This window comes from Pipistrellus kuhlii, unplaced genomic scaffold, assembly GCF_014108245.1.
Source record: "Pipistrellus kuhlii isolate mPipKuh1 unplaced genomic scaffold, mPipKuh1.p scaffold_m20_p_1, whole genome shotgun sequence".
Lineage (NCBI taxonomy): Eukaryota > Metazoa > Chordata > Mammalia > Chiroptera > Vespertilionidae > Pipistrellus > Pipistrellus kuhlii.
This window is the reverse complement of record NW_023425404.1, coordinates 39,607,650-39,751,828: the sequence shown is the minus strand read 5'-3', so window position 1 is coordinate 39,751,828 and position 144,179 is coordinate 39,607,650. Positions and strand designations below refer to the sequence as shown.

The window sequence follows — 144,179 nt, the reverse complement described above, 5'->3', positions numbered from 1 at the left end:
CATAGTAGTAGAAATACTAGCCATAGTGATCAAACACGAAGAAATAAAAGGCATCCAAATTGGAAAAGAGGTAAAACTGTCCTTATTCGCAGATGACATACATAGAAAACCCTAAAGAGCTATCAAAAAACTACTAGACCTAATAAATGAATTTGGCAATGTAGCAGGATATAAAATTAAGTCCTAGAAATCTATGGCCTTTTTATACACCAATAATGAACTCACAGAAAGAGAACTGAAAAAAAAAAACAAACTCATTTGCCATTGACCAAAAGAATTAAGATACCTAGGAATAAACTTAACTAAGGACGTAAAAGACCTGTACTTGGAAAACTACAGGACATTGAAAAAAGAGATAGAGGAAGACATAAACAAATGGAAGAACATACCATTTTCATGGATTGGTAGAATCAACATCATTAAAATGTCCATGTTACCTAAAGCAATTTATAGATTCAATGCAATCCCTATTAAAATACCAATGGCATATTTCAAAGATCTAAAACAAACTCTCTAAATATTTACCTGGAATTAAAAAAAGACCCTGAATAGCCAGAGCTATCCTAAGAAAGAAGAGCTTAGTTGGAGGGATCACAATACCAGACATCAAGCTATATTAACAAGCCACAGTTCTCAAAATGCCTGCGACTGGCACAAGAATAGACAAATAGACCAATGGAACAGAATAGAGAACCCAGAAATTTACCCAAGCCAGTATACTCAATTAATATTTGACAAAGGAGACAAGAGCATACAATGGAGTCAAAACATTCTCTTTAATAAGTGGTGCTAGGAAATGTGGTCAGATACATGCAAAAAAAATGAAACTAGATCACAAACTTACACCATACACAAAAACAAACTCAAAATGGCTAAAGGACTTGAATGTAAGACAGGAAACCATAAAAATCCTACAAGACTCCATAGGCAGCAAAATTGCAGACATATGTCATAGCAATATCTTTACAGACACAGATCTTAACACAAGAGAGGCTAATAAACAAATGGGATTACATAAAATAAAATAAAAAATAAAATAAAAAGGTTCTCCACAGCAAAAGAAACCATCAACAAAACTATAAGAAAGCCCACTGCATGGGAGAACATATTTGCCAATGATATTTCTGATAAGGGTTTAATCTCCAAAATTTACAGAGAGCTCATACAACTTAACAAAAGGAAGATAAATGATTCAATCAAAAAATGGGCAAAGGATCTAGATACGCTTTGAAAGAAGACATACAGAAGGCCCCAAGACATATGAAAACATGCTCAAAGTCACTAATCATCTGAGAGATATAAATCAAAACAACAGTGAGATACCATCTCACACTTGTCAGAATGGCTATTATAAACAAATCAACAAACAACAAGTACTGATGAGGATGCTGAGAAAAAGGAATCCTCATGTATTGCTGGTGGGAATGCAGACTGGTGCAAACACTGTGGAAGACAGTATGGAATTTCCTCAAAAAAATTGAGAATGGAACTCCCATTTGACCCAGTAATCCCACTTATAGGAATATATCCCAAGAAACCAGAAGCACCAATCAGAAAAGATATATGCACCCTTATGTTCATAGCAGCACAATTCACCTTAGTTAAGATTTGGAAACAGCCTAAGTGCCCATTAGCAGATGAATGGATTAAAAAAACTGTGGTACATCTACACAATGGAATACTATGTCTCCATAATAAAGAATAAAATTTTACCATTTGCAACAATATGGATGGAACTGGAGAGCATTATGCTAAGCAAAATAAGCCAGCCAGAGAAAGATAAATATCATATGACCTCACTCATATGTGGGATATAATGATCAATATAATTTGATAAACAAGAATAGATCCAGAGACAAATGCTAGGGGTTGGGGTGGGGGGTTAGAGAGCAACCAAAGGATTTGTATGCATGCATATTAGCATAACCAATGGACACAGACACTGGGGTGTTGGGGGCTTGCCCGGGGTGGGAATGACTGGGGCTGGGAGTATCAATTGGGGAAAAAGTAAACATATGTAAAACTGTAGACAATAATAAATAAATAAAATAAGCAGTGCCTTCCACATAAAGTTGTTGGGAGGATTAAATTAATTAATATGGATGAAGACCTTAGATCAGTGCCTAGTACAAAATAAATTATTTATTTCATGGATGAGGAAGCTGAGGAACAGGTCTTGTACTGGTGGCTTGACCAAGGCCTCGTCCAACCATCTTCCCAACCCAGATTGCTTTTTCTGATAGAGGCACTGACAAAGATTCTCTGCTTAATCAAACTTTAGACTCCTGAACCTTCTCCTACTCCATCTGTGCACTTCCTCATAAAATCCAGTTTTAGCAAGAACCCTGCTAAGTCAGTTTAACCAGAAACCCTGACCTTCAACCTGATAGGGTTAATCATATTCCACATCAACTAGGTGATGTCTGATCCTGGCAGTCTTCAGCATGAATTAATCCTGTTTGTTAGGGCTAGTCAAATCGCCCCATACCCATGATATTTCCTCCCAACAACAGCAGGATACACATTTTTCAAGTGCACATGGAGCATTTACAAATATAGACCATATTCTGCATCATTAAACAAGTTTCAATAAGTTTAAAGGATTAAAATCATACATAGTTTATTTTCTGACTACAATAAAATTAATAGCAAATAGGTACCTACAAAATCCCCAAATATTTGGAAACTAAATAACACATTTGTGAATAATCCATGGGGCTGTAGAACAAATTTATGCCAACACATTTGACAGCTTTAATGAAATGGACAAATTCCTTGAAGAACACAACCTGAAAATCCCTATCTGTATGTTAAAGAAACAGAACCTAGAGTTATAAACTTTTCCACCACGGAAACGAACAAACATCTCAGGGCCCAGATAGATTTACCACTGAATTTTACTAAACATTTAAGGAAGAAGTAACACAAATCCTATATACATTTTTCACGAAAACTGAAGAGGGGGAAACGTTTTCTGATTCAATCCATGAGACCAGCATTGCTCTCATATGAACACTAGGAAAAGCCATCACAAAATTACAGATCAATAGGTAATATCTTCTTAATAGTCAAAGACTGATGCTTTCCCCATAAGATTAAGAACAAGGTATATCTATATATATCTTCTTCCAACATTCCTATTCAAATGGTACTGGAGGTACAATAAGGCAAGTAAATAAACAAAAGGCATCCAGATGGGAAACTGTCTTTATATTAAGAGTCAGGAGAGCTAATAAGTGAGTTTATAATAGCAACATTCAGAGAGGTTAGGTTGACGGAGATCCACAATTAGTGAGTGGTGGCACTGGGATTGGAATCTAGTTCTATCTGACAGAAGGTGCCCTGTTTGTGTTCTTAGTAGTCATGGCAGAAACTGGCATTCACATATGATGGTTAAGGAGGTTGTGCGTGTTCCACACAGTCCCTCCTCAAAGCAGTGGAGCCTCTTTCAGCATGGGTTCCTGAGTGACTATGTGAAATGTGAACTTTTGCATGTTAAGCCACAGATTATAGCATAATGTACCCTCTCCTAATGTATATACCACTATTCTGCACTCTCTAGTGCAGTAGTTCTCAACCTTTCTAATGCCGTGACCATTTAATACAGTTCCTCAGGTTGTGGTGACCCCCTCAACCATAAAATTATTTCCGTTTCTACTTCATAACTATAATTTTGCTACTGTTATGAATCGTAATGTAACTATCTGTTTTCTGATGGTCTTAGGCGACCTTGCTAGCGGTTCTCAACCTGTAGGTTGCAACTGTGGACCACTGCGGCAGAGCCTAAGACCATCGGAAAACACAGATAGTTACATTATGATTCATAACAGTAGCAAAATTACAGTTCTGAAGTAACAACGAAAATAATTTTATGGTTGGAGGAACTGTATTAAAGGGTCGTGGCATTAGAAAGGTTGAGAACCACTGCTCTAGCGTCTTCCTTTTGCAAAGCCTGAGGGTCTGTGTAACAGCTTTAGGTTACAGCGGAAGGGAGAAAATTCTTGAGGGCCTCGCACTCCAGTCTTAGAAATATAGACACCACTGAGTAGGTGACTGGGACTTCCACACAGTATGACAACATCCTGGATTCAGTCTTTTAAAACCATGTACCATAAAGGCAATCAGTGGCCCAGTTGTTGACTGTGTCTTGACCCCTATGGCTCTGCCTAGGAGCCATTTTCCTTGGTATTAAAAAGCTCAGTGTCTCACTAGCAACCTCTCCAAAGGCTCAGCGCCCTGGGCACCAAGAACATCCAGAGGCTTCCTGTTTGGGCTTAGTGCCCTGGCGGGCTCCTGCGCTGGCGGGCAATGTTTTCCTGTGCAGGTTGCAATGTTCTGTGGAAAATGAGAAGCAGAAATTGTTGTGATAAGCCCGGAGCTCGGGGGCCTCTGAGGAGCAGCCCTGGTGAGCTGGGTCACCTCATTTCATGAGGGCTGGCCCTGGGGGAGGCTCCATGGGCTTAATTAAAGCCAGCAGGAGCCTGTTTGAAGCAAGAGGAGCAAAAGAGTGGGGCAGCAAAGATCATACTAAGCCACACCCAGCTCTCCCCGCTAGAAACCAAACTGGGGAGTCCCACAGGCTGGAGCCCAGTCAAAACGAATGCACGAGATGAGTGAGGGGCAGCACAAGGGAGTGGTGTGGGCACCCAGGAGGGGCGGTGGGGAGGCAGGTGGGAAAGCAAGATGGGTGACCCCGGTAGGGGGAGAGGCTACAGGGAGGGGGGAGGTCACAGCTCTACTTGTGCAGACTGTGTCCCAAGGCAACCTGTTGTGATTACCACGATAACCAGCTGCAGTGTGGAGTTGGGGGGCACAGGGATCCCAAACAAAAGTGCTCGCCACAGATCCAGGGAGACATTTTAAGACATTTTAAAAATCATACCTCTTTTTTCAAGGCTGGCTCTTAATGCCACAGCCCGGAGCAAGCCTCTTTCTCCTGCATGGTGTGTGGGCAGCAGGGGCTCCGGCTTCTATCCCTGACCATAGCTGCCCCAGGCCCCATCTGCAGACAGGGCTGGTGCGATGCCGGTCCCACGCAATACTTCGACTGGAGAGCATGGACTTGTTCCTTCCATACCCATGAACTTCAGGATTGCTTTTGTGAGAACTTGACTTCTGAACCAGCAGAAATGCTAAAGGGGTTAAATGAACGTGACCTCCTACAATCTCAGAACAATTTAGAGTTTGCAAAGCCCTTACACGTATCTTGTCTCATTTTCCCCATGACTAACTATGAGGCCATTTGAGCAGGAATTCTCATCTCCATGTCACAGATGAGGGAATAGAGGCCCAAGAGAAATTAAAAGGCTCGGGAGCCTTCCCTACTGCTTCCCCTGGGAAAGTCTGGGGTTTTTGTTGTGTGTTTGTGTGTTTTCTGTCACACTGAGATATAGTAAAAAAAAAAAAAAAAAAAAAAAAAAAAAAAAAAAAAAAAAAAAAAAATCTCTTGTTTAAAAAGAATTATTTAAAATAGCTGCTAAAAAATTGGAAGATCAATATTCTGTTTTGTTTTGTTTTGTTTTTTATTGGGAAACAGAGGCCCAAAGAGAGGAAATGATTTTCCCAATTCATCCTGAATAAAGGGCCACTGTGGGACCAGAGCCATTTTTTTTCTGCTTCCAGGCCAGTTCTTCTATTTATTTGTTTATTTTAATTTTTTTTATAGCAAAGGTGGAAATTTATTAAAGAACTAGAGGCCTGATGCACAAAATTTGAGCAAGGAGTTCGGCCCTCACAGCCCTGGCTTCGTCCACAAGGTCGTCCAGATAGTTGTCCTGCTGTTCAGTCTAATTAGCATATTAACTCTATTCTATAGGACAAGTACAGAATCCCATGTGGGGAGGGGGGAAGAGTCCCACAGAACGAACTCTTATGTGGAGAGGGGGAAAGAGTCCCGGTTCTCCTTTTTACCCACAATATGGTGCTGGGCCTTTCCTTTCTCCCAAGTCCAGGCTTCAGCTGGAATCTTAGAATTAAGGGCAGGAGGGAGCCTCAGTCCACATTTGACCAAGGCCAAGGCCAGGCAGGAGTGACTCTTCCCACATGGCACAGTAAGTTAGAGGCAGAAACAGGATAAACCCTGGGTCTCTAGGGCAGCCTTCTTCCACTTCACTGTGAGTCTGTCTCTTCCCCTGCCTCTTGAATTGACCTCCCCAAGCTGCCTCCTCCCAGGGTTGGCCCTGAGAAATTCCTGACTCTTTCCTCACTGACATTAGATCACCTCCCTGCTGGGCCTGAAACAGGCCCGCCCCTCAGAACCAGGTGAGCCCTCTTTCCAACCCACTGGACCCTTAGTAGCAGGGTCTGTCCTCTCCACCTTGCCTTCCCCCAAACACTCCATGCAAGGCAACATATTTAAGACTATCTGTGCCCAAGAGAAAAAGGGTCTAATCTAATATAAAGTAGAAAGTGGAGAAGAAAGAGGGAGGTGTCCTTCCCCCAGTTCCCTAATCCTGGAAAACTTTTCATGACTTGTGGGAGCCCGTTTCATGTCCTGCATGGTTCAGATTTCCTGTTCAGAGTTCGGGTCCCAGAGATGGCTGCACTCAAAATGAAGAGATACATGAAAAGAATTAATTTGGGAAATGGGGGACCGGGCGGGCATCCACCTCTAGAGGGAGGACTACTCCTGCTCTGGCTTTGGTATCTCTTTTATTAAGGTTATTAGATACATGCATATCCTTTAGGCAGGAAATTTTAATAATAGACAATCAGCAAGAATTTACATATGTTTAACAGGTGGAGGTTGCTTTAACTACCAATGTCTCAACTAAACAAATAGTGATTAGCTCCAACCATTCAGAGCAATTAAGGTTGACCAGCCTTCCTGATTCCCTTTTCACATTTCTCTATTAGTGACAATGGTCGATGTCCAGCAATGACTTCTCTGATAGTCTTTAAGGTCCTTGATCACAGTGCTGGCACAGGTCCTGGGAACAAGCTCCATGAGGGACTTCCAGCTGAGCCACCAAGGGAGGGTCCTGTGGGCCTGTGCTCTCCTCCTGCCTTAGGCATGCCTGACTTTCAATTCCAACCGACCTGGGTGGCTCCTTCAGCTTCATGCTCCCAATACATACACAGCACCTGGAACAGTGCTTTTCACATGGCAGTTATTTGCTTATTTTTTATTATGTTATTCTATTTTGTTACATTATCATAATATTTATTAATATATTTTTATTATTTATATGAATGTGTAATGTTATGTATGATGAATATAGTATACTTATTGACACATTATTATAGTTATCATATTAAATTATAAAATTTTATCTCATACACTAGAGGCCCGGTGCACAAAATTCGGCTCAGCCTGCACCCTCTCCAATCTGGGATCCCTTGGGGAATGTCATCCCTCTCACAATTCAGGACTGCTGGCTCCCAAACCCTCACCTGCCTACCAGCTTGATCACCCCCTAAACACTCCCCTGCCAGCCTGATCGATGCCTAACTGCTCCCCTGCTGGCCCAATTGCCTCCAACTGCCCTCCCCTGCTGGCCTGATTGCCTGTAACTGCCCTCCCAAATGGCCCTGCCTTACTAGCTTGATCTCACCCCCAACTGCCCTCCCCTGGTGGCCTGATCTCTCTCCCATCTGCTCTTCCTGCTGGCCTGATCACCCCTAACCTCCTCTGCCTGCCTAATCACCTACAACTGCCCTCTCCTGCCAGCCTGATTTCACCCCAAATTGCCCTCCCCTGCTGGCCTGATTGCCCTTAATGGCTTCTGCCTCGGCCCTCACCACCATGGCTTTTTTCTGGAAAAAAAGTCGAATGAGCAGAAGATGGCCAATCAACCTAGTCTAACTAGCATATTATTTTATTAGTATAGATAGATTATATATGATAGGATTGCTTCAATTGGTGGGGAGGGGGATGCCTTTTTCATCAGGAGATGCTCTTGCAGACAAAAATGCATAATCCCTATATCTGGACTGAGAGCCAGCCACATGCACTATACTGCCAAACTGGTCATTAAAAACTGAACTGCTTTCTTAAACCTTACACCAAACAGCTGTTGCCCTTAAAACTCCTCTTCAGCCCCCACCTTATGTTCTGCCTTTGCAGTTCACCCAGATTAAGTTCTGATTGGTTCCTATGCCAATCAGAGTCAAAAGCTCTGCCTCCTAAGCACCCATTGGCTCCTCACAGTTCACCCAGATTTGTTTCTGATTGGCTGGTTTCTATGCCAGTCTGCATCTTCAGGCCTATCAGCAGTCCCAGCAGAGGCTCAAGAAAAAGAAAGGCACAGCTGCTGTCCAGGTCCCAAGAGAAAGAGAGAGGCAAGGGCTGATTAACAGCTGCCACAGGGGCTATGAATCAGACCCTGCTTCTTTCTCCTAGCCTCTCTTCGGGTCTGATTTGCAGCCCCCCTTGACAGTCATTGCTGTTCACAGTGCCGCAGCAGCCAGAAGTCAGTGCTGGTCACCATGGCAACCCAGCACTGACTTCCTGACAGTCAAGCCTTTGGTTGTTTTTACATAGTAGGATACTATACTATATAATAGGGGTGTCGAACTCAATCAGAGAAGGGGCCAAAATCTAAAATCCAGCCTAAATCACGGGCCGAATGGTTTACTGAACAGTCTAAACTGTCATTGTGATGGAAACGCAGCGGAGTGCAGTGATGACAGCGCTGTGGGGGCCACATTGCAAGGCCTGGCAGGACGGATTTGGCCCGCGGGCCTTGTGTTTGACACATGTGCTATATAACATGAAATGTTATTGTAATGAATATTATGGACTAATTAATAATTAATGCATGCTTGTATATTTGTGTAGGACTAAATCTTAAGGGAGACAGAGCAGGATTCTGGACAATATATTTCATTATCAGAAGAATGAAAACTCGCCCTAGCTGGTTTGGCTCAATGAGTAGAATGTCAGTCTGAGGACTGAAGGGTCCTGAGTTCGATTCTGGTCAAAGGCACATACTAGGTTTTGTGCTCAATCCCCAAAAAGGGGATTCCCTCTCATCATTGATGTTTCTATCTCCCTCTCCTCTCCTTTCCTCTCTGAAATAAATACAAATATATTTTTTAAAAAATAATGAAAACAATCCCAGATGTATCTCCTCAAAATGCTTTTCTTGTGAGTTTCTAGTATCTTTAAAGACTCCCTAGAACCCTGGTTCTCATTAGTTTTCCTCTCCTGAGCTGATTTTCTATGACTGAAATGTCCTAGCATCACTGACGCTCCTAACACTCTGTGAAATTACTTAATGGTACCAACAGGATGCGGTGTCCTGGCCAAACCAAATAGATGCCTGGTCTGCTGGTCGGGGCTGGCTGGAAACATGCACTCTACGAGTTCTGCAAGAGTTCTAGACGTGGGAAATGCCCACGAGCATTGGAGGGCCGGAGAATGGTCCGTCCTGTATTTTGCCACTCCTGTCTCCACCTTCATGAGCCTCAGTTGATTCACCTGCAACAAGGTTGAGGGAGGGAGCTGGGATAATTATGCCTCACGGCGGGGCTGTGAGAAACAATTAGAGAAATATTGCGAAGAGTTTGAATGAACAAATTCATCTGAAAAACCATTTGACTGGGTCTCTGGGGAACCACAAACAAACTTTTACAAGTTCACAGTTACTTAGCTCAGATCAGGTGATGATATTTTATTTCAGGAAAAAGAAAACACCATGTGCTAGCAGCCTTGCTCATGCTTGGGCCTCCGGGAGGAGGGAGGTGAGGGCTGCCTGGTCCAGCCCCGGGCCTGGGAGGAGCGTCACCCTTTCCGGTCATTCACTGGCAGCGTCTGTACCAACACCCTGGGTCCTGCCATCTCCTGCCCAGATGTTTGACTTTTCCGGACATCCCCTTCCATGGCATGCTTTTAGTTTTATGTCTTCTTCTTGGGCTTTCATTTTCTCTGCTTTTGTCTCCTTTTAGAAAACTAACAGATGGAAATGCCCCATAAAGGCTCAATATTGAGCTTTGACATGTGGTGGGAGCTGGTCAAAGCCTGTCTTCTTTATCTCCCCATTTTCTGGACTATTCTTCAGGAATAAGAAGGTCATATGTCATATTTTATGAATATATTCTTTTCTTTCCCCTTTTTCCTCTCTCCTCTCTCTCTCCCTCTCTCTTCCTCTCTCTCCCTCTCTATTTCCCTCTCTCATTCCTTCTCTCTTTCTTTGTAACACGTTCCAAGGTTCTTAGCTCTGAGGATACGGGAGTTACATGTAATTTGTGTGTAGCTTTATGCCACTTCACTGGTGATGCTTTACCTCAAAGGTCCCACTGACTTCTCCGCTCTAGGCCCAAAAGGCATACCTTTATGCCTTTGGAAGCCAAAGCAGCCTTCTGGGACTCAGCTCCCACCTGGAGTAACTGCAGCTGTGAGGGTCTTTCTGGGGATGTGGAGATGAGCAATCCACTCTCATCAGCCTCTCCGCCTTCAAGGTCACGGGGAAATGAACTGAGGGCAGGAGACTCAAGGCTGGGCTGGTTATGCCGTTACTGCTGTATTATTTGGGCTCATCATGTAACTTCTCTGGGTCTCAGTGTATTCACAAATAAACAGGAGAAACTTGGACTAAATCACTGGATTTCAAAACTGTTACTTCTTTTTGCAGCAGTGAAATCCTTTTCTCAAAACCTTGCACAGGACCCCAGCTAAAAGTGAAGGCAACAGATCGAAGTGAAGCTGGTTGAAGGTTGGGGAGAGGGCCCAGGGTGGGGCCCAGTGGAGGAGATGTGCTCCCTGGTTCCTTCCAGGGCCGGGACCCTGTGCCATAGCTCCTGACTCCAGCTGAGGATGCAAGAGAGGAGTCAGAAACCGTTGTCCCAGCACCCCTGCCTTTCTCCCATATCTCACCATACCTGGCTGCAAATAGGATCCGTTGGTTGTGGCAGGACATTGTGGAAAAACTGCCAGCCCACCCCGCTCCACAGCCCGCCATTGCCTTCTTCCCCAGCCTCCCAGTTTTCTGAGGCCGGGGCAGATGTGTAGGCTGACCTGAGACCTGGGAGAAGGCCGGGGGGGGGGGGGGGGTGGGGGCGGCCTGGTGACCTCACAGGGAAGGAGATCAAAGGAGGCTGAGCTCATCTGACCCAAGCCGCAGAGTCAGGGCCAGGACAGCTGTGCGAACAGAGGGGGGCACCGAGCACTCCTCAGGGAAGAAGGAGGCTCCTGAGCCTTCCCCGGCTTCCAGGTGCTACCTGCTTTCCCTCCCAGTCGTGGTTTTTTTTTTGTTGTTTGTTTGTTTGTTTGTTTTTTGGTTTTTTTTTTTTTTTTTTGGTTTTTTTTTGTGGAGGACAGTTAGAGAGGGAGAGGGCCAGTACAATTCCTGGCTGTTTTGTTTCTTTTGACTAATTCCTCATCCTGTACTTCTCTCCCACCTCCTCAGACTTTATAGGAATTTTCAGTTACTCAACACACCCTCTTTCCTGTCAGATCATATTTCATCCCTCACATTCCACCGGGGGCCTAGGTTAGCAGAGCCCAGCTGCCCCGGTTAACCTAGGTGAGATATTAAACCCCACCCGCCCCAGGAGTCACCCATCATCCTCCCCAAGCCACGAGCTCTCTCCCTGGTGAAACGGAGGTGATAACAGTTCTCATGGTATTTTCAATTAAAAATTCCTGAAATGTTTCCAACCTCAGCCAGCCAGAAAGGAGGGTGATGGAGAACAAATGGTGACAAGGAGAGAAAGAGAGAGAGAGAGAAGAAGAGAGAGGGAGGAGGAGGCGGGGGGGGGGGGGGGGGGGGGAGGGGGGGGGGGGGCAAATCTGTGAGGGGCCAGAAGTTAGTAAGGGAGTGAGGGAGAACCAAAACCCTAAAACCAACCTACGGTGAGAAAGAGGAGCGATGGAGAAAAGGCCCGGATGAGGCTGCTCCCGTTGGACACGGGAGGCCTAGGAAGGAGAGAAAGCAGAACCTGCATGTGGAAAAACTGAAACAGCCCAAAGACAAAGTGCTCTGGCTCCGAGTCAAGCCAGCGTAACGAAGGTAGCTGGCACTTACTTGGCATTCTTTCGCCAAGTTGTATGCACTGTCCTTCATTGCTCTTCCTTTATTTTTCTTTATCATTTTCCTTGTTACACTAACCAAAAATGTACCTGAGGCCACAGGGAAGGGAGCCACAGAGATCTAAACATCTAAGGAAGGAGGGCGCATGTATCCCTAGGTCCTGTTGGCTTTCCAGCGGCTCCAGATGACTAAGCCCCACCCTGACCTCCAAGGCAGGCATTTGGCAAGTTCGTTTTGTTGAAACCGAGGTGGTCGCCCATCCTGTTGGGGAGGGAGGCGCACAGACAAAGATAAATAGGAGGGAGATGAGGAAGGGCCAGTTATGTAACATTCCCAAACACACCACTTCAGAGTCGTCTGGAGGAGGAAATGAGAACCAGTCCTTTCAAAAGCAAAAGAGTAAAAACTCAAAACCTCCCAGGCACACACAGAGCCGTGCAGAGGAGAGAGTCCTGGATCAACAGGAACCGTGGCCACCAGGGGCTGCTTGTGGGATTCTCTTGAGGAAGAAGCTGCACAGTGGATTCCCCCAGAGAGAGTGGGGATCCTCCTCCAGTGTCCCCCAGCCCGGGCAGTGACGCCACCCATCACCTAGTCTGTGGCAGTCAGAAACCCGGTGTAGGTTACCTGGCCTTCCTCACCTGCACTGCTCTTCATCGTGACGTGGCTGGAAACCACTTCCTCCCTCTATCTCCTCTGTAATCACCTGGCTCAGACCCCACCTCTCTCATCTGTGGCATGATACCTGGTGTTCCCCCCACACCTCCCTACCACCGCATCATCTCTTGCTCCTTCTAATCCCCGACCACCTGTAGCCAGGGTAATCTACACATGCAACTCTCAAGGCATTTCACTGCTGAGAACTTTCTTCTCATTGATGTCAAGTTCAAAAGATGGACCACGGGCTGTCACATCTGCCGGGATGGGTCCCTGAGCCTCTCGTGCCCACCCTGCGGCTCTCCTATCCTACACCGCATGGAGCACATGGCCTTCTTTCAGGTCTGTGAACACACAGAATTCCTTTCTTGTTGGCATCTTACCCTGTACACCAGGGTCTCTCCTCTCCCTGGCACCTGCTGAGGGGAGGGAAACCTCAAAGGGAAGGGCTATATAGTCTCCTGGCTTCCAGGGTCCTCTGCTGGCCTGTAGTCTCTACCGCCCCAGGAATTGCAGGATGTGCACAGGTGGCCTCATCAGGCAAGCAGGGGGTCTTGGAAACACCCGACAACTCTCACACCTCCTTACAACTATCACCACCATGTCTGCTCCCACTGACAGACCACATGCCAACTCCAAATTAGCCACACGTACCTATTTGCCTAAAGGATTTTTTTAAAATATATTTTATTGATTTTTCACAGAGAGAGAGAGAGAGCTAGAAACATCGATGAGAGAGAGACATCAACCAGCTGCCTCCTGCACACCCCCCACCAGGGATGTGCCCGCAACCAATGTACATGCCCTTGACCAGAATCGAACCTGGGACCTTTCGGTCCGCAGGCCGACGCTCTATCCACTGAGCCAAACCAGTTTTGGCTGCCTAAAGGTTTAAGAGAACTTCCCCAAACTGAACTAACTGGGAGAAATGGGAGTTCTGACTAACCAGGTTCATTGGCTCCTTGGGCTGAAATGAGGGTCGGGGTAGAAAGCTTCCCATGGCTCTCTGAACAGATGGTGCCCTACTCTTCCACACACACTGCCTCCCTGAGCATCTTGGACCCACTTTGGGCTCCTCTTTGAACACTCCACACACAGGCTGTTATAGACTGAATGTTTGTGTCCACTCATTGCCCCAAATTCATATGTGGAAACCCTACTCCTCAGTGTAATGGTATTCGGAGGTACTGAAGTTTAAAGGGGTCCCATGATGGGATTAGTGCCCCCTACAAGAAAAGGAAAGACACCAGAGCTTCTTCTCCACACTCACCAAGGAAAGACCACGTGAGGACATGGTGAGAAGGTGACTATCTGTAACCCAGAAGAGGGCTCTAATAGACACTGAATCTGCCTGCACCTTGATCTTGGACTCCAGCCTCCAGGACTGGAAGAAATTCATGTCTGTTGTTTAAGCCACTCTGTCTGTAGTATTTCCTATAGCAGCCCAAGCTAAGACTAACGCCCAGTCGCCATTCCTCAGGACACCCACACCCTCAACGGGAAACCGGGGTCTTACTTCTGCCCAGGATGCCACTGGCTCAGATATTGGCAGATGTGAATGGGGCAAGCCTCTGCCCAGCTTGTCCCTGCTCAGAGGGCAGTGGGAAGGTCTGCCTTGAAGGCAGAATGACCGTGATCGCCTCATCTGCCCTTGGTTTTTTATCTGGGGGATGCCTGTCACTGGATTCTTGCTGAATCACCTAGGAGCATTCATCACTGTACAAATTAGCTTTTTTCCCCCTTAAGGTGCCATAGTCTAATCTATGGAAAAGAAAAAATAATAATTTTTTCTCTCTCTGCGATTTGATCTTGTGAAATAACTCTGACCTTTTTATGTTCCATGTAAATTTGCCTCCTTACTGAACTATGTCCATTGCAAAGAGCTCCTGGCCTCTACCCCCAACCCGGCATTAACTGAGACTGCTTTTCTGCCCCATCCAGGATGGAGGGCACTATCTCCTCTGATGCCCCCAGTTCTTCCTGAAAAGTGAAGGAGTTCCTCTTCACACTGGAATGTTCCTTCCTCCCCAGTCCCTTCATCTAACTGGCTTCTGTTTGCCTTTCACTTTTCAACTCAAACTTTCTCAGTAAGTTTATTCATTCATTCATTTGTTCATTTATTCATTCTACACATATTGTGTACATGCCCTGGGCGAGATGTTGAAGATACAATATAATGATGAGCCAAAACAAACATATCCCTAATGGAGCCTACAGTCTATGGGAGCATACAATCAAGTGCCATATTTTTCCATGGATAAGATGCTATTTTATTCTAAAATCGTTAGACTAAAATTTGAGGGGTGTCTTTTATACCGGATTCAGCCGAGGAGGGAGCCAGGTCGGTGCTTAGCTGCCCATACCTTGTCAAACAGGCTTCCTCCAAACATAAGCCTTATTGTTACTGACATTAGCTGATGCCATAATTGGAGGTGGAGGTGGAGAGTGCACAGATGCAACAGGGACCAGAGTGTTCTGAGCCCATAAAGATGTCAAAAAATAAAAAGATAAATACGAGTAAGTGATTGTTTAACTCTGCAAAATTCAAACTGAATGTAATCAGCTATGCAAAAGAGCATGGTAGAGCTGCAGAGAGACAATTTGGACCCCCCTCCCCAACTCAGTGTATGATCAGACAGTGGAGAAAACAGGAGGAACAACTCCTTAAGATGCCAAAAAAGAAGAAGGCCTTAAGAGGAAAACCAGCAAAGTGTTTAAAATATTGATTTGGGGTTGGAAAAATAGGGGGTGTTTCATACATGGGGGTGTCTTATACATGGAAAAACATGGTATGTAAAAGTAAGAGTGTCACTGTGATAGAATGCAGTGTTGGGGGAATTGCATGTACTCAGGGAGGCTGGGAAAAGCTGTTTAGGCAATGAGAGAAACATATGAGCATTCCAAGCAGAGTAACAACCTGTGGGAAGGTTGCTCATCAGGAGAGAGCAAAGCACCTATTAGGGCCTGAAAGAAGGCTGAGGTGGCTGGCCAGAGAGTGAGGGCTGTTGCACTGACTCGGGGAGAGAGTGAGGGGCAGAATATCCAGGACACTGTGGGATACTCTCTGGAGTTTGCCTGGATACTGAAAGCAAAGAGACAATAATGTTAATTGTGGGATGGGAAATGGGAGTGTTGAAGGGTAGAGGAGAAGAGGTGGGGTGAGGCACAATGTGTGGCATAATCAGGTGTTCCTTTCAGATCACCGTGGCTGTATGGTGCAGCATGGACTGCAGGGCTTCTGTGAGTAGTTGGTGGACCTGGCCAGGATACTACTATGGTGCAGACAAGAGACAATGGTTCGAGTGGAGACAATGGAAATGAAGACGGAGAGAGGTACAAAATTCTAGAAGTCACATAGGAACAAAACCAAGAGAATTTGGTAAGGAATTAGTAATAGCAAAATAAGGGGGAGAGGGGTAGATAAGGAATTAGTAATAACAAAACCAGCAGGATTTGGTAATAGAAACTGAAAGGGATTAAGGATGACTCCTGGGTTATTGCCTCCACACTGGGGAGTTGGGGGTGGGAGTGCTGTTCCTTGAGATGGGTAGGGCTAAAATAGGCCCTGGTTTAGGTTCTACCCAACACTCAGCATCATTGTAATTCATCATTATTTGGGTGATTATGTGTTTATTGTATGAATTTCCTGGAAAATTATTAGCTCCATGAGGGTGGAACTTGAATTGGTCTTATTCACCCGGAAATCCTTGAGGCCTGACTTGTTGGCATTCAGCAAATGTTTGCTGAATAAATTAGTGACCATCTGCCTCTTTCGGTCTGCCCCTGGGAAATCACCACATGAAACATTCACCATTTCTGTAGTCTCCATGCATCCCAAACAGAATTTGTTACTAACTTCATATGTTGGAGTTGAAAAGCACTGGGCTTGGAGTCAAAAGATCTGGGTTGAAGTCCCACTAGTTATGTGCTGTGCTAGCAAAAGGTCTATAGACGAGTCAGAAATAATCAGAAATACTTTCCCTCTCGGGTAGAGCAACCTGGAAGGCAAGCCAGTCAGAATACAAACTCAGCAAATGAGATTGTCATTCTGAAGGTGTTAGCTTTACCATGCTCTGTAATAGCTCATTTTATTTTATTTTATTTTTATTTATTTCTTTTTTATTTGTTAATGGTGGAAATCTAGATGAACCTCAGAGAGGAACAGAGGTCTCCAGCATTGGGGCTGCCCTAAAAGGAACTTTTCTAGGAGTCATTTCTCTAAGGGACATTTACCTCCATCATTCTTTCCTTGGGAAGAAGTCATATATAGAGGGTAGGGGGTGAACACTGAGTCATATGGGGAGCACTGACTCAGCCTCGGGAGTTCTGGTTCCAGACCCAACCTGCTGTCTTGAGACTATAGATAAGCAAAAACCCCCACCCCAGCCAGGGCTGAGTGTCTGTATGTAGAAAATGAAGGCCTTTACTATCTTATTGCCTATCAGTAGGGTAGAACTGGCTATCGGGGATGTTGTTGCAGAAGAGGTGATAGCTTACAAGGCAAGGAGGGTCAGAGATGGTGGAATGAGATTGTTGACTTAAAACACTAGGAGGCACAAGTTCAAATCTCCAGCTGCCTGAGTAACTTCTATCTGTTCATCAATGAGGCACTCCCTGAACCCCAACCTAAAGTAAGCCCCTCACTATTTCCTATCATAGTACCTTTTTAGGAAAAAAAACCATAAAAATTACACAATTTTAAATTAAATATGTATGTGATTATATTTCAAATTCATCTCTGCCACTGCACTAAGTTCCATTAAAATCCCCTTCTGTATGAACAAAATTTAACACAGTTACTGTCAGGCATAGATTAAATAGAGAACTATTGAACAAATGAATGAATGAAGATAGATGGATGGGCGAGACTGTGAGTGGGTGAGTATAGAAAACACAGTTCTCAAGCTGCAATATTCCCTATTGTGCTGGGACTTCTGCCATCTGGTTTTTGATGTGTTCATTCCCCCTCCCCAACCCTACCAGAGCCCAAACCATTTCCCCTGTCCCCAGGAGAAAGACCCAGATCTCCTCAGCTTGCTTGCTGGACCTGGCACTGCGACTCATTTTCCTTATTATATGGCTGCTGTCCTGACAGTCGTTGCTTTATGATTAAAAGGGTTATAAATTAGCTCAATCCTAAAGATTACTTCAGGGGACCAACTGCCAACCAATTTCTGTTAAGACTTCTAAAGTGACTGTGGTTCTGACAACAACAGCAGTTCCACTATTTTGTTCCTATTTGTCAGGCCAGCACTATCATAGCAGAGGTGTTTTCTTACCTCCCTTTCCCAGGTGAGGGCCCAGAAGGGGATTTGCCCACAGTGAAGCAAATAGCAATGGGCCAAGCTGACTTGGGATTTAGGCAGGCAGAGTACAGAAACTGTGCCCATAAACATTACGATAGATTTCCTCGTGTTCTAAAAGTGTGTTCTGTTGGTTGAGTTCAGCTCCAGCTGTGAGATTTCTATTCTAGGGTTCATATTGGGTCTCCAAGTAATGCCCAATTGCAAAGTGGGCGGGTGTGCAGAGGCCGCTGTGTCCCGGGGAGAGGAAATATTTTGATTTTTGGAGTGTCAATGGTGCATACAAGTTCTGCAGATGGTCCTCCAGGGGCTGCAGGCTATGATTTCTGGAAAAACTCGAGTGTCTGCTCTGGAATCAAATGGCCCAGGAGAGGAGCAGGTGCCCAGTCCCTGACTGCCCACAGCATCAGCGACTCCCATGCCTTGGTTTTCCTGATATCGTAGAAGGCCTGATGCCAAAAGTCTGCCACAGCAGAGGTCAACTTTCTCATTGCATTTATTTCTATTTTAAACAACAAGGATTTATAAAGTCAAATTAGGGATTAAGTCCCAAAGTGTGCCAAACAGCAGACTGCAGCACATGGAGGCTCAATGAGAATTTCATAAAGTACCATCTTACAGTAACAACGACAACAAAACTAGTGCTTTTAACCCTTTTTGAAATAGCTTGGATGAAAATCAACTCTTCACCAAGCCTGGAACCAATATGCTGTTGTTTCTTCTGTTTGTATCAATTTTAACAGCTGTTGCTTTGCTAGGATTAATTTGTCTCCGAGGGGTTTCAACACTATCCTCCCTGGTGTATTTTCAGAGCCCATAATGTCATGTAATCGGGACCATGTTATTTTTGTCTGAATCTCTGGGAGTAATGTAAGAGGAAAAAGGAAACTAGCTAACTCCCAACCATTTGACCAAAGGTTAAATTAGTCTTGGCCTTTCCCCAGCTGGACAGAATGCTGCTCAAACATTTATTCCACCCAGCAGAATGGAAGTCCTCTTCCTCTTTTCTTGAATTGTTGGCCTTAAGATATCCTTCCCCCTCATGTCCCCAAGTAATATGTCAATATTTTTGTCCCTTTCCCCTCAGCCCCCATCTTCACCATGTTCATTATGGATCATTAGCACTGAGGCAAAATGTGTAGAAAAGTCATAAGAGGTGGAAATAGATGCTGACATGGGAACTTGTAACATATTTTTCTTGAGAAAGACTTCCAATCGCGAAGTAACTACAAGAACACAGTGCTCGGCCCCTTTGCCTTGTCATCAGTGTGGATGCCCAGTGTCACCAAGATCTCAAGAACACCCCAATGGCTCTGGTTGCAGCTTCTTCTTGGCCAGCCAAAACCCTCTCCCGAGCCCAGTAGCTGGTCCTCTTGTAATACACAGACATGTTGACTTTCACACCATCAACTTGTCACTTCCTGCAAGTACAGGAAGCTCTCTTGGGGGCTATGCGTGAGTCATAAAAACTCAACATCTCTCCATCAACACTATCAGTTTTGTATTTGAAGGAACTTCGGGACATGAGTTGTGCCTGTTAAATGATATACCAAGCCCAGTGAAGTATTTATGTTTCCTTTTGGCATTTTTCTTCCATTAGCAGCAGAAATTTGTCCAGTGGCAAATGACAGCCTTCTTTCTGAGAAGCAGTGGGGACACTGGTAGAGGAGAACGAGCTAGGACTTTGGAGCTAGAAGAGCTGTGAAAGCAACAGTGAACACTTACTGAGACTTCGCCAGGTCCTCGCCTGCATTATTTCCTTTAGCCTGTGCAACGATTCCAGGAGGCAGGTACTTTTCTTGTTCCCATTTTCAAAGACGGAGATTGACACTTGGAGGCAGGAGGTGGGAGGCCATTCTGGGATTGTTGGGATCAACTTCTCCAGCCCATTTCTTCTTCCCTGAAATGGGAGCAATAACACCTATCCTTTCTACAGACAAGGGAGGTTATAAGACTTGAATGAGACACCGAGGTGGGGGGGGGGGAAATGGCACAGCAAAGCAATATTCCATGTTCTTGTTGTTATTTTTGTGGCTGAGCCATAATGAGCACTAGGGATCCACTGCCTCACCAGCTTGTTTGTGGCCTGAGTCTTGCAATTGGTAGGACAGTGTGTGGTGATAGATGCCCATATGGATGGTGGTATTTCCAATCTTGTTGGATGAAGAATAACAAGAAGTAAGAGCAAGAGTATAGGAAAGGGATCTAAAAAAGCAAGAGCAACCTATCTATCTATCTCAAGGAGAGAGGGATAAAACAAGATGTTGCAGTATCAGCCCTCAGGTCAGTCGTTTTCCCTCTCAGAGCCCAGCCTGAAGTCCCTGTGGGCATCTATATCCAAGCAAATTCTGTCAAGTGCACCCTTCAAAGAGCTCTCCCATTTCACTTCTCTCCTTTCTCTCTGTCATAGTTGTAGTTCAGGTACCCATCACCACTCACTTGGACTTTGTCAAAGCTTTCTACCTGATCCCATGCCTCCAGATCCATTCCCTTCCTCCATCCTGCATGAGAAACCTTACCTTCAAAGACTACTCCATCCCTTGAAGGATAACATCTGAATTTGAGCATCATTTACCACTCTTTACTACCCCAACCCTACTAACACCTACAGCCTCAGGTGAACCACATCTTACAGCCTAGTATTCCACCCACACAATCACTGGCCATGACTCACACTTGACTTTTCCTCTTTCAACCTCTGTGCTTTTAATGCTTTGGAAGCAGGGAAGTTGTCCTTCCCATTTTTACCTCTGAATCCTGCAAAGTCCAGCTCATGGATTGTCCATTATTTTTTATTGATTTATTTTAGAGAGAGATAAAAGGAGACAGAGAGAGAAACATCAATTGCCTGACTCCTGCACACCCTCTATTAGGGATTGAGCCCAAAACCAGAACATATACCCTGCCCGGGAATTGAACCAGCAACCTTCCAGTACATGAGATGATGCTCAACAAACTGAGCCACACTGGCCAGGGCTCTTTCTGTCTATTTTTTTAAATTACCCAATAGGATTGCAATTACTTAATTCCTGTCAGTCTTTCTCGGGGTTTCTAAGCAGTGGGAACTGCGTTAGCGTCTATAAATCCCCCAGCCTTGGAGTCTGGTGTACAGAAGGCTCTTGACAGAGGCTGTGTGCAAGGATGAATGAACTTCTAAGCTTGGATTGGACTTGAATACAGATGGCTCTTCCTTTTTTCCCTGCTCAGTTCACTGACTGTGTTTTCCTAAAAATGTTCATGAGCTTTTCAATGACTCTAGAGATTGTGCTCATGCCCATGAGGTGGAAATGAATGGTATCTAAAATATCTTAAAGCAAGCAAGAAAAAAAAAAAAACTCTTTTTTTTTTTTAAGTTAAAGTTTTCATCTAACAAAGCATTTTACTGGAGCATCTTGGGAAGGACATTGGTTTCATGCAAGGTTTGCACAAGAACTCTACCAGCAAATTAATCCAGGGAAATGGATCCTCACACCTCCTTTACTTTTCTGGTCTCATTGGTTTAACGAAAAAAGTTGGAATGGTGTTGACAACACCGTGTTATCCAAAGGAGCAAGATTGGGATCTATTCTTTCCTCAAAAAGAAACAATACAAGCTCTGCAAGCAGAGGCATGTTTCCTTTTTTTCTTTTCTTTCTTTTTTTTTTTTTTTTTTTTTTTTTCATGAAAACCTATTGCAGTTCAGTGGGTTAACCACAGCTATTCTGGAAATACTTTGTATTAGATGTGCAGCCCTAAGCCAAAATGTCACAGACATTTTAATTGTCCTAGTTGACTAATACTCATTGATATATGTACATACATGCATATTCTGTTTTGAATTTGCCCCATCAACCAGCATACATAATAACCTCAAAGTAGAAACAGATTTAACTTTTAATTTTTACTAGTCTGATTACAAATGGGAATTAAATCGTGTGGTTAAAAGCAACAGCAACCACTTCAGCCAAGTTACAATGAATAACTTCCACAGAAAGTCTCTCGTTAGGAACATATCTTGGGCTCAGCCAGAGTTCTAGATGAAACCAATTACTTTCTGGGAAGTTACTGTACTGAGAATGGTAATCTGACTCTGTGGTTCTCAAACCTGAACTTAAGGATTAGTGTCGGGCAGGTGGCATAGGGATCTCAAAAAGAGAATTTCAAAAGTGCTCTTCTCAGGCCTCCTCCAGGTACATACTGACTTGGTGTGTCTGGGGCAGGGGGCCTGGAAGACTGTATTCTGACAAAGCCAACTAATTTTGATGCAAAGATGGGTTTGGGGTCCACCCCCACCCCACCCCTCACCTTGCACAGGTGTAATTTTGGGTAGTATCTCTGTAATTCTTTTAAGTGGAAGAAGCTCTGGGCAGGGACCAAAAATGCATGTGACAATGCCTGCCTGCTGGTGTTCTGTGACAAGAGCCACACATTAAATAAAAAATGTGTTTGCCACTCAGAGAGCAAGAGTGCGGTGTTCATGGGCAGTCAACAGCCTCTTCATATGTAAGTGATTTGTCACAGATTACTTGGAGTTATTCTATTGTGCAAGAGCAGTGGAATGGCCTAAGTAAAACCAGTCCTTGGCAGTCTCTGCTCTCACGAACCCTGAGGTTTTTCTCAGATCAGGGTGGGAAGGACTGAGGCTTTCAAGCTAGACCCTCCTTTTCATCTGGCACAGATCTGGCCCCAGCCTCTAAATGCAAGGGCCTTTTCCACGAGGTCAGCAGAAACCAGATACCTCCGCCTGCTTGCTAAGCTATAGATCAGAGGCCTGACGGATGGATAAACTCGCTGGGGAAGCTCCTCGAGAGTGAATGGGGGTGCAATTACCTTAGAACTCCCAGTGATGGCCGGGCCCCTTTTATTTTGAAAGCTGGCTCAGGCAGAAACCTAGCAAGTTATTGGGAGATGGCTCTTGTCCAAGGCAGCAGGTGACCACTGGACATCAAGTTGTTTCCTTTAATATAAATCATTATTCATCTTAGGCTTCCTTCTTTGCCATCAGATATGTGTCATAGATTTCTAAGAACATTTTAAGCATTTAAATTTTGTCCACAGAAGTAGTGGAGAAAAGTGGTTTTATAAAACCCATTCTCACTGAATGTCCTATTCCCATCTAGACAAAGAATGTAATTTGAGTTTGGAAAAAATAGCTAAGTCCTTATCTTCATTTTTCTTTTAGTTATAAGTTGAAATCAATAGCTAGAGATGTGTATTTCTCTCTCTCTCTCTCTCTCTCTCTCTCTCTCTCTCTCTCTCTCTCTCTCTCTCTCTCTCTCTCTCTCTCTCTCTCTTTTGTTCCTTGATTTCTTGTTATGAATTTCTCCAAAAGAAAAACAATCAACTGTGTAACAGCAGACAAAACTGCTGCTATTGAAAAGTGGAATATTAAGTGGCATGAATCCAAGCATTCAGGAGATAACTTCATAACTTCACCAAATATTCAGTGTTCCACTCTTAGCCCAGATATTTGCTGTATCTGGAATTGCATGGAGATGAATACTGGAATTGTTGCTTCTTCCAGGTGAAATGAGCCTTAGCCAGTCCTGTGTGTAAAGATCAGTCAGGCACCAATATGCAGAAGGTCTGGGCCCTGTAACATGCCACGGAGATGGCAGTGGCTGGGCTGGCTCTGCAAACTGGTTGTGATGACACACCCACCTTTTCCAGTGTGAATGGACAACCCTGAAATGAGGGATCTGCGACCAGAGGAAAGAACTCTGCCTTTTACATGTGTTTCCTTAATCCTCACAATTAGCTCTGCCATTGCGTATTCCTGTTTTCAGGGTCTTCTGTTTCTCCAAAACTCAGTAACTTCAAAAGTAGCCATTTCCCTGCCCCATGTTCAAGGCCAGCACATGCTCCATCTTTCTCTTGGGAAAATTGTCAAGGAGAGCAAATTGTTAACTTGTCTATCAGATCAGACCAGATCCTTCTGCAGCAGAGAGCAGCTCATGGTCTATTGCTTCTCTCTGAGGAGATCCCATTGGCTCCCACACAATGAAGCCATAGCAATGTTGTCAATGTCTTCCTCAGTTCTTTCTCCTTCCTCCCTGCTCCTTCCTTTCTTTGATCTTCCTCCCTCCCTCCCTTCCTTTTCTTTTTTTTTTTTAATATATTTTATTGATTTTTACAGAGAGGAAGGGAAAGGGAGAGGGAGTTAGAAACATAGATGAGAGAGAAACATTGATCAGCTGCCTCCTGCACACCTCCTACTGGGGGTGGGCCTGCAACCGGAATCAAACCTAGGGCCTTTCAGTCCGCAAGTCAATGCTCTATCCACTGAGCCAAACCAGTTAGGGCCCTTCCTTTCTTGCTTCCTTCCTTCTCTTTCCCTCTTACTTTCTTATAATTTACTCCCATCTCACATATCTGAAGTCTAAGGTCTATTGAATGAGCCCCATATCACACATTAGTAGCTGGAGGCTTCCTTCACAATCCCCTTCATTCACCTCATCATGGCTACATTGCAGTGGAGTCTATCACCAAAGGACACCTTGCCACCCAGGTTTCCTTTCTGGGGATGTTGCAGTTCTTGCTGCTAATTTGGTAAGGGTTCTGCTGATGGTGTAGATCCTCCTCCCTCAAGGAATTGAGATTCCTTCAGTGACTACACAAGCCCAGTTTTTCCTCAAGGTCATCGGTACTGTATTCTTTCTTTTTCTTACTTAGCAATTTACCTGTGAAGGCTGCTCTGAGAGTAGACATTACCCTGGTACTAGGGTTCAAGTCATGACAACAATATGTGGGTTTCCTCTCAGCCCCAAAGAGAATTCATTTCATGAACAAGCTTTTAAATATTAATTTTTGCACTCACTGGCTAGTATCATAAATTTATCCATTTCTGATCATGAATTTTTGGAGGGCATACAAAGAAACATTCCTTGACATCCACTGGCCTCATCAATAAGGAGCTCTGAAGTTGGGGGAGAGATGCTGAAAGCAAATCCTGTGTACCCGTGAGTGCACTCGGCCATTGATACAGACCCACAGGTGCTGCAAAGGGAAGACATGCCAGGAACAGTCTCCCGGCTGCATCTGAGAAATGGTAGGTCCACACCAGAATAACAATGCTCAGATGCTCTCGTGAGAATTCAGTCACCAAGGTCCTCCAGAGGCACTGGGAGCCTGGAGGCTGGCTGGGCTGAGGTGCTCACACTCCATCCATCACCTTCAAAGCAGCATCCTGGGCAGGAGCTCTTCCAGGGGGGCTCCACTGGGCAAAAGGGTGTTCCATTTGCATTTCTTTGTTGTGCTGTTTGCATTTTGCACTTTACCACCTGTCCACCCAAAGGTAGAAGTTCATTAAAATATCCTCCTGTGCAGGCCTTCCCAGGAGATAGAGTTTTCCTTTTCCCACAGGACAGCTATCCCAGGCCTAAGCCTTGCCTCACGGTAGCTCAGGCAGCCCATTTTCTTCAAGACAAAGGAACTTTCCACTCCGAAGCTTCTCCTTTGTTGAATCTCTCTGGCCTTAGTTTCCTTATCTGAAGGATAATGTTGGGCTAAATGTGGACCTTCCTAACTCCAACATGGGATGATTTTTGCTGACCCATTGTAGGAAAGAGAGTAATGATAGTAAAAGCTTCCTTGCTGATCATTCCATATGCCAGGCACTAAGTATTCACATGTACTGGCTGTCTGTCTTCAACTCAACTGCCCTTGACAAGTACTCTAGTATGTTTATATCAGGGATGAAGAAACTGAGACAAGAGTGGTTAGAGGACTCAGTTAAGCTCACACAGAGTAAAAAGTAGAGCCTGGGTATCCACCCAGGCAGTCTGGGTTCAGAGCTAGAAATTTCAACCACACCCTATATTGAGATAAATTATTACATATATGTTACATGTTTATTTACCTAACTTCACCATGTGACATATGAACACATTCTTCTAAAAATTGAAACATCCATTGTGAGTCTGTACTGCTGTGATTACTATTTAAAGAGAGGACATTTTCATATGCTAACTAAATTTGTCTATGTTCATTCCTCTGTGAATTACTTATTCATATTGTTTGTCCAGTGCTCTATTGGCTTGTAATTTTCTTATTGATTTCTAGGAGCTTTTTATATATTCTGGATACCGATCACTTATTTGTTACATTCATGGCAAATATTTTCTCCTAATCTGTTGGGTGCATGCTTTTAAAAAAATCTCACTTATTGAATGCTATTGCCTTGACATGCATTAGCAATAATCCTTGTAGCAAAACTATGTGATACTCTCTTCTTCAGCTTTATAGCAGAGCAACATGTGATACAAAGGGTAAGCATCTTGCTCCACGTCACACACAAATGGCAGAGCCGGGAAAGAAGGCTGTCTGTCTGCTTCAGATCCAGTCTTACTACCACTCTTAACTCCGCCCAGTCTCACAGTCCCACTTGGCAAAATGCAAGGACTATTTTTTTAAACATCAGGTCATTCTTATCATAGACAATGACTATAAACTCTTTAATTCAGCTAGTAAGCTTTCCTGCTTCTATTCATGTCATTTGGTGTGATCATGTGCAAGAAGACCCAGGAAGTAAAAATCTAATCACTAGCCCCTTGAAAGCAGGAACCAAGTTCTGTTCACAGTGCTACCCCAGAGCCTGCGGGAAGTGCTGGGAATTGACAAAGTGGAAGGTGCTGTATCCAGCAGGCAGAGTTCTCCTGGCCTGGTGTTGCCACTGTGGGAGGATTTGTGCTCTCCACTATCCATGGGGATGTCTATCCACTCATACATCCGCCCTGGATGCTGTGCTGAGAGCTGTGTGAGTACCGTGTTTCCCCGAAAATAAGACATCCTCCAAAAATAAGACCTACTTACAGGTTTCCTTCTGAGTGAAATATAAGACATCCCCCGAAAATAAGGCCCCCTAGGCTAAACATGAGAGATTTGGTGCACTGATTCTGAAAGAAATGGAGTCACAAGAAATTCACCAGGAAATTCAGGAATTGGATTGTTATGATGATGTTCCAGAAGATGATGACATGATTGTCATTGAATAAATGAGTAAATTCTTGATACTGTAGGATTCACAGTTTGTCTGGTTTGTGTTGACAACCACCGTACTACCGTACCGTATACAGGTAATAAATTTCCTTTATTTTCATTTAACAATAAATGTGTACCGTATTCTTCTTCATGGAAAAATAAGACATCCCCTGAAAGTAAGACCTAGCGCATCTTTGGGAGCAAAAATTAATAGAAGACACTGTCTTATTTTTGGGGAAACAGGGTAGAGGCTGTCCCATAGCAGATTCCTTCTTCCTGACAATTCACAGCTCCTCCTGGATCCCAGCAGAGCATGGCCGTCCGCCTCTTTGCAAGGTTTGTTTAGCATTTCAGAGGAAGCAGGGTAGCCGGTTCTATTAGCTGCCCTTGCTTCCAGGTCGCCATCCTCTCCCTTCCTGCCAGCTCTTCACTGCTTTGTTACACACACTCAGGATCTACCCCTGGTTAATGGACAGATATTTTCCCCTTGAGGTTGATTCCAGGTACTTTGGGTTTTCTTTTGTTGCTTCTATCTGTACTTTTTTCTTCTAGAAGCTACTGTCTGGAGGGAGTCAGTATGGTGTTAAGAAAAATTCTGGTCTTTGCCAAAACCAGTTTGGCTCAGTGGTAGAGTGTCGGTCTGCGGACTGAAAGGTTCCGGGTTTGATTCCGGTCAAAGGCATGTACCTTGGTTGTGGGCACATCCCCGGTAAGGGGTGTGCAAGAGGCAGCTGGTTGATGTTTCTCTCTCATCGATGTTTCTAGCTCTATCTCTCTCCCTTCCTCTGTGTAAAAAGTCAATAAAATATATTAAAAAGAAAAAAGAAAAATTCTGGACTTTGGACATGACTCTGAATCTTCCAGCTCTGTGCCCCAGGCAAGTAAAAATGCTAATAGGCAATATGCTATATAGCAAATCATAATTCTCTCAGTCTCTGATCCTTGCCCTATATCTGCCCTTCTAAAATCCTTTTTGGAAGAAGGGAAGATATTTAAAAAACTCAAATGACACCTTGCCTATAAAATTTCCCCCAGACTAGCCCCAGACCCTGTTCCCGTCAAAATTGATCCCTTCCTTCCTCTGCCTTCCCATTGTAGTTTTTCTTCTTCTAAGTACATTACTTGCAATATTACAGTGACTTATTTATCTCCCTCCTACCACATTAAAGGTAAGCTCCAGAGGACCGACATGTCTCACCCACTAGGTATTCTGAGCACCTGTGCCAACACTGAGTGTGGGGTGATTAACCCACTGAAAGTATGAAGAGGAGTGGGCCCGGCTCCAGGAAGAGGGAGTCAGTACCAGAGAGCAGAGAGAGGGAATGATATCAAATGGGTTAGCTGGGGTTGGAGGAAGAGATGAGTGGAAAGGGGAGAGTGATAATGGAGATGTGTGTCGGGCAGAGGTTGGGGGTTGGGGTTCCATCACCTGGATGGAGGCTCCACCCCAAAGGCTGGAAGAAGATTGGACTTCAGTTCTGCACTACCACTTCCGATGCCTCTCAAATCTCAGTGCCATCACGCCATGGGCTCCTGCTGCCTCCCGCTGAGGGAGTGCTGAGGTTGAGAGGAACGATGGAATGTGAAGACACTGTGTGAATGAGGCAGCAGCATGTGGAGGGGAGCTGGCCCCCAGCGCCTATAGTCGGCACACAGCAGGGACCATGACAAACCAGGTGCCTGGACTGCTAGTCAAGGGCCCTCCCGCCACAGGGGGCCGCCCCATGGGAGCTCAATGGGGAGGAACGTGGATTTTTCAGCAACGCAAAGGAATACTTCCTAAGATCACACACAAAGCCCAGAATCATGGCCAGCTCCGAGGCCAGCCAATTGGATGTGAGAAACAGGAAACAACCAAGCGATGAAGTAAACTGATCCAAGTGTTGAAAAGATAATTTGTCCAAAACCAGCCCCGTGGTGACGCTTCACTGTTATTTATTAGCTAAGGGCAGGGGTATGTGGATCGACCATTACAGGACGATCTTTAAGGCCATTACTGCCTCAAGTATCAGAACGAAGGCTCTTGACTCTCTCAAATTTCCAGCTCCTTTTTTGGGAAGGTTTTGTTCCCTATGGAGACTTTAGGAAGCAGGCCCTGTGTTTAAATGTTTGATGCCACATAGGCCAGAAAGAGGAGGGGAAGATGCAACACCCATGGTGAAGTTCACACCTTCCCAAGGGGCAGGAGGGCATTTTTTATTTTGCCTGGGGGGGTTCCCACAGTCGTTCATCCAGCGATCCTGACATCCCCTCTCTGAGTGCAGGACCCCTTCCCAACACAGAGTCGTACCAAGGGGAGAAGTCAGCTGTGCCCTTGAGAGGGGAGGGGAGAGGCTCTAGGGCTGGACACACCACAGCCCTCTAGTCCCAGAGAGCAAGTGCCTTCAGTGAGACAGTGACAACAGCAAACACCGGCTGAGACCTGGGCACACTAGGCAGAGAGCTGAGGACACTGTGTACCAGAGCTGCTGCTCAAACACTCTGCCCCTAAACCTCCATCCCCTCACCTGCAGGAGGAGACTCTCACTCCCGAATACCATCTTGCGAGGTTACTGCACTACAACCACAGGGCCACATGCTGACGATGTCGATGGCCTCTTGGATACCTAGAAACTACTATCGGGTCTGCTTCTGGCAAGAGGGCTGGGGAATGCGACAAAGCATGGGAGGTATCTTCCAATATCTACATACTCTCTCGTTGGCTTTTGAGTTTTGAACCTACTGCATGCAATTAACTAGCCAAAAATAACTACAATAATTCACATTTAAAGTAAGAGGGACCCACAAACAGTTTCCCAGTCCAGTTGAATCAAAATACCCAGACAGGAAGTGAGGCAGTGTTTTAACCAATTCTCTAACGTGACTCTGGTGCCTGGTTCAAGGACCCCTGCCTGCGCTTGAGGGCGACACTTCCCTCCCCACAAAGGACCCGTGTTTTATAGATAAGAAAACTGACCTCTTAGGGGGCCAAGACACACCCTCATGTAGGAACAGGACAGCTGGTAGAATCTTCGTTTCCAGTGCCCAGAACTCCAAGCCATGGAGACCCTCCTCCTCTTCCCACTGGGGCTCCCAGAATCCTCCCCTCTCAGCACCACAAGAAAGGCTCTCCTTGTTCCAGGTCCCTTGCTTTCTGCTCGCTAACCTGGAAACCTGGGTGACGATGTTGTTTAGTGGGTACTAATGGGCTCCTTGGCTCCGTTAAAAGACAGGCACTGCTTGAACCCTTCTGGAAACACTGGCAATTCATGGCTGTGTTTTGCACCTGGTAAGTTCACATGTGGAATTCACTACAACAATTTCCCCAGAATGCTAGCTGCCCCAGGAGGCAGAGGACAAAGAGCTCTGCATGCAGTCCCCGGCCCTGGGCTGAAATGTTTACCTTGTGGAAGTCATTTCTCTTTTTGCCTCGTTTCCTACATCTGTAAGATAAGGACACTCGACACAATAATCTTAAAGGAACCATTTAACTTTTAAAATCTATTCCATAACCCCTGTCTGAATCTTTCCTTTCTGTTTAAATATGTTTCCAATGACAGGCCCTGGCCAATTCAATAGTCCTTTTGGAAAAGAGTTCCCAGCGATGCGGGTAATTTTGAGCTCGGAGCCCCAGCAACATGGTTGTAGCCATTTCAGGATCAGGCAGGCAGTCCAGGGAGCCACTTCGTGCAAACATCAGTCTTGATCACAAGAAAGAAGGAGAGCTTGGTATTCACTACAAGACACTGAAGCCAAAAGAGAGTTAAAGATGGAAGTGAGCTGTGAGAACTGAAGAAGGCGCGGCCTAAGAAACGTGTGTGTGTGTGTGTGTGTGTGTGTGTGTGCAGACACGCCTGCTCCTGCCGCAGGTGAGTGTGCCTGAGAAAGGGGCGGTCCAGAGGAGATGCCCTATTTTTTAAAAAAATATATTTTATTGATTTTTTTTACAGAGAGGAAGAGAGAGAGATAGAGAGCCAGAAATGTCGATGAGAGAGAAACATCGACCAGCTGCCCACAACCAATGTACATGCCCTTGACCGGAATCGAACCTGGGACCTTTCAGTCCGCTGGCTGACGCTCCACCACTGAGCCAAACTGGTTTCGGCAAGATGCCCTATTTTTCATTCCCTGACAGGACCCCTGAACCAGCTGAAAGCCTTAACCCAAGGCTTTCCTCCCACTAAAAGGCAAGTCAGTGCTCCCAAGGAATCTTTTTATGAACAACTGATTTTTATTATTATTATTAATTATTATTGATATTATTATTGTGATAAAATATATATAACATATAGTGTGCCATTTTCACCGTTTTTAAGCGACAGGTTTTGTGGCATTGAGTGCATTCCTTATTGTGCAACCCTCACCACCACTGTCCCCATAACTTCTTATCTTTCCAACTAAAGCTCCCTCGTTCCCCTCTCCCCACCCTTGGCCACCACCATCCTACTTCCTGTCTATATGGATTTGACTGTTATGAGCATCATGGGTAAGTGAATGGAGCAATGTATTCCTGTCATGTCTGGCTTATTTCACTCAACATAATAGCATTACAGGTTCAACCATGTGCTGTCACGGGTCAAAAATCCCTTTTTAAGGTTGAATAAAAAGGCATGTGTCTATACTGCATTTAGTTGATTTCTTCATCCACTGATGGACACCTGCATTGCTTCCATCTTTATTGTGAATAACACTTCTGTGAACATGAGTGTGTAAACATCCGTGCCAGTCCCTTCTGTGACTGGGTTTGGATAGGGGTGGGCAGGCCATATCTGGCAGGCTAAAGCATTGCAAGCCGACTCCATATTTCAGAGTTTTTTTTCACAGCCTTTCCATGCAGTGAGTGAGTTCTCTGTCTCCCCACCGTACAGTGGCAGCCACTGTGTTGGACACCCCCAGGCTTTCCTTTCCGAGTTGGGAGGGCCTGGCCCAGCGTGTTTGGTGGCTCTATGGAACGTTTTCTCACAAGCATGGACCTTCCTGCCGAGGACACAGATGTGTGACTCAAACTCACGTAGGAGCACTTCTCCCGAAATCTCAATGACCTTCAAAATAGGAAAGAATTTAATTGGAGAGTATGGGCTTTAAAGGTTATCAAAACATTTCTGAACAATGTGTTGAAGAGACAAGACTAAAACTGTGGTTTAGTTTCCTGAAAAGAATTCCTGACAAGCTATTTATTACAGAGCCCTTGATATCACTGAGGGTAAGTGGAAAAAAGAAAAAGAAAAAAAAAGACAAGTGTTTCCAATATGTGCGTGGCTTTGCGCACTAAATTATTTGTTATCTTTGAGAGGGGAAAAGGGGAAAAAAGCCAAATCAGAATCCTGGGTCATCATGCTCTGAGCCAAGCCCTCAGGACTGAGTTCACAGAGTGGTTTTACTTTCCCCTGGTTTTTTGAGGTTATTGAGTCTTCTTGTGGGCAAGCCTTGTTTGTAAGAATAGCAGTTACTTTTTTATTATTTTTCAATCTTCACCCAAGGATGTTTTTTCCCACTGATTTTTAGAGAGAGTGAAAGGGAGGGAGGGGGGAATAGAAGGGAGGAAGAAAAGGAGAGAGAGAGAGAGAGAGAGAGAGAGAGAGAGAGAGAGAGAGGGAGAGAGAGAGAGAAACATGGATGTGAGAGAGACACATTGGTTTCCTTCTGCACTTTTCCTGACAGGGGATTGAACTTGCAACCCAGGTATGTAACCTTGACTGGGAATCAAACTCTCAACCTTTTGGAGTGAGGGTCATGCTCTAACCATTTAGCAACACTGAGTGTGGGGTTGGAAGAAGAGATGAGTGGAAGGGGAGAGTGGTAATGGAGATGTGTAGCCAAAGTGTTACTTATTTTTTAAACATATGAGAGCTAGGACAACATCTTCTGTGTTAAGAATTCTTCTCTAAAACTCAGTGTCTCCACAGAACTGACTGGGAAGAGACGTGTGATTTTAAATGGTCATCCTTTTTCCAGTCTCCCAGCATTCACATGAGTTCCAGTTCCAATCCCACCATCTAACAGCACCTTTAAGAAACATTTATTTTCAGCCAAAACTGGTTTTGCTCAGTGGATAGAGTGTCAGCCTGCAGACTGAAAGGTCCCAGGTTTGATTCCAGTCAAGGGCATGTACCTTGGTTTGGGCACATCCCCAGTAGGGCATGTGCAGGAGGCAGCTGATCGATGTTTCTAACTCTATCCCTCTCACTTCCTCTCTCTCTCTCTCTCTCTCTCTCTCTCTCTCTCTCTCTCTATATATATATATATATATATATATATATATATATATATATTTTTTTTTTTTTAAAAGAAACATTTATAAGAAAATAAAATAAAAATAAAAAAGAAACATTTATTTTCCCATTACAGCTGACATGGAGTCAGTTTCAGGTGTCCAACAAAGTGATTAGATATTTATAACCCTTCTGAAGTGATCACCCTGATAAGACTAACACCCTCCATTATCATAACATAGCCATTGCAGTGTTATTGATTATATTCTCTATGCTGTACTTTACATCACTGACTATTGTGTGACTACCACTTTATACTTCTTAATCCCTTCACCTTTTTCACCCAGCCTCCTAATCTCCATCCCCTCTGGCAACCATCAGTCTAGTCTTCTCTCTGATTCTATGACTCTGTTTCTGTTTTATTTGTTTATTTGCATTATTTTATAGGTTCCACATATAAATGAAGTCGTATGGCATTTGTCTTTGTCTGACTTATTTCACTTAACATAGTACTCTCTAAGTCCATCCACGTTGTTGCAAATGTAAGGCCACCTTCATGTAGGTGTCCCCCTGCCTGCCTTCCACATGGGAACCCAAAGCCACAAATGTGCTAGTGCAACCACAAGGAAACCTGAGATTTGCATCCTCTTCAGGACTACAGTTCTAGTGAATACTGATTTATTTATTCACTTTTATTAATTGCTGCCACTTTATTGTGATCTTACAATGGCCAGATTAAGCACTTTACACACAGTTTCTGTTCCACTCTTACAACAGCTGTGTGAAGTAGGTCATTTTATTGCCCCATTTTACAGATGAGGAAAACTGAGGGTTTGAATGGCTAATTTTCCAAGGGCACAGAGCTTGTGAATAGTGAAATACTTTAAAACTGCTTCTTTGCCCATTGGGGAATGTCTTTATGTAACCAACAGATTTTCCTTTCTGGAATTAGAGTGTCAGATGTGAGGTTGAAAGACTCAACATGTGATGGATGGACAACCTTACACACACACACACACACACACACACACACACACACACACTCACACACAATCCCCGGCCTATGCCTGTCAAGCTCCTGCCCCCTCCTCCCTTTGGCAGGGCAAAGCACTCTTGAGCACATACAATAAGGGGCAGTAGGGTGGGAGGGGACATCGCTGCGAGCTTACAGAGTGTCTGTGGCCATTACACCTCCCTCAGGGCTACTAGGGAGCATGAGCTAATTGTATTAACAAGTGACATCTGGAATTTATTCAATTTTACACAAGTCCTGTGTTGTTTATGAATGAACCTGGGATCTCAGCTGTTTAACACACAGACCCTGCCCATGGGTTTGCCGGGTCTGGCTAGAGCAGCGCCGTGGGTCCTTGTCCATTGCTGCTCAGCTCCCCGCAAGGAGGCTTGAGGGTTCCTACCCCAGGTCACCAGACAGGAGGGACCGGGACAGGTTCTACATTGTCCTTCCACAAATAGGACATAGCCTCTTGGGATTGGAAAGAGGGGTCCCACAGGAAACCTACCCCCTGGAGGGTCAGTGTCTACCCAATGGCCCTGAAGCTGGGAGGAGAATGATGAATTCTCATGACCTGCTGACTTATCGGCAAAGCAACGGAATCATTTTGTTTTTACGCTCCACAGTTGTCTAAAGTTGTGTGTCTCCGAAATACATCAGCCATGATGTGGATGAATCCTCACTGCCAGGGTCCTGGGGTCGCTGTGCTTGGCTCCAGATGGGGTCGTGTTGGAGGGAGAGCTATTCTGTTCAGCTCAGGACTGCTTGGGATGGAGTGCTTTTTATCCTGCTCAGAATATAAAATATGAAGCCAGCCGCCAATCTCTGCAAACAGATTGCAGAAACAGTGTTGTACAAGAAATCAGGCAGCCCAAGCCCACTTGATAAATAACATCTATTGATATTTCATAAGAAAGCAATGAAGGACGGGGACCTGCGTTTGAGACAGAAACAGAAAAGGCAGGGCCCAACGACCTTGAAACCATTAGGAGGCAATGGGGCCCAGGCCACGGTGGTTTCAGGTTCCCCCTCGCTACATAGATAAATGGCCAACGGAAACATTATCCCAGCAGTTTCACATCAAAGGCTAAATGGCAAGCCGGTCTCCCTTTTAATCCAGCCAATAACCAAGTGAGAATCCGACATGTATGTGTTTAGGGAGAGGGCTTCAGGCTGTTCCAGAGTGGGCTCTCCCATGCCCATTCCCAGCCGGTGTCCATGGAGGAGCACTCACTGCATAAGACACGCAGGGTGGCACCTACCGCCAGCCAGCACCCTACGGAGCGGCTGAACAGTGTGTTAAATTCACAGGACCAAAGGGGGGAACATTGGAGCTGCACTCAACTCCCTTGCCCCTAGCTGGCTGGAGGGATTCCCATGGAGTCCACCTGCCTGGAAACCCACAGGAAACCTACCCGAGGGGGTTGGGGGTCCACCCAGTGGCCTCAAAGCTGGGGGTTGGGGGGTAAGAAATGATGAATTCTCATGACCTGCTGACTTATCGGCAAAGCAACGGAATCATTTTGTTTTTGCTCTCCGTAGTTGTCTAAAGTGGTGTGTCTCCGAAATACATCAGCCATGGTGAGTCCTCACTCAGCTTTGGGAAGCAGGCAGGGCAGGAGCGATTATCGTGATCCCACGGAGGCAGGGGAGGCCCACGGAAGTGAGTCACTACCCAAAACGCCAGCTTGTAATGGCCGATTCTGGGCTCCAAACGAGGGCTTATGATCACTTGTCCAGCCCTCTGCTGCAGCGTGCTCTTCACCCCGCCTCGTCGCTGGTCAGCTGTGGCTAAAGAGACTGCCCACAGGGCAGGAACAAAGTCTGTGTGGACTTTCCCCAGCAGTCTCGTTCTCTCGCCTCTTTTCACCTTTCACAATTCTGCTCACATGTTGACACTATTCCATGGCCAGTTTCCTCCTGCCTGACCTCGGCAAGTTAAGCTAGTCCAGCTCCAGTTTCTTCTAACTCAATGTGACGTGTACTAATTGTGGGTTCACGTCCTCTTTCCAGAGGGTCAGAGGGGATACTGGCTTATTGGTAGAGTCTGCCCTATGGCTCAGGGAGGCCTGGTGGCTTCAAGGCTGTTGCTGAGCACGGGCCTGTGAAAGGCATAAAGCACGCACAAGGCAGGGATTGCTTATGCCTCCTCAGCCCACAGACCCAGCAGTCTCTACTCCATAAAGGAAGAGAGAAAGTCAGGGTCTCCTCCCATCACCTTCATCCTCTACCCTCTTTGCTGCCTGCCTTCTTCAGCTCTCCCCTGGGTTTCTGGGGGGCACACCTGGTGCGATCTCCTCCTACTTCTCTCACTACAGCCTCCGCTTGTTTTGCTCAGCTTCTTCTAGCTGGCCCTGGTGTTTGTTGTTGCTGTTGTTTTCTTGTTTTTTGTTAATCCTCACCTGAGGATATTTTTCCCATTGATTTTTAGAGAGAGAGTGAGAGGGAGGGAGAGAGAGAGAAACATTAATATGAGTGAGGCCATGGATTGGTTGCCTCCCACATGTGCCCCAATGGGGCCGGGAAATGAACCTGCAACACAGGAACCTGCCCTTGACTGGGAATTTAACACTTAACTCTTTGGTGCACAGGCTAGTGCTCTAACCACTGTTACACACCAGGCAGCGCCTGGTTTTGTTCTTATTCCTCCACTCAGAGCCATCCCTTTTATGTTCGTGCTGTAGTTTGATCACCTGAGCCAGGTTCTGACCCCCTGTTTCTAATTGCCTGTTGGAGATTTCTGTCTGGATACCTCTTTATCATCCCAAAATTTCCACGTCCAAAGCCTGACAGCAAGACTTTTTTCTCAAAACTTTGTTCCATGTTTCAACCTCTGGGGCAGTGGTGCTGCCATTTCCTCATTCAGCTGGGCTTGAAAGCTTCCTGGCCTACTTGTCATCTTTCATATTCATTCATCAGGCTCTGGTGATTGATACCCTGGTTTGTTTCCTTCCCCTCCATCCCCATGACCAAGCAAGCATTACACCAAGAGGAGACAATCTGTGTCTCTTCTCCATGCTGCTCCACAACTGCATGCTCAAAAGAGCTGGAGACGCCTGCTCTCTGTGACGTGACCTGGGGACAGTGGCTGCCCCAGGCCCTCCGCAAGCTGCCAGCTGCCAGCATGCCAGGCCTGCTCTGGCGTCGTCTTCTCACAGTCGTCAGAGAAGGGTGCCTTGGCCTCGCCTCTGCAGCTTTTAGGCTTTCTCCTTTGACCAGAAATCCCTTCCTCTTGCTTCCCGGCCTATCAGAATGCAATGAGTTTTCCCAGTTCAAAACCCACCCCTTCTACTCACTTCTCTTTGTCCTCTTTTCTTAGGTGCCTTCCTGTTCTCCCACACAGTCCAGTGGGTTCTGTTTCTTAGTCCCTACATTATAATATCTTTGTCCTTTATTAACTAAAATGCCATGAAAAAGAATGAAACCATCGAGATGAGTGCACTGAGGGTGTTTTGGAAGAAAAGGTACAACAGAAATCTCAGGTGTTAACAATAAGCTAAATGAATTTGGGGGCCCTGTTCTCACAAACCGGCTACATGGGAAAAAGACCGTCACTACGTAGTGCTGATGACAGGTGACCAATGGGTGTCTCTGTTTCCTTATTGACATCTGTGATGCGGCCAGCACTTGTCTGTATGTCAGAATCATAAAGGGAGGAAGTTTGAGGAATGCTATGTTCTGAAGAACAAAGTATGTCTTTCTTCTAATTCCTGCTACAAATAAGCACTACAAAGGCACCTGCCCAGAGGACTTCCATGTTTATCTATGCCCAACTCCTTTTTCTTGCTGAGCAAGAGGGAGATGAGCAGGAAGCCTGCCTCTTATAGATGGAGTTCAGCTTGCGGCCCCGGGCTGCTCTCTCACCCACACCACTGGCTCCTCTGAGGGACGAGACACAGCAGGGAGCGGCCGAATGCCAGCCACAGACGTAGCTTTCCTCTGCAGCCACGTCCCCACTCTGTGTTTGTCTCACTAGACCTGGGCTTGGGTGGAGATTGGAAGGAGGGGATGTGCAAGTCTAAAAAAGTGGATGCTACTCCACAAGAGCTCAACTCTGAGAACACAAGACAGAGCAAACAAGCTGTAGGTGGTGGTACAGTCATCTGACAGCTTCCTTCTTCCAGCTGCAAAATGTTGCCTCAGGCAGTCAGCTTCGACTTCATTTTGCTCCGGTAAAATCAAATGCAGCCACACCAAGTGCCATCAGCAACATGAGCTCAACATGTAGATACGTTTGTGAGAACTGGATCTCCCAAGCTCCTCCACATTTAGCTCTCATGGAGGCTATATATTTTGAATGGAAAATGTTATTTCACGTGTTTCGTAGATGGTTATACGTGTTTGCCACATAAAACCGTACACACACACACACATTCTAAGTGATGTCAGAAAATGAGGGTGTTGTCTGCCCTGCCCCGGCTGTAAGAACACCCTCTCAGACTCCTGCTCCGTCACCAGAGAGCGGCACAGCTGGGTGCCCAGCCGCCGGGAGAGGGATACGCGTGTGACACAGACTTACAAACACAGCCAGAGCCCTGAGGAGTACACAATATAAATGCTTTATTGCTAGCACAGAGGTTTCTTCTTAAGTAAATTAAAAGAAATAAATCTTCATCTTCACATTCTATATCGCAGTTTGAAGGTAACTAGCTGGTTAACGGGTATGTTCACTTGGGCACAAGCTATAAGGGGAGAGCATGACATTCACACGGAGGGTCGGACACGTGGCATCCCTCGAGGCGTCGGGCCACGGAATGCACTGTCGTAGGTAAGTAACAGCGAGGAGGGGTTTCTTTAAAATGTGGACAGACAAGGGTTAGAAAGGGAACCCGGTGTGGTTAGGAAGCAGAAACAGTTAAATACAGAAGGCTATATATGTGTTGCCCACATTCCATATATTCTAGGTTATGTTGGGTACTTTTAAATAAGTGATCTTCCTCTAGGTTAGAGATGGGGTTGGCTTTGGCAGCTGGAAGGAGAGGAGAAGGAAAGAAAGCGGACACTGCTTACATCACACTGGTGGGCTCACGGGAGAGGAGTGCGTGGCTGGGAGGAAAGGGGCCAGCCTGCTTCTCTCCCCGCTCAAGAGGCGGAGAGGCAAGATGGAGTTCAGCTTGGGGCCCTGGGGCCCGGCAGGGGCCACTGCAAGTGGCAGAGGAGTTCTGGTGCAGCGAGGAGACCGGGGTACACTGGTACTGTGCCAACGGGAAAGAAGACCGCCAGGCTCGGCCAGATTTCCCAAGGTTCCTGCCAGTGGAACTGGGGCGTTTTAAGGCATGAGAGGCCAACACCCATAGCACTGGGGGGGGGGGGGGGGGAGCCACCGGTGGTGCAGTGGGGGCTGGGGTACAGGAGAAACTATTGATCCAACCACAGAGGTAATCCACTTAGTTAAGAATTGTCGAGCGGCGTTGGAAACAAAATTATTTCTGGAAGGCACCCAGCATTGCCTTTCTCCAAATGCTCGAGCCTACTCAGCTTGCTTTGGTTGACTTGAAAGATAAACTTTGGAAAAGGTCTTATTCATCTATGAGAACAACCCCCTCCCTGCCTTATTCTAGAATAACCGAGGAATCAAATGCAGGTGTGCACCCCCTCCGCCACACATGCCGGGGCTCAGAAGCTGGGAACTACATACCACCTTCCTGGTCCTGCCCTCGGGCTCCCCGTGGATGTGAGAAACCCAGGCTGGGTCTGGAAAATCCCCAGTTCCTCCTTCCTTCCTAGTGTATCTGCAGTGCACCAGCTCCTGGCATTGTCCGTCTGGCCTGGCTCTAACTAAAGCCATTTCAATAATTTGCTTTGAAGAAATGGATAACATGAAATGGTAATTTGGCTGCAAAACCTTGGAAAATTGTTCCCGGCCCAAACATCTGCCCCAAATGAGCTCAGCTGAGCTCTCCGCGGAGGAGCAGGAGCAGGGGAGGAGCAGGGAGCGCCTGGACCGGGAAGAGGAAGCCGGTGGGAAGGCTGCCTTTCCGAGGGAGGAAGGGTCTTGTGACAGAAGGCATCCAATATCACAGCTCTCTATCCAGCCCCACCTCAGAGAGATACTGGGGGTGCTGGTAATCACCGTCTTTCCTTCACCCTGCCCTCCCCAATATTTGGTATCTTTAGGTGATTCCCTACAGAGTGCCAAGAAACTGTGCCCAGCTGGCTTGCTTTAGGGATGCAGGGACCGGCCTGGCCTATGTGTCATCATTTCCATCTTTAAATAAGGACCGAGTGTCAACTTTGGATTCCTGAGAGCTGGGCCCTCAGGGAAAGCAGAGAGGGGGGAGGGGGGCGTGCAGGCGACCTTCACTTCCCTCTTGGCCTCCTTAGGAATTCTTCTGGGGGATCTTGACTGTCACAGTCTTCACTTCGGAGTACTCCCGCAGGCCGAATTCACCCCTGAAAATGGAAAGGGGAGTGTCAGACACCAGGCCCAGTAGCCCCATGGGAGGTGCCAGAGTCCTGGGAGGTGCAGCCTGTCACCTGCTACCAGCAGGCCCTGGAGCGCCGGTAGGAAATCCTAATGACGCCAATCCCATATGCGGGCTGGGGAAGTCACCTATGAGCAGCCGCCGTTTCTTAAGATGATCTGTCTTCAGTGTTACACACAAAGGCCACAACTACTCAGAAACAGGCCAGAGGTTCGCCGTGGCCAGCAGTCACCAGAGACCCTGGCTGGGCACCACTGCCAGGCAGACCCAGTGTCTAATGCCTGGGCTGTTTCTACCGCAGGAGCACTAGCTCCTCAGGACTATGGCGTGCTTTTCTCTTCCAATCCCGGTCCTGCCACTGGGCCCAGGATGCGCCTGTGCTCCGACCGCTCTCGCAGAGAGCAGGTCCACTCCACCTGGGAGGAGACCGGGAGATCCCCAGGCTAAAGGCCTCTGGGTTTTGGATTCTACATCCCTTCTCGTTGGCTCTTAGATCTAATACATGGAATTGAACCCCCAAGGCCTATCTGGGAAGAGCACAAACCACCTGAAATGCCTGAAAAACATCATCCTGAATAAACAATGTCCGCAGCCCTCACAGTAATCAAAATAACTGACTGAAAACGACTGGGGAGCATTTGCGATCTTGCTCTTTGTCATATGTTGTCAAACAAACTCTTAGGAAAAACGTTTTAGAAGATGGGAAGTGGCAGTAAGCTGTCATCTACCCCCTCACCCCCCACCCCCGCTCCAGACTCTCCTTCCTGGCTCACAGGGACCTCTGAGATCTTGGTTATAGATCCAGGATGGTCATTCATCTGGTGAGCAAACAAAACTGAGCTATGACTCTGGGCAGCACTGCACTGGGCTGGGTGAAGGAGGAACTAAATAACGGCCCCAGGCTCTGAGGAGCATGCCGGTGGCTGGGCTGAGAGGAGGGTGGAGCTGGTCACCAGGCCAGGTGGTGACAGGAGACTGCGGCCGCCGTCCCCAGCCCTCTGGACACTCCCAGAGGCAGCTTGCAGCCGCTGCTCTCAGGCTGCTAGGTAGAGTGAAGCCTTGTGGCTACGATGCAATTTGTCTTTACTTTTCTTCTCTAGCCCCTCCCATCCTGACCTCTTTTTAATTGTCTTTTATTCTTGTCTTGATTTCACCATAAAAGCAAGTCTGTTTTCTTTTTTCTTGAAAATGCTTGAATTTTTCTCCTTTTATTCTCTGTGAAGTCACACCTCCATGAAGCTTTTCCTGACGCTCCACAGAAGCAGCTGCCCTCCCTCTGTGTTTACAGAGCCCTGGGCCCACCTCTACACAGCCTGACACCAGGGGGGCTGCCTGAGCTTCTGCCCCCCCCCCCAGGCTTGTTATCTCCCTCACCCGACTTGCTGCCTCACCAACCTAGTGCACAGCCCATAGCCCCACTTCCTGCCCCACCAAAGGCAGACCTGTGACTGCGGTGTCCCACTCTGTATGGTCGCCTTCACAGCTGGACCATGTGTCAGGGCACAGGTGCACTTAGAAGTCTTATTCCTGTTCCTCAGCCAGAACAGGTTAAATTCCCTAACAGGAACCAAACTCGGCATATCTACCCATAAAGTAAGATGTTAGATTTTGGTGTCTCTCATCCTGCCATTTAAGAAAACCAGTTAGACTCACTCACTAAACAAACAGAGATTTCTGCTTCCGGGTGTCGCTTTCCCTGCCTTGTTCTTTGGCTTACAGCAGCATTTCTCAGCGCAGGGTCCCCAGACCACCTGCATGAGAACCACTCCAGGAGCCTGTTAACAATGCAGAGCCTGGGCCCCAGCACAATCTACTAAGTCAGAATCTCTGAGGGGTCCCCAGGTAGGCACGCTCAGAACCCCTCTCCCCAGACTGCAGTCACTTTCTGTGCGCAACGCGTGTGAGCACACCATGAACTAGAGAAGCCCTTGTGCAGAGCATCCTAATAATGCTTCTCATTTTCAATGCTTGTGTCCTTCATCTGTAAAATGCTGAGGTTCACGGCTTTCTTTCCTTTCCCTTGATGGTGACACATATTTTATAGCTCAGGCTCTTGTGTCTCAGGGGAGTCTGAACGAGGAAGGAAAAAGGATGGGGCAAGTGAAACAGATGGAGTCAGCTGAGCAGGCGGAACTGAGAAACAGCCTTCTCTGTCCCCGGAGTCAGAGGCCAGCCGCCAGGTAACCTGCAGAGGGAGCCCTCTCCACAGCGTTCCCTGGGGGAGCACGCGGAGGCTCCCCAGCCCTCCCTGCAGCTTGTTTCAGAAGATGCTCCCTCCTGTCTCTACTCCTATCCTTTCCGAGGTGGCAGGGAGATGGCAGAGACCGAAGCGACATGGAGCTTGCAGGCTGTGAGGCACAGTTCCTTCCACACGCAGGGTTAGGTGGGGTTTCTAGGACTGTATTGCATGAGAAGGAAGAGTGAGGCCAGGACAAGGCAGGTTCTTTATAAGAAGCGTTTCCTACCATGCAAGGAAGAGAAAGCATGTTTGAGGGGCAAGCGGGGACAAAGAAGCATATAACTGAGCAAGATGAAGTGGGTCTCATCAAAGAGCTCTGCTTCCTAATTACTGTTTATCTGCCTGAGGAGGCCAATTCACTATGTATAGAGCCTATAAGACGAATCCAGTGCCGTTCTGCAGTTTCTTGGCCCACTGTTCTGGGTGGTTCTGACACAGCCAGACGGTCTCTTGTACCATCTTTCTAGCAGGGGGCAATGCTTCTGATAGGAGCAGACTGGCCCTGGACGTCACAGCCTGAATCCCGGGAGGATGCTTGACCATGACGAGGGTCCAGGCCAAGCCGGGGATTATAGCCATCAGCCGCGCTTACTTATCACAAGCATGATTCACCCTGCTGATGACCTGTCACAGGAAAGTCAATGGGAGCAGCACTCCCAGACCCAGGGACTGTTTCAACCTCTCAGAGCCTGGGGAAGCCCAAACCCAGGGGCGGGAAGCAAAATGACAAGTGGAAGCAGAAAGCAAGGCCATGTGCAGGCTAAGGAGAGTCATCTGGAGTACGTGAGGACTGTATAAAAGCAGAGGGGCACCCATGGCTGAGCAAAGAGCATCCCGACTGGCTGTGGGTTCTGGCTGTAAAGCAAGTGAGAGGTGCTAAAGCCAGAAGCAAAGGTTCAAGCAGGAGTGGTTCCTCCCTGGCATCACCAGAGACAGCACTGAAGCTGGTGATACTGGCTGGAACTTAGGAAAAATTCTGCCACACTTCCAAAGTAAGATATTTATTAAGAAAAAGGAGGATCACCTGCTTGGGAAGAGTAAGGAAAGACACTGTGGGAGAATTAAGAGTGATTTAGGGGGGAAATGCGGTGAACCCATAAGACTAACACAAAAAGGCCTACATGCTTAACACATTGTGGACGCATTTGCATAGCACTCACATACAGTACTTGATCAATAATGATGAGAGCAGCTAACATTTTCTGACCGTTGGCCAGACACTCCTTTGGAGGTTTGGCATACTTAATGCTAACATTTAATCCTCACAGCAACCCTTTGGGGTAGGTACTAGAATTATGCCCATTTTTATAGATGAGGAAACTGGGGCTTAGTAAGATAAAGTAACTTGCCCAAAGTTACATAGGTATTAAATGCTATAGTCAGGATACACATCTGAGCAGTGTGATTCTACAAAGTCTCCTCTTTTCCTCAAAATTACACCTGCTTTATGGTTTAATGGGCTGGAAATGACTAGCTAAAGTATCTTAACACATTATGGACCAGGACTGGTAGTTTTATTGCTAGCTTTACCCTGTAGCCAGGTAAGTTTCTATTGAACAAGTTACAAAAAAACGTTTTACATAAATGTTAGAGGCACGGTTTAAAATTAAATACCCATCACATTTTGAAGTTATTTATTACATGTTCTTACAAGCTAATATATTTTTAAAGTATGACATTTTGTAAAATTTAATATGAAGCGAGAATTTTCGTGATCCGTCCACAATGTGTTAAGCATGTAGCCCTTCTGCGTTAGTCTTATGGGTTCACTGCACTTCCCCTTAAATCACACTGATTTCTCCCACAGTGTCTTTACGTACTCCTCTCAACCGGCTACAACCCTGAAAACATATCTCCCTCTCTCCACCTACCTAAATGTTCCTCTCCTTTAAAGGCCAATTCCAACTGCTACAATAGATCACATCTGAAGACTTCCCGGACTTCTTCAGCTCACCTTGCTGTATATTTCTTTTACCCAATATGAGCTTAATTACCTTACTGAGCCGCATCTTCTCCCACAGACCAAGCCATGTGCTCTACTCAATATTCGCTAGAAGACTGACAGTTAACTGAGCATTTTCTCAAAAAATAATAATAATGAAGATGCATTCAGTAATGGCAGAGGACAGGACATGGAAGATGTTTCCTCTTGTGAGTCACAGGATTTAGAAAACATGGGTCCAGCTCTTTTCAAAACAACCAATTTTTTTTTTTTTTTTGCTTGGGAGGGTAGACATCACCTCAGGAAGACCCTGGCTATCATTAATTCTCCAAATGCTACCCAAAAAGTCCATTTGTATATGAAGCTCGCAAATAAAATCCCTCTTGAGTCTAGATTTTCTCAGCTTCGGTCCCATTTTTCAGGTCCTTAGCATCTCAGGACTCTATCCAGATCCTGTGCCTATAGAGTCCTTATGCCCACCCTCCCCTGGCCTCCTTCCCCCCCCCCCCCCCCCCCCGCTTCCTTGGCTGATCTTATGGAAACTAAGTGCATTTGGAGTCACTGAATTCCAGGTTCAAATCTCAGATCTGCCATTTACTGGATGTATGACTTGTGCAAGCTACACAACTCTTCTAATTCTCCATTCCCCCTCTAAACTATCTGTAATATAAAGACAAGTATTTATCCTAAAAGATCATTGTAAAAATTGAATCAGACGTTAGGATACAAGTTAGCATAAAGCCAAACAGAGATAAGGCATTTTACTAATGGTATCATTATTGTCACTGCAAATTCCTTCTAGCAGGTCATCTTCTTATAATCTCTGCCCAAGCATCCTCTTGTGCCATGAATCTTGGCCTTAAACACTCTGGGATCTCCTCAACTCCCACAGAATGCCCCTTGAAGGCCTTTGATATTGTGATTAAACCACTCATTCATGCTATGCACTAACGCTGCATTTCCAGACTCAAAGAACCTACAGGTGCTGAGCTGGTGAGTGAATCAGGGGTGTGTAAAATGACAACCAATACTCAGGTCCCACAAGCAACAGGAGAGGTGGGGAAATGGTGAACTGCAGAGCTCACAGCTGCAGCAGTTCTATAGGGAGACGGAAATAAGCAAGGAATCTAGATTTATTTAGAGCCTCCTTGTTATAGAATGGACCATAAAGATCCTATCTAATAAAAGAATAATATGCAAATTAACCATCACTCTGCTACACCCACAAGCCATGCCCACAAGCTAATCAGGAACAAATATGCAAATAAACCCAACCAAGATGGTTACAGCCAGAGAGGAGGAGGGAAGCTTGGGTTTCCCTGACAAGGGAGGAAGCCAAGCTTTCCACCTACCCTTGCGGGCTTAGGCCTCTGCTTAAGGCTACAAAGCTTCAATGATAGAAGATACATAAATCCAAACAGAAATGGTGGCAGCCACAGAGCTAGCAGAAGGCTTAGCTCCACTCCATGCTACAAAGTTTCAATCGTAGAAGATAAATAAACCCCAGATACCAGGGCCTCTGCTTGGGTTGCCAGGGGGTGTGGCCAGCCTGCAAACCACCACAGGCCCCTTGCCCAGGCTGCCCCATGCCCCAAGTGAGCCCTGATCCTGGACAGCCTTCAGGGCAAACTAACTGGCCCCCACCCATGCACCAGGCCTCCATCCTATCTAATAAAAGAGTAATATGCAGATTGACCATCACTCCAACACACAAGAAGATTGCCTCCATGTGGTCAAAGATCCTGCCCCCATGTGGACACAAGATGGCCACCACAAGATGGCCAGCAAGAGAGGGTAGTTGGAAGGGACCAGGCCTGCAAGGGAGGGCAGTTGTGGGTGATCAGGCCAGCAGGGGAGGGATGTTAGGAGTGACCAGGACAGCAGAGGAGGGAAGTTGGGGTGACCAGGTCTGCAGGGAAGGGCAGTTGAGAGGGACCCAGGCCTGCAGGGGAGAGCAGTTGGAGTGGGGGGACCTGGCCTGCAAGGGAGGGCAGTTAGGAGTGACCAGGCCTGAAGGGGAGGACAATTAGGAGCAAACATGCTGGCAGGGGAGCAGTTAGGGATCAATTAGGCTGGCAGGGGAGTGGTTGGGAGTGATCAGGCTGTCAGGGAGAAGAGGTTAAGGGCAATTAGGAAGGAGGCAGGCAAGCAGTTGAGAACCAGCAGTCCTGGATTGTGAGAGGGATGTCTGACTGCTCATGGGATCGGACCTAAATGGGCAGTCAGATATCCCTCGAGGGGTCCCAGATTGGAGAGGGTGCAGGCTGGGCTGAGGGACAACCACCCTCACTCCACTCCCCGTGCACGAATTTCATGCACCAGGCCTCTAGTTTTTAAATATGAGGCAAAGCAAACATTACCAGCCACCTTCATCCCTGGGCTAGCAGTCAATGACCTTAGTTTTAAGCACTCCAAACTTGGTTTGGTCCCTGGCTAGTCTATATTTGTTGTACCTTCACACTTTTGTTCTTGCTATTCTCTCTGCCTGGAATGCCTGCTCCTAAAAAATTCTCTGACCCCATCAGGTGAGATTAATTGGTTCTGCCTCTATGCTTACAAAATGTTTGACATACTTCTCTAATGGCCCTTATAATATGGCATTGCTGGTACATTAACTTTTCCCCATTCCCACCTCGGGTGAGAGAATTGTGTTTGTTCATCTTTGTAACATATAGCATGGAGCTTAGCTTACAGTGGTGTACATTCAAGCAAATTCTTGTTTAATGAGTAAAGGGAGTCCTCTCCTATACTAAGAACCAGCTACTTAGGACACTTACATTTCTCTTCCATTTCCAGACATCTTGAATCCCCCAAAGGGGCTCTGGGCATTTAAGGCATTGTAACAATTGATCCTGAAAAAAGAAAACAGTGTTATGTTAGTGTGTATTCTGCTCACACAAAAATAATTCCACTGGCATGATACCTCTTTTGTAAGTTTTATTTCCTTTGTTCCAGATGGAAAATATGTAATTCACTTGGATTTCCTGATCTAGCCAGTAAGGGCTGTGTCCCCTCTCAGGGTGACGTCTGCTGCTTTGGGCCTTCCCCATCCTTCCAGAGGACACAGTGTACTTCACCCAGGCTCTGGAGAATGGAGAAGTCCCCGTACCTCCCCAGGAATGTGTTATGGCCAGAATGATGACACAGACAGATCTTACCAAACAGTCCCAGCTTGCATGGCAGAAGACACTGTGAGGGCCTTGTTGATGTCATTGGTAAAGACAGCAGCTACGAGTCCAAAGTCAGAGTTATTGGCTCTTTCGATAACTTCATCCATAGTCTTAAACCTCAGGATTTCCTGAACAGGGCCAAAGATCTGCAACAAGATAGTTTGCCTCAACATCTTTGCTATGCCATTCCTTTGTCTGCTTTCCACATTTCAAAGAAAGTGTTCTCTGCCTTCATTATTTAAATAAGTAGAGGCCCAATGCACAAAATTCATGCATGGGGGAGTTTCCCTCAGCCTGGCCTGCATCCTCTTCCATCCAGAACCCCTTGGGGGACGACCAACTGCCAGTTTATGTCTGATCCCGGGGATGGGGCCTAAACCATCAGTCAGACATCCCTCTCATAATCCAGGACTGCTGGCTCCTAACCGCTCACCTGCCTGCCTGATCACTCCTGCCTTTGCTTGGGCCTGATCGTCCCCAACTGCCCCACATGCCAGCCTGGTTGCTCCTCCCTACCTCCCCCTGCCAGCCTGGTTGCCCTACACAGCCTGCTCTTCACTCATTGTGTGAAGGCGTCCTAGCCAATTTGCAATTACCCTTTTATTAGTATAGATGTTTATGTTCAGCAGCACAAAACTGGAAAATACCCCAAACTTAGCAGAAATGGATTACACAGGAGTCTATCCTTAGAGTGTGTTTGATGCCCCACGCCCCACCCTCCCTGGTGTCACTTGGTCCCACTGCGTGTACTTCAGCTGTGTCTCAGAGCCTGAGCAGAGCCGAGGAGGCACTGTTCTGGGTGCTGGCTGACCTGTGTGATCCCTCTGCTGCATCACTGTGAGGATGCCTGGCTGCCTTTCCTTCCGTGCTTAACAGCCTGGTGACCCCACAACTGGCTATTCTGATGATTCTGCTGACTAATAACAATTGCAATCATGGAATATGTCACCTTCCTTCCCTGTCTTTTTAACTTTTTTCTTGAAACAGAGATTTGTGTAGCCATGTTTATTGCTATATACAATATATACAAAATAGAAAACACTAATATCATTGTACTAGAAATGCTATTCTAACATGCCAAAATGTAAGAATCCTGTATTTGATACCTCCTCCTTGGCAATGCGCATGTCATCAGTCACGTTGGAAAACACCGTGGGCTCGATGAAAAACCCCTTCCGGCCCAGCCCCTTGCCTCCACACTCCAGCTTGGCGCCCTCGGCCACACCGCTCTGGATGAGCTCCAGGATCTTGTTGTACTGCTTCTTATCAATCTACAGACAAAATTGCCAAGTGACTCCAAGTAAAATCTTCCATGAAAACAGAAATAAGCATGTTTTCAAGAATTATTTGTGTTTTTAAAATGCTTCATCATATCTAGTCAAATCATATGGAATACTATTATTTAAACATTTTTTTATCCGTGGAAAATGGCAATTTGTTTGGTTCAAACAAATATATCAAGAATTCCAATAAATGAACGACTCTGGTGATACCACTAAATCAGATATACCAGTTTAATATTTACACAATGTTTCTAAGTGATGGAGATACTGGTGAATTAATTATTCACTGTGTGGAGGAAAATGTACTTCTATAGCCAAAATTAAGAGTTTAACAAGTTGTACTGATACCAAAAAGATGAAAACAAGAGATGAGTTAATGCAACCTCTTTACCTCAAATCCTATTGGGATAAATTTTTAATGGAATGTTCCACCTTTAGAGAAAAGGGTTAAGTTTAAAGAGTGAGGCCTAAAAACACAGAGGCAGAATAAATAAATAAATAAATAAATAAATAAATAAATAAATAAATAGTGAGGCCTCACTTCCTACTCCATGAAATAAAGTCAGTCTTGCTTTCCAAAAGTTATAGGCTCTTCACGCAATTGTTATGGTAAATAATATAAAAACTGACATTCCTGAGTTTCAAATAATCAGCTAGAACCATGGTCGGCAAATTGTGGCTCACGAGCCACATGCGGCTCTTTGGCCCCTTGAGTGTGGCTCTCAAAATACCACAGCCTGGGAAAGTCTATTTTGAAGAAGTGGCGTTAGAAGAAGTTTAAGTTTAAAAAATTTGGCTCTCAAAAGAAATTTCAATCGTTGTATTTGGCTCTGTTGATATTTGCTCTGTTGACTAATGAGCTTGCCGACCACTGAGCTAGGACATCAATCTTCTCTCAAATGGCTCCAAAACTGAGAAGGTGTTGATTCTTATGAGGAAAACCCAGGCTCTAGTGGCCCAGATGTGATCTGGTCCACACATTCTTTACAAATTCTCAGCCTCTATCTACAGTTTAAAACCAGAACTCCATCTGGAAGTATGCCTTGATGACTGTGGAAAGCCTGCAGCACTGAGAGCAGGCTGCGGGACTTTCGTTGCCTCCTCATCCACCAAAGTGCACAAGGCACTCAGAGTGAGAGACAGCCATACCGTCTTCATGTCCAAACATGAATGGACTCCCCAGGCGCATCAGAGGAGTCCTTTGCAGCTGAGAAAAAGGATAAATGGCTTCTGAGAATAGAGAGGCCCAGCCTCCTTTGACTGCGGCCTCTACAAGGATGTCTGAAGTCCATGGTCAGGGCTGGGACTGGGTTTTCATGGCAAGATCCACCTTGTCATGACTAGGTCTTCCTTTAGGGCTGAGCGACTCCAACTTACCCCCAAAGTTGAGAGTATCCTTAAGGCAACTCTAATCCTTCTGTTTTCCAGAAATAAAATTTAGAAATGGAAAGAGAATCTAAGACATAAGCAATGCCTCACCGGCCACACTTCCAGCTGTGAAGACAAGGCAGAAGAGTGAGGAGGCAGTGGGATAAAGGAAGGTGGTGCTTTGCTGGGTCCCACTAAGTGACCAGTTACTGTGCTTACCAGGGATAAAGTAAAGAAAGGGCCCGGCCAGTATGGCTCAGTGGTTGAACATGGCCCATGAACCAGGAGTTCACAGTTCAATTCCTGGTTGGGGTATATGCCTGGATTGTGGGCTTGATCCCCAGGGAGGGATGTGCAGGAGGCAGCCGATCAAAGCTTCTCTCTCATCATAGATGTTTTTATCTCTCCCTCTCTCTTCCTCTCTAAAATCAATATTTTTTAAAATGTAAAGGAAGGGGCGGTTTATGGTTTCTCTACCTGGGGTCCCTGCTCCGTGGTGGGGTCAAAGGGGCTCCCCACTATGCGCCTCTTGGCCCGCTCCACGCTTCTCCTCACGAACTCCTCGTAGACGGACTCCTCCACGAAGATGCGCGAGCCCGCCGTGCAGCACTGGCCTTGGTTGAAGAACACGCCCTGGTGAGCCTGCTCCACCGCGTGGTCCACTGCGAGAGGAAAGGCAGGTTCCCGCACTGCCTCACCCGGGAGGGGCCGTCCTCGGGCCGGCCCTCCCCTCCCAGCCCAGGGCGAGTCACTGAGAGAGCACTGGGCTGAGAACACAGCGTAGCTGTGGCTCTAATAGACCCTGGCTTTACTGGTTGTGTGAACTTGGGCATCTTCACCTCTTTGAGGCCCAAACCCCAATTCACAGGGGTTGGCAGATAATGTAATGGTGTGAATCTGCCAGCCAGTAAAATAACGTGAGGGACACTGGGAAGGAAAGCCACCACGTTTGGCTATTGCTATGCATGGAGATAAGCCCATGATTGCCACATTTCCAATTTTAAGGAAAAACAGAAATCGGTACTTTTAAAGTACAGGTTGTTTTTGTTTGTTTTTTTTTTAAGCACTGTGTAACATATGGACTGTAAACATAGTTAGACTGGCATTTGGCTTGTGACTACCAATGTGCAACCCCTAATCTATAGGGCCTTGTGGCTGTTATGTTTAATTGGTGTTTTGGTAAATTTAACAAAGCAATGGCTTTTCTTCGAAAACATCACATTTCCTCTATTTTTACAGGGATTTGTTTAATAGTCTGTGATAAGGCTTTCATTTCCATCTCTTATGTTTCAAGACAGAATTAACTCTGGTGTGTGCTTGCTGCTAAATGACTGAATCAATCCATCAACATCACATCGATGAAGTGCCCACTCCTCGGGAGGATTTAGCTGTAAGGATTCTGATCCCCTGGCATCTAGTATAAAACTGAAGCTGCACTCCTTGCACGTTCCCAGCTGGGGCTGGAATGCAGGCAGTCTGCTCCCTGTTCTCCCCAGCGGAGAGAGCGGGGAAGCAGCTCTGCCGGGCAGGATGTGGGGAAGGAACAGGATGGCTGAGAGAGACTGGGAATGTCACTCCCTGGCCAGTTTTTCAAAACAGAGAGACCACACCTGTGCAGAGTGAACCAGACAGCATCCTTCCAGGAGACATGGGGGCTCCCTAGACTACTGCTTCAAGTCTCCCTAAAGCCCCACTGCCAAGGTGTAATCACCTCCAATTTGGGTCTGCTCACACGGAGCTGACCATCGTGTGTTGTCTTCCTGTCTGAGTGTCACGGGAGCAACAGAAAGGGGTTGGGCTGACCAAATAGAGGAGAGGCTGTGGGCTTGGGAAAATATTGGCTAGTGAAGAATTTTCTAAATGACCTGCAAAGCCGCCAGGCACACTTGAGAAGTTTCAGACTTCTTGAAACTAGGCAGGGAGGTTGTATTTCAGGTGTTCAGATCGCAGCACATTGGTCTTTCTAGTATATAGCGCTGACCAAGCCTTCACCCCTTCCACCCTGTTCTACACAGCACAAGGGCAAAATGGCTTATTAGTGTCTAGAAAACAAATCCTATTTAGTTCCACATTGATAAGTGCTCTTTTCCTATATTAAACTATTTTCCCCTTGAAGGAAGAGTCCAGATTCTTCTTGAGTGTCCCTTAGCATTAAAGATCTTTTCCTCATTGTCGTGTCAAAAGCTAAACGAGTTCATCACCAGTATTACATGAAATGTTGAAGGGAAGGGTATTACTTAAGAAAAAGATGAAGGAAAAAAAGGAAACAATGATCAAGATTATGAACAATAAAATGTCAATAAATACACACCTATCAGCAATTGAATCCAAAAATACAAATAATTGAACAAATAAACTGATGAATAAAATGCAATCAGAGGCATGGACACATGGAACAAACTGATGAATCTCAGAGGGAAGTGGGGATGAGGGTAGGGATGGGGTGAGATTATCGGGGAACTTACATGCATTTATGCATTACCTATGAACACAGATCATATAGTGGTAATGAAGGCCTGGGCAGGGCAGGAACCGGGTGGAAGGGGGCAATGGAGGGAAAATGGGGGACATTTGTAATACTCTCAACACTGAAGTTTTGTGTGTGTTTTAAGGGAGATAGGAGAAATCGCTGAAGGGCATGTGCCGGAACACATATGAGGCCTGGTTGACTTACAATCAGCATCTGCAAAAATAATATTGGGACTTTTCCCGCCAAGTTCCAGAGTTACTCGTTTCAAATTACTTCTTCCAGCTGCTTCTTGGATAAGCTTTCCAACCTGAAAGGAAATGGAGAGAGGTTTCACACACTGTGCACTGAGATGGTCAGTGGCCTGAGCCAGCTCCGGGCAACAGTGACAGTCAGCAGAAATGGACCCTGCAAAGCAAACTCACCCACTGATGACACAGGAACAGCTCCTGGGGTCAACTTGTATGGACAAGAAATGTTAGTGCCTCAGCAACTAAGAAGCTGTCAGCTCCTTCAGAATCTGCCTCAGCTAGAAAAAGCTCTCTTGCTCACAGGGATGCCCTCCCCTAGCATCCCTCATCCATCCACTGAGGGCCGGGGTATACAGGCCTGCTCTCTCAGTTTACCGCAGGCCAACTCTGCAGACTATATATGCTCAGCCAGGCCACCTATGGTTGGCAGAGGACATCAGGCCTGCACTGCAGCACGGCTTCCCCTGTGTCCACTCTCCTTCAGCAGGGAAACCTGATAAGCAGCCTGCACCCCAAACTCCACCTCAGGGTCTTCTGGAGAACCTGACCAGTAATGGCGCTGCTCTCCTGGAGGGCAGAGGCCACTTTATGGAAAGCACTGAGCCATCATGTAGGCAGTTTGCTCTAGTTGAGATGAGAAATGCTACCTGTGCCTGGATCTACCAAAAATTAAGTATTTTGAAAACCTGGAGGAGAGAAATGCTGAATTTATGTTGGATTCCTCCAGCCGCTTGTTGAGATCCTCAAGCAGAACTAGTAATTCCTCGAGCAGTGCTGAGTCTCAGGTAAGAGCAGAGGCTCTGAGGCCTGAGTTTCTTTTACTGATTCTATCACTTATTGTTTGATCTTGGAAAATTTATTTAGCTTCTCTGAGCCTCGGGGTTCCTTCCTCTGTAAATGAAGCTAAAAACAGTATCTGGTGGGTGGGTGGGAAGAGATCAACCAAAGAACTTGTATGCATGCATGCATAACCCGTGGACATAAACAACAGGGTGGTGAAGGCCTGGGTCAGGAGGTGGAACTGAACTAGAAGGGGTCAATGGGGAGGGGGAGGGGGGAGGAACATCTATCATACTTTCAACAATAAAGATTTTTTTTTTAAATCAATGGAAAAAAAATAGCACAGTATCTGCCTCAGAATTTAGTTGTCCTGAGGATTAAGTGATGTAAAAAATCTGGGCCTGAGAACCCATGTGTAGGCGTGGGGAGCCAGGGCTCCTCTCCCTCCACCCCTAGTGCAGAGGAGGAGGTGATGGTGGGGGAGGGCCCCAGCCCATTCACAGCAGGTCTCGTCCTGCATGGACATCCTGTCCATGGACATCCACTGTTTCAGATATGCTGTGGAAGGTCTGGGGACCTCCCACACCATCCCCTCCTCTTCTGGATTAGCTGGCTTAAATGCTTTGTGGTTGTAGTCTAACTCCACCTCATGGCAAAAGTTTTAGAACATACACTCTCCTTCTGAGGAAACCCAAATTGGGGAACAAACAGTGATGTTTCTGAAAGAGGTAAAATTAGAGCCTCTTTGTTCGTGGACCAATGTTAGTTAACAAGGGGTTGAGAAACGCCTACATCTGACCCTAAAGATGAATGGATTAGCCCACCAGCCACATCGCTCCTTCCCTGCCTTGCCAGCTTGTCTCTTCTGTGACGAGGTAACCTCCCTATGAAGACTGGCTAACAAAGGCCCCGTTCTCAGGCAGACATGCTCTGTCTCTTTCAAGAAGAAAAGACAAGTACACCAAAGAAAGGAGGATAGATCAGCCTTCTGTTCCAGGGACCATCAGCGGGTGGGAATCATGACAGAGGCCTGAGGCCTCGCAGGAGAGGAAAGCAGCACCCACAGGCAGCTGGGTAGCAGCACCAGGGGCATCCCCAGGAGGCTGTGTCTACAGCTGCCTGTTCTGAGTATTTCAGGTATGTGGCTCTCTCTGCCCAGAAGAAACCATATTAATTGATGGGGACTCGTGTCAAAGTCCAGAAAGATACCGTAGGTGCTTTCTCAGAGGAAATAATCACTGTGATCATGAATGTCATAATTCATTGTATTAAAAAATTAACATTTATTAAGTTAATGTTAGATATTTACACACATTCACTCGTTTAAGACTCTCAAAGCCCCTAAAAATTAGGTACTAACTCATTTCAAAGGTGAGAAAACTCAAGAGTTAGAAGTCAAGGGATGTTACCTGGTTACCCAGTTGGCTCCTGGCAGAACCTGTTGGACTCTATGAAGGCTGAATCCAGAGCACAAGTGTGGCTCTCGCCCTCTCCTTCCCTTCCTTCCCCCAACACTCTGCCTTGGCCGCCTACCTGCCTTTCTGTGCATATTGAGCAGCTAATGTGTATCTCCTCCTCCCCTAAATCTCATCCTCAAACTCCAAACTGATTTCAAAGTGAGTAGAAATTTCACCTTCTGTAGACACAAATGATGATCTTAAATATTCTGCCTTCAGTTAGACATTTTTAAAAATAAGCAAAAGCGAGAAATCATGGATTTTATACAGTGTAAGACATTAAGTGTTTGGAGTTGGTAAAGAGACTGTTGCCTGGTGGGCACTATGTTCTGTTAGTCCTACTCCCTGACCATCCTCAAACCCTCTGTGGGTTGATATGTATGGGGCTTGTTTGTTTGTTTGTTTGTTTGTTTGTTTTTTGCCACTATGATTATTTTCATGGCTACACTAACTATGCAAAATCTTGCTCAGTCTATGGTCATCAGAAAAGAATACCTAAGCATAATTTTTCCTGTGTCAATTCTTTGCCAGCCTTTCCTTAGACACCAAATTCATGCTAAACATTGCAAGGCAAATCTCAGATGAATAACGAATGTCTTTCCTTTTCATCTTTGGAAGAAGGTCAAGTTGTAGCCCAGCCTCAGGAAAGAACTGGGTGTGTTAGGTGAGGGGAGAACCACTTCCATCTGGAGTGGATACCCATCTCCTTCATTGAGACACATATTTCTGGCTCTCCTACTGTGTGTCAGGTGCAATGTTGGGCACAGTCCCTAGCTACAAGGAACTCCCAGCTAAGAGATCTCCCATGTAGACCTAGCAGGTGCTCAATAAGTGCAGTTTTGCAGCCCACTTAAAGGAAAATCTGAGTACGACTTAATATTAGATCTGAACAGATGAAATATGGTTCTGCAGCACTTTGTTGTAAGCCAGAGTCAGACCTCTCTGGCTCTTACCCAGAGAATGGCCAGGATGCAATAACCTTCATTAATTATGGGATCAAGTACCTTGTGCCTTCCCATGACATGCTCAGTTTCCAGGTCAGACTCTTCGGAAAATATATTGCTACTCATGAATCCTCCCTGCCAGTGGAGCAAGAGAGGTTAAGCGACCCCAAACAGGAGGCACGCCTCATTATCATTACCACGAGGGGGAAGAGGCCATGGAAGGAGAACAGATGCAACTCAAAGCAGGGAATTCTTAATAGGAAAGAGCAATGTTTAAAAACAGTAAGTTCAAGTGAGAACTGACTCTGTGGGTCTGCTTACAAAACATGATAGGTCTTGTGCAAACCAACCTAAACTATTACTTATACAAATACCATACAAAGGTTTCCCAAATTAAGGGGGTTAGAAAGTCTAAGAACAAATGAAATATTGACATCAAACCAAGGCCTTGGATCCACCGGGCCACCTGAGGTGGAAAAGAAATAAATAGGCTTCCTTGGGGACAGGTGCTACACTGGTCGTACTGAGCCCTTTCATACGTGATCAGAAGGTGGAAGGACGTGGTGGGATAGATGAGATCTAAGGATGCTCGAGTCTTCTGAGTGGTTAAGTCAATAGGGATGGACCAGAAAACCAAGCCCTATTCTGATCCAACAGGCAATTGGTGCGGTGAAACAGATAAACTATAGTTTGGGAAACATACAGCCCTGGAAGACAGATTACACAGGATAAAGGCATAGAGACCAAAATTGGAGTTCATTGTTACCTTTTATCCTCAATCAGCAAAGATATCACAGTATACCCTTCTTATACTTCCCGCCCTATCTCTGACGACCTGGCTAATGACGACCATGCTCAGGTTTGTGGACTGCAGTTTGGCCCAGAGTTGGAAGACCTACGTACTACAAACTCTGGCTTGGCCCCTAATCACCTTCAGTGTGGGAAAGCCACTTCAGGCCCCTGGGCCTCCGTTTCTTCACCTGACAAATGAAGGCACAAGCCAAGCAGTTAATCTGTCCCTTGGGTCTCCAGGTTGTTGGAAGAGTTAAGCAAAGACCCAGAGGGCTCCTGGAGCCCTGCTCGTTTGGAGCCTGTCTCCAATTCTTCTGCATTCCTCCAGCTGCTGGAGCAGAAATAGTTTTTCATGGAAGCACCACAGCTGCGCTAAATGGGAGAAAAATCTGACCTTTTTTTTTTTTTTTATCATTTTTCACCTAGAACTTATTATGGAAAAGTGTTCCTATCGAGTGGTTTCCTAGCTTCACACTCCCTGCAGAGTCTCTCAGCTGTATCCATGTACCCCAAACAGGCAAGGGCAGGGCACCGAGGCTCCCCCACACATCATGGAACTGGGCTAATTCTCAGCAGGAATGTTGGCACAGATCAACTCTGACTCCCATCCTGGTTTTGAATAGTCCTCAAGATTGATATCAGGAGCATCGCTGGCCAAGCCACCATGTGCCAGAATCATGTTCACAGCAATGCACGGGGTAGGAAATGCAACTTGGCATTTTGCACGGAAAGTAATTTGTTACACATGATAGAAGAGAACACGATGGCTCTCCCTGCCCTCTATTCAAGGCTGCTTCTCCCTGAACAGAGTTCCTAAAGTTGGGTGGATTTTTTTCTTTTTATTAATTACCCATATCAGGATGGGTTTCTTCTCAAAGATATTTCTTTTTCTTGATTAATTACTTGTGCATATTAGGGTGAATTCCTTCTCAGAGATATTCCACCCTTTTAAAAAATAAAAAACCCTCTAGTCAAGAGCTCAATAAACTGGTTGAAGATGCCTGCTTTCTGCAATATGTTTTCATTTCTTAAACCTCCTTTCTTAGTTTTATTGTGCTCACTGATTCTAACTAGGATGGGAATGGAAATGCCAAAAATGTGTGTTATTGGATATTTCTTGTCTCTCTGAAATATTCAGAAATAACAGGCTAAATCAATCTGTTTGATTTCTACCAGAAAATAACAGGACTGAGGCATCTAAAGATCAATTTAAGTGGTAACAGCAATTTCAAAACTCCATTTGTGACATTCAGATTATGAAAACAAATAAAGCCTCTTTCCCACTATTCCCACCACCACAGCCTCATCACTCCGCCACATGAAACCACCTGCCCTTCCCAGAAGGTGCCTGCCTTCGTGTAAGCTGCTTCATCTGAATTCCTTTCCTCCCCCATTTACTTGATACCCCCAGTTCTTCAGGCCTACCACCTGTCACCTCTCCAGAAACGCTAGCTTTCCACACCCACTTCCCCTGGGTTTAGGTGTCCATGCTCCACTGTCTGGTCCCACATCACTCACACCATTTTCATTTAATAGCTGTCTTCCCCACTAGGATGAATGTGTGGGCAGAGGGACCACACACACACACACACACACACACACACACACACTTTTCTACATGAGATGAACTAATGGACCAGATATGACAGCTGCTCTTGAGGTGTCTGAAAATCAGAGAACATGGCGTCTTTAGATAAACAGAAGTGAGAGACTGGGACAAGGACACCTACTTCCAAGGCTTAGTTTTGCCACAGCTAGCAGCATGGGTTGGTAGCTTTTCTCTTCTCAGTTTGGCTTAAATTCCTTCATCTTTCATGAAGGGCAGATATTTGTGGTCCTGACTCCACATTAGAGTCCCCACATTTAAGAGCTTTTTCTATGTCTGGGCTCTACTTCCAGAAAGTCTGATCTTTGTCCAGAGTGGGGCACACAGGCATGCATTGGATATTTTTCTTCAATCTCAAGAGCATTTTAATGTGCTGCTGGGGTTCAGAACCATAAAATTAAAGACTCTTTAAGGACATTTCTCTCCTACTGACTCTAACCTTTCATTGTTGGTCCTAGTTTCTAATTTTTTAACATTATTGTTTATTGAGCACCTATTGTGCACTGCTTGTTCTGACAAATGTTACTTAATATAATCCTCAGGACAACCTTGTGAGGCAAGAATTACTGCCCCATTTTAGAGCTGAAACAAGCAAATAGACCACAACTCAGAGAGGTCAAGAAGTGACTTGCTGACAGGCACCCAGCAGTGGCAGAGCCAGAAGTAGACCCCAAAGGCTCACACCAACGCTTCTGCTCACTGTAGCTGCTCTCTGTGCTTCCTGCTTCTCTTCTCCAGATTTTCTCCTGGGATCAGATCCCCTCTGCTGGGAGTAGAATTCTCAAAACTAAACACACTCCCCACAGCTAACAAATAGATTAGATCGACTGCCTGGCACACTTAGCCATTCTTTTGTTACATGACTGTCCCTTCCTCTGTCAGAATTTTTTTTTTAATCAAGATTTTTATTTTTTTTTATTTTTTTTTTTTTTGGCACTTAGAAAAGAAGCACCCTGGTATACTCAAGTCAAGGTTACTTCATATTAGTCCCACTAATTAGGTGAACTACAGGGTGGGCATCTTTTTTTTTTTTTAATATATTTTATTGAAAATTAGGTGAACTACAGGGTGGGCATCTTTTTTTTTTAATATATTTTATTGATTTTTCACAGAGAGGAAGAGAGACATATAGAGAGTTAGAAACATTGATGAGAATCATCAATCAGCTGCCTCTTGCACAACCAAGGTACATGCCCTTAATTGGAATCGAACCTGGAACCTTTCAGTCCACAGGCCGACGCTCTATCCACTGAGCCAAACCGGTTTCGGCCAGAGTGGGCATTTTAAGACCCTGTTCATGCTCAGCCTGAGAGCTGAGAAGAGAATCCTGCATCCAGTCACAGAATCAGCTAGCAGGCAGAGACTACAGCATCCCTTTCCTCACTCTTCAGTACTCCAGTTTAGATTACAGCATCGAAGGAGAAAAGGGAGAAAGCTAACCATTTAAAACATGTCCATCCAATGGTTTTGACACATTAAACTGGTCTATATGATGCAAATGCTGGATATTCACCAGTGGACTCATACAACCTTAGAGAGAGGCCCTTTTTTTTTTTTTTTTTTTTTAAATAGCTAAAACTGGAGCTCGCTGCTTCCCCACCTGGAAAGAGGCAAAGGCTGCACAGAAGAGAGCTGACCCGACCCATTACTCAGGCAGCAGAGAGGGTGTCCATATTGTGCAACATGACATTCATCTCACTTAGGAAATGAAAGGGGAACCCCGGCTGCGTAAGTTGGAATCAGTGATAATACAGCTGTTCGCTACAAACATTTGCTTGGCACGAATCAATCTGGACTCTCCTGTAGTTCGCTTTGATGGTCTCTCTACTATCTTGTTGACTAATGATGAAATCATGGTTTGTTAATCTAAGTGAATAAAGAAAACACTGCACAAAGCAAAACGCAAACTGTTTCCCTATCCTTCACGGAGGCTGTTTGTTGACTCTGTGTTTGTTAGAGCCCTTTCATATTCGCTTCTTAAATATTTACATGTATTGCCTATGTATTTAGCTGCATAGATAGAAATTAATTCCATCTTTAATCTGAATGGCTTTGTTTGCTTTTTAAAGGCCTTTGCTGAAGCAAATGGGAAGCAGCCATCTGAAGTGAGCATCTTGTTGCTGATAGGCACTTGGTGACATATCAATAGGTCCCTCTCCCTGTGGTGACCATAACAGGAGCCATGTTCAAATCCATATTTAAGTGACAAGTGCCCTCTGAAAGCATCTGTACAATTTTCCATGTAGCCTACAAAATTGGAAAAGGATAAATGGATACAAAAGTAAATAATATAAGCTGAAAAGGGGTTTGAGGGTTATGTGATCATTTGGCTTGCCTGTGAAAATTCTCCACCTGCCACCATTAATAGGGATAACTAGAGGCCCGGTGCACAAAATTCATGCACTAGAGGTGTCTCTCAGCCAGGCCTGCCCCTTCTCACAGTCTGGGAGCCCTCAGGGGATGTCTTGCTGATGGTTTAGGCCCACTCGGCAGCTTGCCAAAGCGCTGGGCTGATCCTGGACAAGTGGCAGCATCCATCAGTGGCTTGTTGTAGCCCCAGGCCAGCCCTGGGCAAGCAGCAGCTGCCATCATGTCCCCAGTGCTGCAAATCCCCACCCACTGCACATGCAGCCTGCTGATCGGTCGTTACCGTGATGGCATCCTGACCAATTTGCATATTACTCTATTATTAAATAGATTAGAAGCCCAATACATGAAATTTGTGCATTGGGGGAGGGGGGGTCCCTCAGCCCAGCCTGCACCCTCTCTAATCTGGGACCGCTCGAGGAATGTCCGACTGCCTAAGTTGGCTTTCATATTCTAAACAAATGCTTCTCCCTCAAGCTCTCTATTGTCTGTCAGTGATATCATCCCAGAGAGGAAACTAAGATTCTCCAGAGGCCACAGCATTGGATCCCATCCAAGTGAATGTAAGCCTCTCCTTAGAGAGAAATATCAATTGACTCTGTCAGGAAAACATAGCTGAAATTTCCTCTATTCGCACTGCTATAAGGCACTGCACTGTGAGTAGTCCTAATAGCAAAACACTTTACAGGGCCACCTTCTACTGCATTCTCAAATTTTCTCTTCTCTTTCTTTCCTCTTGTTCCCTCATTTAATATCTGCATCTTTGAAAATTGCATATTTAGGTCTTACTATTCTTCCTACAAAGATAAAAACAATTCTTATGAATAAGTCAGTGAGAGAAAGATAGGTATCACATGATCTCATTCTAATTAATAAAATAAACTGATGAACAGAGTGGATCCAGAGAAATGGAAGCATAGAACAGAGTGTGGAATCTCAGAGGGAAGGCGGAGGAAGAATTGTAGATGGGAGGTAATCAAATAAAGGCCTTATGTGCATATATGCATAACCCATGGACACAAACAGTGGAGTGGTGAGGGCCTGGGGCAGGGGCAGGATGGGCTGACGGTGGTAGATAGGGGAAAAGGGAGATATATGTAATACTTTCAACAATAGATTTTTTTTAAAAGAAATTCCTCTGTTATGTTATACTAGAGGCCTGGTGCATAGATTTATGCACCAGTGGTCTGGCCTGCACCCTCTTACAATCTAGGATCCCTTGGGGAATGTTGGACTGCTGGTTTCAGCCCAATCCCCATAGGCTAGGCTGAGGGACCCCACTGCTGCACAAATCTGTGCACTGAGCCTCTAGTATGCATATAAGTTCTTTGGTTAATCTCTTCCTGCTTCCCTTCCTCCCCTTTTTCCTCTGAGATTCATCAGTCTGTTCCATATTTCTATGCCTGTGTGTTGAGCATCTGCCCCCTAGTGGTCAGTGCTCATCATAGCTACCAGTAGAACAGTCAAATGGTTGAATGGTCATTTAGGCTTTTATATGTATACCAGAGGCTCAGTGCACAAATTCATGCATGGGTGGGGTCCAGTCAGCTTCTCCCAACTGGGGCCCATCAGGGCCAGGCCAGCTAGGGGGAGGGGCTGCAGGAGGTTGGCTGGCTGGCCCTACCCCTGATTAGGTCTGTTGGCTGACTGCAGTGTGTGTCAAAGTGACCGGTCATTCTGGTCACTTGGCTTTTATATACACTGAGTGGCCAGATTATTATGATCTCTGAACGCATAATAATCTGGCCACTCAGTGTACTTCTCTCTCTCTTTTTTTTTTTTTTTTATTATTTTTTTTTTTTTTTTTTTTACAGAGAGGAAAGGAGAGGAATAAAGAGTTAGAAACATCTATGAGAAAGAATCGTCGATCAGCTGCCTCTTGCACACCTCCTACTGGGGATATGCCCGCAACCAAGGTATATGCCCTTGACCGGAATTGAACCTGGGACCTTTCAGTTCGCAGGCCGACTCTCTATCCATTGAGCCAAACCGGTTTCGGCAGTGTACTTCTCTTGAGTACCTCATTTATTTGATATCAAAGATACTATTAATTGTGCACCTGATCAGTTTTCCCCTTTGCACTGGCTGATAGAAAGCTCGGGGCAAACAGGTGGTTGATCTCCAGCAAAAGTCTAGAATACTTTTGGTACCCATTTGAGAAACAAATACACTGAGCAGCCAGATTATTATGTGTTCAGAAATCATAATAATCTGACCACTCAGTGTATATAGATATAGATAAAACTACAGTAAGATAACATTATATATCTAATAGGTAATATACCTATTAGAATAGCTAAAATTAAAAAGACTGACCATACCAAATGTTGGCAAGGATATGAAGGAGTTGGAAGTCTTTTACATTGATGCTGTACAACAATTTGGGAAATAGTTTAGCCATTTATTAACCTAATATGATCCAGTCATTTCACATTTCATTTCTAAGTATTTACCCAAAAGAAAAGGAAATACACACACACACACACACACACACACACACACACACAAATTTGCACATGAAATATTCTTGGGAGCTTTTATTTGTAGTAGTCCTAACCTGCAAACAATCTGAATGTTCTAAATATCCATCAACAGGAAATTGTTATTGTCCATAAAGAAATTATTTAGCAATAAAATGAAATGAAGTATTAATACATGCAACAACATGAGTGGATCTTAAAATAATTCCATAAATAAAATAACTGAATAAATTAATTAAATTTTAAAATAATTAGAGCTGGAAGTGAAAGAGAACAAGTGAAGAGGAAAAGAAAAAGAAAACAAAAGGTAGTGAAAATAAAGAACGGATCAGAGGCCAATAAAAGAAATTACAATTGGAACTAAAAGAAGACAACATCTGAGATTTTGAATCTGAACAAGAATGAAGCATTGTACTCAATATAGAAGTTGGTCAGTTCTCATTTCTCTGCACAGAAGGTACAACAAATCATTGAGCTAAGGACTCACCAGCTAGGAGGGAAGGGAGGTCATTCCTGGCAGAAGAAATGGCATTTGCAGTCACATAACTGTGAAAGTGGTTGGCAAGCACTCAGGTAAGGCTAGAGAGCAGCAGGGGAAGGTGCACGGGCAAGATCATGAATCAACTTGTCCATAGTTTTAACCCAGGCAGAGATGTCCACTCCACAGTTAGACATGAAAGTCTGGAGCTCAAAGGAGGACTAATAATTATAAATGAGCTATTTCAGCAAAATATTCTAAATGAAATATTAGTGTTCACTCACTTGTTCGATTACTTTCATATTGGTAAATAAAAAGTCAAATGGATCAATTAGGTGAAAAATTTTTATATCGATGGTGTTAAGGAAGATAGCGAGTTGGAGAGGGAAATGGTTCATTTTTCAGAAACCAATAGTTATGCCAGAAGTAAACATTGGACCTTGTTTTAGGAATAGTGCTTTTATGCAGATAAGGGTAAGTGAGAAAAAAAAATTGCTTATGGGAAGGAAATCCAACCAGCTAAGCCTGGAATGTTCAATTTCCTACCAATTTGTCAGCTGAACCCCTGGGCTCCATTGCTCAACCTCTGTGCATAGGGTGCCGATGATGGCATTAGATCTGTGCTAAACCTGTGGGACTTTCTGGGGGAAAGGACTGGAGCACAAAGGAAAGAGAGAAGAGAGGGAAGAATAATTCATGAAGAACTCAATTCTATTTACCAGGAATCTGTTTTATGCTCATATGCTGGGTGAAGCCCTGAGTTGCTTCATTTGTAAAGTAAGGAATGATCTAAAGCTACCTTCAACAGTGCCTGGCACTCAGGAGGACATCAATTAGATAAAACAGGAATCTTAGTTCTCAGATAATCAAAGCCATCTCCATCTGTAGCTAATGAGCCCATTCCTGCCCTTCCAGGCTCTCCAGGTGCTCCGGTACCGGGTGGGGGGTGGGGGGGGGGGGGAGTAAGAAAGAGAGAAAATGTAATTAACTACACACAGACTAAAAAAAGGTCACCGAGTTGCTATACTGCTTGTTGATGAGGTGTCATGTATAGTCTTAGCACTTTACAGCCACACTGTGTGAGTTAGAGCCTCTATCCGAGAAACACAATCGAAGCAGAACTGCTCACATGGCAATTAGTTAAGTTCCCCTCCATTCAGTGGGCTGTTTTCCCAGATCACCAGCACTGTGCGGTTTCATAGTATGTATGCACTTTTGGAAACATTTGTAAACTTCTAATAAAATACGGGCGTTTTTTGTTGTGTCTCTGTTGAGTAATTCAAGGGCATGGGGACTGCTTTGGACCATGTCCTTGCTTTGCTAAACTGATTTTGAACTAATTTCTTTTTTCCTTCAGGTGCTTGGGAGAGAGGTTATTGCTGGAGGGGGAACTAAGGTCATAGCAGACAATCTGAGTGGTGCCTGTCAGTTTACACAACTTATATTTTAGCACAGATGAACAAACTCGGAGCTGTATTTATTTTTTTTTCTTAAATGGGCCTGGGAACATGTTCTGGAGTATGACCCAGCTTCTTAAACTGTATATGTTTATGAACATAACAATCACGAGGAAACCTTGTTAAAATGAGAATTCCTGGGCCCCATTTCCAAGTGTTCTGAGATCTCCAGTGGTGCCCAGGAGCCTGCATTTAAATAAGCCCCTCCCTTTCCCTGACTCCACTCCCTCTCTATAACTGTATGCAAGGTGGTCCTTGAAGGACAACTGAAAAACAATGGCACCTGCATTACTCTTGACTGCAAAGGAGTCTGTCTCTACACCAAAATTCAGTTCTGGCAAACTTAGTTAAAGGAGTGGCCCCTGGACTAGGCCAGTGGTCGGCAAACTCCTTAGTCAACAGAGCCAAATATCAACAGTACAACGATTGAAATTTCTTTTGAGAGTCGAATTTTTTAAACTTAAACTTCTTCTAATGCCAATTTTTCAAAATAGATTCGCCCAGGCCATGGTATTTTGTGGAAGAGCCACACTCAAGGGGCCAAAGAGCCACATGTGGCTCGCAAGCCACAGTTTGCCGACCACAGGACTAGGCCATAGCAAAACCATAAGCAATTTCTTAATAGGTACCTAGTGTCTTCTTTCAACACTATCTCTAAATCCAGCACACTCTACCACTAAAAAAAAAAAAAAAAAAGATTCAGAATCAGTTATCCAGGCAAGCACCTGGGCAATCTTCCAAAAAGTGAAACAGAAGAGCAAATACAAAAACAGAAAAGCCCAAACATTTATTAGAAGACAAAAATATTTGTAAAATATTTATAAAAGCTATAAAACAAACAAAAGGAAAGTAAAACTGCCAGAGGCAAGCAGGAATTAGTTTTTGATAGGCATATTCTTTACAAATGGAAGTTTCAAATTCAACTAATATTTACTGAGTTTTTACAATGTGCCAAGCAATAGAACGGGAACTTTCAAATATATTACCTCCACTAATCCACAAGTAAACCTTTAAGGAGTTATTCATGGTCCCTCTTAATAGATGAAGAAATGAGGGATCAGAAAAATTAAATAATTTGTCAGGGTCGCACAGCAGGAGAGGTGGGATTTGATCCAAGGTCAGTTGCACCCAGCTGCCTTCTATTATTATTTCACACTTTCCTAAGCATAAATTGCTCTATGAATTTCATTTTAAAATAAACAGAAAACAATGACAACTAATATTTATTGACACTTTCCTAAGAACCACATCCTGTTTAAACACCTTAGATAGTCTAGCTTATTTCAGCCTCAAAACCCATGAATTAGGTACAATCACTACTTATCTATGGATGGAAATCTGAGGGCTGGAAATTTTTAAATAACATGTATTGTGAACAACCTCACACAATCATTATAGAGATTTAAATTATGTCTAGTTTTCTAATATGGATATGATATCTTATTTCATCTTGATTGCTTTGAATGATTTGAAGACTGTGTTTGGAATTTCTTAGTGAAAAAGTGACAATTTCCTCTAGTTTTTGTTGTTGTTTTTCTTTTTGTTTTATTGTTTTTGTGTGTTTGGGGTTTTTTGGTTTTTTTTGTGGGGTGTTTTTTTTTGTGTGTGTGTGTGTGAGTTTAGAAAAATATGATATGATGAAGCATTCTTTCCAGCTTTCATTTCAGTAAAGGAATGAGGAGTACTCTATTTTCCTTTAAGAGACTCTAAAAGATTGAAAAACATTATTTCACACTGAACTGCATTAAAGTTCTTAACTTCCTAAATCATTTTAAATTCTATGAGGTGTCCGTTGATTATTAGATTAATTATTAACTACTCAGCGCAGTTATTGCCTTTGCTTGTGATAAGCCACGAGATAGTTTTGTTGCTGAACATTAATCGGGTCTGAATATAGGTGAGAGTTATATCATTTGAGGGTTAGAAAGATGATTTATGAGACATAGGTAAGAGGCAAACCTAATTTCTACACACTCCTGCGCTTCTTAAATATTAAATGCTTTCACTAGAACACTGGGATTATGTGTTTAGCAATCACTGAACATCTGGTGTCCAGCATTGGCTCGATCCACCAAGTGTCCGGGGTACTAGGAAATCAGACACACACTAACGCCTCAACATGTCCCATCTGTCATAATTTAGGTCCTTGGGGCTTTTATTTTCCATCCTCTATAAGGCCTTTCACTTCCAGAGGAAACTTTTAAGGTTACACACTGAATCAGTATCAAATCTACAGCTCTGGAACTCAAATGCCTGCTAAAAGTAGAGCTGCCTGAAATGAAAAGAAAAAGAAAACTGCATTTGTTACTGGAAGGCAACAGTGAAACCTAATCCCCCATTTTACATTCCAGCCCAATATGTACTGAGTTTTTTCAAAGTGCTGGTCCTTAATGTCAGGCATGGGAAATGATCCTGAGAATTGAACAGTACCAGTATTTGTTGATTATCTGCCAATATTAAGCAACACACTACTCACAAGGGTCCCTGGCTGGGGTTCCTCCAAGTCCTTCTGCTGCTTTGGTTCCCACACCTCTACAATTTCATTCTCTCCAAAGAGAAAAGGAAATAAACCTACATTTTCCCAGTTGTGAATATTAACAACTCTAGAATGAAGATGTAGAATTATCTTTGTCTTCAAAATTATTTTTGCATGAAGCAGCTTTTCATGTAAATGTAAATATCTTCAACTGCAATACTTCTCCTTTATGCACAGACACATTTACAAGGCATGTTGAGCAAGGCAATTTTAGTTCTATCCTTCATCTTTGAAATCATCTTTGAAATCAGGAAATGTTTAAGTAAAGTGATGCAGAACAAGTTTTCTCTTCCTCCACACTCCCATACACATCCCACAATATTAGTTACATATTCACAGTAACTAACATTCAATCACATGAATCATACAAGTTCTCTAAGGTCCAGCATAGTACTTGATATTTAATAAGTGCTCAATAAATGTTTGTGGAATTGATTTAAGAAAGTTTAGGTTTAAAACTTCAGGTCCTATATCCCAGAATATCAGATGGAAACATAATATATCAAATAAGATTTAAAGAAGCTAAAGCAAATTTTAGGGGTGGTGGGGAGGAGTTAGAATAGCAACCTTTCAGAATTAGAAACTTTTTACCATGATTTGAACAAAGCATGTTCCACTGAGAGATATTCCTTATTTTTAATGGCTCCCTCCTCCCATGGGGTGCTGTACAGCCCCTCAGCCAGAAAGGCAGTGCAGCACTGTGATTCGGAGCAGTCTCGCTGTGACTCTCCGAGCTACAAGTTCCTAGTAAGTGACCATGGGCAGGTAATGTAACCTCTCTCAGCCACACTCTGCTCACCTGTGAAGGTGTAGTGAGATGATATATGCAAAGTATTTAGAGGGTACTTGGCACGCAGGAGGTGCTCAATCAATACTGGTTATTAATAACCACGATTAAAACCTTAAATGCTTTTTAGAAAATCATTCATTTTTAACAGCATCACTGAGATGTAATTCACATACCATAAAAGCCACCTTTTAATGTGGGTGATTCAATGATTTTCAGTAGATTCAGAAAGCTATGCAACCGCCACAACTGCTGCCATATAATTCCAGAACATTCCATCACTTCAAAAATAGACTCCATGCCATTAGCAGCCATTGCCATTCTGCCCTCCTTTAGGCTTCCTGGTAACTGCTGTTCACTGTCTCTCTATAAATGTGCCTGTTCTAGACATTTCGAATAAATGGGATCACACATCACTTAGACTTTTATTATATAGATGTATGGAGTAACATAATACTATTTAATAGTAGACTCTGGTGAAGATGTATATTATAATTACTAAAGCAAGCACTTTAAAAAAAAGAGGCATAACTAATAATCCAAAATAGAAGATAAGATAGAGTACTCAGTTCATCCAAGAGAAGGTGGAAAAAGAGGGAAAAGAAACAAAACACCAGATGGGACAAGTAGAAAACAAAAATCAAGATGGGATATTTAAAGGCAACCATACCAATAATTCATTATATATTAAACAACAACCAAAAATGGACACAGAAAAGTACATATTGTATTGTTCCATTGATATGAAATTCTAGACTAGGCAAATGAATAAAAAGAAGCAGCGGTTGCCTGGAACCAATGGTGTTAGCCACAAGGAGGTATGAGAAATCTTTTAGGCTTTGGAAAAATTCTATAACTTGATCTGCATGATGGATTCATGAGTGTGTACATTTGGTACTTATATGGGTGCATTTTATTGGATGTAAATGATAATTCAATAAAGTGTTTTTAAAAGTTAAAAAAAAAACTTAAATGTCAAAACAGATTTGAACCAAGCAGCCTGGAGGCAAACATTATGTCCTTACTGATTCACTACACCACATCTCCTCTAGCTGAAAAGATTAGGTCACCCATTCACCTAAATTTCCAATAAATGATATTGAAAAAAGGTGCTTAGTTTTTGGATTAAAATATCTTTGGAAGAAAAAGTTAAATGCCTACAAATTAACTGATCAAGAAATATGTAAGACCTTTATGATGACACTGGTGAAGAACATAATAGGACAAATAAGAGATTTACACCATGTTCCTACATGACAAATCAATCTAACCTCAATATAATATAAACATGTATTGTAACACCAGTTAAAATTCCAATGAGAGATTTTTGGAGAAGAAGGAAAGGTGCTTAGAAAATGGATTTGAAATTTTATCTGAAAAAATGGACAAGAATAGCCAAAAGATTTTGAAAAACCGAATAACAGGCCTAACCACACTGCAACACATTTTTTATAATCTAGTAATTAAAGCAATTTGGCACCAGTGAAAGAATAGACAGATAAAATTCTGAGTCTCAAAGTAGAAACATGAATATATGGAAATTTATCATATAATGTTAATGTTTTATTCAAATGAGCCGCAAAGGGATAGGTTGTTTAATAAATGGTGTGGAAGGAAATGAACACTCATTTATAAAGAAAATAAACTTAGACCTCCTCTTTCATTATTTATGAAAATAAATTCCAACCAGATTAAAGATTTAAACAAAAACAAAGCCATAAAGGTACTGAAAGAAAATGTTAAGGGCCATTTGTATAATCTTAAAGAGGTTCTTTAAAGATGACAGGAAGCCCAGAAGCCATTAAGAGAAAGATTGAAAGATACGACTGTATACAGATTTAAAACTTGTGCATGAAATTAGAAAGCAATGAACAAACTGGGAATATTTGTAAATTCTACAAAAAATAGATTAACACAATATATAGCTAAAAATAAAACCTTCACTCTAATGTATTCTTGGTAATAAGCAAGTTAACATATAAATATCCTTTTGTTTTGCAATTCCACTTCTAAAACATATTGAACAGAATATATACAGTATATTAGACAAATATATATATATATATATTTGTCTTAGATCTCAAAGTATTTTTATTTCAATAGTATGTGTAATAGGCTGTGTAAAAAAGTGAAAAAGATATTAGTGTACATGAATGAGTGTTACACTATTAGTGTATTAAACTATGGCACACTAATGCAAGAGTATTCTTACAGCTATTAAAAAAGAATGAAGGTGATCTATAAAGGCTGACATATAAAGTCCGATATCTCATTTTATATATTATGAACTCATTTTTATTAAAAATTATGATATAGTCCAATACTCTCAACTGACTCAACCAGGACCATTTGTTGGTTAATGAGAAAAAGGTTAAAGTATAGGGAAAGATACTTTAAGTACTTCATTTTAGTTTTAAAAATACGTACACTCATTCTGCAACCTTTGGGTATAGGACCAAGGACTTTTCTTTAACTAGGGGTCCACCTGTCCTTTCTTAGTAAACTATATCCTTAAAATATTGTTTAAGATTTCTGGTTTCAGTTTCTTTAAAATGCAGTGAGGACTTAAAAACATTTGCAAAGTAATCCAGGTGCATGCTCTATCTAGATTTATATTCCCCCCAATCTTTTGCAGTTGCCTTGTCCACTCTTCATTAACTGCAGTTTTCTTAAGCATCTAGCCCTTAGCAAATCTTTTCAACACATTAGACTTGGTTGAAATAGGAATAATAATTCTCTTTCAAGCTCACATTTTGGATTATGTTTCATTGAAATTTCAAACTTACTATAGTGATTACAACTAAAATAAAAGGTTGACAAACATAAAACAACAATGTGAAACTATAAATTAACATCAGGTTTATTAATCAATTAATTTCTTATTTAAATATTTTAACATCTGTCAGTTTAACCAAGTACCATTAACTGGATCAGCAGATATACTCAAGTCCATAGACCTGTGCTGTCCAATATAAGGCACTTGAGCCCAGCTGGCATTGTTCAGTGGTTGAGCGTCGACCTATGAAGTAGGAGGTCACGTCTGATTCCCAGTCAGTGCACATGTCTGGGTTTTGGGCTCAATCCCAAGTGTGGGGCGTGCAGGAGGCAGCCAATCAATGATTCTCTCTCATCATTGATGTTTCTAACTCTATATCTCCCTCTCCTTCTCTAAAATAAATAAAAATATTTTTAAAATAGTAATAAAGCACTTGAAAAGTCAGAATGAGATCTGCTATAAACTTAAACTATATACCAGATTTCAAAGACTTCATAATGAAAAAAGAATGTAAAGTACTGGGATAATGACTTTTATACTGATCATAAATTGAAATGACAATATGGAAATAACAGATTAAATAAAATTGCCCAGCCGGCATGGCTCAGTGGTTGAGTGTTGACTTATGAACCGTGAGGTCACAGTTCAATTTCCACTCAGGGCAAATGCCCAGGTTTCTGGCTCGATCTCCACTGGGGGGCATGCAAGAGGCAGCTAATCAATGACTTTCTCTCATCATTGATGTTTCTATTTCTCTCTCCTTTTCCAGTCCTCTCTGAAATCAATAATATATATCATTAAAATTAATTAACTTAAAATGTTTCATGTGGCTAATAGCACATTTTAAATGACAAATATTGCTCTCATTATATTTCTATTAGGTAGCACTGCTCTAGACCTGCAAACATCCTTTGTTTAATGATGATGTCATCCATAAAGTTCCACTTGGTAAAGTGAGTCAGTGTATCTTTTGTCACCTTTGTCACCTCAATCCAAGACATTTTGGGGTAACATTTTATTATAAACCCTCTAAGCAGACTTGTGACTCCATATCAGGCAGGGATTAATAAACCATGGCTCAGAGGCCACATTTGGCTCCTTGTCTATCCAATATGGCTCACAAGCTAAGAACAGTTTTTGTGATTTTAAATGGTTGGAAAACAAATTTCAAAGTGATTCATATTTTGAAAGGCATAAAAATTATATGAAATTCAAATTTCAGTATCTTTAAATAAAGCTTTATGGGCCTGGGGCCATGCTCAGCTTATACACCGCCTGTGGCTACGTGGTGCTACAGGGGCACAGTTAAGAAGCTGCATCAGAGACAGTAGTGCCTGCAGAGTCTACACTATTTATCTCCTGGCCTTTTACAGAGAAAAGCTTGCTGTCCTCTGCTCTATCTCATCCCTTATGACTCATGGGCAGAGGTAGCTGTCAGTTGCATCTACAGGATCTGGTGGAGATAAACAGAAGAGAACCTTCCCATTCTAATATCTACCAGAGATTAGTTTAATTTTTAGCTTCTTAACTGGCTGGTGCCATTATTGTTCTTGACTCAAGAGAGTGTTCAGAAACCCAATCATTGGGAAAGTGTCTTCTGAAATAGTTTATTTGTTTTTGCCTCTGTGTTTCTTTTATTTCAAAAGACAATAGGGTTTTGTTTATTTTTCTGAGACAGGTTTTACCCAGATGGCATCACACACAAAAAGACCAAGGGTCTGTGGCCGCACTGGTCAACGAGTGCCTTTGGTTTGAGATTCACCAGTATCCAAGCCCTGACACCAATAATGTCCTTGGGAGGGCTTGGGTGCCCACTGCCCCTTTGGTGACCAGCCTCTCAGTAACTTTTCCTGTTTCTTTTGAACCCTCAACTCACGTGGAGGATTGTTCAACCCATGGTTTTCCAGGTACCTACCTCAGTAGACCCTGTGAACGCAATCTTGTCTATGCCAATGTGAGACGCTATTGCTGCCCCAGCCGTTGGCCCATATCCTGGCAAAATATTGACGACTCCTGGTGGAAAGCCAGCCTAACAAAACAGAATTGGAGGAAGGGTGGCTTGTGAGAGCTGGAGAAGCAGGTGAAATCAGCTATGCCCCAAAAGGCCCAACTGCACGGAGCAGGGGCCGCTTCTGAAGGCGGCTTCTCTTACCTCCTTGATGAGGGCTCCCATGTAGAGCGCGCTGAGTGGTGTTTGCTCTGCTGGTTTAATAACTACTGTATTGCCGCAGCACAGAGCTGGAGCAATTTTCCAGGCAAACATCAGCAGGGGGAAGTTCCACTGAAAGGGGAAAAAATGAGGTTGGTAGGTGGAAAACTATCCCTCTGCTACTTTGTTTTCAAGCTGTGACTTCTCAGATTTCTCAGACTAGTCCGCAACATAAATCTTGTCCCACCACAAAGTGTAGATGTTTGGATTTTTAAAATTACCTCATTAAGAATAAAATAGGAACTGGCCTTGGAAATCCAAATTACTATATTTCAACTACCCAGCAAAAGAAATCACACAGTGAAAAGAGAGTCTTTGTGGGGTTTTTTCTTTGTTTTTTTTTAATTATTATTATTGTTATTTTATATGTTTTTAAAGCAAGACTGGTTCCAGGAGGTTCTTGTGTATGAAAACTTTTTCTTGTGATTTTTGTACCAGGGATTTCAGACGGGTATGAAAGCTCTCCAGGGGGGAAGAACTAGAAGAGAATATGCCAGCTGTGAATTATATTTAAGTCAATGCATACGTCAATGCATATATATATCAATATTATATATATATATATATATATATATATATATATATATCATATATGATAATATATATTATCACAAAAACATGATTATAAAATAAAGTCCATCTTTGCTTTTGGAGTAGGCAAACATTTTAGTTTGTTTACTTTCCACTGCAAAATAAGCTAATAGAGACCAAAAAATATATGTATCTGAATTTGGGGCCAAACATGATTTTAAAAGAATATTGAGCTTGCATTGTCCTAAGCACAGGCATGAGCCTCAGGACTATCAGGTATTGCTGATAATTTCATTAAGAAAGAAAGCAGAATGGCTGGTCCCCTGGCTTCAGCCTGACCACAGTGCGTTTCTGCCTGAAGCATCTCAGCTGCCACCCTGAAAGATTCTCACTGGCCCTGGCAAGCTTGCAAAAATATACAAGTGTCTTGCCTTCACCAAACACCCAATTTCTTTTCCCCTTCGTTGTTTATAAACTTGGGAGTCCACAGTGATGTTTCAATTCCATCTACAGCATATAAATCTTGGAGCGTGGTAACCGAGCGGAGTGGCTGACAGGCAGCTCTTGTCCTGTCAGTGAAAGCTCTGCCCCGAGAGTCAGGGAAGGGCCAGGAGAGCAGGCTTCAGCTCCTGCAATTAAGGTAACAGACCTCACCCCTCCTCTGATCCAAGTGGGATTTCGCGCGAGGGGGAAGGGGGGGGGGGAATGGGGAAGAGGGTGAGGGAGAGGGGGAGGGCGGTGAGGAGCAGAAGAACTTAAATCAAACCTCTCATTTTCGGTTTTCATTCTCTAATACAATAAATTTCACAGTAATCCAAGTCTATAGCTCATGAAAAGAATATTGATATCTCTAAAACATGTTTACCGCCCCCCCCCAAGCCCAAAGATGATCTTAACTCATTCTCATAGATTTTAAAAGAGAAAACTCCTTGTCTACAATGCAAGAGTTTAGTTTGAGCCTCCCCTGAAATCCTGGCCAGAATGAGGAGCTAGCACTGTTGGAAGATTGGATGGTGTTTTGTATAATGCCACGGCTGTGTATGGGAGAAAGGCAGGAAAAAAATACAATGTTTAATGTTCCAATCCAAACACTAAGCACTACATCTATTTCCCTTTACAAGACACACAACAGCCCGGCATGGTTTCAATTATGACCGTGACGTTAATGTACTGCTGTGTCTTCTGTGGAGTCTTCTATCTAGATTCTTGTGAAAAGAAACAGTGAGAAAGAATGGGATTAGAAGACCATATAAAACAGTATGCCTAGAAAGATGGTGAGTCACAGTTTTAAAAAATAAACAAGCAAATATAACAAAGCATTAATTTTCCATAAGCTGAATGGACATCCATAACCTAGGGTAGGTTATTAATACATTGGGCTTTGCTTTGCTTATTTTAATCATGAGAATTCCATGACTTGAGAACTCAACTCCTGGTAACGGAGCTGAAACCCTATTAACCTGTTCAAATAAGCATTCGCAGGGAGGCTGTTAAAGATATGTCAACAACATGAGCTCGGTTTTTTTTCCCCCAGTAATGGAAAACACACATCACTGAGATCCATGTTTTATGTATCTTTTAAGAGAACTGGTTCAAATGAAAATAAATACGAAGCATGAGGATCTACACTCACCGGGATGATCTGTCCACACACTCCAATGGGTTCATGTCTTGTGAAGGTAAAATAGTCTCCATCTGAAAGAAATGAACATGGTCACTACCAGAGAATCCAGACCAGAAGAAAAAATGCAGAGGGAGAACTTGGTGGTAGCAAAAAATGAGAAATAAAGTTGAGAGAACATCCCACACAACTGAGTACGAAAGCTGGTAGATACTTCACTTGGCATAAAGTATCTCTGGTTATGGCTCCCAGATACCCAGAGTCCTAACCTCAGAGGCAGAATGATGGACAGGTGGATGGCACTAGTAACAGTCTTGGGGGATGAAGTTTTTGGGGTGGAGGAGGGGTGCTGAAAACTAGAAAATATTCACTACTAAATTTTATATTAAATATTTAAATGATACGTATATGTAGAACAGTTATTTGATTTAAAAACTGAGACACCTCAACATTTTCAAGTGCATTTCCTGAGCCCTGAGACACAAGCATATATAGGCCTAATTTTAAAAAGGCTGAAGTCCACTTCAAAGAAAACTCCATCAATAACCCAAAGCCCCCACCCAAACTAGCGGTGGAAATGAGGACGATTTATAACCTGGTTTTCCTTGTAGGAACAACAGGTAATTGGAATAATTATCCAGGAAAGCCAAACCAAATTCTCTTTTAGGAAAATGCCATTATGTTTACCTGAATTATTTAAATGGCTAATTGAAACAACCCAAGAAAGAACAGTGCATTTTTAGCATAGGGCCTTCTCTTTCTGGTCCTAGTCAAAGTCTTTGTTTTTCCCTCAATTGCCAACCTTTTGGCCACTTCACTGATACATTTTTTTCTCTCAAAAGCCATCCCTCTGGGAAAGTGAAGAGCATCACTGTTGGGGACACATAGGGGTGCAGGTGGGAACCAGAGGGGGGCATGGGTTGGGAAGAGAAAATGACATGACTGTTTAATCATCATCTCTACACACATCTGAATAATAACTAATATTTATCACACAGAATTGTTTTAAATTCAAAATTATACATTTTAAAATAATTAAAGGTCTCTCTCTCTCTCTCTTTTCCTGGACCGCTTCCCGGAATTAAAAGCTAACTGTTACTGGTAGCATCCTTTTATTCTGCCCCATCTCTCATTTTTTTAAAAATACAAATAGCATCATATTATTTAGTCTTCTATATTTTATTTTTTTTCCACTTTTTTTCACATAAATATAACATATTTAACTGATGAATATTATTCAACTGCCTCAATAATGGTACTACTTGCAAACTATCCTGAGGGACACCGAGACTGCTTTCAGTTTAGGCTACCTATAGTAACAAAAGTATACTATGATAATTAGACCAGACAGCCAAACGACCTTCTGGACATCCTTCTGGATGAAGCTGTGGCAGCGGGGCTGAGGCAGAGGTGGTTAGGGATGATCAGGCAGGCAGGCAGAGGCAGGCAAGGGGCAATCAGGCAAGCAAGCAAGTGGTTAGGGGTGATGAAGAAGGCAGGAAAAATGTCTAGGGACAACCAGGTAGGTAGGCAAGTGGTTAGGGGAGATCAGGCAGGCAGGTAGAGGTGGTTAGGGGAGATCAGGCAGGCAGGCCAGCCAATGGTTAGGAGTCAGAAGTCCCAGATTGCAAGGGGGATGTCCCAAATTGTGAAAGGGTGCAGGCAAGGCTAAGGGCACCCCCCTCCCCATATATGTATTTTATGCACCAGGCCTCTACTATATATATAAAAGCCTAAGCGACTGAATGACTGAACAAACAAATGACCAGTCACTATGGCTTGCACTAACCACCAGGGGCAGATGCTCAATGCAGGAGCTTCCCCTTTGTGGTCAGTGAGCTCTTACAACCAACCTCCTGTGGCTGGCCAACCTCCCATGGTCCCTACCCCTCAGCCGGCTGGCCCTGATTGGCCCCGATCACCCACCCATGCACAAATTTGTGCAGCAGGCCTCTAGTTATAAACAATGCTGTAAACACTGTCATTTTATATACCTTAGTTTTGTGTGCAGACAACTGAAGAATTATTATAGATGTCATTCTTTACAATAGTGCCAGTTATTATCCTTCTTCAATTTATAAATCTCTGTAAAGGTGGGTGGTTTTTGTTTTTTTAATATTAATACCATTTTATGTTTCAGATTGTTTTTTTCAGTAGATATAAATGTGATGTCAGGCTCTTCTTCCAGGGAAGGTATTCCATGGGGAGCAGTAATACCAATCAATAGGCTAAAGAGTTTCATTTCCAATGAAATCCTTCCCAACTAAACTCTACAGTTTGGCTAAGGTGATGGATTCAGGTGGATAATCACAAACCATAAAAATCGGAGTATAATGTCAAGTTGGAGTACAAATGGGCTAAAGAAAATATGGGAAGAGGAACTGAAGAACAATACAGATGCTTACTTTAGAAGCCCGTGTGGGACATGGGAACGGTTCAGAGAAAATTCACAAGGCACTAGTGCAAGCACAGCATGGGGACTCATAAAGCATTTCCCCCTCTACGTGCCAAGTGCTTAAGAATTTAGTGGTATTACTTATATGATTTTGAAAGTTACTGAAGAAATGAAAGAGAAGGAAAAAAAAAGTGTAGGCAAAATCTTTAAAAACTGACCTCATGAAAAATTGAACTTGACTCCATAATTGTGTCCCAAGAGAAAATGAATATAAGGAATGAAATTTTCCTGAATAAACAGCTCATAGATTGGACAATTAGCTAAAGGCTGGCACAGAGAAATGAACTGAAGAATCTTCTGTCCCTACAGTTCCTCTAACTTTTCAATAAAGCAATACAGGATTTGGTGCTTGAACTCTTCCCAACAGAGCACTGAGTGAAAGAGATAAAGGAAGGACCATAGTTCAGACTGTATTCCAGTCTGGTCAGTGCGTGGTGATTCTGGACACCCCTGGTCTGGTCTGGGGCCTTGGCAAACACAGTAGCTGTGCCTTCTACATGCATCCTTGTTTAAGGTTAAAGGCATTTCAGAAGTCCTCCCAGGTACTACGACCTGCTCCAAATCCCACTAAGCTTCCCATCTAAAGTTACCCAAAGACCAATCGCTCAAGAGTCGTCTTTATCATTTCTGCTATATCCAAGTATAACTACTCTATTACTCAATCATTCTGTTAAATCAACTCATCTTTTAAATATATGTACATGACTACTTGTTAGCATCACCTTAAAGAAAATCTATGAAGCAACTGGGTTCATGAGTTAGCAATCTTTTCTTCAAACCTAATAATTAAAATAAAAAACGTTCATTACTTTACTGTGTAGTGTCACCTCGCATGCTACAAGCGCCAGGTGGTGTGCGATATTGTACTTCTCAAGTTTAAAAGTGTACACAAAGCCCCTGGAGGTCTTGTTGCAATGCAGACTCTGAGTCAGGAAGTCTGGGGGACCTGAGCCTCTGCAAGCTCCCAGGTGATGCCGGCACTTCTGACCCACAGATCACACTCTGAGTAGCAAGGTTCAGTGGAACCAAGAGGGTAAATGGGAGTCGACAGGCATCGTGATGACCTACAGCCACTTCATGCTGACTTTATTTCTGTTTATTTATTTTTGCCTCTCTGGTAACTCGACTAATTTGCCTGAAAGGAATCTGAAGTGTAGGGGAATCTGATCAATGTTTTTAATACTTTTAAAATAGCAAAATAAGAAGATATAATATATTATATATATATATATATGGACTTACAAAATATTTTCACATTCTTCATGTTCAAAACAATTTGATGAGATTTAAAAAAATCACAGCAACTGTTATTATCAGCATTTTACAAATAGAGAAAATATGGCACAAGTAGGTTAAGCTCAGAGTCATATGGATAAATTATGGCTCCTGGACTTGAAACTGGGTCATCAGACTTCAAGTTCATTACCCTTAGAAACATATTAAAGACTCTTTTGTGAATAAGGTGTGGAATTTAGGTGAATATCACAAATCATAGGATCCATGTTATTTCAATAGGTTCAAATGGGGTAAAATGACAACCCTTTTGTAAAAAGTAAGGATGACTCTGAGGATCTGGAATGTGGACACAGAGAACTCACAGAAACTCCAGCATTTTAAGATGTACAGGGAAGACTACAGTTAGGGGGCACAAGGCTGAGCACCTCTCTCCCCTTTTCCTAGGTGAGTTGACTCACAGGGGCGACAATAATAACCTCTCTCTCCCTTCTACACCTAAGATGATACATAATGAGTACTCTGATCTGCTAGAAGAAAAATTACCACCCGTTTTCCCGTCTTTTATGTTAATAAACTAGAGGCCTGATGCATGAAATTCGTGCAAGGGGCTCGCCCCTCACAGCCCCAGCTTCGTCTGGAACCTTGTCTGAATGGTCATCTGGAAGGATGTCAAATGGTTGTTCTGCTGTTCAGTCTAATTGGTATATTAACTCTTAATTATACAGGATGCTTCCCAAGTACGGCAAGATGACTTAAAAGGTTGTTCCCTTCATTTCTCAAGGGCTTGATGTGGAAAACATCTCCACCCAAACACAGACTCTCCACTTGGAGCTGCAATGATCTTGGGTTTTCTTACCAACCATGAAGCAGAGAAAACCAGACTCAGCACGAAGGCCTGCATTTGATGAGGACACCAAATAATGATCTGAATCCCAAAGCCTGAACTGACAAGTCAGAACATAATAAACTATGATGGATAAAACTAAAGAAAAGATGAGATACCGAAACAGAAATACTAAATCATATATGTAAGGTTTTTCTCTAAATTACATGTGTAAGGTTTTTCTCTCTTAGCCTTTTTCCCATTTCACTCAAGAAAGTAAAAATTATATAGTAAGATACCACTCTTACAGGAGTTTTAAGACTCACCCAAAGACAACTTCCCTGATGTGTTTTACACCTGAGTGTTTTTACACAGCATAAGGAATATAATTTCTTACAATTAATGATATTATCATACTACTAGAAGCTCAGTGCACAAGATTTGTGCACCCGATGTGGGGGACCTCAACCCAGCCTGTGCCCTCTCATAGTCCAGGAGCCATTGGGATATGTCCAACTGATGACTTAGGCCCACTCCTGTGGAGAAGGGCCTAAGCTGTCAGCCAGACATCTTTAGCACTGCCACAGAAGCCAGCTTCTGGCTGAGCAGCACTCCTTTTGTGAGAATGCACTGACCACCAGGGGGCAGCTCCTGTGTTGAGCATCTTCTCCCTGGTGGTCAGTGTGTGTCATAGTGACCGAACGGTGATTTGCATATTATCCTGTAATTATACAGGATAAATTTAGTTGAACTGTGGATCAAATTTTATATGTGTAGATTTAGCCATTTTTAGAATTATATCATCTTCTTCCCTAGAAATGAGTAAATGTCCTCTGTATTTGTGAAATACACTTGAGTTACTATACTGTTTGTTTGTTTTTAGGGGAGCTCAACAAATTACATAGGAGAGACTTGGCTGGTTTGGCTCAGGGATAGTGTTGGCCTGTGGGTCCTGGGCTCAATTCCAGGCACGTGCCTCAGTTGCAGGCCCCTCCCTGGCCTGGGCCTGTCAGGGCATATGCAGAAGGCAACTAATCGATGTGCTTCTGTCATCTCCATATTTCTCTCTGTCTTTCCCTCTCTCTTTCACTCTCTCTAAAAAATCAATGGACAAGTATCCTCTGGTGAAGATTAAAAAAATTGCACAAGAGAGATAGCAATTATTTAGTTAATTAGAACAATTTAATTATTTGGATTATTTCTTCAGAATAAACATTCCTTCTTAAAGCAGATTTTATAGTTGCTTGAAAAAAATTTTTTTACAAACTTCTCATAAGCATATCTGACATTGGCATAGTCTATACAAAAATTAGGCAGTATAATTGGGCAATATGTACAGTCAATAAAATCAGAAAAATCTGAAATGTGCCAGAAATTAAGAAGTTTATCCAAAATGGACTGCAAGAACTAGTTCTCAGTTACATGACAATAGTAAGAGTATTTGAAGAACTGCAGTTAGTTTGATATACCTGGTCACACTAAAAATGAGTTTATTTGATAGCATAAAAATCTGTACAGAATTCCGTGAATGGGAGGTCATCTTTCCATCTCCAGTATTAAAACAATTAGACCAGCTATACTGATCCAACCCGCTATGTCCCCTGGCAGATTCCTATGTATTCTGACACTGAACAGACACTGAACAGACCTCGCAGAACAGTTTACGGCTATAATGATAAACTATAAACACCTATACAAACACTGAGACTTTACATTACTTTTCTGGACCTCAGTTTCTTTGTCTGAAAAATGAGGAGATTGGCCTTAGGAATCCTTGAGGCCTATGTAGCCTTAAACCTCTCCAAGAGGGGAGCTTGTGAAACAGACTTCATGACCTCCTGTCATCACCAATTCAGGTCCCACTAACTACCCTGATTCTTCTTAGGTGGGCAGAACAAATTGCTCTCCCCTCTTAGGGAACAATAAGATTTCACCATTTGTGACCTTCATTAATAGCACTAAACTAGATGTAGCTGTTTAATGCAAAGCCTTAGGATCTGAGTCAATGTCTGAGCACTTTTTACCTATTATTTCATTGAACGCATAAAACTGAAAGGGGATGGAAGTGAATAAATAATTACATGTGACCTGAGTAGGTTTTTAACCTTTTCTGTAGGCTAATATAAAGCCATTTTGTAGGAATTGAACTTAAAGCATGAACTATATTTTCTCTGCTTACATAGCACAAAATCAATAAAATCAACACTAGGTATTTACAGAGGAAAACCTTACACAAATCAATTAACCTCCATTTCTCCCTCCATTAATTGCAAATAAGTTTTGATCCTCCATCATAAAGAGTTTGTGGACATGAGAGAATATAAGTTTAAAATAATCAAAATGGGAAAAATAATACTTTGCCTACTGGGTTGCTAGGAGATTAGAGATAACATAATGAGTACAAATAAGGTGTTCACTAAATCATAGTAATGGTTATTATTTATCAACATAATTCGAAGTGCCATCGTAGCAGGGTCAGAGCATAGGATTTATGGTCAGAGACAACAGCTCCACTGAGCATCATAGCAGGAAATGACAGACAGTGCTGTACAGGAAAAAGCATTAAGACTTTCGTGAATCACACTGACACTGCATGACTCTGGGATAACACCCATGATGGGCCTTGCGTGGGATGTAATGGAGAGGAATGGGAGAGGCTCTCAAGTCAGAAGGAGAAGCAGTTGTCCAGTGGATGGCTCAAGTGGTCATGCCATAACCTTTCTCCTCTTTCCAAATATTCTAGAGGGAGGCTACCCTATGAGGGGGTGGAGGAGGAAGCAGATACTTGCTCTCTCCAACTGATTGTCCATCATGTAATCAAAGTGCAATTTTGATCAAGGCACTCATGTGTTTAAAATAATTCAGTGACTCACCATTGGAATAAAATGTGTAGCATAGTTTCCCCAGCTCCAGAGCCCCACTGTCTTCTATTTCAGATCCACTGCCACTCTGTACTCTCCTCCCCCGCCCCCCCCCCCCTTTCCCCATGCTTTGCACAGGGATTGCCACCATCTGTGATGGCCTTATCTCCATCTTTACTTACTTACCCTTCAAGTATCATCTGGTTCATCTCAACTCCTTCTCAAGGAAGCCTTAATACTGGCTAAGATTGCCTCTCCTCTGGATTCCCACTGAACTTCATGCTTTCACGTATGAACAAACTACACTGTACTGCATTTGCTTGTCTACTTGTTGCTTTTTCTTACTATTTTATGAGCGTCTTACTCACCTTTGTAGTTCCCAATGCTTAACACAGAACCTGAGAAGGCAGGTGCCTGCTCTGTGCTGGTCTCTGTCCTCTCCTTGCAACTCAAGGCAGAGGCTCCGCAGCCCAGGTAGCTGGTTAGGAATACAGAATCTCAGGTCCCACCCCACACCTATTCAATCAGAAACTGCACTTGAAAAAGATTCCAGGTGGTACACAGGTACAATAAAGTTTGAGAAGAACTGCTCTGCTCTAAGCCATCTGCACTATCAGCCAACCATCCCCTTTTTATAAACCAACTTGTGCACTGGTGGGGTCTGGCCCCACTTGGGATGAATTGGGGCTGGGTCTGTCAGGAAGAGACAGTGGGAGATTTTTCAACCTGCCCACCCTGATCAGGGTCAATCAGGGCCAGGCCGGCTGGGGAGAGGGACTGCAAGTGATTGGCTAGTGGGCCCTGCCTCAATTGGCTGGGTGGGGGAGGGACTGTGGAAGGCTGGCTGGCCAGCCCCACTCCCAATATGTGTGTGTGTGTGGGGGGGTGCTATAGGAGCAGAGCTGGCTTGGGGAAGGAGCTGCAGGTCAATTGGGGTGGTGGGGGCCCATTTGCGGCAGGACCAGCCTCAGGGAGGAGCCACAGGCAGTTGGCCTGCCAACCCTGCCCCTGATTGGGGTGGGGGGCTGATCTGGAATGGGGTCTGCTAGGGGGAGGGGCTGTGGGAGGTTGGCTGCCAGCCCCACCTCCAGATCTGGCCAGTTGGCTGGTCACAGTGGGCATCATAGCGACCAGTCATTCTGGTCATTACAGCTTTCTGATCGCTGGCTTTTTATATATGTAGATACTCTTGAGTCTAGGAATGCCTCACAGGACACTCCCAGTATCCCAGCATTACTTTGCACCCTTCCTAGTACAAGCAGTCCTTGGGTTATGTCTGACTCGACATACTTTGTTTCGTAGTTACGTCCCAATTATTTATTTAAAAAGAAGTTCTGTCATTTCGACGTATGTACAGATGTGCTTTATGTTTTTTATTATTTATTTACCACAAGTAAAGATCAGAAGTTATTATCTTGCTTTTTCATTGTTTTTACTGTTTCACTTCATTACTGCTGTGTATGTGCTCCATGTGAGTGACGCAGGTGCTTATGTAGGGGGTTCCGACTTACTGCGAAAATACGTCGCAGGAACAGATCTCCAATGTAACCCGATGACCTACTGTATGCACAGGGAGAGCAGGCTGTGTTCCGGAGAACACAGGTAGAGTACCTGGCATGGGACTTGGCAGCCTTCATGAGCCACTCAATAAATATGTATCTTCTTTCCTTGTATCTACTCACCTCCCATCCCCATGGCTCTTTCAGTTGGTCCCTTTCCTGCCATAACTCTTCCTCCCAGTAGATAAAATGGATCCTCTAGTGAGCCAAGTCACCAGGCACTAATGTTAAAATTTCAGAAAAATTATCTAACTTCCCTAGGCCTCAGTTTCTTCCTCTGTCTGTGAGGAGGTTAATAATAGTGCCTTCCTTTTGGGGTGCTGGGCAAGCACTCCATGTGTTATTCGCTATCCCTAATATTCAGGCTCAGATCAGGAACTCAGTCTGGATACTTACCCTCTCCTTTAAAGGAATACAGCACTGATAGACCAAGCTAAATGACTTAAAAAAAAATAAAAGAAAAAGAAAAAGAGCCCTAACCGCTTTGGCTCAGAGGATAGAGCACATGTGTCAAACACAAGGCCCGCGGGCCAAATCCGTCCGGCCAGGCCTTGCAATGTGGCCCGCACTGCGCTGTCATCACTGCACTCCGCTGCGTTTCCATCACAATGACAGTTTATGACTGTTCAGTAAACCATTCGGCCAGCGATTTAGGCTGGATTTTAGATTTTGGCCCCTTCTCTGATTGAGTTCGACACCCCTAGGATAGAGCATCAGCCTGAGGACTTAAAGGTCCCATGTTCAATTCCAGTCAAGGGCATGTACCTTGGTTACCCTTGGTTGTGGGCACATACCCAGTAGGAGGTGTGCAGGAAGCAGCAGATCGATGTTTCTCTCTCATTGACATTTCTAACTCACTGTCCCTCTCCCTTCCTCTCTGTAAAAAAAAATCAATAATATGTATATATATATATGTACTCTGTCTTTAAAAAAGAAAAAAGAAAGGTATCAGGATGATTGCTGTTTTTATAGATTGTGAAAGTAATTCATGGGCAATATGGAAAAATATTTTTTCAAAAGAAATACGTCACCCATAATCTCACCACCAAGAGAAAACAACTGTTAACATTTTAGAGTATTTCCTTCCAAACAAATAGATCTTGCTGGCATGTTTCAGGAGGGAAAGAACTATGTCTTAATCTTCTCAGAATTTTCCCAGACTTCATCAAACCCGAGGCCTCTCCCCATCTCTGAACCTAACCTAGTCCAGTGCTGAGCACTCAGCAGCTGACAGACACATACCTATTCCTTGGCTCACTGATGTACTGATGGAAGTGACTTTACCCTGCACTTACATGCGAACTGTCTATGTGTAGAAACAGGGTCGTTATACGAGTGATGCAATTTGTTGGGTTCTTTGTTCAGTTCAATCTGCTAGAAGTGTGCTCATATCTGTGTTCTATGTGACTGCTGTTTTTGTTTGGTAATGAAAAGTGTGTTTCCTGTGGGGTCTTATGTTTCCTTTTTCAATGTACTCAGATTTCACATACCTACAGGAATGGTCATCCCGTGAATTTTATCAGCCCAGCCTGCGTAATACCGAAGGGTTTTGATGACCCCCTGCAAATCCACGTAAAAAGCTTGCAGGAACGGTTTGCCACCATTGAGGGATTCCATGGTCTGCAGGAAAAGAAATAAAGAAAACTTTCCAGTGATTTGCTAAATAATTTCTGGAGCAGAAGAAAAAAGAAAGCAATAGAACTCAGGTGAATATGGACAGTGAGGCATACCTGGTCAACTCTGATTTCTCAAATACAAAGATTTCAGTACTGCCATTTAGTTTAGTTTAGTTTCCAATAAAAATCACAACGAATATATCTGTGCATATTCTTGGGCTTGCGTGCTCCCAGTAATCATTATCCAAGTGCATAAACACAAGATTTCTTCAACTGGTGATAAACAGATACTCTCTAGTCAAACTTCTCTTATATAAGTGATCAGAGCTGGAGAGGGAGGGGGTCAGGGTCCATGCCAGTAATCTGAATCCACAAAGAGGAGCAGGGACACGGGGCTTTTATACAACTGATGAGAATATAAAACGTTTTCCACAGCTGCCAAGACCCCTGCTGAGGAATGGAATATCCACGGCGCACAGTGAGTTTATTTATTGCCACCAAATAAACAAGGTCTCCTCCAGGGAAGCTCAGGCTTTAACTACTTGGGGGCTGCTTTTTTGTAAATATTTATATTAGCAACCTTTATATATTGAGAGTTAAGTATCTGGTTCCTTTAATAAAAATAAAGATATAAGGCAGTTTTAGATTATAAATGCTATTATTTTAATCACATGTTTCTAAATGGTTAAATCAATAACAAAAAGAATTAGAAATGATTACACTGAGATTAGAAAAGAGTATTTTGACTTGAGAAATATTAACGGTGTTACAAGGTGAACAAATGAAATAAACAAACATGTTTAATCTCATGCCCTTTTCTATAAGGACATTTTATAAAACATAGTGGTATGAAAACTAAAATTGAAATGTTCTCCATCCCATAACATGAAAATGCTATTATTTACAGTGCAATTTATCCACCTACTGTATGTATAAGATGAAATTTATTTTAAAATATTGTGTTACTTAGCTTCTTTTTCTGAGTGACTTACTTTGCTTAGCATAATATTCTCAAGCTAAGAACCATATGATTTTGTTCCTATGTGGAATATAAAACTGAAACCCAAAGATACAAACAACAACATGGTGGTTACCACAGAGAGGTGGGTGGGAAGGTGGTAAAGGATATAGGGGGCCTAATACACAGTGATGGAGGATGATTTGACTTGAATGGTGGGCACATAATGCAATATGCAGATCATGTATCATAGACATGCACACTTGAAGCTTATATGATCCTATTAACCAATGTCACCTCAAAAACATAAATAAAATATCATGTTTCCTTTATTAAAGGAAATCAAATTACTTCCTAGCACTTTTTAGAATATTTATACATTCATGAGATGAGCATCATATTCTCCATGTCTAACATAGAGCCATCTATATAGCACAGAGTAGAACAGAGTCAATAATGACAATCCAGGCCACCTGAATGGTGCCTAGGAGCTACTGACACCAGCAAATCTGCCTGATAGCTGCCAGACTCGGTTTACTTTCAACTGTGTTTACTCGGATACAGTATTAACTTCCATTTCAGGCAGGAGCTCCCTCACATTCCAGAAGCTACCTCTTTTTAACACTCACTCTTCAGGGGACTTGGTAGGGTATAAAGTAAAAAAGCCATTCAAGTGTCATCACAGTGAGACGAATGTCAGAAAAAGAATGGCATTTGAATTTTATGACATGAAACTATAACAACAAAAATAAGCTGTATTGTCTTCTAGTACATATTGTTAACCTAATGTAAATATTGTATGTCTTTAACTTAATCAAGCTGACCCTTACAGACCCTCAGAGTACCTCCCTCCAACTATTTATATGCCAAGAACTGTGGTAGGGATTTTTTTAAGTCAAATATAATTTTTATTTTATTTTATTTTACACAGAGAAGAATTGAGAGGGATAGAGAGTTAGAAATATCGATGAGAGAGAAACATCAACCAGCTGTCGCTTGCACACCCCCTACTGGGGATGTGCCCACAACCAAGGTACATGCCCTTGACCGGAATCGAACCCTGGACCCTTCAGTCCGCAGGCCGACGTTCTATCCACTGAGCCAAACCGGTCTTGGCTAATTTTCACTCTCAAAAACATCTTATACCTTGGAATACCCTAAGCTATTCCAAAAAATTCAGTTTTTCATGATATTGATAGGCTAGTAAAAAAAAGAGAGAGAGAGAGAGAGAGAGAGAGAGAGAGAGAGAGAGAGAGAGAGAGAGGGAGAGAGAGAGAGAAACATGAGATAGGGCTTTTCAGAGTTGTTAATATGCTTGGTGTCTTTTGAATCTCCAAGAAGGAACCATTTCACCATGAACCATCTTTTTCACAATATGAATAAGCACCTCCTTGAAGGACCAGATTAGGAAATGGTTTTATAGATGAATAAATGTTACGTATAGCTAGCGTTCCAAACCCTCTCCATGAGGATGCACTTCTGTTTCCATACTCTGAGCAGATCCCTGAGTGGACTGGTGGGAGGGAGCGGCCATGGCAGGTGTGAACTGAGGAAGGGTACTGATGCCTGCCTCTCCCAAAGCAAGCCTCACGAGGACCTGTGTGCCCAAGTAGACAACAGGATCTAGCTTTCATGGTTTGGATAACCTGACTAAGCAAGGCATTCAAATATTAATTGATCAGTTGTGTGTCATCCACGTGGAGATCCCTTGTGTACAGAACCGGTATTTCCTAATGGTTCCAGCTTCCAAAAACTCTTTTCTCTAACAAAATTATTTTACTTTAAAAATAATTACTGACAGTAACAACAACAAAAACATTAAGAGAGGAAAATTCCTTATGTAAGAAAAAGACTGTTTTAGTGAAAGGAAGTAGCAGAAAGGGACTGAACAAAGGGGGCAGAAATGCACCAGGATTCATTTCCCATCATGTCCCATGCTCCTGAAGGAATCTCTTCAGTCAAGAGGAGTTAACTCTGGGGCATCAAAAACTGCCCTTTTGATTCTCCAATGAATCATTTGGTATTGGTTTTCTGCAAGCAGCATGGTGATGCTCCTGCTGCTTAACAGGGTGATTTTGTTTTGTTTGTGGAGGGCGGGAGGGAGGGAGGCAGGAAGCTAAGGTTTTGTTCTCCAGAATTAAGTGAGACACTCAGCTGGTCCTCCTCTTACCTCCCCCACCTGACGCAAAAGCCAAACATTTCTCGTTGTTCTTGTGTTACGAACACCGTGGCTTGTCCCCCAGGTCTGCTTCACACCATACTTTCATAAAGAGTGAGGAATCTGAATTTCAGTGGAAAGGTAAATTTGGGGTAAAGATGTGTTTGCTTAGGCTACTTACCGCAAGCACGGCCCTGTCCCGTTCCACCAAGTCTGCGAGCTTATCCAGCAGACGGCCTCTTTCAGAAGCATCCATCCTTCTCCACACGGAACCAAGAGAGAAAGCCAGGCGGGCTGCCTGCACCGCTTTGTCTATATCCGCCTGTTAGAGACAATGAATGGAGCACAACTGAAGCGAGACAACACCCCAGATAAAGGAAGAACCAACCACTCTCGTGAAAAAGGTGATGGGTGAATGTCAGGGATGGTGTCTGGAAAGTAATGTCATAGGGAGTCTTTTTTCTAAGAAGGACGTACCTTGTCTGCTTCTTGAACTTCACACACCTGTTCTCCCGTGGCTGGATTATAGACAGGGAACACTCTCCCGCTCTCGGAGTTCTGCCACTCGTTGTTAATAAAAATCTAAAGGAGTAGACAGCAGAATGGGCTTGGTGAGGCAAGTGACAAGCAAACTGTGACAGAAGTATCACAGTAAGCATACTCTATATGCTTTCAGCTATGCAAGTAAAGTACAGAATATAAAGAGTTGTAAGAGACCCCTAAACAGTATGCAATCCAGCTTCCCCCCCAATTCAGGAATTTCCTCTATACATTTTTTTTTTACCTCAATATCATCCAAAGATTAAATACAGTGAACCTGTGAGCCAGTGAAAGAGTCAAAGAGAAATGAAAGGACAGAGACTCATAAACATAGAAAACATACACTAGGGCTGAAAAAATATTTCTTGATCCATTGTCCAAGCTCTTGCCAATACACATAAGGAGTAAATTGTGGATTAAACTGACAGTGATCAAACCTTAGATCCTAGATTCTCTGTCAGAGGCAGAAGCGTCTTCACAGGGAAACTTGAAGGTGCTGAAATAAGCATTTACTTAATTTACAGTCAGATCCTAATCGAGCAACGACTCTGACCAAACTAACTAGTGAATCAAACAAGTTACAAGTTGAACCCAAGTGAGATTTCTTTCTCTTTGCTTGGTAGGTTACATGGCTTAGCAGAGGGAAAAGGTCTATAACTTTCAAATTTTTCAAGTTTCCTTATATAAAAAAAAATGAAGATTTTATTAAAATGGCAGAGACTAATGGTTTAAGAAATTATTTGAGTCAATTTCTCAGAAGATATTTATAAGACATGAGTTAAAAGAGAAGGGAAATAAATTTCAAAAATTTTTATTGCATTAACAAAGAAACCCAAATGAATAGTTATGACTATTAAAAGTCAAAGAATGCACAGAGGCATTCTCTGTACCATTAATGGCATGACAATGAAAGTTTCTGAACTTACGAGCCCATCAGTGGTAAACTGGCTTATTATTGCCTGCCATTTTAACAATCACAGATGAGGCGAAATGATTACAGAGTTATAATTTTAAATATTAGGTTCTATATTATTCCAAAGCTTTCCCTTTCCCTGGCTGTGATAAAACAATGAGCTTGTGTTGAAGAAGTTATCTTTTCCTAAAGGCTTTTTAAGATAAAGGGGGAAAAATATATCTGTATAGCACTTAATACAAATGTAGTAAACACAAATACAATGACCTTGTAATTTCATACATTTTAATATACAATTTATAAACATACTTAGTATCATGTACTCATTTATTCAATAAAGACTTAACTACCTCTAGCCACTGGAGCGGCAAAGATGTCTAAGAGTTCCAGCCTTCCAAGCAGCGTCTTACATAGTTTCTAGTAATTCATTAAAGACTTACAACACACCTAACAGCAGGATTTTATTATCTCTACAGAAAATGATTCAACAGAGGCCGGGAGGTTAAGAGTCCTAAGAAGCAGGTTCTCATGGTGGCTCTGAGTCAGTCTATTGCTCTTTCCACGATGCCATGGTTGCCAGGATTGCTCAGTCCAAAGAAACACAACTACTTAGCTGGTGTCTAAGCCTGAATTAGAGCTACAGTTCTTAGACTCCTGGTTTAGTTCTCTTTTCACTCCATTTAACAAATTTCCTAACAGTTCACAGCTGATCATATCTACATGTTCCTTTAAAGCACTATATGATCACACACAAAAATAAGAGGTTAATTTTATTAAGGATTCATAAGTACTGTATTATTATCAGAAATAAGGAACAAGGAGTCTTGCCAATAGTTATTCATTTTATCCATTATTTGTCTACTCTCAATCTTTGGAAAATCATCACGATCCAGTTTTAGTTTTTAAGATTCTTTGCTGAGCAGTTCTATTTGTAAGGATTGATATTTCATGACTTTTATTGTTTCATAGAGGTCTTTTAATTTGATCTAAAAGAAAAATTATTTGTTTTTAGTAGAATAAAATTTATTCTCTTACTATTTTCATTTAGGAGCATTGATCTTTTTATAAACCAAAGATATAATGTGGGATCTTAGTGATTTTTCCTAAATCTTGAAACATTTTGCTATTTCATCATCACTCATATTTCCAACTATGCTTAAAAGAAATCCTAAAAAAATAAGGAAACAAAAACATTACAGTACTGCCTAGAAATCTATATATATATATATAAAAGACTAAGTGACTGTCTAACCAACTGGCTGGCCAATACATCTGACACACACTGGCAATTTAAAAATAAATGTTGACTCATGCATGTATGATACATACAATATAAAGCTTTCACTGGCACCAATTGCACACATGTGTTTCAATCTGCCATTGTCAATTGTGAATTTGGTTGACCTATTATAGAGAAAGGGTGAATAGTGATATTAAAATATTTCTTCTAATTAATTTCCTTTAATGTGCACAAATCTGTGAAACAGGCCACTAGTGAAGAAATAAACACATCACCTTATTTCATCATCACTCACTTTTCTTACTGTGTTGTCCAAAGTAATGTATTATCTTTCAAAAGGGTATACAAAAATTGGGAGGAACCACCTCTGTCACATTCTTTTTAGCTTTTACTGAACATAGTTAAGAATTCAAATTGTTTCATTTCTGTCCATAATGGGAAAGAGAAGGAAATTTACAAGGACATTTCACAACTGTTAGATGAGTCAGAAGATGAGGACAGAGAGACAAAAACACTAGAGACTCTACTAATGAGGGTAAAATTGACTGAATGAGAAAAATCTTGGACTGAGTCTTTAGGATAAATAAATTTTCTCAAATTGAAAAATCAAAGAACAAACAATTTATAAACACAAAGAGGAATATGATATTTTAACCAGTCACTCATCAGGAAGGACTTAATCATTTATTATTTTGCAACAAGAACCTGGACCATCTTGTTTTGATAAAAGGACATGTAACAAGTGTTGTATCTTTTATTACATGTATAGATAAAAATTTACTTGCTATGATTCATAAATGGATAAATACTGAAGATAGCTGAATACACAAAGGTGATTTAAAGGACAGATATGATGTAAAAATTTAAAAAGTTAATTGGATTAATCAAATTTATGGTTTCAAAACTAAAAATAGTTTTCATAATTATGGCACAAAATTATGGCCATTCTCTTTTTACAAAATTATAAGCCTTTAAACTTTTTAATAGTATTACATTATATGCACATGTAAGAAAAAAACAGAAATAATATGCTATAACCTACCAGATGTGTATTTAAAATCTGAAATCAGTATTTATTACATGAATATTTCCCATTTCATACATGAAAACTGAGTGTATCAGTGCACTCAAAGGCCATTGCTTATTTCAGGCATATACACTTTCAAAACCAGAGAAATACAGAAGAAACTTTGGGTTGCTATGTTTCAATTATTTCATTGGTTTAGCTATCTGTTCATTTACTAATTTTTTTATAAAATAATTTAAAAAATTTTAAATATAGATTCCAGCCCTAGCTGGTTTGGCTCAGTGGATAGAGTGTCAGCTTGTGAACTGAAGGATCCGGGTTCGACCCCAGCCAAAGGCACATGCCTGGGTTGTGGGCTTGATCCCCAGTAGGGGGCGTGCAGGAGGCAATTGATCAATTATTCTCTCTCATTATTGATGTTTCTATCTTTCTTTTTCTCTCCCTTCCTCTCTGAAATCAATAAAAATATATATTTTTTTAAAAATTAAAAGAGTCCTTTGGGCCCAAATGGTAAATGTGATGACTATTTTTCCTGATATGACAAAGGTTAAAATATTTTATATTTCTACTGCATTACTATTTTTGTAGACCCTAATTTGTCTACAGTATAACCATTTAAAAACCTGTACGACAACTTTGTTGGTACACATGAAAGCAAATACCTCCACAATGCTTGAAGGTTTTCAGCTTCTCTGGGCCATTTCAAAAATTTTAAATGCTGTCTAACGTGTTCTTCTCTGACTAGACTCCTTGGAAAAATAGTTTATTTCAGGGTTGTAGCAGGGAAGCACAAAATGATCCTGAACTAGTGTGATACCAGAAATCAAGTACATGTTCAAAAACTGATGAGACATATTGAAAGGACAGGAGCCAACAAGAAGGGGCTACCCAAAGCCAACACTTTGAGATCATTTAAACAACAAAATAAGTAATAATATTAATGAATTCTATTTATATAATGAAAAAAAGCATCCAAGAGTCCATACTGATATAAAGATTTTACACGAATAAGTAAATAAATGAGGGATAAGGAAAAGCTCTTCTTCAAGTAGAATTCCAACTAACAACAGTGAAGGAATGATGGAATTAGATCATCACCATTTGTCAGACACCACAGTAATAACTGCTTCAGGCAAAAATCATCAACAGATGGTAAACTTCGTGGGCAAAAACATGATGAAAAATTGGGTGTTTGTGTAGTCTCCCTCAAGATATTTCTTAATTACAAAGGGAAAAACAGCCACTTTACATTGAAGAAACGGGACAGACACCACCTTAATCAATGATCGAAGTTAACGTCACCAATGATGGGACATATTGATAGCATGTGCTCCTTATGTGATACACTGGGGGCACAGTTCCTTCTGCAGTATTCTTACCCAAAAGGCATAACCTGAATTTAATCACGAGGAAATTATCAGACAAATCCAAATTAAAGTACATCCTACAAAAAAGTGGCCTTAATTTTTTTATCTTTTTCAAGAGCCAAGGTCATGAAAGACAAAGAAAGACTAAAACACCATTCTAAAATAAAAGACACTAATGAGTGTAAAAATAAATGAATCATGTAACTGTGGCCTGGCTCCTGGACCAGAAAAATATATATCATTGGGACAACTAGTGGGATTCGAGTAAGGTCTTTGGATTAGATCATGTATCCATGTTAATTTCCTGGGGAATCTGGGTGAAAGGTACATAGGGATTCTTTGCGCTATTTTTGAAAAATAAATTGGAAATTATTTCAAAATAAAAAGTGAAAAAAAGTATTGGTTAGAGTTGCCCTTTGGTGCCTACCTTTCATACTAGAAGCTACCAAAGCAAACATGTTAAATGAAATAATGAAGATTTAACATCTTTCTTTTCACAAAAGTTCATTCTTAAATGTGAGTTTGTGGAAAATAAAATAATTCAAGCTCTGCCTGAAAATATGGCCCAATGCTGCCAAAATTATTCTTTTAAATTTACAAATTATTTCCGTTAAAATACTTGTTAATAGTTGTATGAAAAACTAGAAAATTCTGCCTTGCATGGTATTGAATTTCAAAATAAGTATCAGGAAGATATAGCCTTTACTACTCTAGACCTTCGTGCAAGTAAAGATGTTTGACTCTAGCTAAGTTATTTGAGTTTTCTCAGTGTCTTCATCTGTAAAATATACAAAGATTGACACAACACATAACAATATATAATTCTACTAGAGGCCCGGTGCACAAAATTTATGCACAGGGCTGGGGGGGGGGGGGTGTCCCTCAGCCCAGCCTGCACACTCTCCAATCTGGGACCCCTCAAGGGATGTCTGACTGCCTACCAGGATTGGGCCTAAACGGACAGTCAGACATTCCTCTCACAATCCAGGACTGCTGGCTGCTGGCTCCCAACTGCTCACCTGCCTGCCTTCCTGATTGCCCCTAACAGCTTCTGCCTGCCAGTCTGATCACCTCCTAACCACTTCCATGCCAGTCTGATTGATGTCTAACTGCTCCCCTGCCAGCCTGTTTGCCCCCAACTTCCCTTTCTGCTGACCTGGTCACCCCTAACTGCCCTCCCCTGCAGGGTTGATCACCCCCAACTTCCCTCCCTTGAAGGCCTGGTGCCTCCCAACTGCTCTCCCGTGCTTGCCTGATCACCCCCAACTGCCTTCCTCTGCTGGCCATCTTGTGATGGCCATCTTGTGTCCACATGGGGGCAGCTATCTTGATCTTGTGTGTTGGAGTGATGGTCAATCTGCATGTTACTCTTTTATTAGATAGGATAGAGGTCTGGTGCATAGGTAGAAGACTGGCTGGTTTGCCCTGAAGGGTGCCCCAGATCAGGGTGGGGGCTTTCTGGTGTGTGGGGCAGCCTGGGCAAAGGGCCTGTGGTGCTTTGCAGGCTGGCCATGCATGACCCAAGTGGAGGCCCTGGTATTGAATTTATTTACCTTCTACAATTGAAATTGTGTAGCCTGGAGGGGAGCCAAGCCTTCTGCTTGCTCTGTGGCTGCCACAATTTCTGTTTGGATTTATTTACCTTCTATAATTGAAACTTTATAGCCTGAGGGGAGGCCTAGGCCAGGAAGGGCAGGTGGAAAGCTTGGCTTCTTCCATTGCCTGGGAAACCCAAGCCTTCCTCCTGCTCTCTGTGGCCACAGCCATCTTGGTTGGAGTTAATTTGCATAATTGCTCTCATTGGCTGGTGGGTGTGGCTGGTGGGTGTGGTGTGTGGGTGTGGCGTGTGGGTGTAGCAGGGATATGGTCAATTTGCATATTACTCTTTTATTAGCTAAGATTTTCTGTCCTACAATGGTGTTTATAAGAAGTCTACTATAAGTCTCTGATTATCATCTTTGTCAATGATTTTCCCTTTTATTATTTTCTTGTACAGTTTGTAATCATTGAGTATTTATTTTTTGTCCAATTTTTTTCTTTCTTGCTTGCTTTTTTTTATTGTCTAAAAATTTACATATGTTTCTTTTTTTAAAAATATATTTTATTGATTTTTCACAGAGAGGAAGAGAGAGGGATAGAGAGTTAGAACATCAATGAGAGAGAGTCATCGACCAGCTGCCTCTTGCACACCCCCTACTGGGGATGTGCCCGCAACCAAGGTACATGCCCTTGACCGGAATTGAACCCGGGACCTTTCAGTCCGCAAGCCAACACTCTATCCCACATGTGTCAAACACAAGGCCCATGGGCCAAATCCGTCCCGCCAGGCCTTGCAATGTGGCCCACACCGCGCTGTCATCACTGCACTCCGCTGCGTTTCCATCACAATGACAGTTTATGACTGTTCAGTAAACCATTCGGCCCGTGATTTAGGCTGGATTTTAGATTTTGGCCCCTTCTCTGATTGAGTTCGACACCCCTACTCTATCCACTGAGCCAAACCGGTGCCGGCTACATATGTTTCTTTTTTCCCCTGAGTGACCATCCCCCACCACCCAGCCATTCCTACCCCAGGTAAGCCCCTACTGCCCCAGTGTCTGTGTCCATTGGTTATGCTAATATGCATGCACACAAGTCCTTTGGTTGCTCTCTAACCACCCTCTCCCCTACCACTTGTCTCTGGATCTATTCTTGTTCATCAAATTATGTTGATCATTATATCCCATATATGAGTGAATCATGTTATATTTATCTTTATCAGACTTGCTTATTTTGCTTAGCATAATGCTCTCCAGTTCCATCCATGCTGTTGCAAATGGTAAAAGTTCTTTCTTTTTTATAGCAGCATAGTATTCCACTGTGTAGATATACCAAAATTGTTTAATCCACTCATCTGCTGATGGGCACTTAGGCTGTTTCCAAATCTTAGCTATCATAAGTTGTGCTGCTATGAACATGGGGGTACATATATACTTTCTGATTGGTGTTTCTGGTTTCCTAGGATATAGTCCTAGAAGTGTGATTACATTTTAAACTTTTTTTTAAATAAATCTTTATTGTTCATATTATTACAAATGTTCCTCTTCCCCCCCCCCCATTGCTCTCCTCCACCAGGTTCCCACCCCACCCTCTGCCCTTTCCCCACCCCCCATTGTCCTCATCCATAGGTGCACAGTTTATGTTCAGTCTCTTCCCACATCCTCCTCTCCCCTTTTTCTCAAGAATTGTCAGTTCACTCCCCTTCCATACCTCTGATTCTATTATATTCAACAGTTAATATTGTTCATCAGTTGTTGTTTTTTAATTTCCTTGGTTTTTAGATTCACTTGTTGATAGTTACGTGTTTTTTGTTCATAATTTTTATCTTTATTTACTTTCTCTTCTGAAAGAACCCCCTTCAGCAATTCATATAATTCTGGTTTGGTGGTGATGAACTCCTCTAGCTTTTTTTTTATTATTATTAATAAAGCTCTTTATCTGGCCTTCGATTCTGAGTGATAGCTTTGATGGGTAGATTATTTTTGGCTGTAGGTTCTTACTATTCATCACCTTGAATATTTCTTGCCATTCCCAACTGGCCTGCATGATTTCTGTTGAGAAATCAGCTGACAATAGTATAGGTGCTCCTTTATAGGTAACTATCTGCTTTGCTCTTGCTGCTTTTAATATTCTCTTTGTCTTTTGCTCTTGGAATTTTAATGATGATGTGTCTTGGTGTGGTCTTCTTTGGATTCCTTTTGTTTGGAGTTCTGTGTGCTTCCTGGACTTGTAAGTCTAATTCTTTCACCAGGTGGGGGAAGTTTTCTGTCACTATTTCTTTCAGTATGTTTTCAGTATCTTGCTCTCTCTCATCTTCTGGGACCTCTATAATTCTGATGTTGGTTCGCTTGAAGTTGTCCCAGAGGTTTCTTACATTATCTTCAACTTTCTGGATTCTCTTGCCTTCTTGCTTCTGCGGAGGAGTGTCTTCTGGCTCTTTATGTTCCAAATCTTTAACTTGATTAATCCTTCTATTATCCTTTTAATAGAAGCAGTAGTGATGGCCCCTGTTTTAATTCTGATATTATAATTTATGTCTTCTCTCTTTTTCTCTTTATTAGCCAGCCTAAATGTTTGGCAATTTTATCCATCTTTTCAAAGAACTACCTAGGGTTCCACTGATTTTATCTATTCTTTTCCTGTTTTCAATTTCACTGATTTCTGCTTGCTTTAGTTTTATATTGCTCTTCTTTTTTTTAAATGTACTTTTTTATTGATTTCAGATAGAGGAAGGGAGAGAAAAAGAGGGATAGAAACATCAATGATGAGAGAATCATCAATCAGCCACCTCCTGAACACTCCCTACTGGGGATGGAGCCCACAACCTGTGCACATGCCTTGACCAGGAATCCAACCATAGCCTCCTGGTTCATTGGTCAACAACACTCAACCACTAAGTCACAATGGCCAGGCTTGCTCTTCATTTTTTTCCCCCCTAAGATAGAGCTTAAAAGTATTTCTTATTTTATAATATATGTATTCAAAACTATACATATCCCTTAAAATACTGTTTTCACTGTATCCCTTAAATTGTGTTAAGTTCTACTTTCATTTAGTAAAATACTTCTAATTTCTCTTGAGTCTTAGAAATGTGTTGCTAATCTCCAAATATTTGAGGATTTTCCAGCTATCTTAATGTTACTAATTTCCAATTCAATTCCATTATGGTCTGAGAGTACATTTTTTATATAACTTGTACTTTTTTAAAGATGTGTTAAAGTGTGTTTATGGCCCAGAATTGCTTTATCTTGCTAACTGCTCCATGTGAACTTGAGAAGAATTTGTATTCTGTTGTTGTTGAGTGAACTGGTATGGGCATTTGTTTCTAGAAAGAAAAAAACAGTTTTTGCATTTTCTTTCAACTCCTTGATTCATTTTCAGATCTGTTCTTATAACTAATCAATACATTAATGTATGTAAGGACAGATGTTCTCACTATTCCTATCTAATATTGTAATATAATAGTATTTGTTATTCTACCATGTAATAAAGCAAGAAAAAGAACTAAAACCCCTAAAGATTGAAAGTAAAATAAGTAATATGGTCTTTATTTTCAGATGACATGATGATCTGTGTAAAAACTCCTTAAAAATATATATAATAGAAATATAAATTTAGCAAAGTTTTAGGATACAAAACCATTATACTATTAACAAATCATTGGAAAATGACATTTAAATATATGTATTTACACATATACACACACATAAATTCATCCAAGATCTAGTTGCATGTGGCAGAAGCCTTTAGAGCAAGGGTGGGGAACCTCTTTTCTGCCAAGGGCCATTTGGATATTTATAACATTATTCATGGGCCATGCAAAATTATCAACTTAAAAACTAGCCAAACATTTAATTAACTCACCTCTAATGCCTTAGCAGGGCCAGAACAAAAGATTTCACTGGCCTTATATAGCCCGCAGTCTGGATGTTCCCCACCCCTGCTTTAGAGTATATAGTTTACTATAATGCTAGATGTGGAAATCCTGAGGAGCAACTTTTGGCAGCCAGCACCTATTAACCTTTTAAATTATGCAAATTTAAATAATAATATCAAAGAGAGTCTAAAGAATAGTTATGGCTCTTAGTTGTGATGCAACCATTTCATAAAATTCACAAAACTTCTTCCCACATCCTCCTTTCTGAAACAGGCTGACAGAACAAAAATAGTGTGAGTTGCAACAAAGAGGGAAAGGAATAGCTGAGCAGAAATTTGATTTCACAGAAAAGGCTACAAAATGTTTATTAAAGGTCTATTGTCAACACAGAGTTGTTTGTAGGGCCTACTGAAAATCCACAGAAGACCTGTCCTCTGATGTCCTCAAGCTGATAATCATGTTTCACAGACAAGATTACTTTCAGGAAAGTTAAATAATGCAAGACACTGTATGATTTAGTGCTAAGATGATTGGTGGAGATAAGCACTGCAGGGAGTACTCTTCTGAGAAGGAAAATATCGGTGTGGGCTGACATGTTAGAACACTTCAGGGAAACAAGAAATGAGGAGGGAGTATGACCTGGGGTAGGGAATGGATAAGGTAAAAGAAAGAAACTCTATCCCTAATAAAATGATTCAGCTGGCCTGATCAGCCCTGCTTCCATAACGTTAGTTCCTTTCTGAAGATGATCTGATAGCCTGTTTTAAGGAGTGTGGCAGAGAAAGAAGATAATTGAAATTTAGCTTCTCTCCTTCCCTCCCCAAAGTCCCAACACCCAACAGCAGTCCCAGGGGCTGAGCGGCCCCTGTGGCACTAGCCTCTAGCACAGCATTGGCCTGCAGGTAAGCAGGGTGGCTTCAGACAAGCAGGACCCAGAAATCATGGAAATCCAGAGTCCATAGATAGGTCAAAAACTCATAAAGCTTGTCCAACGAAGTCATAGAAATGAAGACACAGGAAAAAGAGAAAAATGTCAAATATGTTATAAATTAACCACATTCAGAATGAGCAATGATTAAAGGGAATGAAAAATGCCATACAGGAAACAGGAAGAGGAGACTTTTAAAAGACAAGGACAATGAATATTTAAAAATAGTATTAGAAAACAAATACTTATTTTAAAAATATATGGTTCTGTTAAAATAGAAGAGACTGAGAAAAATAAGCCTTATTACTGCAAATTGAGAAACAATGAATTGACAAAGAAAACAAGGATGAAGGGAGGGTGGAGGAACAGGGAGAGGGTATGACGGGGGGGGGGGGGGGGGGGGGGGGAAACAGAAAGAGATAGAACTCATTTCCCAGGAAAGTTCAGGCATTCAATATTTTCAACTATTCATTGCTAAATCACCAGTTTTCTTTTCTTTCTATCATCATGAAAATACAGTTAGAAAAAGCATTAAAGCAAGACCAGCCAGAAAACATACATAGCCTGTATGCAGAACAATCTGATAGCCACAGACTGTCAGAATCCCACTATTTGCAGGAATGTATCATGCTGCTGGTTTTGGTCTATTTCTGCATTTTGCTAGTATCCCCACACAATAGAGAAGGAATTTGATGTAGGGGAAGTGTGGTGTTCTTGGTAGCACAATCCTGATATTCATAAGTATCTACTTGGGCCAAATGGTTCTCAGAAGCCATACAAAGAAATGCAGAAATAAAGACAAGGAGTCCCTGGCAATCAGTAGGGACTTTTTGTTTTATGAAGTCCAGTCTAAACAAAGCTGAACTCATGAGCATATGTCTCTCTTAAGATATGGGGTTTCCATGGTCTCTTCCTAGTAACACCCTCCCTTCCCTTCTTCCCTTTCTTTCTTATCTCCTTCTACAGTTTTTACTGAGTATCTGCTCTCTTCTAGGCATTGTACCTGCTGGTGTCTCCCTAGATTTGTACCTGTACTTTCTTTTCCATGCTGAGCAAAGTATGTCTTTCGGGCTAAATATACCTGCCTGGCTCCAGTATATGATTCCTGGAGTACAAGAGGGCTAAAGGGGTTCCTGTGCCAGTCATCCCAAAAGAAAAAGGTTCCTGCTTCCATGTAGAGCATCAAAACACCCCCAAATCATTTTGTAAGAGAAAAAAAAACACACACAACACGTAATTCCCATGACTGATTCACTTGTAGAAAACAGAGCAAGCTGAAACAAACTCAATTATGTGTAATCAGGGTACCAACCTATGTACAGTCCCATGACGCCCGTGTCTGAGAAAGCCATCAATATCTGCTTTAGGAAAAGTAGTAAGAAACAGCCAAGCAGCCTTGACCAAGTCATGCCGAATTACAGCAATCGTTACCCTATTGAAGCAACATGGCATTAGAGCCAAGTACACACCATTGTCAGTTGTGACATGTTCCCACACTGGAAGAAACTATACATGCCATCAGTGTTGTGGCAGAAGGCAATGGGAGTTGCTACTGGTAATGGTTAATATTCATTCCTTCCTGTTCCACTTTCTATAAACAAGGTAATGCCTATACAAGCTCATTACTGTAAACTGAGCACATTTAAATTGGCAGTAAAACCAGAGTATTTACTCTAGTGCACATATAAAGTGCCTCATCCAATGTTTTGGAAATGTTTCAAGTTTTGAAACCAAGCAGCTGGCAGCTTTACAAGCCAAACCTTACACTTAAATCACTCACTCTGGAGAGTTTTTGGGTGTCCCGTGTCAGGTAGTACCAGTCGGCAGACATTCATTCCCCCACCCCTTGGATTCTTTTGCAATAAATTTGCATTCACAGGGCTCTTATAATTCTTCCAGCACCGCAGACTCCAATGGCTGTTGATTAAATGTATGTATCCCATGCATTTAATCTGACTTTCATTATGGCCACTTCGTAAAAACGCCACACTGGACAAGCGATGACACATGGCAAGAAGCTGGAATCCCTGCAAAGCCTCAGATTAGGGTTTTTCCCCTCCTTTATTAATAGTGACCATTTTGTGGCCTAGCTCTAAATCAGCAAAAGTATTTGACAGCAAATGGTCCTATCTAGGGGGTTATATATAGCCCGTCCTAAACACCAGATGAAAAAAGGGATAACCCGGGAAGGGAAGGGCTCATTTCATGTAAATCATGTTACAAATTGGACAACACCCAGAGAGTTCATTGTTCAACCTCAATTGTGAGGGCCATTCCCATTACTATTCCCCTAGAATCGATGTTAATTAAGGCGGACTGAGACCATAAATCAGCCTGGGAGTTTTACAATGTAATTCAGCATTAAGCATATATATTTATATGAAAAGTAACTGATTAACCACGAGAGTTTTTCCAGAAGTTGCTGGGGCCCTTTCTTTATAATAAAGACATGTCACCTTTCGTTTTTGTGAAGAGAGGCAATGAAAGAAATATTATATTCTAGAAAGGTGTATTAAAGCTGGCAAGTCCTCTGAGTACTGATGATTGGGGAAAAGGGAAGAGCTGAAAGGAGAGCGGGGGGGAAAAAGAAAGGAGGATGAGTCACATGTGAAAGGGGAGGCAGTTGGCATCTTTATTCTATCTCCCTAGAAGTCATTAATTCTTCCTTCATTCACAATCACTTCTTATGCACCTACTGTATGTTAGACACTCTGCTAGGCACTAAAGGACACAGAAATAAGTAAGAATCGGCCCCTGTCCTTGAAATAAATGTTTAGCACTGTGGTGGGAAGGCCAACACAATAACAGCTCTAATAATATGATGTGGTCACAAGGTTCAAAAGTATTTATGGAATACCCACTATGAATATGCTCCAAAGATCACCTATTTTTATATTCTAATCTTATAAAACACTATCCAGGGAATCTGTGCGCCTCAGAGAAATCCAGCCAAAGAACCACACCAGCCTGACGGGAGGAGGAGGTGAAGTGCTGTGTTCTAGTCTTGGCTTCTCACAAGTTGTCCTGCAGGTTTCTCACCAAACCTCCCAGCTTCCCCAGCCCTGCTTCTCTGTCTATGAGAGAAATGAACTTGGTAACCAAAGGCAGGCACAAGTCTTCTGTCCAGCCCCTGGGCAGATGTGGATAATTGACCCTGACACTTCCCAGTTGAATACTTTCAACTTGGCACTTTAGAAAGCTGCTACCAGATGGGGAAGATGCGCCACCTGAAGACTACTTAGTTCTAATGCTGGGTAGCTAAGGTACTGTCCATAGAGCACATGTGGCCACCAGTGGGCGCTCCATAAGAAAGTTGACCCGAAGCTCTATGACACTAGGTTTGTCTGCTCCTTCTCTAACCACGTGAATAACATACCTCCATGCCCACAGCGGAGTCTGTCCTCCCATTTGTCTGTCTGTCTGTCCTGCCTCCTTTTCCAATTCTGTCTAGTACTTGATCACACAACTTATGTACTAGGAAGATACCATTTGAAAAGAGAAAGTTCGCTGGAAAACAAGCATTTAAAAACCTATGCAAAGTAATCACCAAGAGCAACTGGAATCCTCCCAGGTCACACACACACACACACCCAAAAAAACAAAACAAAACAAAACAACAAAACAAAAAAACTGGTTTTAGTTTCTTGTTTTGAAACTATGGAGTATGTTCAGATCATATTTTAAAGCCAAGGATTATTAAAGCACTATTTTATTTTATTTATTTTTACTTATTTTGTTAACCCTCACCTAAGGATATTTTTCTTTTTCTTCTTTTTTTTAAGAGAGAATGGAAGGGAGCGGGAAAGCCATAGAAAGATAGGTGCCTTTGGCTGGAATCGAACCAGAGACCCTTCAGTCCACAGGCCGACATTCTAACTACTGTGCAAAACTGTTAGGCCCTAAAGCACTATTTTAAAATGCACCAATGAATACCTTTTTCTTGTTCTAAATATAGTGGAGGCCACTTTATTCACAGAGCTGGAAGGGACCTTCACTATATGCAAATGGAAAGTGTTATATAAACTTGTCAAAAACCCAGCGACTGGGACGAGGTCACACACCCCACTAGTGGCAGAACCCCCACATCCTGATTGGAAACCCCCACATCCTGATTCGCATCCCAGCGATTTTTCTAAATTTAATTTCTGCTGAGGTTTCCTTAGAAAGCAGATCTGACGGCTGGCCGGGGACTATGAGCAATCCCCACTGCATCTCTTTCACTGTGTTCCCTAAAAATTATTCAGCACAAGGAATTTTGCTTCGTTCCCTTTTGCTTTCAGCATAATCAACACAGGTGACTGCAAAATAATTCTCATTTCCTTTCTTGAAAGCAAAGTGTGCTAGGGACGACGTGGTGATTTACATTCCTGTTGTGATTCTGCTTGGAGGGGAAGCCCTGGGACAGGCTGCTGTCTCCCAGATGCTGAGGCAGGACCTCTGCCAGACTACTGTGAGCCTCGGGTAGGAAGTCAGTTCCCTGGGCCCTAGAAAGATCGGTTCTGTGCTCTAACAGGGGCTATAGCGGAGGGTCCAGGAAAGGGACGTCAGACCCTGTCCTAATGACTCTTTCCAGGAGGGTTGGTTTTGGTTGAGCAGAGAATAGAGGGACTGGCCAACCTGGGCTGATTTAGGAGCTGATCACAATTGTACTGCATCAAAGTGACTCCTTTTCCCTATGTTCCTTTCTCTGCAGAATCCAGGTATCCAAGGCTGAATAAGAAAAGGGCATCCAATGCCAAAGTCTTTATAAAATGGTCACAGATGTTTGGCTCAGTTACTTCTCCCAGCTAAGGGAATTAAAACAAAAATTCATAATGGCACTTTATTAGGACACTCCATACAGGCATTTGGGGGGGGGGGGGGGGGGGGGGGACGACTGTGAGTACAATTTCCTTTTATAAATATTTCATAGCATCCTAGATTCTGGGCACCTGGGCAGGAAATGTCATATATTTCTCCATCTGAGAAGTTTTATTCCCTTTCTGGTGGAATGCTTTTACGAACTGTAACAAGCACAATACTCTACTGCAGCAACAGCTTTCTGTCGAACAAAAGCGTCTCTTCCCAAACCTGTCAGGCATTATGTCTATTTCATAGTGTCCAAGAAAGGAGGTCTGAAATATGAATGGGGTACATGGTGTATCCCCTGATTAAAACAACAAAGATCATAAAGTTGGGCTTTTTGACCCATTCAAGGTGACTGGGCTAGTTTATTTATTTATTTTTTTTCCAAAAGAGACCATCAGAATAACAAAGTAACATGCAAATCTATTCTCCCCAAGACAAGCGTAGAGACTGAAGTTGCTTAATTTAATCAATCATGAAAGGTCAGTGTCACGAGGGTTATGTGTATGCATGTAAAACCAAGTATGGAAATTCACTGAGGAATGAGGTGATTAATTTAGCCTTTATATTTCTTATAGAACAAACTAGATGGAGATACTAGAGCTGAAAGATGTCCATTTAAACACATCTGCTTATGTAATCCTGAAAGATCTTAGACTCTCCCACTCTCACCTTTGTAAAAACGAGGTGGGAGGGGGAAAGGCAGATGCACATTTAGGGAGATAACATGTGACTGTGCCTAAGTCTTCGCTGGCTGAAGTGGAAGTTTCTCCCTTTCCTATGTTCCTTGAAGAAAGACCTCCTGGCTTCATGTGATTTCCCCCACATTCTGACATGTAATCAGTGTTCAAAAATAAATAAATAAATAAGAGATAGTACTGGAGAAAGAAGTGAAGATGGAATAAGGAACTCAGATTGACTGATATCAGGGATCTGATTCATCTAAAAGTGGCTTTAAGGTGTTTTATAAATCTCAGCAATGACTTGGATAAAGATTCAAAACCATGAAGCTTTGCCATGCAAGCCAAGCCACATCATTTGGCCACTTTTGCAGCCAGAAGGTAATCCAGGACAAGTCAGGCTTACCACACTTTTCCTTGGCCCACTGCAAAGCGTCCCTGACTACAGAGAGAGGCTGCCATGGATTTTCTAACTGGGGAATCTAAACCCCTGAGGAATTCTCAAAGCAGCAGGCATTAATGGCAGTTAGGTGTAGATAATTTCCTATCCTCAATGAATCTTTGACATAAAGCTGCCATGTTTTATTTCAGTAATAAAATGTTTTGTTATTTTAATAGTAAATGCTTACAAGTGATTTGTATTAAACCCTGAAGTAGACTGTGCCTTGGAGAGCTGAATTTTACTCACCTTGCCATTAAACTGCTTTTGGTTCATCAAAGGAAAATACCAGATAGCAAACCAATAACCACATTGATCTATTTATAGAAAAAAGCTCAATTCATTTTAAGTAAGCAGAACAAAGAAGTAGTTTGAGGATTTGTCATATGTTGGCTATCTCCTTTTACATGATTGGTCCATTGTTTCTACAGATGTACTTCAGGATTTATACACAATGAAGAATAGACAGCACTATCATTTAACTATTATGAAATTAAATGTCTATTGTTATAAAAATAGTCGTATTGATGATCACTTCAGTATGCTACTCTGCAAAGTAACATATACTTGAATATTATAATCAAAGGTAATAAGAGTATTTTTAACTTGATTGAGGAAATCTTCACCTTATTTTACTTCTAATTAACAGATTATCTGTATAAAGTAAAATGATGAAGCAAATGATCAGATCAGTTATGAAGGGATGTCCTCCTATTGAAATATCTAGATCAGTAGAGCAAAAGTGGTTCGGTTGACATCCATTCTTCACTCTGCTTCACGCCAAAACATCTGGCTAAAAAGTGAAAAACCACCCAAATGGCATTGTATAGGAAAACACCTAGATGATTGATTGCATTTTTTACTTTAAAGTCAATGTTTTGATATTATAGAGCCATAACCTTTGTTCAATAGGTGTAATCTTTTACTGGTAAAACAAAACAAAACAAAATAAAAAACATGAATTTACAAAACTTGTTTTGACAAAGACTAATTTATTAGTTCTAATTTTAAATCAATGAACAATTTTAAATATTGGACCCAATATTGTACGCCCTGAACCCCTCCTATCCTGAGTCTTGGGCTGAAAGGCAGGAAAAAAAAAAAAAAAAAAAAAAAAAAAAAAAAAGACTTCACTAGAAAAAAAACTGCAAAGTAGACTTTCAAAGTATTTAGACAGCCCAAGGTCAAAAGAAGTAAGAAACTAGAGGCAACATTTTAAAAGAGCTTTAAATATTAATCTAAAGTGATTGTGCCAGAACAGAATATTTTAAAATAAATGTTGTATGCCCAACATATTATACTAATGTGCAATGATGACACAAATTGTGTGGAGTTGTAAACAAATGAGTTAGGACATTAGCAGTTAGTTAGGTAGCGAAGATCCACTCAGCTCCTGCCATATACATCTAACCTCAAGATCTGCTGCTGAAAGTGAAAGGACACTGATGAGAGTACAAAGACAAAAGGTCATTAGTCATGTTCCCCAGAGGACAGTTCAGTTTGGCCAGCCTTTCGGGGGACAAATAAACTAGGAGGTGATGTAAGGGGGTGTGGGGGGTGGGGGGAGTAGCTGGCCTGCTTCCCAGAATGAGGCCTCTTGGATCTTTCAGATAGAGAACTTTGGGGTAATTCTAGGGGCTAGTGGTACAAATTAGGGCAGACCTAGTGTTCCCTTTGACTCAGGATTCCAAGCCTTGTGGTAGGATGTCTCTATCATAGACCTAAACTGCCCGATTTTCCCGTCTCCTGGGTTTGACTAGCACCTAGATTGAATCTCATAAAGGTCTTTGGGTCTTCTTCAACCACAAATGTGGACAAAGGTGTCCTAAAGTCAAATTCTGCCTCCCTATTGCTTTCATATGATTTCTTAATGGGTCCGATTCCTACATGTATAAAGATTACTAGATGGTATGCCTTGAATGTGTCACTTAAACTTCCTGTGGCTCAATTTTGTCATCTGTAAAATAATAAAACCATGTCATCCAGTTCATGAAGATTAAATAAGGTACCTGATTACTAAAAAACCTGGCATAGTGTGCACTCAAACTTTTAACTGATTCTAATTCTGAATGTAAGCAATCAATTCAGGCAATTTAGTGGTGCTGTTAAAGCTAGTCACTCCTTGTTCTGTGTTTGCTTACTCATTCATTTATTCTTCTCTCTATGGCTAGTAACTAAGACCTGTCTGCCAAACCATCAGAGGCCCGTGGGGCAAAAGGATGGGGGGAGAAGGTAAGGACTGTGAAGGCCATCCAAGCCATTAACTGGTCCCCTGGAATTTCTGATTGCTACCCTTTGCTGCTGGCCATGAAGACAGGCTGGAGCAGGCTGATTCAAACAGAGCGGAGTGGCCTGCTCTAGAGGGGCTGTGCCGGGTGTGGGAAACGTGCTTTAAGAAGAGGAAACTGGGAAAGGGCTTTGGCTCTCTCTGGTCCTTCTTAAGAAAACCTCATGTAACATGATTTCTTTTTGTCTTGGGCTTGGAAACAAATGTTCCTTTGCCTATCTTCCCCAGGTTTAATTAGTCTTCTGTCTTTCTCAGAATTCAGCCTGTTCATTTGCAAATGGGACACATCAGAAAGGCTAGTGAGGGTGGGTGTGGGTGTTGGGGGAGAGGGGGTAGAGGCTGAAGTGTTTGTTTTCAAAGCCACAGGGGTCCCCATTTGAAAAAGCACCCAGCTTATCTCATGTTTTTGTTTGTATGATTTTGAATTAAAAGGTTGGAGCAATTCATTTAGGAGATTAAGCTGTCTTTACAATGGGCCTAGTTGACCTATTTATTCACTAGTATTGCTAGGGTCAAAAAAAAAAAAAGTCTACTACACTCTTCTTTATTCAAGTGCAACAATTTTAAAGGATTCCTTTGGTCTTTTATATTTATTGCCAATTAATTTTACATTAAAATTGTTTATTTGCTGGTCACAAATAAAAGTCACAAACCATGTGTATAACAGTTTAGGGTACCAGTTTTAGCAAACAAAAATACAGGATGTGCAGTTAAATAAGAACTCCAGAAAAGCAATGAATTAAACTTCAGTATAAGTATATCCCAAATCACGGGCAAGTCATGGGAAATACTTATACTTTTTAGTTATTCAGTAGTTTCCTAAAATTCTAATTTAACTAGATGCTGTACATTTTATCTGAAACCCTACCAAGTTTTCATGGATGTTTATGTGTTCCAAGGATGCCAAGTAAAAACTAGGAGAAATTCCATTTCATTATTATACTTACACTTGCTCCCTGCAGAGCTGAAGTAGTTCATCAGTCAAAATAATCCTCAATTTATAAACAGATAAACTGATAGATGCCTCAGGAAATCAAGTGATTTTTGACTACAGGATGAGATCTAGTTCTGACCACTAAAGCCCATTCCATTTATGGTAATGAATCATATTTATGGCCATCTCATTAAGAAAAGAAAAAGTAAAACACGAAAGGGACAACTTGAGTCTTCAGTTAAATTACAAGTTAATGTCATGACCTACTACATTGAAAGGCCAATACCATCTTTCATTTATGTTCCAAAGCAAACATCCTGTGCAGAGAGGGCTGGAACACCCCAGAGCACATCCTAGGGTTGAAGAGGCCTTTGAACCAATAAATAAGTGATTTCTCCACAGGAGACTAAACATTTGTTTGTCATAATAACAAAAAGCAAGCTGAATTTCATGTAGCACTATCATTCTCATGTATTTGTTGATACTATGAGGAGAGGGAGTGTTAACTTGTTTCTCAATTAAAATTAAAATGTTTGCTCTTGACTCAAATCTTAGCAAATATTTTCAAACATACTTATACCTATTTTGTAATTAAATGATTACATTCTTCCTCTTTGCTCTTGGTCATCACAAATATGCAAAAAGGGTGCCTTCCCTTACCCCAGAATTATATTATAATATTTGTAATCATTCACTCCAAAAGGCCCCTAGTTAAAAAATGTGATGTTGAACTAAAAAGTCTAATTGCACATAACTTATAGAGTCAACTTCATTACCTTAAATTTATATCTAATATTTTTTTGGTGGGGGAGGGGGGCTTTGTTGTTGTTGTTGTTGTTGACCTCAAAGGACCTTAATTTATTTATTTATTTTTTTATAGGCACCTTCCCAGAAAATAAAATAAAAAAGAAGAAGAAAAGGAGACATTGGGCTCAAATGAAGCTTCAAATATTTGGTCAAGAAATGCCTATTTGCCATGTAAATAAAATAATTAAAAAGTCTTGCAAAGACTTGATTTTGAAACAAACCTCATGTTGGAGGTAAGTCTTGCTAAGAAACGCCACTGAAAGCTGCCATTTGACCCGGAATTCCTTTACAAGAAAAACTCACCATCACTACATGTGAGACCTGTATGAGAAACTGCCGGAATGTCAACTTCATTCACAGTGGCCCCATATGGCCTGATCACTCTCCCTGGCATGATAAATCACTGGCAGGATCCTTACCTTCCTACGTTTGATCTCTGCTCAGCAAGATGTGGTTTTGATGTGAAGAACTCCAGATCTCTTAGGTCAGAGACAAATAGCAGTGGCACTGACCTGCAAAGTGCTAAGTCTCTATTAGACTCAAGTGAAGTGCTGTAAGTTTCTGACAAGTCCCGTCCCCCACCCCCCCACCCCCACCCCACCTCCCGCCCTCAGTTTGCCCAGGCTCACTGAAAAGCCTCTGATGTGCTTTAGGAGAAAAGTGCCAACAAACCTCTTCTTTCTCTACCACTGTTGCCAAGTATTAAAGTCAATTTTTCCTAAGATTTAAAGGAAGAATTCTCTTGGGAGTCACCACTCTACTTTCAAGTCCCCTAAGTCTTTAGCAAAACAAGTATTTTGATTTCCAGTGGGTCTTTATGGCACTGATCACTCACTCACTTGTATAAGGAGAATCATTAACAGAGATTTCTGTGCACTCCTCTCTTTGGGATCCCTTGATGTGATATAATCAAATGTACAAATTATTTAACAATAATAATTTTAAAAATAAAGATCTGAAATAATTCTAAAACAAACACATTTGGGAAGACTTCTTGCAAAAGAGTTGTTGTGTTCAGCTGTAATTTGTCATTATTAAAAAAAAAAAAAATACCCTGCAGAATCACTCCAAAAATTGTATGATTAAGACTGGTGTGAATTTTAGTTGGCTGAAATAATGAGGAGTTCAAAGAAAGCAAGAAGTGTGCTATCATTTTAACAACTTCATTATTTCAATAGCCATCCTCTTTATATCACTCATAATTAGAGACACTCATAAATAAGCCTCTCGTTGGCTCTCTGTGGAACTGAGTCAGAGACTTGGCAACTTCATTAAAAGCAAAATGTTTGCTTTCTTTCTTCTTTTTTTTTTTTTTTTTTTTAGCTAAACGTAGTTTCTGTACCCATATTTGTACGTAGGCGTCTTTACTAAATGTTGAACAATAATCTCTCTCCTTAATTCAGCTCATCAAGAGTTCCAAAACCCTCTGATTAGTGTACTGCTTTGCTAAGCCCTCTCTTTTTCTGTCGGAATTCCTGGTAATGACACCAGAATGTGGGCAAACCTCATTAGTCTCCCTGCTGTTTACAAGACAGGATTTATGCTCAATGTGCTGAACACAATCACACACATCACTAAATGGCTAGAACTACCACCCAGGCTCTAATCTGAGAAATTTTTCACTCAATGCAAATACCTATCAGCGTGGAGAAGCATGGAAGAGCAATTACAGCCAACACATGTAGTCCTTTAAGAGTACACCAATAAATATCCATTTGTGAAGGTTAATTTAATTCAACCCAGGGTGTTATCTGGAATAGTATATGTCACTGATTCAATCCATTAAGTAATTACTAAATTCCCAGGAGGGCTCACACAAGTCAGATGTGGTTATTCCAGGTTCATTGCTTCTGGTCTCCCCAAGGGCCATTTAGGCCAACAGCTGGAAGAGCTGACTACAAAGGTTCCCAGGCATAACTAGCCATTTTATGAAAACAGGTAATGAGTCTAACCAAGGAAGGAGAGTCACTAAGAGCCTGTCCTGCGAGAAACACTTAGGGAAGCAAAGGAGAAGCACAAATACGTAAAAAAATAAAATAAAAACAGAGATGAAAAAAGATGAGAAGAAGTAGGAAGCAGAGGAGAAAGAGGAATGTTTTCTCTCTAGAAGTGAAGACAGAGAAATCTAGAAACTAAGGTCTGGCTTTAGAAAGCAACTTGGCAGCAGTTTCCTTAGGTAAGATTTTTGAGCCATTGACTACAAAACATTAACTGTGCATACCACCACCCTCTGTCACCGAAACTCTATTAAAGTGTGGATATTGCATGAGTTTCTGAGGCCCCTCTCTATTTCTCTACTCTGCATCCCGCTCCTAAGGTTCCATGTAACAGACAGATCTAACAGTAAAGGCTTAGTGAGAAAGGGTTGCTCCTAAAAGCCAACATGGGAGATATCCACCGATCTCTCTGTGACAAGTGTCTTCCTCACAAATGATGGTTTATGGCAGGAGAAGAATCGTTAAAAAGAATGTGAAATACATTCACTTTCCACAGTTTCACACGTCCTCACTCCCAATGGAATCTAATAACCATAACAAAGAAAAGAGCATTTTGAATGAAAACACAAACAAGCAGGTGTTATTCAGGGCCATGTGTAACTGACTACCCAGTCAGTGAGAATCTAAAAGCTCAGTTCTTTATCACGGCCTAAAGAATCACACCTGCCCAGGTGATTCATACCTAAAGTGTTGCTTATATCAATAGTTTTCTCTTTTTGGTTTGTATGCACATTCTCATCTTTATGTCAGGTTGAAATTGTTGCTAATAGTAGCTATGATAATGTCAACTATAATTAAATTTCGAATTTATATTCAGATAATTGAGTTTGGGATTATCCAGCAAAACACTCAACAGAGCTTTAAACTAAGAGTTCAAATTTTATTGCCTTTGTTGTGGTTCTTGTGTTTGTTCATATTGTTATGAGCAGGAAAAGGAAAGGATTATTTGAGTTCTGAAATTGTCATCTACTAGCTAGTGAGCCTGGAAAAATTATTTAACTTAAATATGTCTGAGTTTCTCTTTTATAAAATGGGAATGTGAGCATAATATCCACATTTTAGGACTGCCACAATTATTAAATGTAGTCACATGTGAAAAGCCCTTTGGAAATGTATTAATAATAAAAAACTTTGGAATACAACAAGTATTCATTCAATGAACATTTCCTAAACATTTACACTATGAGACTCTGAGCTAGATGCTCAGAAATACCACCATGAATAGGAGTGTATAATCTAGTACAGTTTAGGAGTAGAGAATTACACAAAAAATATAATGAGACAAAATTTGTACCATTGAGGAGTAGTACAAACAAGTAATATGGGCATTCAGAGAATATATGTTCAGCCTTCTTAAAAAAGTATGGGGACAATCCTGCTAGTTATTACATAAGTACTTCATGCATGGAAGGACTAGATTCCCTTTTAAGGTTGGAAAATTCTATTCTTCTTCAGTAGCTTCTTCAGAATTAGATGCACACATGAACAGATCAAATCTCTTACAAAATACAAGTACATAAGTGAATGAATGTACAACACCTGCTCTGATTCAAAACACAGTAAGTTAAAAACATTAACAAAATACAAAACAATGTTATTTTCAAGTATGATGCTAAGGAATAACTTAAATTCTCTAAACTAGCAAGATAAAGCACAGTATTAAATCAGTTGCTCAAGAAAAAGGGCCTATTAGAAATTCTTTTTCACATATTCATTGTCATCTCTCTACTTTTCCTCCAATTCCCAAAACAAATAGCACACAGAGGAAGCTGAGCTCAGCTATGTGACTTCATTACCTGGTGCCCATCAACACAGTGAACAGTTCATCTATTTACCAGGTAATAGCCCTTCAAAAATTGGTGGAGTGTGTGTAAGAGTGATAGTGAGAGAGAGAGAAAAACAAACAAACAAACAAAAAAAAAACAGTAGTAGCTTATTTGAGCACATATTCTATTCTAGGTAATGTAAGAAAAGTAGGGAAATTAGTCTTGACATGAAAAGTTATAATGATCATACATCCAAAAGTTTTCTACAATGACACCTTAAGGTAGATTTATGGAATGCATTTCTGCTCTTAGTTTAGGAAAACCAACATGTATTCAAATCATCCACCAAAATAGGACTAGTTTCTGATGTTTTCTCCTAGTGGAGAAGATTAAGCTTAGAAAAGAAACACACATTCTGGACCCCCTAATCTTATTCCAAAATTTCATAAAATACAATTTTGAAAATCCCTGACACATTAATATCGTTTGTCTTTACTGTTTGTTGCATCATTTATCCTTAAGATTTATCTGTGTTCTTATATATAAACAAATACCAATTACAAGTAGATAAAGACACAAATGCAAAAGGTAAAAATTTTAATAAAAATAAACTTTGAGAAGACTATGTAGAAGAATATATTTAAAAACTTGGAATAAGAATAAATTTCTTAAACAAGACATCACAAGCACTAAATATTTTTTAAAGATAGAAAAATTCTCCATTTACATTTAAAGCTATATGACAATTACACTAGAAAAAAAGAAGAAAGAAAAAGCACAGGGGGAAGGAAATGTTCACACAGTATATAATTGTTAAAGAATTATAATCCGAACATATAACAATTACCACAAGTCTACATACCTACACAAACAAAAATGAGCAAATTATATACTGACCAATTCACAAAGGAAGAAAGTCAAATGGCCAATAAATATATGAAGAGATGCTCAACCTCACAAGAAATCAGTGAAATGCAAATTAAAACTGCAATGAGATAACTTTACACTCATGAGGTTGGCGAAATTTAGTAAGTATGAGAACTCTAAGTATAGGTGAGGATGTAGAGTAATGGGAACTTTGATATACTGCTGGTGGCAGTGGAAACTAGTATAACTGTGGTGGACAGAAACCTGGTCATCTGTAATTAAGCTGTAGATACATATACCCTATGAGTCAGCAATAGCACTTCGAAGTGTATATCCTAGAAGGCCTTTTGCACAGGTGTATAAGGAGATGTGTTCAGGAATGTTTAATGCAGCACTATGGTAATAGTAAAATGCTAGGAGTGTCTTAAATGTCAATAGTAGAAGAATTAAATGTTGTGATATATTCAAGGAATGGAATAGTGTGCAACAATGACAATGAATCAATTGCAGGTACATGCCACAACATGGGTGAATCTTGAATATATTAGGCAAACAAATCAAATTGCAGAAGAATGTATACACCATTTATATAAAAAGATTTAACTTGCAAAACAGGTGCAGGTATTGTTTGTAAATACATATGTTCACACCTATGGGAAAGATAAATGGCTCTGAGGAAGGAAGGGGGAGGTAGAAAGGAAAAGTGGAGTTCGCAGGGGAGTTTTAGTGTATTTCTTTTCTTTTTTTTTAATATATATATTTTATTGATTTTTTCAGAGAGGAAGGGAGAGAGATAGAGAGCTAGAAACGTCGATGAGAGAGAAACACCGACCAGCTGCCTCTTGCACACCCCCCACCGGGGATGTGCCTGCAACCAACATACATGCCCTTGACCGGAATCGAACCTGGGACCTTTCAGTCCGCAGGCCGACGCTCTATCCACTGAGCCAAACCAGCTTCGGCTCAGTGTATTTCTTTTAAAAACAAATTAGCAGCAAACATTGCAAAATGTTAAGAACAAATCTGGGTATTGGTCCGTGTTTTATTGTCTGTAGTCTTCTGTATGTTTGAAACATTTCATTTCCTGTCATGTCTAACAATACATTATGCTGGTGATCTGTTGAACAGCAAATATCTCTTTGCCTTCTGAATCTTGAGGTGCTTAAAGTGCACTTGTCTCAGTCATTTAGCATCTTCTAGCATGTACCATAGTTACTGCGTACATGTCCTCACCCCATACCCAAGTGGGACTCCTCTCCAGCCTCCTTTAGTACAAAGTCCACATCTATGTGTCTTTATGCCAGATGGTGACTAACAGCGTTTTGCACACAAGAGGCCCTAATAAAAGTCAAATGAATAAAAGAATGAATAAATTCAGGGAAGCAAAAGGGTAGCTCTAGCTGCAGTTAAAAATAAAAATGATCCCAAGATAATACAATTAGATATAACCTTCCCTGTGAAAATCAAGTTACATTGGTACACTGGGTATCAGATTCTAAAATATAAATGAGGCAGAGTTCACTGGTTTCAGGCTTGCTAGACAATTTAACCAGCCTCATATTGGTTCCTGATCTCCTCCCAAAAAAGGCTTGTACACTTAGGGAAATAAGATTCTAAGTTATCCTCTGTAGATACTTTAGACACTTCATTATTTCATCTTTTAGGCAAGGTGTCATTTCACCTCCTCCTCACCACTTTAACTTTCGATCATTACTCACACCTCAGCCCACAGATCTGGTGTGTGTTTTGATGCTAAGGATGAGGAGGGAGAAAATAGTTTGGTTGTTAGTAGGTTTACTAAATCCACCATATTTTGCCAGATCCACTTATGAAGAGATAGGTTCCATTCAACCTGTGGGAAGAGCTATATAATCTATACCATTTTTTTGACTCAATTTAATCTTTAAGAAACCCCTGGAAATGACCTTGGACAAAAACCCTTAAGAGTCACTGGATTCGAAATCAGAAGACTTAAGCTAGACAAATCAAAATTATTTATCAAAAAATATACAAAAATAAAATCTTGCAATTATTTTGGGGGAAAAAATCTATATTTTATAATCAAGACTAGAGGCCCAGTGCATGGATTTATGCACATTGAAAGTAAATTAATTAGAAGAAATATTTTAATATCATTATTTGCCCTTTCTCTATAATAGAAGTGTCAACCAAATTCATGATTGACAATGACAGATCAAAATGACAAGAGTGCAATTGGTGCAGGTGAGAGCTTTATATGTATTGCACATGCATGAGTCAACTTAGCCTTTTATATAGAGAAAATAAACTTGCTTAATTAGACCTGTTTTCTGATTTGGCTAACCTTTTTCCAGCCCAGTGCCTAACTTCTCTTTCAGGTAATTGTCAGCAACTCAGCAGTAAATATCAACATGAAGCACATTATTATTGTACAATAGATCACACAGGGAGAACAAAGAGTAAAATATTTAACTGCAACAGTGTTTGACTATATTCTGTGCAGTGAGAAAACCTGAAGTTATTTTCAAAGTCCACCATTTCTTCTCTTCAGTTGGGTCAAGTTTCTAAACTTTCTAAATCTCCATTTTCTGGCTAATGAAAAGAAAATAGGATTTTTATCAAGTCTCCTATCTACCCACTCCAGGACTTCTGTGAGGATCAAATGAGATGAGTCCTGGGAAAAATGCTTCACAGATATTTGGTTACAGTGTAAAATGTTTCCACCTGGCTATAAAGCAAGTCATGTTCCTGGGCTGAAGTAACCCCAAGGAGGCTAGTCCTTAGGAAGAGGAAGCTGGGTGTTGCTCTATGACATCATTACCTGGTACCCACAGTGACCATTTCTGGGCTGGGCTGGGCTGTGGACCATATTTTTCACCACGGGGTCTTGGTAGCATTGGTTGCAATTTGGTGGGGTATTGGTCCGGGGTGGTGGCAGGACCTGTGTCCCACTGAAAGAAGCTAAGTGTTGGTTTGTCTGTCAGTGCCAAGTCTGTGGTGCTGGTTCTTTTTAAATGGCCAGTATGCATCATGGCAGTTCCTGCATTGAGCATCTGCCCTCTGGTGGTCAGTGCGTATCATAGCAACCAGTTGGACATTTGGATGGACACTTAGCATTTTAGACTTTTATACATATAGATTGGAGAGTATTTTGGTACCACTGATAATATCCTAAATTCTTCTAAATAAGGGACAGGTGTTTCCAGGTTCAACTGAACAATAGGTTTTATCTCTCCATGCTGAAAATTAATTCCAGCATGTAATAATTACAAGAGTTTCATCAAAAGGTTGATGAAGTTTGAAGGCTCAACCAGGGCTGAGCCGCATATATAGTTTACTTGTTGGAACAGCTAAACAGCACTTCCCCCAAACCAGAATATTATTGCTTGCTGCCAGACAGCTCAGAACACCTTAATCTGTATATTATTGCCTCCTGTTGGCCAAACACTTAAACAGCTGTGGGCTATTCCCCTAACTGACAATGCTTCTGTAAACCTTACCCTTTGAAGTGTATGTCTCCACCTTGCCTTAGGACAAATTGTGTTAATAAATAGCATGGGGTCTTTAGACAAGGAGTAGTCTTCAGTTCCTTTAGCTGAAACTCCTCTTGCCCCCAGTGCCTTTCAAAATTATCTTTCATCCTTAGAATCCTTCTTGAATCTATGCACAGCTCCTTTCTCCAGATTGCTAAACCCTTTGTAAGGCTGGGACAAGAACCCCAGCATCTCCAGAGATGTAGGAATAAAGAATTTGCTACTTTTCTCTCCAAAGATCAAGCTATAGTGAAGAAAGGAAACAGAGCTGGTAGTAACAGAGCTGAACTGGAGGAAAAGGAAAGCTTCTTTCTATAGCAAAAAATAGAATGTTCACCCATGACAATTTTCAATCACAATCTACAGAGGTCAATAAGCCTCTTTGTTAGCTCCAGCGAAGTTTTGCTGAAAGACAAATTATTATTCCAACTGGAATTTTCAAAGTCTGGAAGTTTTTCCAAATCATGTGACACAACAGAGACTTGCTGTAAATAAACTCACTAACAGTTAAGATTATGAAGAGAGACAACTTGAACATAACTCAGGCCAAAAAACAAACAATAGAGATATGCCAGAGATAAGAAATTCCCAATTTGAAGTATCTTATATATCTGAACAGTAAAATGGAATAGAGCTCAAAGATATGCTGAAGAGGCAATTAAAAATTAATCAAAGTGACTTTTTGGCAATCACTTTTATATGCACTAGACTTGGTCTTTGGGAAGAGAAATGGCTGGCTTTGAAATGACCTGTCACAGCAAATTAAAAAAATTAAAGAAATGCTAGAAGGACTTTCAAAATAGTCACTGCATGGTGCTTTTCCAGGTGAAGTGCCACAAAATTGGGCAGTCAAGACCAGTGAAAGTTTAATCAGGTTTAAATTATATAACTTAATATACCTTCCCATTTCCAAATAGTATCTTCCTTCAGAGAATGTCCTCACAGGCTGTCATACTTCCTAGATCTAAGCATCAATGACTTGAGAACATCTTGGTCCAAATGACAAAACACCAGTCAGTTGGGTATACTGAAGCATATTAATGCTAAATTTTGGCACAAAAGTGTCAGATACCTAATTTAACTATTAAAATATAGTCATGCACTGCTTAATGATGGGGATATGTTCTGAGAAATGCATTGTAAGACAATTTTAATCTTGTGTGAATACAGTAAAGTGAATTTACACAAACCAAGGTGGTATAGGCTACTACTGACATCTGTGTCTATATTTTTAAAATTTCATTTTTATTACAGTTGACATGCAATATTATATTAGTTTCAGGTGTACAGCATAGTAATTAGACATTTACATCCCTTATGAACTGGTCACCCTCATAAGTCTAGTACCCATCTGGCAGCAAACAACCTATGTAATAAAAGGCTAATATGCAAATTGACTGAATGCTATGATGCACACTGACCAACAGACAGTTAATGCCAGAGCTGCCTCCTGGTGGTCAGTGCGCTCCCACACGGGGAGCACCGCTCAGCCAGAAGCCCTGAGCTGGGTTTATGGCTGGTCTGCACAGCAGCTGTGGCTGAAGCCTCTCCTGCCTCCTCCACAGCAGTCAAACATCCCAAGGGCTCCTGAACTGCAAGAGGGTACAGGCCAGGCTGAGGGACCTCTCCTCTCTCCCCGTGAGTGCACGAATTTCGTGAGCCAGGCCTCTAGTTTATTATAATATTATTGACTATATTCCATATGCTGTACTTTGCTTTTATACAACTGGTAGGGCAGTAAGTTTGCTTACACCAGCATCATCACAAACACATGAGTACTTACAGTTTAAGCCCTGTCTGTTGGCTTTTCTTTTTATAAAACAAGTGCCTGATTTAAGCTTTTTTTTATTTTCTTTTTTTTTATTAAGGTATTATATGTGTACATATCTTACCATTGCCCCTCCCCACCCCATCCCCATACATGCCCTCACCCCTCAGAGTGATTTAAGCTTTGCTTGCTGAGGCATCCACTTTAAAGAGGCAACCCTTCTAAGAAGGCTATCTGGAATGCACACAATTCCAGTCATGGGACTGTACAGAGAATCAGTCCACCCTCTCCCATTTACCCTCCTTTGATTTAGAGATTTTGATTGATTTAGGTAACAATTTTAGGCTACTTGTTGTGGGGGTTTTGTTTGTTTGTTTTTTGTTTTGTTTGTTTTTTATCTTCCCATACTTTAAGTTCCCACTCTTATGTTATGAATTCACCAATAAAGAGTGAGCCAGTGTGTAATGCTAGCTCATGCCCTCTCTACTCAGGACCTTACTGTGCCGTGGGTCATGTGAGCTTGGGGAGCACCCTCAGCCACTCCTAGCTGACAGCAGGACTATGGATGGGCTGAGATGGCCCAAAACATCAATGCCGTGAGCTACAACATTATGATGGCTATGACATCACTAGGGGATAGGAATTTTTCAGGAACATTTTAATCTTATGGGATCACTGTAGTAAATGCAGTCTCTTGTTGGCCTAACCACCATTATGTGGCTCAAGACCGTACTAGCTGGGAAACTGATTTGGTTACTTTTTGGTAAAAATAATAGCTTGGTAGGGAACCCTCCAAGGGATCCTACTTGATGAAAATCCAAGGTAAACATACAAGCTATACAGAATATTATTGTCATGACTAATTAAGCTACTAAACATTAAATAAATAAACAGGATATTAAACATTGGCCTGTTTGTAAAACTTTATTGTTCATACACCTCTGATATTTCTTATTGGGCCTCCATTAATTTAGAACTACAAATGTAATGGTCACTTTACAAAAATGAAATGGGATTAGTCCTTGGTTGATTGTCATTATATGCCATTTACTTTCTCTCACTGACAACTAGAAGTTGATACCCAGTGAAGAAACACCATCCATAACTGCTTACATAGCTAATCAAGCATATATCTGATCAAGATTTGAACAAAGACCTATTTTAATTCAGAGCCTTTAGTTTTCTAAGTCAGGCTTTATAAACTTTTTCTAAAATACAGGCCAAATGGTCTCTGTTGCAAATACTTGACTCAGCCATTGTAATACAAACACAGCTACAGACAATATGTGACTGACTGAGTGTGGTTGTGTTCCAATAAAACTTTATTTACAAAATTAGGTAGACAGTCTGTAGTTTGCTGACCCCTGCAAGTTGTCACTAAAATAACTAAAAAGGCAAAAATATTCATCAGTATTTGTATTCCACCACCCAAATTGAGAAAGATTTGAGAGAGAACTGTGCATGTTGGTATTTGAGATGCTCGTCTAATACAACAGAGAACTAATTATGCATGCCTGGCTTCTCTTAAGCCTGGATACAAGGAAATGAGACCTCACAGAATAGGCTCTTCAGAGAATCTTCTAACCTGGAATGGAAACACTGGTTCCTCATTTTATAGATAAAAAGGACTTGATGATTCGATATGGTAACATAAGCCCATAGAGCAGAAGGCATCGGGGCAGGCAGGACCCCAGGAGAAGGGCCTCATTCAAGTCGTACAATGAAGGTGGTCAGCTCCCCTGTGTTAAACGGAGATGATATTAAACATCAAAAATCTGTGCAATTGCAAAAAGTTTTTTTTAATGTAAGCTCCCTTCTAAATGTAAAGTTTGATTAATAATTTATGATCAAGATAAACAATCTCAATTAGAGGCAACTAGACCCACACCATCTTATAAGAAAGGATCCCTAAGATAGGCAACAATCTTGCCTCAGACATGCAAACCATAGAAACATCAAAAGTAGTCATTTAACGTTAGTGAATCAGAAGTCACAAAAGGTAGCTCTTTCTTAAGAGGAGTAGGCCAAGTCATATTCTCTCCATGTTTGCAATAGAAGCAACACAAAAATGGAGATTTGAAGTCTCTCTCTCTCTCTCTCTCTCTCTCTCTCTCTCTCTCTCTCAGAAAAAAGTATGCGACTATTAGGAAAAGCAAAGGGTATGATGAGGAGTGCTCTATCAATTTTTAAAAGTCAAAGCCAAGGTTTTCCTTATCTCTTCCTATTCTCTCTCTCCTTCATAAGATGTATTTGAAAGTGCTTGGTAAACCATTAGGCCCTATAAACAATGTAAGTGGCATTACAAGTATTATTGGCATTATTGTTATTTTTACATTGATCAACCAAACTACCACCAGGCTGACAACTAATTTTTGGCACTCAATGCTTCCACAGCCCAGCTAGCATAATGGAAAGCACAGTTGTTAGAAACATAGCCATTCATATTTGACATTAACTTCAGAAAACAGATGTTCAATAAAAGGTTGTTAATTTAATAAATAGAAGAATAAATAGTAGTTACTCCATGCACATCAGTTCTGATTATTAGTTGATTGCCTTTTATTTTTTCCTCTTCTATTTTAGTAGGTCAATACCCCATAAATGCCCCCCTTCCTCTTTCTGTTCTAGCTCTCCACAGTATCAGATGCTGGAGTAAAAAACAACACTTTATATTACTGTTAGTTATAGGCATAAACTCTCACTGAAAAAGTGATCAACAGGGAAAGAAGTCAACCTGTGTGTGTGTGTGTGTGTGTGTGTGTGTGTGTGTGTGTGTAGTGGAGTAGGGGGGTGGTGCTGGGACAGATGGACTAGTAAAGCCAGGAAAGATGATACAGACAATGGAGAAGGTAGGGGTGGTATTAAAGTTTCCAAAGACCTGGGGATCTGGCAAAGATCCTTCCTGCAGTTCTGGGCAGACAGTAAAGTACTAGGCTTGATTTTACAATGTGTATGCTCCTGCGACATATTCAGCTATACAAAACTTCTAAAAACTAGACTGATAAAACAGAAACAACTCAGAAAAATTTTAATTCATAAAAGCATAGCTAAAAGCAATCAAAGTCTTACGTTAGTTGTTAAGTATTCTTCTTAGCATGCAAACAAGAAAGTACCCGTTCTCTCTACCTCAAAGTAGTCCATTCACTCCTTCGTGTTGGTGCTGTTATCACACTTTCTTGACTAATGCAGTCTTATTTGTTTGTTTAATATATTCTTTAATAAGAAATCACTTTTAACGCTGAGGTCTAGCTTGCTTTATTGGGAAAATAAAAATAGACATATTCCAAAGATAGTATTGCCATTGATCATTAGTCTAAAATGGGTAGTGGACCTTCAGGCTTATTTTCAAAACTGAATGTAATTGCCTGAAAGTCAATACATACAAACAGGGAGGTTAGCCCTTTCAGCATCCTTGGAGATTGAACTTTAATTTTGGAGCACTTTCGCTGGACCCTTAACAAACAAAGGCAGTAACTTTCCCCCCTAATTATCTCCTTCATTCCCCTTTTATTAAAACAAAACAAAAAAGTAAAATAGTTTTAGGAGAAAGAGAATGGTGAATAAGTACAATAATACAAGACCCCAGTGCAAAGTTTCCTAGATGCATGCTACTTGAAATTCTCAGTAGCGACTTTATGTTGGTCCCAAAATCACATTTTAAAATCCTCCCGCAATAGCCTTCACTAAAGATGTATTTGTTGAACAAGACAAAAATGATTGAGGATCCACCTAAGTTCGTCTTGTACCATTTTCTGACACATTGTTGTTTCCTATGTGTTATTAAACAAGCCCTCTAGCATAGTCATTTTTAGCTACTAATTACCCTTTTAGAGATTCCTAGTGATTGTGGTATCACTCTTCTAAAGGACTAATGGTCCGTTCTACCTTATTCATTCTTCTGCTTAAAGATGCTAATATAATTTTCCTCACTTGTGAGCATAAGTGATTTTTAAAAAGACAAAAACCTTCCCATTCATCTTATTTTCCTTTTAAGTAAAACAGCATTCGCCATACCCTCGGCTACCAAAGAGCAGCTTCTGCCCCGCGTTAAAAAGGCTGCTTGCCCACGCGCTTGCCTCAAAAATTTTAGTCTCACCAATGGGCTAAGAAGGAAAGCTGCTGGGAACGTTCACAGATACCTGGTTTTACAAGGTTTTGTGAAAAGAGGTCGCCTTTAGATGAGGACTGCTCAGTGTTTACGAGGGTTGTTTGTCAAGCCCCAAATAAGATGCCTCCTCCCCACAAATTAAAGAATCGAGTTACAATCCATTATTTCATTTCTGATTGTTTTTCTTTGTAATAAGTGGGAAAGCGGATACTGGATAAAAGTCTCCCCTGAGTGAAATGACTCCACATTAAAGACTTCAATTAGCTATAAATCAGTTGTCTTTCCTACTGAGGGAGAACAAGAGAAAAAAGAGCGCGGGGGCAGTGAGAGGGAAAGAGAGCTGGAAGAGTTTCCAAGTGAAATTCGGAGATACCTACTCACTGAATACCTAAAACTTCTTTCAGGGCTGTGAGGAGAATCTGATCCAAAGTGAGACGGAAATCAAACCCTCCCAAAGCTGAGGATCAGGTCCTCTCTCAGAGGTAGATCTTACATCTTAATAATTCTAAAATGAGGCTGAAGAGGTTAGAGACCCTCCTAAAACAAAACTTGATGCTCCAGGCTTTCCCCCGCGCCCCCCTCCCTTGCTCCTGAACCCAGAGATGTGCAGAACATTGACACTCTAGTGATGCAAATGATGCCTAAATGGCTGTAACCATTAACGACCTCTCATTAAAACGGCTTTCAAAAATTTGTCACACCACCTAAAAATAAATAAATAAATAAATAAATAAATAAATAAATTAAATTTAAAAAACTAGCAGGTACATCAAATTCATCTAAATTGGCGCTCAAAACAGAAACCACCCTGATTTGTAACCTAAAACTCAACGCAAGTAAAATGTTCAGTATTCCGATGTTGATTTTTGTATTTCTTTCAACTGTTAAGTCAGAACCAAACAATTTACTTCTCGACAAAACTTAGTTTATCGTGCTATAAGCACGATGGAAAACAACCTTTAACCATATTGTGTATGCTCAGTGTGTGTTTAAGTTAATCAGGAGGTTTAGGGCAGACATCAAATGAAAGAAAGAGAACAATCAAACAAGAGAACTGTAAAATGAACTCCAAGAAACAGGACTTTAAATCCCATCCCTCCCTCCCAATCCTATAACGCTATAATTCCCCCATATGCGTAATTAATCATTTTTTTCTTTGCCGAGTTTTGTTTTGTTTTTTAAAAGAAAGCAAATTCCATGTATACTAGGGAGCGAATAGCATATTCTTTTTTTAATGGGGTGCAACAAAAAAACATTCGTGTTTGGCAAACCCGAGATGTCAGAGTTCGTTAGAAAGAGTAATTTTTTTTTCAGTTCCAAAACGAGCCTGTTGATTTATACAAATTTAAAGACTTCCCAAGTTTTCCAGGGAAACTGCCGCCGCCGCCAACATTCGAGCGCGACGCTGACAGCGGGTCCCCTGCGCTTGGCAGCCGGGTTCCCACGCGCCCCGTGCGGGCCGCCGGCGCCCGCGCCCCTCCCGCCGCCGGGCCCCCAGGACCTGCGGGGCGGGCGGGCGGCCGAGCGGCCCTCGACGGCGGCGGGGGACCCCGAAGCCACAGCCCCTCTGCCCCGTCGGAGGAGCCCACGGCTGCCGGCGCCTTCCCCGAAGCGGTCGCGACCCCGAATCGGAGGGAAGGCGGCAGCGGGTGCGGTTTGGGCAAAAGCCTTTGACGGCGAGCCCTCTGCGCCGCGGTTCCCGGGGTGCTCAGCCTCCCGAAGTGTCCCTAGGCTCCGCGGGATTTCGGCAACTCCCACCCCAAGCCCGCCGGGGCGCCCCTCTGCTGCCCGGGAGGATGGACAAGCTGGCCCCGGCGACCCGGCCCCCAGCCCCCGCCCCGCGCCCCCTAACAGATCCCGCAGGACGCGCGGGGCAGGCAGGTTGGAGAGCGGCGCGTGGCCGGCCCGCGTACCTTGGTGAACTTGATCTCCAGGTTGGGCGTGGGCGATGGCAGGAGGTGCAGGGACGCCATGAGCGCGGCGGGGTCGGCCTTCACCTCGCCGGGCATCTCGATCTTGCTGGAGGTCATGGTGCGTGTCTGTCGCCCGGCGGCGCGGCGTGGCGGTGCGGGCTGCGGGCGGGCTGTGCGAGGGGCGGCGGGCGCTCCCTGTTTATAGGCAGGTGTCAAGCGGGGGCGCTTCTTATTGGACGTGAGGGCCGGAGCGCGGGGGCTGGTCCTTAGTACCTAGGACTTGGGGCGCAGAGATTTACATACAGCCCGCCGCCCGCCGCCCGCCGCCAGCGCCCACGGTCAAGGGCGTCCGCGCCCCACCCTCCCCCGCCGCCCCCGCGCGCGCACACGCCGCCCCCCTCGACGGCGGAGCGCGGACCGGCCCGGGGCTCCGCGGGCTCGGGGAGCAGCGGGCTGGCCTCACTCTGGGACTATCACCTTGGCTGAGGGCGAGGGTGGGTCGTGGCCCCAGAAAGTGAGTGAGAGGGGGGTGCACGGGGTCGGCGGGATCAGCCCGGGGACGTAGCTACAGGGGTGCGGAGAACCCCTCTCACCCCAGTGCCGGGAGCGGGGACCCCTCCAAATACCGGGGCTCCTTTCCTCCCCGGGGGCCAGGGAAGGGGTGCCCTCAGCCCTCCTTCCCAGGGCACGGGCGCGGGGACCTGCGCAGCGAACCCCGCACACCTCACTCTCGCAACCGAGCCCCAGGTTCGCCTTGGCCGAAGGGTCGGGGCTGGTGAGGATGAGTCGAGTTCCTCGCCCCACACTCAAGGAGAGTGTCCCCCGCGCGAGCCAGGCGCCTCCGCGGGCCCCGAGCTGGCTTCTCCCGCCCAGCTGCTGCCCTCTGCCGGCCGGGACTGCCAGGCTGTCCTGGGGAGTCGGGCTTTGGACCTCAAAAGCTTCTCCTCCGGGTAGCAAGTTTCATTTGCCCCTCTCATCTTTCTTCTGGGATGCCTCCTTCCAGCTCTTACATTTCTCGCCCGAAAACACACAGACGTACACTTGTGTTGCTTCTATTGTTCTTCACGCTAAAAGCTATCATCCCGCTGGACATGAGGCCCCTCACTTAACTACCCCCTTGGGCTTGAGCTTCCATATTTTAAGTGTTTCCGTAGCTCCAGTGGGCCTTCTTCTCGTCTGTGGGAGCCTAAAGGTCAGCATGTAAGTGTCCATCTGTCAAGAGCCCAGCGATCCCATACCAGAATGGACTTAGGGCTCAGTGGACTAAATCTGGGTCCAAATGAAAAGATCTCTATAGGGCACTTCCCTCCTCCCATTATAATCCTAACAGGATTATATATCCTACTGATTATATCCTACTGAGTCTTATCTAAAATGCCTTTTTCAAAGCCCCAAGAACCCTATTTCTTTGGGGGTGTTAAATGTCAGCCAGACAAGATCTTGCCTTAAATATTTTCAGTACCTAAACCTGCCTAATGTTCAGTGCTTGGCTGCTAAACAGTAGAAATAGACAAAAATATTTCATTTTAGTATTAGGTCTATAGACATAGCTTTCAGCTGGAAGTATATACCCACGGGTACCTGAGTGAATTATTTTCATAGAGAAAATAGGGACCTTAGCTTTGGTAGTTGAGAGATCTCAATTCACACAGGATCTCTATACCCAAAAATCATGCTTTAATAGCAGTATATGTTCCTGAGATACAATTTTAGAGGGTTAGGGATACAACTGAGAAATACAAGAATATGGTCTTAGCCGAAACCAGTTTGGCTCAGCGGTAGAGCGTCGGCCTGCGGACTGAGGGTTCCCGGGTTCGATTCCCATCAAGGGCATGTACCTTGGTTGCGGGCACATCCCCGGTAGGGGGTGTGCAAGAGGCAGCTGGTCAATGTTTCTCTCTCATCGACGTTTCTAGCTCTCTATCCCTCTCTCCTCCTCTCTGTAAAAACTCAATAAAATATATTAAAAAAATAAAAAAAGAATATGGTCTTAGAATTTCCAATGCAAGGAAAGATGCTTGGAGTCTGGGACAGCCTTTCCTGTCAGTGAGCTTGAAACCCTTCCCCGCATAGATCCCTGACTATGAAAGCTTGTGGGGGGAAAAGTTACAAAAGAACATCAGCAGCCCGTTCTGGACTCCCACGCACAGAGAATGCTAACCTTTCAACTAGGCCTTTGGGGAGAAGTGAGGTCTCCACAGGGAGGTAAGAATAAGCAGAAGGGTCCAGAGAGCAAAGGCATAGAGATGTGAGGATATTTTTTAGGAAACATCAATGTGGCTGGAGGAGCAGCAGACGAGGAGGGCAAGACAGTTGATTCAAGGTTGTAGGGACTTTTAATTCTTGAGACACGGAGGCATCATCAAAAGGTTCCAAGGAGAAAAGGGAGATCTGTAAAAATTAAACTGATAAATGAATAGTGTCAGGAAAGACTATCACAAATGAAAAGCCATTGATTTATATATATTTTTTCTCTCTCAAAGCATAAGATGGGGTTGTTTGTCCGTGACCCACTTCTTGCTTGCTGACTCCAGTTCTATCGTCATGTCTGGGAAAATCTCTCCCAGAGAAGAAACAGTGTGATGAAATGATGCGCATTTGTTACACAGTGAGGCAGAGCCAATGAAGAGATCCTCTTCTTCTTCAGGCGGGAAGGGAGGATCTCTTGGCTTTCGTAAACATCTCCAGAAGACCCAGTACAGATGGCACACTAGTTTGAATTGTTCCCTGATGGCTACTTTTGTGTGAGATTTGCTCTCCAACTAGATAGTCAAGTGATCAGCCCAGGAACTGTGGCTTCTATTCCTCTTGTTCCTTCCCTCAATTCCTACAGCAGCATGGGGCACACAGTAACTATTATATTTGATAAAAATATTTGTTGGCAGGACAACTCTGGTAAGGGAAGGAGTGTTGGGTCTGGGCAGAGGGTAGGGGGGTGTGCAGGAGGCAGGGGATTGATATTTCACTCTCACATCAATGTTTCTCTGTCTCCCTCTCCCTCTTTTGCTCTAAAAGTTTAAAAAAAAATCAATAAAAAGTATTAGTAGCCCTGTGCACAAATCTGTGTGCCAGTAGCTTGCTGTTGCCCTCCTATAGCTCTCCGTCCGCTGCCCCGCTCTCCTGTAGCTCCCTCCAACCCCCCACCCCCTAAAGCTCTCTGCCCCACCCTCCTGCTGATCTGTGATCCGGTCATTACACAGCCCAGTCACTATGCTTAACGGCATAATGAGCATTTGCATATTACATCATTATTATATAGGATATATTCTAGAAGCCCAGTGCACGAAATTTGTGCATGGTAGGGGGAGGATCCCCTCAGCCCAGCCTGCACCCTCTCCAATCTGGGAACCCTCAAGGGTTGTTTGACTGCCGATTTAGGCCCTATCACCCCAGGATTTGGCCTAAACTGGCAGTCAGACATCCATCTCACAATCTGGGACCGCTGCCTCCTAACTGCTCACCTGCCTGCCTGCCTGATCACCCCCAACTGCCCTTCTCACCCCCTCCTGCTGGCCTGGTCACCCCTAACTGCCCCCCCCCCCGTTGCTGGCCTGGTCATCTCTCACTGCTCCCTCCTGCTGACCTGGTTGCCCAACGCAGCCTGCTGTTCAGTTGTTTGGTCGTCCCTCGCTAACGCCTGGTTATCCCACGCAGCCTACTGTCTGGTCATTACTGTGAAGGCATCCAAATCAATTTGCATATTACTCTTTTATTAGTATAGAGATATATTTTGCCAAGCTCTAATTCAATATGAGACCGTATATGTCTTCTTGGTTTTTATTCATAGGATTTGTTCTTCTGTTACTTACGTTTAAGGATCCTTAACATCTGACATTCTCATTCTTCCTCCCTCTTCTTTCTTTTTTTTTAATTTTATTTTTTTAATCAATCTTTATTGTTCATATTATCCTCTTCTTTCTTTTATCTTATTTTATTATCTTCTCACTTCCTCTACAGATTTCAAGATGGTTTAAGTCTTCTCCACAACTACCTTCAGGTTGCTAAGATTTTTGAATTCCAGTCTTTTCCCTGATTTTGTTAAGAAACATTTCCCCGCCCTTATAATATTTCCTTCTTCCAGTATCCCCCATCTATAATTATTTATTGTTTAAGATAGATAGTGTTTAAAACCTTCTGTGCAAGAGAATGTAAACTACAGCATGCTCTATTTATTTCCTTGTGAAAACAGTTTATTAGGCATGGCAGAGCTAATCTCGTGGACTAGTAGAGGAGAAAAATAAATTCTTGCCTCATATTTCCTCACTACAATCATAGGATGAAAAAGCATCAATTTTATGTGAAGTTTGGCTTTATGAAACCATAGCAATTTAGGCTTCTTTTTAGTTTTCACTTAGGGAAGGTAAGTGTTTCTTATTTGAGAAACATGCTTTAGAAATCAATGAGGTCCCAGCCAGTGTGGCTCAGTGGTTGAGCATCAAACTTGGAACCAGGAGGTCACGGGTCAATTCCTGGTCAGGGCACACGCCCAGGTTGCGGGACTTGATCCCCAATAGGGAGCATGCAGGAGGCAGCCAATCAATTATTCTCTCTCATCATTGATGTTTCTATCTCTCCCTATCTCTTCCTCTCTCTGAAATCAATAAAACAAAACAAACAAAAAAAACCACCATATTGTAAATAAAGAAGAATCAATTAGAGCAACTGAATGGAATATCAAGACTCCTCCTAAAGAAGGAATACTTTTGGTTTTGACAGTAACTGAATGCAGATCTGGAACTGCAAGCTTCCCTATTCAGGAGCTATTTCAGCCTCCGGTAGCCCTGCCTAGTGGCCTTTCTGTTCCTCTTACTAACTTCAATGACAACCTACCTTTCCTAACAGACACACTTGCGTTTTAATTTATCTGCCAAAATAAATCACACATTATAGCATTTCTCTCTTCTGTGTTAATTGAATCAGGTCCTTAAATGTCTCTAAGTCTAATGATTTGAAAGAGGCACAATGTTTGAAATATTCAAAAAATTAGGGCCCTTGGGTTGTAGGCAGAATGATTGCTTATTTCAGATATAAGTGTTTCCTAATGATCTCATTCATCTCAAATACGATATGCTGGGCTACTTTATGTAAAATGTTTCCATGAAAACGATAGCAGGAAAGCTTAATGCATGGTATATTTATAGAGAAGTGGTATTTAATTTATTAACAAAAGCTTGTGCAGAGCTTTACATATTTCAACACAGAAATGTTTAATGAACCATTTTGGGCTCGTTATGAAAACTTCTATTAAATAACTTCGTTTATATTTTATTTAATGTGAATATTAACTTTTTATTTGGGACCTAAATACTCATTCAATCATTCCTTTCCTTCCAGCGTCTATAAGAAAAGAGGCTGAGATTGTGGCATTTATTAACCATAAAAATTCTCAACATATTAAGTCCCTCGTGGCCCAATGTGGCCTCCGGTCACTCTAAGTCTATGAAAAGGGGTATTTATGGTTGCAGGGAGTATATTCCTAATTGGTTATGACTCAAAAAATCATGTTTTGATACAAAACACCATTCTTGCCTTTTAAAATATATCCTCCACCTTTGGGAAACCTCAAGAGACTAATTTGAAAGTGGGAACTAGCTTTGTCTTTGTTTTTAAAGCCCAGTTCCACCTCACATATGTTTAGAGGCTTCAATCTAGGTGTAGAGATGAGCTTAGTGCTGTATCAATAATCACACTTTAGAGGCACAGGGGAAAATAAAAAACCCCAGCTATGCACCCTTTTCTGACAGGCCTGAGGAAAAAGACATTAGCTCCCCCTGCAGTTCATGGTATGTATGTGCAAGTGACTATTATTGTAAAAGCAACAGCTTGAATTCAATAATATATCTGCTACTGATGAGAAATCTTTGAAGATGTGACATTTATAATTTGATTACTTTGGAGGGGGAGAAATTTCAGAATACAGACAAATTTTAGACTACACATTTTTAGGAGAGGGACTTTCACTAAAAGACCTTCTGACTTTTAAGATGGGAATGATGGTGCTTATTAGCCTGACTTACCATTTACCAGAAAGCCAAGTACTCAGAGCACTACAGTCCTGCTTATGTAGTAGTTCAGAGCATATGACATCACAGAGCAGGTCGCAGGGATGTGTCTCAGATCAGAAGTAGCTATTTTTATCATGGTAGGCGAGAAAGAGTTACTAATAGGCAAGCTCCAGGATTTTTATTCTTGCCCTAGTAAGTGCTTGGCATGTAACTAAGTTAAGTTTGTTCTTTTGTTTTCATTTCATGTTCCTTAGTTGACACTTTTCTTTTTACTTTTAAAATTCTTTATTTTTATTGATTTCAGAAAAGAAGAGAGAGGGGATGGGGGATAGAAACATCACGGATGAGGAGAGAGCCATTTTTTGGTTGCCTCCTGCATGCCCAACACTGGGGATCAAGCCAGCAATCTGGACATGTACCCTGACCGGGAATTGAACCATGACCTCCTGGTTCATAGGTCCACACTCAACCACTGAGCCACACCAGCCAGGTAGGACTCTTGCATTTTTAAACATAAGCTTCTTTCCCAAGTCCTTCTGCCTTTATATAGTCATTCACTCAATGGGTCTTTGGGGATAAGGAATTCTCTCATGAACTTTGGTGATATTTGAAGTAGGGATGCATATTCATGTTCATTAGAAAATGGGACTAAAGGAACAATCACTGTGCCTCTCTTTTACATGCTGGAAGGAACCATTGAAAAGGTAATGAGGAACATGTCTTGACAACCGAGGGAGAATGCCAGCCTCTTTCTTCTCAACCACACAGTCCAACCTGTGAATGGCACCAGGCAAAAATGGGAAGCCTTCAGAGATGTCAGTAACAGATATTCCGTTTGGACTTCCAGCCCCACACTACAGAGGAGGGGTGTCTTGCTTCAGGCACACTTCTTCCCCCTTTCAAAGCATCTGTGATGCCTTGACTGCTGTTGCTAAACCTGGGTTTTTTTCCTCTATCAATCAAATAGCTATGAACAAATATTGAAACTCATTGACAATGCATTGTAAGCCAAGCATTGACATAGAGTCCGTGAAGAGCAAAAAGAAGTCTGCGAATAACAGTAGCTGTATATGTGAAGGCATTTAAGGGGTCATGAGATAGGAAAAAAGTCAGAATATGCAGGGCAGAGTGAAAGTGAGAGAGAAGAGACAGCCTAGTCACAAAGTTTCATTGGGGCTTGCCAGGAACCTTCTCCTCTTCTAGGTACTACTGGGGAGACATAAGATACAAGAGATAAAGATAATGTTTTCCAAAACTGGTCTCTACAAAGAACTCCTCTTACTTTTTTCTAGTGTAAAGATAACTAATGTTATCTGTTAAGTTGAACTCTTTGTAAAATTGGAATTCCCAAGAACATATACTTGGAGCTGAGATTGCCTCCTACTTCCTAAATCTGAGTTAAATGTTCTCAAGTGTAAAGACCCTTTGGTACAGACCTAGCCAGAAGAGGGAACAAGGCAGCCAATTTTTCCCACTTAGGAAGAAAAGCGAGCATTAAGTAGGACATGAGGTCATGTTTCTAATGCTTATGTGCCTGCTATAGATTGATACTGCCACTCTCCTCCTGCTTACTCAGAGGTTTAGACATTCATGAAGTGGTCCAATGGTTTTGAACCCAAGTTCCAACACCCAGAGGTTTCAGTTAGTCTAAGAAGGGGCTCAAGGCATTGATATCTTTAACAAAGCTTCCTGGTGACTAAGACACTGCTTGATTTGAGACCACTGGTTACCCCACAGTGCCAGCAACCAATTCCAGCATGTCAAAATTACAAGTTTCATAAAAAAGTTGGTGAAGCTTTGGGGGATCACATATGTAGTTATCTGTTGGAATGGCTAAACAGCACTTCCCAAACACCTGAATAGGATTGTTTGCTGCCAGACAGCTCAGGGCATCTTAAATCTGCATGTTATTGCCTCCTGTTGGCCAAACACCTTTACAGCTGTAGGCTATTTCCCAATCTGACAATGCTTCTGTAAACTCTATCCTTTGAAGTATATTATCTCCACCTTGTCTTAGGATAAATTGTGTTAATAAATAGCAAGGGGTCCTTAGTCAAGGGGTAATCTTTTAGCTCCTTTAGCTGAAGCCACTCTGGCCCCCAATGCCTTTCAAAATTATCTTTTGTCCTTGGACTCCTTCTTAACTTACTCATCAGCTCCTTTCTCCAGATTGCAGAATCCTTTGTAATGCTGGGACAAGAACCCTGGCACTACAGCAGATTAACTCTGTGGGGTTCCTTGAGTCCACTCTGCAACCTCTGGATTGGAAGAGTGGATTCCATGTTTCATAATGCTCTTTGATTTGCTATTTTTAATTTATTATTTGTAAAACACATCAAGCCTCAAATGGATTGACCTTTCTGCTAATGTGTCTCACCTAAATTAACGCAGGCAATTAACTAATTTATATTGGAACTGTGCACTTTCCAGTTCACATTTATCAATTCTTAAATGCTTGATCTGGTGTTGCAGTTTAAATTTTTTATAATTACCCTTTAAATCTGAAGAAATGTCTTGCATCTAATTAGCCAAACTTACATATTCAATTAATAGATTCATTATGGGCTAATGACTATGGAGGCAGTACTTATATAACATCTGCCTGTCAGTAGAAGGACTCAAACTTTTCTGCTGTGAAAAAAGAAGAGACTCTGCTATGTAACTAAAATAGCTTGGACTTTGAGTTTTAACATTTCTGCATACTGTGATGGTCTAAAAGAGTTTTATGGACCTGCTAACCTAAGAACTAGAAGGTCCAGTAGACGTGATATTTGGAATCTAGATAATTCAAAGATCTAAAATAAATTTCCACAGTATTTTCAGTTATTAATATTCTGGATTTTTAGTTCTCTGACTATAAATAGACATTTTTAGTAATTGTGAATCACAAGTTTCAAGAAAGGTGGGTGAGAGCTAGAATTCACTTGAAAATCTATTTTTAGGGTGGCAATTATCAGGAATTATTTCCAGAGCATGTGATATCTCCCACATCAAAGCATGAATTGAACAAATGACTGTGGACCTGTGTCTGCAGCGAGATAATAAGAGTATTTCAGAACATGTGCATGCTACTCTATTCGGATATTGCAAGCCTTTTTTTTTTTTTTTTTTTTTTTTTTATAACTCCTTACATTCAAGCTGACACTTGAATTATTAAAAGACTACATTTCTTACTTTCATTTATTCAAGTGCAAATCCTAATATATTTGCTAAAGTAGCAAGTGCACATTTATCAACTACTCTAAAAATGAATCACTGCAATATTCATATGATTCTCCTAAGGAAAAATCTTTATAAAAATTGGCAACAAGTATGCGTAGGCCCACAAAATGTCATGTGGTTCTAGGGTAAATCACTCTTCAGTGTCCAAAAATACTGCCAATGTGAGTAAATCTTACCCATGCTGCTCTCAGTAGAAGGAGCACAGGAAAAGAGGAAGAAAAAAAAAAACAAAACAAAACACAGCATCTGGTATTGTCTGAGGGCCTAGAAGAAGAACATACAATGGTGCCTTAAGAAAGAGAACTGTGGAGGAGCCTTCAGTTAGAAATACACCAAAAGCAAATTGAATAAAGAACTGTGAAGGATCGGACTCTCAGTGACGACACCCCTAAACATCTAATGTCATGACTAACACCATTCAGGTCTCAAGTAAATGTTCCTCTTCATCTCTTGTTCTGTGTCTGAAAACACAAGACAACATTTTAAAGGATGGAAGACTAGTGAGTCAAAGGGCTGTCATCATTTGAGAGCAGGGAGGATATTATGAGCAGAGCCATCATGGGGGTGAAAGAGAAGACAAATGAATTAGCCTATCAAGTCCTTCTTCACAGCATGAATATAATAAATTCCTCAAAAATGGAAGCATTGTTATCCACAAGTGCCAAATGTCCATTTTCTTGTTCTCTGTGTTCCAACTGATATTTTTCAGGTAGTCACAAATTAGTATGACTTTTGTAACAATTCTGTGTATGAACTGAGGGACACTTTACAACCTTAAACCCTTACATTTTTTAATACCTTTGCATTTTTAGATATATAGGTCTAGCCATAGATGCATTAAGTGGGATATTTATTCTTTTTTTTATATATATTTTTTTATTGATTTTACACAGAGAGGAATTGAGAGGGATAGAGAGTTAGAAACGTCGATGAGAGAGAAACATCGACCAGCTGCCTCTTGCCCAGCCCCGACTGAGGATGTGCCCGCAACCAACGTACATGCCCTTGACCGGAATCGAACCCCGGACCTTTCAGTCTGCAGGCCAACGCTCTATCCACTGAGCCAAACCGGTTTCGGCGGGATATTTATTCTTTATCTTGACAACTAGATGGACAATTAGGGGAATCAGACAGACAGGCATAGAGGTTAGGGGTAATCAGGTAGGCAGACAGGGGTGTTAGGGGCAATCAAGCCAGCAGGCAGGTGAGCGGTTAGGAGCCAGTGGTCCCAGATTTCGAGAGAGATGTCCTGTGGGATCAGGCCTAAAATGGCAGTTGGACATCCCCCAAGGGGTCCCCAATTGGAGAGGGTCCAGGCTGAGCTGAGGGAACCCCCCCCCCCATGCACTAATTTTGTGCACTGGGCCACTAGTCCTATATAATAAAGAGCTAATATGTAGTGGTCATCATGTCCTCACTCTATCTCACTATAACTTCTCAGACACTCGACACTGGCGAGAGAGGAAGGGGACCAGCCAGGCACAAATGAGCTCATGAGAGAGGAATGGGGACCAGCTAAGCTGTGGCCCGAGAGAGGGACAAGCCACCTGCCCCATGGTCCTGGACACCAGCAGCTAGGGCTGCAGTCTGGGAGAGAAACAAGCCACCCACCCCGCAGGTCCCAGGTGTCAGTGGCTGCACCTGTGCCTGCAGCCCTGGAGAGGGTCAATCTGCACACCCCACAGTCCCCAGAGTTCTGAGTGCCAGTGGCTGTGTCTGCACCTTTAGCCAGAGAGAGGGACAAGCTGCCCGCCCTGTAGTCCCAGGTGCTTATGGCTGTAGCCCAAGCAAAAATGCCTACCCATGGTTTCCTATGGTTGTGGCCAGCCTGGGCGAAATTGGCCTGGGTCCTGAGTGCCTGTGGCCAGCCAGAAAGAGGGAAGCCTGGGTCCCAAGAGCCTGCAACTGGCCAGAGGAGGGAATCCTGAGTCCTGGATATAGAGTGAGGCAGAGGTGGTTAGGGGCATTCAGGCCAGTAGGGTAGCAGTTAGGAGCAATTAGGCAGACAGGCATAGGTGGTTAGGGGTGACCAGGAAGACAGAGATGGTTAGGGGTGATCAGGCAGATAGGCAGAAGGGTTAGGAGCCAACAGTCTCTGATTAAGGGAGTCAGTCAAATATTCCCCAAGGGATCCTGGATTAGAAAGGGTGCAGTCTGGGCTGAGGAAATTTCCTCCCCCTCCCCCCAACCATGCATGGATTTCTTATATGCCTAATATGCAAATTATCCCTGAGGGAGCTATGATATGTGCTGACCACCAGGGAGTGGCATGGAATGAAGGAAGACCCCAGTTAGCAGCCAGCAGCCGGGGAGGGGAGGCTCCAGCAGCAGCCAGCAGCTGGAGAAGAGAAGCCCTGGCTGGCAGCTGGAAAGCCCCAATCGGCCCTGATCTTCAGCCAGGCCTAGGGATCCTATCCATGCACGAATTTCATGCACCCAGCCTCTAGTCTATATATATAAAAGCCTAAGTTTCTGTTTGATCATTTGACCAGTAGCTATGATACACATCATGGGGCAGACACTCAATGCACAAGCATGGAAACATGGAACAGATTGATGAATCTCAGAGGGATGGAGATATGGAGGAGGGTGGGAAGAAATTAACCAAAAATTTTATATGCATACTAGAGGCCTGGTGCATGGATTCATCCACCAATGGGATCCCTCAGCCTGGCCTGTGGGGATTGGGCTGAAACCAACCTGGTGCACATATTTGTGCACCAGTAGGGTCCCTTGGCCTGGTCTGTGCCCTCTCAAAATCCAGGACCCCTTGGGGAGTGTCTGAGAGCTGGTTTCAGCCCAATCCCACAGGCCAGGCCAAGGGACCCCACCGGTGCACGAATCTGTGCACCAGGCCTCTAGTATAGTTAATAATATTGTAACATTTGCATCTATGTAACAAACTATATGGTGCCAGATGGGACTGGGAATATTGGGGGGAACACTTTTTAATTTATATTGTCTAACCACTACATTGTACACCTGAAACTAATCCTATATAATAAAAGAGTAATATGCAAATTGACCCTAATGATGGGATGATCAGAACGACTGCTTGACCAATCACTATGAGGCATACTGACATCTCTGGGCCTCTTTCCTTGGCCATCAGGCTCTGCTTGCCCAATGGTGAATGAGGAACCAGGGTGGGTGGTGGCAGGGGGTGGGGCTGATGAGCAGGTGGAAAGGCCAACCTCTCGGTCCCTCCCCTTGGCTGTCAGAGTCCAATTGGCCAATGTCAAATGGGAAACTGGCAATGGGCCAACTGCAGGCAGCCAGTGAAGATGGCCCTGATTGCAGGCCAGGCCTAGGGGCCATACCTGCACATGAATTTCATGTGCCGGGCCTCTAGTACAAAATAATATTGAACATAAACTGTAAAAAAAAAAATACAATTAAAAAATATTTGTTAAGATGTAATTTTATTTTTAGCCCTGGCCAGTGTGGCTCAGTTGGTTGGGCGTTACCCCATGAAGTAAAAGGTTTCTGCTTTGATTCCCTGTTGGGCCATATACCTAGTCAGGGGGCATGTGGGAGACAGTTGATCAAAGTTTCACTCTCTTTCTTCCTCTTTCTTCCTTTCTCTCTAAAAGTCAATAAAAATGTTTTAAATAATGTAATTATATATTTTTAAATGGAATAATTTTATTTATAATTTTGATACACAATTTAATTTCTCTTTTACCTTTCAGTTTTAATATAAAATATAAAATATTTCATAAAATAACTTTTTTGAAAATATCTATGAGAAATACTTTAAAGTTTCAATTTTTACTTAATTCACATTTCTGACCAAATATATTCAAATTTATACTTTATTTTATTTTAAAAAAATCAATTATATATATATATATATATATATATATATATATATATATATAATTGATTTTTTTTTTTTTTTTTTACAGAGAGGAAGGGAGAGAGATAGAGAGCCAGAAACATCAACGAGAAGGAAACATCGACCAGCTGCCTTCTGCACACATCCCACTGGGGATGTACCGGAAACCAATGTACACGCCCCTGACCAGAATGGAACCTGGGACCCCTCAGTCTGCAGACCGACACTCTATCCACTAAGCCAAACCGGCTTGGCTCAAATTTATACACTTTAAATATAATTTTTAAGAACCTTTAAATCATTACTCTGAATATCAATAAGTTATATTATAATCTTGGTCATAACAATGATAAAATCAAAGCAAAAGCTGTGTTTTGTCAAATAAGTATATAATTTATGAATAATGCATATCTTTATTTTATTTCTTACTCAAATACTGCTGGCATATCAACAGAACACTAAGATATACATAACAATAAATCAAATTCAGTAGTCTTAATATTTTTCTTTTAGTCAAATAAAAACAATAACTTTACATATTTAAAAATTTTGACATCATGAAAGTCTACTTGTTAACTTAGAATAGAATACAACATGATACTTAATAATGGTTGTTTAGTTTAAAACTGTAAGATATTCAAATGTATGATATTTGGGCTTCAATCTACCTTCTTCATTTGGATCTCACAAATGTTAGGAGATGAGCCCAGGTACAAAAAGTTGCATTTTTTATGGTCTCAAGAATTTGATGTTTTAGCCCAGTCTACACTTCTTAGTGGTTGAATGTCAACCTATGAACCACGAGGTCATGGTTGGATTCCTGGTCAAGGCACATGCCCAGGTTACAGGCTTGATCCCTAGTGTGGGGCATGTAGAAGGCAGCTGATCAATGATTCTTTCTCATCATTGATGTTTCTATCTTCTCTCTCCCTCTTCCTTCCTCTCTGAAATCAATTTGAAAAAAAACTTTTTTTTTAAGAGTGCTGTTTTGCCGGGCCGGTGATTCTCAGTGGTTGAGTATTGATCTGTGAACTAGTGCATCATCTCATGCACTGAAAAGTTGCTGGTTCAATTCTTTTTTGGGGCACATGGCCACACATGCCTGGTGTGGGCTCGATCCCCTGTAGGGCCTATGCAAAAGGCAGCTGATCAATCACTTTCTTTCATCATTGATATTTCTATCTCTTTCTCCCTCTCCCTTTCTCTCTGAAACCAATAAAAAGACATTTAAAAAAGAGAGAGAGAGAGTTTGATGGAATATGAACAAAACAACCTATCATTTTAAGAACTAAAATGATTAGTTGTGCCAAATTAAAGAAAAAAGTTTGATGTTTCTTTGTATTCTGATTCCATGTGACTTCTCAGACTCGCTTGACCAGTGTGTACTGTTACTTTTGTTTATTGTACAATGATAATCCTCCTACAGATTTTTAAGTTTTTTCCTGAAAATGCATGTCAAGTATTTGCAGAAACATTGTTTGAATTGGAACTCAATATGCTAATTGGAGCTTCATTTTTAGGTGGTTTTCATGTATTGTTAACAGGTTGAGTGAAAGTTTTCGGGCGTTTTCCTATTCCTTAATTTTTTTTTTGTTATTTACCTATTTCAATATGGAAAAGGGCACCAGATCAGGTCAGGAAACCCAAATCTATTCCTGACTATTCCCATAATGACTGTGTTGAGCCACTGAAAATGTTTTCTACTTCCCCTAATATAAAATGTTCATGCTAGTATGACTATGTCTTCATTCAAGCATGCCAAATTTTATATTAGAATATCTGCATTACTTTTAACTACAATAGGAAAACAATTCCAACTCTTTATCTATGTTATAAATCTATTCTCAAAATCATCTTCATAATTCCACAAGAACAACCAAAACACTTTAGAAACTGGGGACTATTAAGATGTGTAAACCATCATCTCCCATCAAGGAGTTCTATGTTCATTCAGGCCAGCAGGGAGCAGAGTGGTGACATCATGCTCTAACAGGTGTGCAGTGCTATGGAGACCAGAAGAGAAAGTGGTTATGTCTCTATGGGACTCAGAAGGGTGGCATTTGAACTATGCCTACATTACAGGAGGGCACATAGGCAACACTAGCATGGGGCAGAAAGACTGGAGCAAATTTTTTTAAAAGAAAGCAAAGTGTAACATACCTGTAGGAAATAAGCCTAGATGATAAATGAAGAAATTAATTTAGTAGAATGAGGAGATAGAGTAAATCAGTTTTCTCTCTCTCTCTCTCTCTCTCTCTCTCTCTCTCTCTCTCTCTCTCTCTCTCTCTCTCTCTCTCTCTCTCTTCCCTCTCCCTTTACCTCTCCTCTACCTCTACCTCTACCTCTATCTCCCATTCTCCCTCCTTATTACACTGGGATATTATGTGTGTTAGATGGTAGCAAGTCCTACACGAGTGTGATATGTAATTTATTGCCATTCAATGTTATAAAAAAAAAAAACCACACAAAACAAAAACAAACAAACAAAAAACAGGCACAGCAGAAAAAGGTTCAGAAAGTCTATGCATGAATCAAAGTATTCCAAGGTGGGAGAGGTGTTTCTGGGCCATAGAAGGAGGCAAAGTGATAAAAAGGAAAGGGTTGTGAGATGCCCAAAGGTGCTGCTAAGAAAGATATAGGAAGTCATTCTCAATGATGGAGCTACACTACCCTGTAAGGTACGAACTGGTCTTTGTATTAAATCTTTCTTCACCACATCGTGTATCTTCTATCTCACTGTCATTCCACCTATCCTGCCTCTTCTCTACTTTAATGTTACTGCTTTGCTTCTGGGCCTCTGCATCTCTTGAATAGTATAAATACCTCTATCAAGTTCTATATGAATGAGAATGAATTTCACTTAAAGTTAACTGATGTCAGATCAGTTCCTGTGAAATTTGGGAAGCAGAAATGCTTTCAGCTACTGATGGGAGAAGAGAATATCTGGACTATTGTGATAATCTTGTCTGTGATCTTTATGCTGCTGATGGAATGCTCTTTCAGCATCTCACATATGACCATGCTATTCTTCTTTATAGTAGCACCTCATTGCCCACTAGGTGAAACCCAAACTTCTTTTTTTTTTTCATTTTAAAATTATTTTTCAATTATAGTTGACATACATTATTATATTAGTTTCAGGTATACTCCCCAGTGGTTAGACATTACATAATTTATTAAATGATCATCCCAATATATCTCATACCCATCTGACAACATATGTAGTTATTAGAATAGTATTGACTATATTCTCTATGCTATACTTTACATCACCATGACTATTCTGTTTCTACCAATTTGTACTTCTTAATCTCTTCACCTTTTTCATCCCCTGCCCCCAACATCCCTTCCATCTGGCAACTGTAAAAATGTTCTCTGTATCTATAAATTCTGCTTGTTCATTTTTTTTTAGATTCAAGTGTTGATAGGAAAATACTATTGTCATTTTATTGTTCATATTTTTAAATCAATCTTTCTTCTTCTTCTTCTTCTTCTTCTTCTTCTTCTTCTTCTTCTTCTTCTTCTTCTTCTTCTTTTCTTCTAATAGAAATAGGATAATGGGGGCAAGGGCGGCTTAGAAAAATAGGAGGCGATGGAGGTTATCCAAGCCAGCAAGAATGGTAGGACAGAAAGCCTTTCAATTTTTTAAGAAAGCTTTTACAATTTTAGTTTAATTTAGAAATGTTCTTACTTCTATATAACCAAGAGTGAGAGTCAGTAAGAGCAGCAGAATACTTGAGCTGATTCTTTCCTACTCTCCCCTACCACAATCTTTCCTCTACTCATTTAAATCCAGATTCTAGGCTTTCAGAGTCTATTTCATTGGCCCTTACCATCTAATGATGTCTAGATAGTAATAGCACATTCCTCCAAGTTTGTGTTCTTCATGCCTCTCTCCAGGTATGAAGGTCATGGTGCCAGTCTCATAACCTAGAGTTTCTGTTCCTCTTGTTCATCAGTATCAGAATTCAGTGGAAACCTTTGTCCTGGGGTTGTGTAGGGGTCATGAAAGGGTATGTTTGAGGGAAAGAGGAT

General features: G+C 42.3%; 1 protein-coding gene across 1 annotated transcript; it reads right to left on the bottom strand.

Moving 5' to 3' along the window:
• Nucleotides 1–38,633: 38,633 nt before the first annotated feature.
• Nucleotides 38,634–127,398, bottom strand: ALDH1A2 (aldehyde dehydrogenase 1 family member A2). Its single transcript, XM_045582193.1, has 14 exons — nucleotides 127,080–127,398; nucleotides 90,203–90,307; nucleotides 89,907–90,047; nucleotides 86,484–86,613; nucleotides 76,072–76,133; nucleotides 73,851–73,979; nucleotides 73,614–73,727; nucleotides 53,195–53,297; nucleotides 50,998–51,182; nucleotides 48,976–49,140; nucleotides 47,858–48,015; nucleotides 47,477–47,551; nucleotides 40,398–40,486; nucleotides 38,634–39,464 (listed from the first exon to the last, which is right to left on the bottom strand). The coding sequence occupies exons 1-13, from the start codon at nucleotides 127,194–127,196 to the stop codon at nucleotides 40,414–40,416; spliced, it is 1,557 nt and encodes a 518-aa protein (XP_045438149.1). The 5' UTR covers nucleotides 127,197–127,398; the 3' UTR covers nucleotides 38,634–39,464; nucleotides 40,398–40,413.
• Nucleotides 127,399–144,179: the final 16,781 nt, after the last annotated feature.

What these genes read in the sequence shown, in the direction of transcription:
- ALDH1A2 (XM_045582193.1), bottom strand. Translation starts at nt 127,196, where the DNA reads ATGACCTCCAGCAAGATCGAGATGCCCGGCGAGGTGAAGGCCGACCCC. An exon ending in GGGACAGGGCCGTGCTTGCG is followed by an intron (nt 86,614 to 89,906) that starts GTAAGTAGCCTA and finishes CTTTTCCTGCAG; the next exon opens with ACCATGGAATCCCTCAATGG. An exon ending in ATGCAAGCTGGGACTGTTTG is followed by an intron (nt 47,552 to 47,857) that starts GTAAGATCTGTC and finishes TTCTTTTTTCAG; the next exon opens with GATCAATTGTTACAATGCCT.